General features: G+C 42.5%; 1 protein-coding gene across 2 annotated transcripts; it reads left to right on the top strand.

Annotated features, from left to right (window-relative positions):
* Positions 1–45,137: 45,137 nt before the first annotated feature.
* LOC311144530 (poly(A) RNA polymerase GLD2-like) lies at positions 45,138–121,685 on the top strand. 2 transcript variants are annotated; one of them, XM_084180556.1, is made up of 16 exons: positions 45,138–45,261; positions 45,716–45,921; positions 46,923–47,054; positions 47,275–47,512; positions 51,726–51,840; positions 51,920–52,011; positions 52,137–52,200; positions 56,862–56,928; positions 57,640–57,716; positions 65,942–66,070; positions 66,214–66,257; positions 68,279–68,415; positions 110,041–110,132; positions 110,416–110,495; positions 110,606–110,691; positions 121,165–121,685. In XM_084180556.1, exons 2-15 carry the CDS (start codon positions 45,764–45,766, stop codon positions 110,678–110,680), a joined length of 1,500 nt encoding a protein of 499 aa, XP_084036682.1. In that variant the 5' UTR covers positions 45,138–45,261; positions 45,716–45,763; the 3' UTR covers positions 110,681–110,691; positions 121,165–121,685. The 2 variants fall into 2 exon arrangements, with proteins under 2 accessions (XP_084036682.1, XP_084036681.1); XM_084180555.1 differs by lacking the exon at positions 121,165–121,685 and having other exon boundaries at positions 110,606–111,771.
* The last annotated feature ends 12,057 nt before the right edge of the window (positions 121,686–133,742 follow it).

The following is a 133,742-nucleotide window of genomic DNA, read 5'->3' on the forward strand; positions in this document are numbered from 1 at the left end:
AGCGTGGCTGAAGTGCACCCGTGACCAGCTCGGAAACCGGATTGCATAGCGGAGAAGGTACGGTGGTATTCGAAATGGTCGATGATCTGTTTGTTAACTTGGCTTTCGAATACTTTCGAAAGGCAGGGCAGGATGGATATAGGTCTGTAGCAGTTTGGAGTATATCTTTTCATGTGACAACACTGAAGAAATGACACTTTGCTACATTGTAGAGTAGTGAATGTACAGCTTGAATAACAGTGTACATTTGCTGTCCCCTCAAAATAACTCAACACACAGCCATTAATGTCTAAACCGCTGGCAACAAAAGTGAGTACACCCCTAAGTGAAAATGTTCACTCGTTAGTGTATCAAGGTCTCAGGTGTGAATGGGGAGCAGGTGTGTTAAAATTTGGTGTCATCGCTCTCACACTCCCTCATACTGGTCACTGGAAGTTCAACATGGCACCTCATGGCAAAGAACTCTGAGGATCTGAAAAAAAGAATTGTTGCTCTACATAAAGATGGCCTGGGCTATAAGAAGATTGCCAAGACCCTGAAACTGAGCTGCAGCACGGTGGCCAAGACCATACAACGGTTTATCAGGAGAGGTTCCACTCAGAACAGGCCTCGCCATGGTCGACCAAAGAAGTTGAGTGAACGTGCTCAGCGTCATATCCAGAGGTTGTCTTTGGGAAATAGACGTATGAGTGCTGCCAGCATTGCTGCAGCGGTTGAAGGGGTGGGGGGTCAGCCTGTCAGTGCTCAGACCATACACTGCATCAAATTGGTCTGCATGGCTGTCGTCCCATAGGAAGCCTCTTCTAAAGATGATGCACAAGAAAGCCCGCAAACAGTTTGCTGAAGACAAGCAGACTAAGGACATGGATTACTGGAACCATGTCCTGTGGTCTGATGAGACCAAGATAAACTTATTTGGTTCAGATGGTGTCAATCGTGTGTGGCGGCAACCAGGTGAGGAGTACAAAGACAAGTGTCTTGCCTACAGTCAAACATGGTGGTGGGAGTGTCATGGTCTGGGGCTGCATGAGTGCTGCCGGCACTGGGGAGCTACAGTTCATTGAGGGAACCATTAATGCCAACATGTACTGTGACATACTGAAGCAGAGCATGATCCCCTCCCTTCGGAGACTGGGCCATAGGGCAGTATTCCAACATGATAACGACCCCAAACACACCTCCAAGACGACCACTGCCTTGCTAAAGAAGCTGAGGGTAAAGGTGAAGTACTGGCCAAGCATGTCTCCAGACCTAAACCCTATTGTGTATCTTTGGGGCATCCTCTAACGGAAGGTGAAGGAGTGCAAGGTCTCTAACATCCACCAGCTCCGTGATGTCGTCATGGAGGAGTGGAAGAGGACTCCAGTGGCAACCTGTGAAGCTCTGGTGAACTCCATGCCCAAGAGGGTTAAGGCAGTGCTGGAAAATAATGGTGGCCACACAAAATATTGACACTTTGGGCCCAATTTTGACATTTTCACTTAGGGGTGTACTCACTTTTGTTGCCAGCGATTTAGACATTAATGGCTGTGTGTTGTGTTATTTTGAGGGGACAGCAAATTTACACTGTTATACAAGACACAGACCAATTGTTTCTGACTGCAACAGTGAGTCCTACAACATCCCAGAATACATTGACTATTATATCAACCCCCTCTCCACTAAGCACCCCAGTTATCTTAGGGACACATCACTTCATGGAGAGGATTGGACTAATAGTTGTTCCCTCCCAAACCTACATATTAACAATAGATATTGATGGTCTATACACTAATATAAATACAGCAACAGGAATACAAGCAGTTAGAAACATTTTCAAGAGATATCCAGTTAACACTAGACCGGACAAACAAATACTACAACTACACTGCTCAAAAAAATAAAGGGAACACTTAAACAACACAATGTACCTCCAAGTCAATCACACTGCTGTGAAATCAAACTGTCCACTTAGGAAGCAACACTGATTGACAATACATTTCACATGCTGTTGTGCAAATGGAATAGACAACAGGTGGAAATTATTGGCAATTAGAAAGACACCCCCAATAAAGGAGTGGTTCTGCAGGTGGTGACCACAGACCACTTCTCAGTTCCTATGCTTCCTGGCTGATGTTTTGGTGACTTTTGAACGCTGGCGGTGCATTCACTCTAGTGGTAGCATGAGACGGAGTCTACAACCCACACAAGTGGCTCAGGTAGTGCTGCTCATCCAGGATGGCACATCAATGCAAGCTGTGACAAGAAGGTTTGCTGTGTCTGTCAGCGTAGTGTCCAGAGCATGGAGGCGCTACCAGGAGACAGGCCAGTACATCAGGAGACGTGGAGGAGGCCGTAGGAAGGCAACAACCCAGCAGCAGGACCGCTACCTCTGCCTTTGTGCAAGGAGGAGCAGGAGGAGCACTGCCAGAGCCCTGCAAAATGACCTCCAGCAGGCCACAAATGTGCATGTGTCTGCTCAAACAGTCAGAAACAGACTCCATGAGGGTGGTATGAGGGCCCGACGTCCACAGGTGGGGGTTGTGCTTACAGCCCAACACCGTGCAGGACGTTTGGCATTTACCAGGGAACACCAAGATTGGCAAATTCGCCACTGGCGCCCTGTGCTCTTCACAGATGAAAGCAGGTTCACACTGAGCACATGTGACAGATGTGACAGAGTTTGGAGACGCCGTGGAGAACGTTTTGCTGCCTGCAACATCCTCCAGCATGAGCGATTTGGCGGTGGGTCAGTCATGGTGTGGGGTGGCATTTCTTTGGGGGGTCGCACAGCCCTCCATGTGCTCGCCAGAGGTAGCCTGACTGCCATTAGGTACCGAGATGAGACAATGCTAGACCTCATGTGGCTGGAGTGTGTCAGCAGTTCCTGCAAGAGGAAGGCATTGATGCTATGGACTGGCCCGCCTGTTCCCCAGACCTGAATCCAATTGAGCACATCTGGGACATCATGTCTCGCTCCATCCACCAACGCCACGTTGCACCACAGACTGTCCAGGAGTTGGCGGATGCTTTAGTCCAGGTCTGGGAGGAGATCCCTCAGGAGACCATCCGCCATTATCCATTTGTTAGTGTGAGACTGTGGAAAGAATTTCATTTTCAAAAATTGCATTTATCTGACAGGGATCTGACATCAATGAAGACTTCTGTAAATATGCCAGACGTAGCCAGCTAGCTAGTTTTCAACTGTAGTCCCTGGGGCATTTAAAAAACAAACATTTAAACTCGCATAATGAACATTACACAGAGCAGCTCAAAAAGGTCTAAAATGAAAACGTCTGTAAACATTGTGCTGATTGTCCTCCAGCCACACTCTGGGTTCAATTACATGTGTATTTAGATATTTGTCTTTTGTGGTAAAACCAATTACTTCTATTTCAAAGTATTAAAAAATATTTTCCTATAAATACTATTTAAAACTATTTTAAAAACCTGTCTGCTAACAGCTAGTTTTCAGTTTTATCCTAGCCACTCAAACCAGTCCTAGCTAAATTCTTGCTTGAGAAATATATTTTTGCTAAAAATATATTTGTGTTTCTTTTTGACCATTTGAAAACTATTACAGTAAGGTACTTAAAGTGGAACTGGCTGTGTTTTAACTACTGCAGATGTGAAACAGACAATCATAATAGCAGTGAAAAATATCTAATTCCTAGTTTGCTACAAAACCAAGAGGTTTTAAAAATAGGTTATATTTTACAAGAAATTCCATGACAGAGTAAAACATTGTTGGCAGAATAGATGGATGCAGTTCAATGCGTGGTTAATATAATTCACCAATACATTTCTTGGTAGTCCAACGAATATTGCTATCAGGTTGTAAATCACAGCTGGCCTGGTACATTTTTTGCTTCCTCCAGCCATTCGGAGTGAACTGTTTCAGTTTCAAAGACTCAATATTTTTGACTAAAAGGGACTAATGTAACTAAGGCTGAGAAGGCCAATACAATCAAACTAGCAAAGGCAATGATGATGGCCAACTACAAGCTGAAAATGTTTGAGAGGGTTTATCTACTGTTCCCTCTTCAGATTTGAGCTAATCTCGCTCTGGCTAACATTTAGTTGTTGATCGTGTTGTTGTTGATGTCATAGGCAACTGAGGGAATGAGAGCCTACCTTTTCATGGTTGTTTGATCAAATAGGACTGTAAAATTACCAAATGTAAGAGGACTCCCATGGTGTTTACATATTTTCAGAAATGCTTTCTAATGATAAAAAGTTGGCTGTTGCTACTGCCTGTAAACCAAGGGTGAAAGTAAGGCAGTACCATCCGGTAAAACATGAGTCTATCACAATGATTAAAACAAAATGTCAAGAAAACTGTAGGCTATGACACCACTTTTTATAATTACTGCATGTCAGAGGCATGAAAAATGGACTTGTAAAGTGGTGGTATAGCCTATACTCCAAAAGGCGATGTGGTTCGACATTTTGCCTAGGCAGAGATGAGTGTCCGACACCGAGACGCACGTGGACAGCAGTGGACGCATAGATTCTGGCCTAGTGACAATCTGCACTATGTCATTATGTCATTACACTTTCCGATGTTTTGTGTGACAGATGTCTCTTTCCATTGACCACTGTTTGGAGGCTGGAAATATGTTGTGAATGGATGAACATGCGCAGGTAGCCTATTAAAGGATCCCTTTGAAGTGATTGTTTGACAATCAGATGAAAACATCATGACTGGTTGTGTTTATGCCACAATAAATGGTAATACATTTTAAAAGTTAAATGACAAATCTTTATGACTCGGTCCACAGAGATCCTAATGAATTTATAGGGATTCTATATGTAATTTTATGATTAGGCCGATAAAAATATAGGAACCTTACCGAGAAGAAATGAATTATACTTTCACCCCTTGTCACGATCGTCATACAGAGTGGACCAAGGCGCAGCGTGGAATGTGAACATACTTTATTTTCACCACACGAAACAAAACAACAAACGATACGAAACGTGAAGTCCTTGGTTACAATACAAACCATACGGAACAAGATCCCACAACACACTGTGGGAAACAGGCTGCCTAAGTATTGGTCCCATTCAGAGACAACAAGCAACAGCTGATACACGTTGCCTCTGATTGAGAACCACACCGGCCAACATAGAAACACAAAAGCTAGATAATAAACCTAGAACACAAAACACATAGAAACAACACACCCTGGCTCAACAAAACAGAGTCCCAGAGCCAGGGCGTGACAGTACCCCCCCCCCAAAGGCGCGGACTGCGACCGCGCCAAACATAAACCGAACAGGGGAGGGCCGGGTGGGCATTCCTCCTCGGAGGCGGTTCCGGCTCCGGGCATGACCCCCACTCCCTCTCTAACCCCCCAAAGCGCCCCTGGTCCGGTCTGGCCCTGCTGGCCGGAGCTGGACTGAACACTGGTGGAGCGGATTGCTCTAGCTCCGGAGTGGAGCAGCTGACCGGTGCCGGACCAGGCACCGGTGGAACAGGCACGGGCTGTGCCGGACTGACGACGCGCACCACAGGCTTGGTGCGGGGAGCAGGGACGGGCCGGACCGGGCTGACGACGCGCACCATTGGCTTGGTGCGGGGAGCAGGGACGGGCCGAACCGGGCTGACGACGCGCACCACAGGCTTGGTGCGGGGAGCAGGAACAGGCCGGGCCGGGCTGGCGATGCGCACCAATGGCTTGGTGCGGGGAGCATGAACAGGCCGGGCCGGGCACCATTGGCTTGGTGCGGGGAGCAGGAACAGGCCGGGCCGGGCTGGCGACGCGCACCATAGGCTCGGTGCGAGGGACAGGAACAAGCCGGGCCGGGCTGGCGACGCGCACCATAGGCTCGGTGCGAGGGACAGGAACAAGCCGGACCGTACTGGGGACACACACCACTGGCCCTACGCGGGGATCAGGAACGGGCCGGACCGGACTGGCAACACACCCCAGTACCTCTCGCCGTGTCTCTACATTCTCCTTCCCCCTGGTGACCAGTGACTCCTGTAACCTGGCGGCCTCCTTTGCCAACCCGCTGAACCACTCTATCCCGGCCTCCTGCTGCCCCGTCGTCCATGGCTCTCGCCAGACTCTCGCTCCTCTGCTCCCAAGTCCAGCCTCTCTCCTCCTCCCGCGGCTTGACCCAGTCGAGGTTAATATCCTTTAGAGCCCTCTCTGGCGTTGGCTCCTGGACACGCTGCTTGGTCCAGTTATGGTGGGATCTTCTGTCACGATCGTCATACAGAGTGGACCAAGGCGCAGCGTGGAATATGAACATACTTTATTTTCACCACACGAAACAAAACAACAAACGATACGAAACGTGAAGTCCTTGGTTACAATACAAACCATACTGAACAAGATCCCACAACACACTGTGGGAAACAGGCTGTCTAAGTATGGTTCCCAATCAGAGACAACAAGCAACAGCTGATACACGTTGCCTCTGATTGAGAACCACACCGGCCAACATAGAAACACAAAAGCTAGATAATAAACCTAGAACACAAAACACATAGAAACAACACACCCTGGCTCAACAAAACAGAGTCCCAGAGCCAGGGCGTGACAGTACCCCCCCCCCAAAGGCGCGGACTGCGACCGCGCCAAACATAAACCGAACAGGGGAGGGCCGGGTGGGCATTCCTCCTCGGAGGCGGTTCCGGCTCCGGGCATGACCCCCACTCCCTCTCTAACCCCCCAAAGCGCCCCTGGTCCGGTCTGGCCCTGCTGGCCGGAGCTGGACTGAACACTGGTGGAGCGGATTGCTCTAGCTCCGGAGTGGAGCAGCTGACCGGTGCCGGACCAGGCACCGGTGGAACAGGCACGGGCTGTGCCGGACTGACGACGCGCACCACAGGCTTGGTGCGGGGAGCAGGGACGGGCCGGACCGGGCTGACGACGCGCACCATTGGCTTGGTGCGGGGAGCAGGGACGGGCCGAACCGGGCTGACGACGCGCACCACAGGCTTGGTGCGGGGAGCAGGAACAGGCCGGGCCGGGCTGGCGATGCGCACCAATGGCTTGGTGCGGGGAGCATGAACAGGCCGGGCCGGGCACCATTGGCTTGGTGCGGGGAGCAGGAACAGGCCGGGCCGGGCTGGCGACGCGCACCATAGGCTCGGTGCGAGGGACAGGAACAAGCCGGGCCGGGCTGGCGACGCGCACCATAGGCTCGGTGCGAGGGACAGGAACAAGCCGGACCGTACTGGGGACACACACCACTGGCCCTACGCGGGGATCAGGAACGGGCCGGACCGGACTGGCAACACACCCCAGTACCTCTCGCCGTGTCTCTACATTCTCCTTCCCCCTGGTGACCAGTGACTCCTGTAACCTGGCGGCCTCCTTTGCCAACCCGCTGAACCACTCTATCCCGGCCTCCTGCTGCCCCGTCGTCCATGGCTCTCGCCAGACTCTCGCTCCTCTGCTCCCAAGTCCAGCCTCTCTCCTCCTCCCGCGGCTTGACCCAGTCGAGGTTAATATCCTTTAGAGCCCTCTCTGGCGTTGGCTCCTGGACACGCTGCTTGGTCCAGTTATGGTGGGATCTTCTGTCACGATCGTCATACAGAGTGGACCAAGGCGCAGCGTGGAATATGAACATACTTTATTTTCACCACACGAAACAAAACAACAAACGATACGAAACGTGAAGTCCTTGGTTACAATACAAACCATACTGAACAAGATCCCACAACACACTGTGGGAAACAGGCTGTCTAAGTATGGTTCCCAATCAGAGACAACAAGCAACAGCTGATACACGTTGCCTCTGATTGAGAACCACACCGGCCAACATAGAAACACAAAAGCTAGATAATAAACCTAGAACACAAAACACATAGAAACAACACACCCTGGCTCAACAAAACAGAGTCCCAGAGCCAGGGCGTGACACCCCTGCTGTAAACACACAGTCCAGTTCAAAGTGAATGATGGCAGGCCTGTGTGGCAAATGGCTTATTTGCATATAAGCCTAATGTAGCTCTGATTGGCTATGGTGCACCAGTCTCTGAAGAGTCCGGTGCTGGACAAGACAGATGTTTTAATTCAGGGTTTTTTACTGCAGTGTCTATTAATTATCCAAACGCACTGCCGCTTTCCCACTCTATATTGCTATAGAATTTTCACAAACACTTACTCTACGTCATTCCTAAACATTCTATGAATGTATGAAAAATGTGAAAATGACCATATCTAAGTGCTCACTTGTCAGAAAACATAAAAACAAAAATGCATCATATTCTTCCTGGGGGTATATATGAACAGATTTTAACAAGATTTCATGTTTCTAAAACGCTGTCAGTTCCACTTTAATTGTTACACAAATGATTTGATATTGTTAAAAAAATGGCTCCATTGGGCTTAAGCCTGAGTTGTAATGTGAACTAACTGAAGCTAGCTAGCTTTAGAAATTCCCAAATAGATATAACTAGCTTTGTAGTATACGCCTCAGCACTCACTGTTATTAATGTGCTTGTTGAAAGCAAGACCACTTTAGGACTCTTACATAATCTTATTAGGTGTGCTTGCAAAGCAAAGCACAACTCTAGATTTCTTACATACTCATATTATTATTTTCTTTAGTCAGCTCTAGAGCTAAACGATTTAAGCAATTAACACGAAACCAACCTCCATGTGTCCAGACTGCCCCAACTCGGATTGCTTGAGAAATGCTTTTTATAGCATTTATAATTTTTGAACTACATTGAACACAAATGTAAACGCAACATGTAAAGTTTTGGTCCTATGTTTCATGAGCTGAAATAAAAGATTGCAGAAATGTTCCCAATGCACCCCAATGGTGGAACAAGCTCCCTCATGACACCAGGACAGCGGAGTCACTCACCACCTTCCGGAGACACTTGAAACCCCACCTCTTTAAGGAATACCTGGGATAGGATAAAGTAATCCTTCTATCCCCCCTTACCCCACCCCCAATTTTTATTTATTTATTGTAAAGTGGTTATCCCACTGGCTATAAGGTGAATGCACCAATTTGTAAGTCGCTCTGGATAAGAGCGTCTGCTAAATGATGTAAATGTAAATGTTCCATGCGCACCACAAAAAGCTTATTTCTCTCACATTTTGTGCACAAATGTGTTTACATCCCTGTTTGTGAGCATTTCTCCTTTGCCAAAATAATCCATCCACCTGACAGATGTGGCATATCAAGAAGCTGATTAAATATCATGATCATTACATAGGTGCACCTTGTGCTGGGGACAATAAAAGGCCACTCTAAAATGTGCAGTTTTGTCACACAACACAATGCCACAGATGTCTCAAGTTTTGAGGCAGTGTGCAATTGGCATGCTGACTGCAGGAATGTCCACCATAGCTGTTGCTAGAGAATGTAATGTTAATATCTCTACCATAAGATGCCTCAAATGTCGTTTTAGAGAATTTGGCAGTACGCCCAACCGGTCTCACAACCGCAGACCAAGTGTGTGGCGTCGTGTAAGAGAGCGGTTTGCTGATGTCAACGCTGTGAACAGAGTGCCCCATGGTGGCAGTGGGGTTATGGTATGGGCAGGCATAAGCTACGGACAACGAATTGCATTTTATCAATGGCAATTTGAATGCGCAGAGATACTGTGATGAGATCCTGAGGCCCATTGTTGTGCCATTCATCCACCACCATCTCCTCATGTTTCAGCATGATAATGCACAGCCCGATGTCGCAAGGATCTGTACCCAATTCCTTGAAGCTGTAAATGTACCAGTTTTTTCATGGCCTGCATACTCACCAGACATGTCACCCATTGAGCATGTTTTGGATGCTCTAGATTGATGTGTACAACAGCGTGTTCCAGTTCCCGCCAATATCCAGCAACTTCGCACAGGAGTAGGAGTGGGACAAAATTCCACAGGCCACAATCAACAGCCTGATCAACTCTATGCGAAGAAAATGTGTCACGCTGCATGAGGCAAATGGTGGTTACACCAGATACTGACTGGTTTTCTGAACCCCGCCACTACCTTTTTTTAAAGGTATCTCTGACTAACAAATGCATATGTGTATTCCCAGTCATGTGAAAACCATAGATTAGGGCCTAATGAATTCATTTCAATGACTGATTTCCTTATATGAACTGTAACTCAGTAAAATCTTTGAAATTGTTGCATGTTGCGTTTATATTTTTGTTCAGTATAATTATGAAATTATACAAAATATTAATAATATTCCATTAGGCCACTATGTAATTTGACTGCAGGAAACTGCTACAGTGGCTTGTGAAAGTATTCACCCCCCTTGGCATTTTTTCTATTTTGTTGCCTTACAACCTGGAATTAAAATGGATTTTTGGAGGGTTTGTATCATTTGATTTACACAACATGCCTACCACTTTGAAGATGAAAAATGTTTTTTATTGTGAAACAAACAAGAAATAAGACCAAAAAAAACAGAACCTGAGCGTGCATAACTATTCACCCCTCCAAAGTCAATGCTTTGTAGAGCCACCTTTTGCAGTATTTACAGCTGCAAGTCTCTTGGGGTATGTCTCTATAAGCTTGGCATATCTAGCCACTGGGATATTTGCCCATTCTTCAATGCAAAACTGCTCCAGCTCCTTCAAGTTGGCTGGGTTCCGCTGGTGTACAGCAATCTTTAAGTCATACCAAAGATTCTCAATTGGATTGAGGTCTGGGCTTTGAGTAGGCCATTCCAAGACATTTAAATGTTTCCCCTTAAACCACTCAAATGTTGCTTTAGCAGTATGCTTAGGGTCATTGTCCTGCTGGAAGGTGAACCTCCGTCCCAGTCTCAAATCTCTGGAAGACTGAAACAGGTTTCCCTCAAGACTTTCCCTGTATTTAGTGCCATCCATCACTCCCTCAATTCTGACCAGTTTCCCAGTCCCTGCCGATGAAAAACATCCCCACAGCATGATGCTGCCACCACCATGCTTCACTGTGGGGATGGTGTTCTCGGGGTGTTGGGAGGTGTTGGGTTTGTGCCAGACATTGCATTTTCCTTGATGGCCAAAAAGCTAAATTTTAGTCTCATCTGACCAGAGTGGCTTATAATTAGATTTTGATATACAGTGGGGAGAACAAGTATTAGATACACTGCCGATTTTGCAGGTTTTCCTACTTACAAAGCATGTAGAGGTCTGTAATTTTTATCATAGGTACACTTCAACTGTGAGAGACGAAATCTAAAACAAAAATCCAGAAAATCACATTGTATGATTTTTAAGTAATTAATTTGCATTTTATTGCATGACAGTATTTGATCACCTACCAACCAGTAAGAATTCCGGCTCTCACAGACCTGTTAGTTTTTCTTTAAGAAGCCCTCCTGTTCTCCACTCATTACCTGTATTAACTGCACCTGTTTGAACTCGTTACCTGTATAAAAGACACCTGTCCACACACTCAATCAAACAGACTCCAACCTCTCCACAATGGCCAAGACCAGAGAGCTGTGTAAGGACATCAGGGATAAAATTGTAGACCTGCACAAGGCTGGGATGGGCTACAGGACAATAGGCAAGCAGCTTGGTGAGAAGGCAACAACTGTTGGCGCAATTATTAGAAAATGGAAGAAGTTCAAGATGACGGTCAATCACCCTCAGTCTGGGGCTCCATGCAAGATCTCACCTCGTGGGGCATCAATGATCATGAGGAATGTGAGGGATCAGCCCAGAACTATACGGCAGGACCTGGTCAATGACCTGAAGAGAGCTGGGACCACAGTCTCAAAGAAAACCATTAGTAACACACTACGCCGTCATGGATTAAAATCCTGCAGCGCACGCAAGGTCCTCCTGCTCAAGCCAGAGCATGTCCAGGCCCGTCTGAAGTTTGCCAATGACCATCTGGATGATCCAGAGGAGGAATGGGAGAAGGTAATGTGGTCTGATGAGACAAAAATAGAGCTTTTCAGTCTAAACTCCACTCGCCGTGTTTGGAGGAAGAAGAAGGATGAGTACAACCCCAAGAACACCATCCCAACTGTGAAGTATGGAGGTGGAAACATCATTCTTTGGGGATGCTTTTCTGCAAAGGGGACAGGACGACTGCACCGTATTGAGGGGAGGATGGATGGGGCCATGTATCGCGAGATCTTGGCCAACTACCTCCTTTCCTCAGTAAGAGCATTGAAGATGGGTCGTGGCTGGGTCTTCCAGCATGACAACAACCCAAAACACACAGCCAGGGCAACTAAGGAGTGGCTCCGTAAGAAGCATCTCAAGGTCCTGGAGTGGCCTAGCCAGTCTCCAGACCTGAACCCAATAGAAAATCTTTGGAGGGAGCTGAAAGTCTGTATTGCCCAGCGACAGCCCCGAAACCTGAAGGATCTGGAGAAGGTCTGTATGGAGGAGTGGGCCAAAATCCCTGCTGCAGTGTGTGCAAACCTGGTCAAGACCTACAGGAAACGTATGATCTCTGTAATTGCAAACAAAGGTTTCTGTACCAAATATTAAGTTCTGCTTTTCTGATGTATCAAATACTTATGTCATGCAATAAAATGCAAATTAATTACTTAAAAATCATACAATGTGATTTTCTGGATTTTTGTTTTAGATTTCGTCAACCAATGCAACGGATTGCTACGAGGAAATTGACGATTAGAGATGAGGATACTGTTGATGACAATTATCAGGTGATAGAGGACGATGTTTGAGGAATGACAATGATGAGATGTGGGTTATGGCTGATTACCTCAGTGGAGGAACAGAGTTATAGACCTCCAATAATTTCAAGATTTTTCAGATTTTCAGGAATAAACTCTGTCATTCCATTAGGTTGTATGTATTTAAAGGGTTTATATAATAGAAATTGGGAAGTATATTAGGAATTGGTATTAGGAATAATTGTTAAAGCATAATCATTTGTCATATGGTAAATGTTTATAGGGATTTATTGGTTTAGAAATGAAATCAATTAAATTGTTGTGTTTTTGTCTTCTAGTGAGGTAAATACAGATGGTATCTTAATGCATAATAAGGGATAATTTGGCATAGAATGGTGTGAACCAATAAATAAGTAAAAGTAACTAACTATGAACCGGCTGAAGATGAATATCAGAGGCGTTGAAGACGTTTTTGTAAAATAAATGTTTTACATACAACTGGTCTACAACAAACTAATCGAAGATATCAAAGGATTTTCTCATGTTTTTATATCGAAGGAGTGGGAAAGGAGTTCACCATTGAGTGAGAATGGAGAAAGATCTGTTCAAATGCAACATTTCTCATGTTGTTGGTATAATGGTTGGCAAATGGACATGACATTGAAGTTGTGGAGTTGGTGGTGAATCGAATGGGAAATTGTAGTTGTGACATTTAAATGGGAAAGTCATTTTGAAATATGAAGCTGTTTGAAGAACATGATGAAGAGACGCCAGAAGATTTATGTGCTGGGAGGAATAAAGGGGTTGCTTGTTGATAATAAAATTGGATTTATCTAAATTTGATAATTTGGGTATATGCACTGATAAATTGATAGTATTAAGAATGCATTGAGATAATTATCTGTATTTATTTTCAGGAGGAGGAAGGTCATAATTGAAGTATGGATGTTTATAATGTATGATAATATAAGTATACATTCTGGAAGTTTGTAATGGAAGTTAAGGTGAGGATTGTGGATGAAATATTTAATATGTTGATTAATTTGGTTAATCTATTAACATATTAGTAATTATATAGATTTGAAGTATCTGATGATATTGATATGGATGTTTAGAGTGGTAAATATCTATGTTGATAGGAAAGTACTTAATTGGTTATTATCATGGGGTTATGATATTTTCATATGATCTGAATTTGGTTGAATTATTAAAGTAGGAATAGTTTAGGGATGTTATTTTCAAATTTTTAGGGGATTGATTTTAAGATCTGTACAAATGATTATTAACATGCAAGTTATTACAGTTAGAGATGTGTCAGTTAATGTTAATGCAAGGAGGGAGAGGACTAATTCTTCTTCTTTGTCAGCTGGTTCTAGTTTAGATTCCATTGATAATGTTGATTAGGGACAAGCAATGTTAAGTTGGAATTGTATGCCATGGAATTAAGGGTTACAGGAAGAAGATGAATATCAGTGGATCAGATAGCGCCCCAAGTGACCAGGAAAAGCTTGGGGTTCCTCTGACTGAACATAGATGAAGAAGAATGAAGTTATTTTTATTTTTGATATATTCATTTGAATATATTGTAATATCCGTGTAATTTACAAAGTGTCAGGGATCTTTGTATTTGTGGGGATGATGTCATGATGGTCACAATTTATTTCTATGTATGTTTTTTTGATTGCGTGTATCAGAAAAAGGGGTTATTTTAAAAGGGGGGATAATGATCTATGTGGGATTTTTCCATATATATATATATAAAAAATAAGGTTTTGACTACATAGATTATTAGCATGAATATATAGTAGTTAATTATGTGTTTATCTTTTACTCAGACTGAGTTTATAGAGGTTTGAGAGGTTTGATATTGCATAAGATAGATGACTGAGAATTTATACCTTGGTTGATTAAATATATGGAGAATCAAAGTTGGATTCAGGTATGAAAGGTGGAAGGAATCAATTCTCAATTATCTAGCACAGTTTAGGATCTAGTTAGAGATCTATGTTCTACTGATTGGAGAATATGGTATTTTATATAAAGTTTATGTGAATTGTTGGGGTTAAGTCACGTCACTTAACAGAAAAAAAAATAGAAAAAAAAGAGTGGATTGATATGATGTTTTTATGGTATAATGATGTCATGCCATAGTGGTGTGTGGACAGAGTTAGAGTTAATAGATAATTAGTCTGGTGCCAGGAAGTCTACATTCCATTATGTCAAAGTAGATTAGTGATGGTTAGGGTAATGTGAGTGATGGACAGGATGTAGTGACCTGAGGGCAAAGGTTAATAAGAACAGAGACAGGGAGGCCTATGATGTTTAACAGATGTATGTGAAAGGAAGGAGGACCAAGAGGCTATATAAGATAGAGTGTCTTCTTTGTTAACTTAACTTTGTTAACTTGGAAACAGCAAACGGCAAAGCTATGTCCGCTGGTGCTTCTAACCCAGTACCGATCAATATATACTTGGTATGAAATCTCCACAGAATGTCTAAGTATATTCTTGCATCCTTGATTCTTTGATACCTGAGAAACTCATCATAACATCTTATTTCAAATGCTCACACAGACGTTTCCCATTCGGTCGAACAAATAATGCCTTATTACCAACGCGGTATAATGCAGCTCTGACAGTGATCGTAATGGTGGCACTTGGCTTGCACGTGCAAATTCAGCACACACAACATTCTATAATAGAATTGTGTTATTTGACGTGTCAAATTAAAAGCTTATTTGCTTTGGAGCACCTTAAATTAAATTATGGGCAAAAGCGCAAACTCAGCTCCATCATTCATTGAATCAGATGACTCATTCATCACAAAACCCACTGATATTGCCAACTACTTTAATCATTGTTTTATTGGCAAGATCAGTAAACTTAGGCATGACATGCCATCAACAAACGCTGACACTACACATCCAAGTATAACTGATCAAACAGGGCAGCATGGCGGGCCCTTAAATGTACACAGAGAGCTAACATTAATGATAAACATGTCAATCTCTATGTTGACAACCTGAATGCATACCCCACAGGACATGCCACCAGAGGTCTCTTCACAATCCCCAAGACCAGAACAGACTATGGGAGGTGTACAGTACATAGAGCCATGACTACATGGAACTCTATTCCACATCAGCAGTAGAATCAGATTGTAAAAAACAGATAGAAATACACCTTATGGAACAGCGGGGACTGTGAAGAGACACACACATAGGTACAGACACACGCATACGCACACGGGCGCTAGCACACGCACTCTACACACACGTTTTGTACATTGTAATATTGTTGTATAGTGGTATCAGACATTTTGTGTTGTGGATACAGTTCATTTGGAAAGTATTCAGATCCCTTGACTTTTTCCACATTTTGTTATGTTACAGCCTTATTCTAAAATTGATTAAATAAATACAAATCCTCATATATCTACAAACAATACCCCATAATGACAAAGCAAAAACAGGTTTTTAGACATTTTTGCAAATGTATTACAAGTAAAAAACAGAAATACCTTATTTACATAAGTATTCCGACCCTTTGCTATGAGACTCGAAATTGAGCTCAGGTACATCCTGTTTCCATTGATCATCATTGATGTTTCTACAACATGATTGGCGTCCACCTGTGGTAAATTCAATTGATTGGACATGATTTGGAAAGGCACACACCTGTCTATATAACGTCCCACAGTTGACAGTGCATGTCAGGGCAGAAACCAAGCCATGAGGTCGAAGGAATTGTCTGTAGAGCTCCGAGACAGGATTGTGTTGAGGCACAGGGAAGGGTACCAAAAAATGTCTGCAGCATTGAAGGTCCCCAAGAACACATTGGCCTCCACATCATTCTTAGATGGAAGAAGTTTTGAACCACCAAGACTCTTCCTAGAGCTGACCGCCTGGCCAAACTGAGCAATCGGCGGAGAAGGGCCTTGGTCAGGGAGGTGACCAAGAACCCGATGGACACTCTGACAGAGCTCCAGAGTTTCTCTGTGGAGATGGCAGCTATATATGCAGCACTCCACCAATCAGCCCTTTATGGTAGAGTGACCACTCCTCAGTAAAAGGCACATGACAGCCTGCTTGGAGTTTTCCAAAAGGCACCTAAAAGACTCTCAGACCATGAGAAACAATATTCTCTGGTCTGATGAAACCAATATGTAATTATTTTGCCTAAATGCCAAGCGTCATGCCTGGAGGAAACCTGGCACCATCCCTACGGTGAACCATGGTGGTGACAGCATCATGCTGTGGGGATGTTTTTCAGCGGCAGGGACTGGGAGACCAGTCAGGATTGAGGGAAATATTAATGGAGCAAAGTACAGAGAGATCCTTGATGAAAACCTGCTCCAGAGTGCTCAGGATCTAAAACTGGGGCGAAGGTTCATCTTCCAACAGGACAATGACCCTAAGCACACATCCAAGACAATGCAGGAGTGGCTTAGGGACTAGTCTCTGAATGTCCTTGAGTGGCCCAGCCAGAGCCTGGACTTGAACCCGATCAAACATCTCTGGAGAGACCTAAAAATAGCTTTGCAGCGATGCTCCCCATCCAACCTGACAGAGTTTGAGAGGATCTGCACAGAAGAAAGGGAGAAACTCCCCAAATACAGGTGTGCCAAGCTTGTAGCATCATACCCAAGGAGACTCGAGACTCTAATCGCTGCCAAAGGTGCTTCAACAAAGTACTGAGTAAAGGGTCTGAATACTTATGTAATTGTGATATTTCCATTTGAACAAAATTCTAAAAACCTATTTATGCTTTGTCATTACAGGGTATTGTGTGTAGATTGATAAGGAAAGTAAACAATTTAATACATTTTAGAATAAGGCTGTAACGTAACAAAGTGGAGAATTTCAAGGGGTCTGAATACTTTTCAAATGCACTGTATGTGGTGGTGTAACAGTGAAATATGTGGTACTGTTTATCTTTTGTTTTATGTGTAATATACTGTAAGTGTCTTAATGTGTTTGGACCCCAGGCAGCTAATACAAGGTGTCGGAGGCATTCCTCAGGGATGCTGGCCCATGTTGACTCCAATGCTTCCCACAGTTCTGTCAAGTTGGCTGGATATCCTTTGGGTGGTGGACCATTCTTGGTACACTGGAAACTTTTGAGCATGAAAAACCCAACAGTGTTGCAGTTCTTGACACACTCAAACCGGTGCGCCTGGCACCTACTACCACACCCCGTTCAAAGGCACTTAAATATTTTGTCTTGCCCATTTACCCTCTGAATGGCAGACATACACAAACCATGTCTCAATTGTCTCAAGGCTTAGAAATCCTTATTTAACCTGTCTCCTCCCCTTCATCTACACTGATTGGAGTGGATTCAACAGGTGGATTCACCTGGTCAGCCTGTCAAGGAAAGAGCAAGTGTTCTTAATGTTTTGTATACTCAGTGTTTTGGATAGCTTCTTACTTGCTCTTCTTATTTCTTATTTTTATTTATTGTTTGTTTCTTTTCTACCTTGTGTTATTTTTAGTGCTACATTGATAATGATTTCTTCATTGTTGGGTTTGGAGCTTGCAAGAAATTCATTTCATTGTACTTGTGCACGTGACATTAAAACTTTAAACTTGAGGTGGTCTGCGGAGAAGTAAACATGAACAAACACAATTCTGATAATGTCTGTTAACATTCTTACTTTATAAGTGTAAAAACAATCTAATGAATTGCAATCACATTCTCCCATCGTTGTCTCTTATACTTACAACCGCTAAACATTTGACAAAATAATATAAAAAGTCTATCCACTGAGACCTCTTCCAATTAGGAATGAGATAGAGGTGAGAAATAAAAGACAAGGATGGAAGGAAGCAGGGATTGGCTATGTAGTAAATAAAGCTGTTGAGAGACATTAAATCCTTGTTCACACTGTAGGCCTTAATGCTCAAATTAGTTTAGTTTTTCAAATCCGTTTGTATTACTGACTGTCCAAACAGCAAGTTACAAGTGACCAAATCAGATTTGTGTGTGTTCAGACAGCCGTCATTAGCTAACATGGCCAAGCTAGTTGTCATAGTAACGACGGGTGTGTGTGCAGTGGTGTAGGCTGATTGGTGGTAATGCTCGTGCTTCTTATATCATTCAGAAGTTATGTAGCAAGCTAAGGTGACAACAATGCCTGCCATGGACGTTTCCCAGTTGCTTTGAAAGTTCAGAATCATAGGATAAGATTATCCAACTTTCAAAACGAGTCCTTTTTGGCTAGCCACAGCAGTCAACTAGCTAGCTAGGTAGCTGTTTAGCTTTCTAGCACTCATTCGTTTGTAAACAATTAACAAGCTAATTAGCTACCACGTGTTCTTGTCAAACTGTCAACAGTGTAGCTAGCAAGCAACAATATATGACAAATAACAATCTAAAAACCACTTGAGGGCAAATAAATCAGATTTGACCATTCAGACAAGTTGCATGGCCAGGAATCCGTTTTGTATTGGACTTCAAACCACCTACGAAAGTTGTTTGAAATGTGGCTTGAAATATCTGATTCCATGTGGTTTTTGGCTGTTCAGACTGAAGGAAAAAGAACAGACTAAAAAAAATGATTGAAGTGTCAGAACAATGGTAGAGAATGGTAGAGCAAGAATCGTGTGTAAGAATAGTGACTTACTGTTGAATTGTAGAGTCATCCAAAGCTGATACATTGGGATGGTATGATGGTATGAGGGATCATCTGGATCGGGTAACGTCGTTACGGAGTCATCAACACTCTCCACACACTCCATCCGTGACCGCTTAGCTGGTGGAGGTTTGGATGATCCGTCTTTCACAGGAGTCGATGCTAATACTAGGCCAAAGTTATCTACTGGCATTGTGGTGCCAACTGCAACATTTTGGGTGGACTTGGTTGCCTGAGAAGCTGTGCAGAGGAGATTTTGAAGTTACTACAATATTTTGAACATAGTTCAGAAACAGTTGTTTAGTAGCAACCCACCTCGAGTCCTTGTAGAGGAACCATGGAAAGCTGAGTGCCAACTGTTCTCCTTCCTCTCTGAGTCTTGGGGTCGGTCTGTGAGCCCATATCTTGCATTGCCTTTGGTCTGGGTTCCCATTGACAACCCTTGTCTCTTGTTGTGGACAGTGTGGGAGACATTGGTGTAACCTGACTTTACATGTATCATCAATAAATACAGAGCTGCCAACTTTCGAAGATAGCTTGGAGTGAGATTTTATATTGTGAATGTCAGTGGCTCCATCCCCTGGGCTGCAGAAAATGTCCTGCAATTCTACATATTTTCACATGGCTTAGCCCCATGACCATGGTGGAATAAAAATGTTTAAAAATCACAGGTTGGATGTATTAAGGATTATTTTAAAGTTGAATACACACAAAATATTTGACCACTTGGTTTGAAGATACTTTGAGATTATTTGGGCATGAGATTTAGAGTATGCTAACTGAGGGACGTTGAATTACATTTGTTTTTGGTTATACTATGCTTATATTAACGTTTGGTGGCAGTGGCTAACAATAGGATGGATTGCAGTCTCTCCTTGTCCATAAGAAACAAACATTTAAATATGTAATTCATTTCTGTGAACTATCCCTTTAAAATAGGACCGTAGAAAATCCTGCCTAGAGGTACTGTAGCTCTCCAAAAGGGTTTGAATATGTTCATGTTATATTTGATTTCTACAAATTACCGCACATTCAAGAAAAATCTAATGAATATTAATTTTTAGGTGGTTGCAAAACCTTGCCATCATCTTACTTTACATAGGCAATATCTTTGTCATTTCTGCCTAGAAGCTTGTGTACAATACTAAAATGACAAAACAAGATATTTGTATAAAATCAAAGGGGAGGAACGTTGGAAAAATAAAAGGTGTACCTTTCATAAGAGAAGTCAAGGAATCCACTGCACTTGTCTGTAGATCTCTAGCACAAATGGATCGGAAGCCATTACAAAGGATAATTATGACTGGAAATATTCATTTATAAATCAGGGAACTTTAAAATGGGAATTCTAGTGGGTATATCATGGATTAGGGACATTACATGCTGACCACACCGCGCGTGTTGCGTGCGCGAGCGTTGCAAAATAAATGTACACATACATGTTATTCAATAATTTCATCCAAACAAGCGTCTGCGTAGCCAGGCGCTAAAATAGAATTTGGTTCTATTTTTGACGCTTGACGCGCTGCAAGTCCCGCCTCTCCCATCTCCTCATTGTTTTTTAGGAGCATATACCCACGTGGGTGATTTAAAGATGAACTGAGAGGAAAGGGAAATGGGAAGATGGCGGAAGTGGATGATGAAGTGGAATCTGAATACAATGGCGGTAGAATCAAGGAGAATTGGAGTATTGTTCAAAATAATGGAAAACAGAGCAAAGTAGGGTACAGTGATGAGAATGACCCTACGTATCTAGTAGGAGTACGGTTTGTTAATAAGAAGCAGCTGAGCAATCTTGAAGAAACCATTTGAGCTATCCAAACTGGTGGAGAGTGCTGGGTAAAGTGAAGGATGTGAGGATCACGAGAGGCGGGCTTGTTTGGATTTTTTGTGATTCTGCGGATCAGAAGGAACGTGCGTTGTGTCTTAATCGATTTGATAAGTTTGAAGTGTTGTGTGTGTCTCTTCGGAACAGGGCACCCCTCAAGGGGGATATATATGGCGTTTCGTGGGAAGTCGATGTTGAAGAGATAAAAAATATTCCTGGAGTGATTGATGCATGTCAGATTAATCGAGTGGTGAATAGGGAAAAAGTGAAGAGTTTATTTGTTCTTTTGTTTTTTTAAATTGAGTCCCTCCCTAATGAAGTGTGGTTAGGGTATAATTAACTACAGAGTTAGAGCATTTATCCCAAGACCAATGCAGTGTGAACATTTTAAAGCTTTTGGTCATGTATTATTATGTAGAAAGTGTTTGCAGAAGGGAGAAGCCGAGATGTACAAGATGTGGAAAATATCATATTATGTGTTATAAAAGTGATGAAAATGTGACATGTTGCAATTGTGGTGGGAACCATGAAGCTACATCTTTCGATTGCCCCACAAGGGTAAAAGAGAATGAGGTGGCCAAAGTCAGGGCTGTCCAGCATTTCCTATGCAGAAGCTGTGAAAAGGGTTGAGGGTTTGAATGTTGCACCTGAAGAGTCTAGGGTAGTGGATAGGCCTTCACTGCAGACTGCAGGGGTTGTCTTACACCAAGAGGGTCCTCACATTTTAAAGGTTAAAAAGGTGGACTTTGTGGCCTTTATCACAATGGTGATAAATGGCACTGCAAAGGTTGAGAAAATATCTAGGAAGATTGAAATCATTGTGATTGTGGCGGGGCGGTTCCTGGGGCTGAAAGATTTCACTGCAAAGGAGTTACATGGAATATTAACAAAAGCTGTACCACCTTCTCAGGTCCTATAGCCTGAGAAGGGAGAAATTGAGAACTAAAAGATGGAAGAAATGGGAATTATGTTTGTTTTGGCAATGTACTATTTTTATTAGGGTAGATTGTTAGAATCACTATTAAGTATGGATTTATTTATTTTAATGTTGTTTTTGGTTTCAAATCATCCAGTTGGTGGCGGCAATACAACTTTTGGATGTAGTCCACCATAAAACCCACAGAAGAAGAAGAAGAAGAAGAAGAAGAAGAAGAAGAAGAAGAAGAAGAAGAAGAAGAAGAAGAACTGAGGTCCACACTCCAGTCCAGTTGGTGGTGGTAATGCACCACCAACTCCATTGTGTCCTCCTCCCAGAGTGCAAAGAACCTTGGCGTGACCCTGGACAACACCCTGTCGTTCTCCGCTAACATCAAAGCGGTGACCCGATCCTGCAGGTTCATGCTCTACAACATTCGCAGAGTACGACCCTACCTTACACAGAAAGCAGCACAGGTCCTAATCCAGGCACTTGTCATCTCCCGTCTGGATTACTGCAACTCGCTGTTGGCTGGGCTCCCTGCCTGTGCCATTAAACCCCTACAATTTATCCAGAACGCTGCAGCCCGTCTGGTGTTCAACCTTCCCAAGTTCTCTCATGTCACCCCGCTCCTCCGCACTCTCCACTGGCTTCCAGTTGAAGCTCGCATCTACTACAAAACCATGGTGCATGCCTACAGAGCTGTGATGGGAATGGCACCACCTTACCTTCAGGCTCTGATCAGACCCTACACCCAAACGAGGGCACTACGTTCATCCACCTCTGGCCTGCTAGCCTCCCTACCTCTACGGAAGCACAGTTCCCACTCAGCCCAGTCAAAGCTATTCACTGCTCTGGCTCCCCAATGGTGGAACAAGCTCCCCCACGACGCCAGGACAGTGGAGTCACTGACCACCTTCCGGAGACACTTGAAACCGTACCTCTTTAAGGAATACCTGGAATAGTATAACAGTAATCCTTCTACCCCCCTCCCCCACCCCCTCATTAAAATAAATAAATATAAATAAATAAAAAAGAAAAGGGGGTGGTTGTCCCACTGGCTATTCTAAGTTGAATGCACCAATTTGTAAGTCGCTCTGGATAAGAGCGTCTGCTAAATGACTTAAATGTAAATGTTGCCAACCGCCATATAAAGTCCACAGAAGAAGAAGAAGAAGAAGAAGAAGAAGAAGAAGAAGAAGAAGAAGAAGAAGAAGAAGAAGAAGAAGAAGACTGAAGGAGAGATTACTAGAAACTAACTAGGTTTCCCCTTTTATTAATTGTCGGAGTAGAGATTACACAATTTTGTGTGACTCAAAATGGGTCAATGTTCTGCAAAGATCCAGAAAAAAAGGATCTTGTGCATTTCAGGTAAAATAACAACCCAATTTTTACATCCAAGGACAAATTGGCTAGCAACAGCAAGCTAGGTAGTTAAATGTCCATGAATGTTTCTTGTGTTTCGACCTGTCCCCAAATTAATATAGCTGGTTAAGAGTTCGTTTTGATATTTCAACCTGCGTGTCCTGATCGCGCTGGTGTAGATGGACAAAATCAACATGCGCGTGATGGCACACACGGACACACGTGCGTGCCCGTTCGAGTCAGCATGTTGGCTACAGAAGGTTGCATACGAGTGAGAAAGATCATAGGCATAAGACATTAGATTATATTTTTTGAGCTCGTATTTTTACATAAAATCCATTACAAATAAACAACATACAATTGTAAAACGTAATTGTTGTTGGAAAAAACAGTAAGTTGGTTTAAAATCTTTAGATTATTTTAAAAAATTCAAAGTAAGACGTTTTTCTGTAAACACCAGGTTCGGCTGATTGCGCTTTTAAGATGGTCCCTTAGCTGCATACTATTGCATAATATCCCCACATTGAAACCAACATAAAGTCACTTTTTGAAAACGGAACCGAACAGAGAAAAAAAAGGCTGTAACTTGCTCTCTATCTTCATCTGATTCCAGATAATCATCCTAGGACCTTCCGTCGAAGAGGTATTGACACGCAAACTCAGAATATTAAACCAATATCCAAACATATTTTTTTTTACTGCGTTGGATTCCCACAACACTCAATGAAAGTAGATTTATGAAATTGCCACTGAATGGCGATTTGGGGGTAACGTGAACCAGAATCTGTGTTTAAAGGAAATGTTGAATATGGTGATTCTCCTTTAAACCACGGGAGCAGCCATTCAATTTGCCATTCACCAGCCATTAAACCTTAAATATTTCAGTTTGTGACAAAACAAGCAAGCATAGTGTGGAGTCATTGTACCATCTAAACCGCTGTGAAATATTGTATTTTCAGCTGTTTGAAGCTGGTGTACAAAACCAAAAATAAAATACTCAAAAATGAAACTTAAAGGGAAGCATAGAAATAGCGCACATAGAACCAATGTATAACACACATTTCTATGTGAATTTAGTAGATTTTCCCAAAAAGTTACATATTGCAGCTTTAATAATTCCAAAATACGTTCGGTACTTACCAAAGAATGGAGTTTCGCTGAGCAAATATCATCATTACTGCTGTTACGGCCAATATGTTCTTCCAAAAAAGGTCTAAATAAAAAGTTACATGCAACAACAAAAAATACCTTGTCTGCAAAGAATCTAAGTATTGTTTTTGACCAAATGCACATTTGCCAAATCAAAATCTTAAAGACTGTTAGCAAAGATCTTGACGTTGTGCACATCTTCTGCACCTCCTGCAATATTAGTAATGGAATTAAAATACACTAAATAAAGCCTATCTAGAAATATACAATCACTGTAAAAATGTACCCTATATTGTCTACTTAATCTACTTACATTAAATATTATTGTATTCCGTGTATCGCGGGTGAAACAACAGATTGATAAGACGTTCATACACTGTTGTAAGCAATAAAATCAATGACCATGTTTACACGCACAGCAATATCCCGTTATTATTCGGGATAATTAAGTATTCTGTTTTTGAGTTGACGCATATAAACATCATATCCCGTTTACAATAACCCGTAAAAGCTTGTATCCTGGTTATGAGAAACCCGGATAAGATGCCTGGGATATGCTGATATTAGACAAGATACTGTGGCATGTAAACATCTTATCCCGTTTACTGTTGTTTTTCGCAGGCTCAGCTTCGCATATCATGGGTGTTGTGTTAATCTGATTGTCAAACAAATCACTTCAAAAAGTTGGCTTCTTGCACAGTTGGATCCAGCATAATACCATTAAAATGTATTTTGCTGATACTCCGTACTGGACCGTATACCCTACTGGCTACATTCACCCCTAATTAAGACAACTTTCTGCTTATAATTTCCGACATTTGGTAGGCAATTTTTACATGCAGCTTCTCTTCTGTCATAACTTGTTGCCCCAGAAGACGAAATAAAGTAGTGCTTGTGGTGTCCAAGACAACGATGCTGATCTATGCTGTGATGATAAGAAGTCCGCTTACACTGTACTTTGATTATAAAGGTTTATTTATATCACAAGATTTCAGCGTAAGTTTACAGACATCTGCAGGCATCTAGAGAACAACGACCCAAAATGATATGTTGTTCTGTCCTCCTTTGTCTCAACCAAGTATTTATATCCTATGTAACATAATATGGCGTGATTTTAATAGACCAATCCCCGGCCTCTACATAGCAGACTCTCCTCTGTTTTAGTGGGCCCCTATAATAATGTTTTCCAGATGTTTCCGCAAGCAGAGCCAAGTTCCTCTAACACACCATTTGCAAACGTCAGCAAAATCATAAACTGTTTAGATACTACATATTTCCCCCCTTCGAGACTAATTAAGTCTCGAAAACAAAAAGAATAGGATTATGACAAATAACAATTTTTGTTCTTGAGTAACTTCAGCAATAAACCAAAATGTATGAAGAGTAAACACCTTTTTCTATAGACACATTATTGTATGGAGTGTAAATAAATTGTTATGGAGTGTAAGAGCGAAAAACCTGTCTGGCAGCTTTCATTCCAAATATCCATAAATCAATCAAGACAGGAAAATTCTCTCACGGCCCCTCTACCCCAGGCGACCACCTAAGTACCCCAGATCAATTTATAAATCTTTATCAATGCATTTTAAGCCATGATGCAATTGAATACACATGAAAACCTCAGTAAACAAAATACAATCAAAAATGTCCACATTCAGGCTGGTCGACCCATCGGACCCTCCTGTGGATTCTCTCTGTCCCTGCCTAGACCCAATATCCATAAGCTTCAACGAAATAAACAAAAACATCTGAGGTCCCCACATGTACCCAACAACAGAAAACATAATTCTTCAAAACATTAATACAGAAAGAATATAACACAAATTATGTATTACACATGCAAATATGTCTACATATCATTGCAGACACTGGAATGTAGTCCACTATACTTCATCTCCTCAGCAGTGTCGACTTCCAATGAAACGTTGATGATGGAATCTGAACATCTCCACACCTTCCTTGTTCCAATTCCTCCAGTCCATTCATATTGTCCATGTTTGAGTATTTGAATCCCCTCTACACATTCCCCCATATGCTTCTGGAAGAAAAGAAAAGACCAAACAGTATCTTTTGCAAAACAACACATGCAAATTAAAACATTAATATCAACAATAATATAAGAATGATATATAAAATGATATATAAGATTAATCACATACCATTTCCCCCCTTTGATTCATCACAAAATACTAAACTCACCATAATATTTAAAAACATTTGAAAAATTCAAAATTGATATCTATCCATCAATACTCCTTTGAGTCTTGACAGAAGGTTAAACCCTCTTATCGTTTCATTTGCAAAACCCTTCAAAATATAGGTAATATTATCTATGTTATCTTCCCAAAATTTCACACCATACCATGGAAAAATTCCCCACTTCTCTCCTAGACTTATCCTCCAATGGTAGGCTTCCAGACTATGAAATTTCTCTCTTTCAGAATCAGATTTATCTATGTCCCTTCCCTTGGAAGCTTCAACATCTACATGTAACAACATCCTTTCCATCCATAGGGTAAGAATATATTCTTTCTCACCACAAACCCCAGATGTTTCTCTAAAATCCCCAATAGTCACATTACCATGCAAAACTTCTCACCATCAAAGTCCTTCTCTTCTTACTAAATGAAACATCAAAAGTTACATTATATTCCTCATTACTAACCTTATGTTCCTGCTTACCCCAAAGTTTTGAACTCTTTACTTGTATTTCCATCTATCACCACTAGTGTCACTACATTAACTCTCCGTCCCAACTCTAATCCCTCACTTTCAAACTGTGGATTATAAAAATTACATTTATAATCACCTTGATCCCCCTGCTGGGAATTGTACACATAGAGAGTACAATCACCCTCAATCTTCATTCTTCTCTTATCATTCAGCAACGCATACTTTCTCAATGCAACTGCTCCTAACAGATCTAAACTCCTGCCATTTCTATCTTCCCACTGAACTCTAAATTTCCACCACTGTTCTCTCTCGTGCACTTACATTGAAGCTGAGCTGACCGTCCTAAAGTTCCTTCAACCCTAGTTTTCATAACTTTTTTGTCTGACTTTTCCCCCTAATTTTTTCAAAAAACATTTCACTGATTTATCCACAAATTCATTTCCCACTAATTTTTCAAAAACCATTTCACTGATTTATCCACAAAGCTCTTTCCCATTTTCTGAGGAAAGAATCGGGAAATTCCCACCTGCTTATGACTTCTTTACACAAGAACTTAGCAACCGACTGAGCATCTTTTCGCTTGGTTGGACAGGCCTCCGGCCATCGTGAAAATCTATCTACAACCACCAACATGTATCTTTTCCCATCAACTGGTTTTATCATATCAACAAAGTCGATAACCAACTCACGCATAGGACCTCTCAGTGTAGGAATGTGACCAGGAAGAACAGTCACACCCCTGCGAACATTATTTTTCAGACAAATTGTGCACCTGCCTATGACATAGTCAACCTGTTCAAGCAAATATGGTGCCCAAAAACCTTACTCCTTTGTGATCTTTCTCCTAACCTCCCCCCTTGCAACATGAGCTAACCCATGTGCTTCCTGAATCATCAGACCTAATAGGTCTAGAGGCGCTACTATCAACTCCTCATGGTTTCTCCAAAGACCAGTAGCATCTTTGAAGGCACCTCGGTCTAGCCATAATTGTTTGTCGATCGTAGAAGCAGCTTCCTGCATCAAAATCACATCCTTGAGCATAATTTTGTCTTCCAAGTCCACTGCATGAGTGACCAGAAAAACTTTGCCGAATTTGTCCGCTCCTGTGACGGCATTTGCAGCTTCATCAGCAGCTTTGTTCCCTTGTGTGACTTTTGACACATCTGTCTTATGAGCTGCACACTTAGCTATCGCTATCTCTTTAGGCTTCATCATAGCATGCAACAGTTTCATTATTTGTGCATGATGTTGTATCGGAGAACCATCCGTTTTCTTAAACCCTCGACCTTTCCACACTGCTCCAAACAGATGACATACACTATGTGCATATGCTGAATCAGTGTATATCGTCACTCGCTTTCCTTCTGCTAACAAACATGCTTCTGTTAGCCCCACAAGTTCAGCAAGTTGTGCAGACGCAGGCTGTGGTATTACTTCAGCCTTTTCAACAACAAATCCAGTTCCTTGGGCTTTAACTACTGCATAGCCAGCACACAATTTATCTCCCACACGATAACAAGACCCATCAGTCCAATACTCCAGGTCTGCCTCACGTAATGGAAAGGCTTGCAAATCTGATCTAAGCCTCGAGTATTTCTCTGCTTCTTGGACACAATCATGTGGCTCACCATCCTCTGAAGTTGGCAAATTCTCGGCTGGATTCACCGTATCACACCTCACTAGGGTGACATCTTCCTGCTCTAAGAGCCTATGATAGTCTCTGAGCCTAGGCATAGTCAATGTATATTTTCCAAAGTTCAGAAGATTTCTGAGACTATGATGGGTAAGAATTGTTACTGGGTAACGCATTGTAACAGATGATGCTTTGTTATACATTGAATATACTCCCACCATTGCTCTGTAGCACAGTGGTAGCCCTATTTCTACTTCTGAATAGGCAGTAGAGTAGTAGGAAATAGGCTGAGGATTCGTCCCTGTGCCTGTCGGCTGACAAAGAACTGCACATGCATATTTACCTCCAGTAGAAGTAGACACATATAGCAAAACATTCTTAGAGTAGTCTGGTAGTGTGAGTGCAGGTGTCACGATTTAACTAGATATGAACCCAAATGCAGACAACTACACCGAGCCAGAGAAGGTTTAACAGGTTTATTTACAACATGCAATTGTCCAGGTTTCCAAAAATAGGGGAAGAGCAAGTCCAGGTTTACAGGGAGGGTAACAGATCCAGGTTCTGAGCAGGAGTGGTACCGTAACGTCCTAGTGTCCGTGATGAGTCCAAAAGGGAGGTCCGGTAGTGGAAAGCAGGGTGGTGGTGGCAGGAGTGAAGCGGAGGCAGGAGTCAGGTTCCAATAATATGGTCGTCTTGACTATGATCTGACGATGAGTGGTAAGTTTGACCGGGTCTTAAAGGCTGAGGTGATTATAGTGAATGAGCTGCAGCTGGAACCCTGACTCCCGCACACCAGACTTCACTCCTGCAATCAAGGACAGACAGAGGGGAGGGGGAGAGCAGAGAGAGAGCTACCTAGCAGCAGTAGGCCTAACAGTACCCCCCCCCTCTACGGACGCCACCTGGCGGCCGACAGGGTTTATCGGGATGTAACCTATGAAACTCACGGACCAGAGCAGGATCCACAATAAAGCTCCTGGGCACCCAGGAACGTTCCTCAGGACCATAACCCTCCCAATCCACCAGGTACTGGAAACCACGACCCCGGCGGCGAACATCCAGAAGTCGCCGGACAGTGTAGACCGGACCCCCACCCACGATCCTGGGCGGAGGAGGGGGACGAGAGGGCGGGCACAGAGGGCTAACCGACACAGGCTTAATCTGGGAAACATGAAAGGTGGAATGAACCCGTAGGGAGGCAGGAAGCTGTAGCTTAACCGCGCAGGGGTTAACAATAGACAGTATCTTGAACGGTCCTATAAAACGAGGCGCCATCTTCTTAGACTCCACTTTCAATGGAAGGTCACGTGACTTAAGCCATACCTCTTGACCAGGAGAGTAACCGGGAGCCTGGGACCGGTGACGGTTGGCTGACCTCTGCATGTACGCCGAAGTTCGGGACAGAGCTACCCTGGCCTTCCTCCAGACCTTGAAGCAGCGGCGCATGTGGGACTGCACCGAGGGTACCGCCAGTTCCCTCTCTTGAGAAGGGAACAGGGGAGGTTGATAACCCAGAGCACACAGAAAGGGAGACAAACCAGAGGAAGCGTTAGTCAAGGTGTTATGAGCATATTCCACCCAGGGGAGCATGGAGCTCCATGACCCAGGGTTAGACCCTGTGACACAGCGGAGAGCGGTCTCCATCTCCTGGTTCGCTCTCTCGGCTTGCCCGTTGGTCTGGGGGTGATATCCAGAGGACAGGCTGGATGTGATGCCCAAAGCTTTACAGAAAGCTTTCCACACCTGGGAGACAAACTAGGGACCCCTGTCAGAGACAATATCCGTGGGTAGACCATGAGAGCGGAACACATGTTCAACCAAAATATCAGCCGTCTCTCTGGCAGTGGGCAGTTTAGGTAGGGCCAAAAAATGAGCGAACTTAGAAAAACGATCAATCACAGTAAGAATGACAGTCTTTCCAGACGAGGGGGGAAGTCCAGTGACAAAATCCATAGCAATGTGCGACCAGGGCCGGCTGGGTATAGGTAGAGGTCGTAGATGACCAGCGCTGGCCTGGGTGGAGTTCTTACTTCGTGCACATACCGTACAAGCAGCAATGAAGGCTCGAGTGTCCGCCTCCATCGTGGGCCACCAGAACTTCCGTCGCACAAAGTCAAGGGTCCGCGAAACTCCAGGGTGACAGGTAAGGGGAGACGAGTGAGCCCACTGAAGTACCTGGGAGCGAGCAGACTCAGGGACAAACAACCGGTTAGGAGGACCCCTCCCAGGGTCAGCTTGATGATGTTGAGCCTGTCTAACAATCCCTTCGATGTCACATGTGATGGCCGCAATACTGCAGGTAGGAGGCAAGATGGGTTCAGGGTTACTACCAGTATCAACAGCCGAATGAACACGAGACAGGGCGTCAGGCTTGACGTTGCGTGACCCAGGACGGTAAGACAGAGAAAAATTGAATCTCCCAAAAAATAGTGCCCACCTGGCTTGACGGGGGTTAAGCTGCTTCGCTGACTGGATGTAAGCCAGATTCTTATGATCTGTCCAAACGATGAAGGGTTTTTCTGCCCCCTCCAACCAATGTCGCCACTCCTCGAGAGCCAGCTTAACGGCGAGCAGTTCACGATTGCCAACATCATAATTCCTCTCTGCCTGAGAAAGTTTCCTTGAGAGAAAAGCACAGGGATGCAGTTTGTTATCTTCAGGAGAACGTTGTGACAACACCGCACCTACCCCAGTGTCGGATGCATCCACCTCCACGACAAACTGGCGGTCGGGGTCCGGCTGCATCAGAATGGGAGCCGAGGCGAAGCGATGTTTCAGTTCTTCGAACGCTGATTCGGCCCCTTCATTCCAAGCGAACGGTCGTGAGATGGAGGTGAGAGCGGTGAGTGGCGCCGCAATGTGGCTGTAGTCCTTGATGAACCTCCTATAGAAGTTCGCAAACCCCAGGAATCGTTGAAGTTGTTTGCGGGTGGAGGGGGCTGGCCAGTCCGTGACAGCAGAGATCTTAGCTGGGTCCATCCGCAACTCCCCCTGAGCTATGATGTAACCCAAAAAAGAGGTCTCAGACACATGAAATTCACATTTCTCCATCTTCACAAACAGTTTGTTCTCCAACAACCTTTGCAACACCTGGCGCACATGCAGTTCATGTTCCTGGGAGGACTCTGAGAAAATCAAGATATCATCCAGATAGACAAAAACAAACCGATTCAACATGTCCCGAAGGACATCATTGACTAGTGCCTGAAAAACAGCAGGGGCATTGGACAACCCAAAAGGCATAACTAGATACTCAAAATGTCCCAAGGGTGTGTTGAAGGCAGTCTTCCATTCATCACCTTTATGAATGCACACCAGGTGATACGCATTTCGTAGATCCAGTTTGGTAAAGATAGTTGCACCATGAAGGAGGGGAAAAGCAGAATTAATTAATGGCAGAGAATATTTGTTCTTAATGGTGATGTTGTTAAGTCCACGGAAATCAATACAGGGTCTGAGGGTCTTATCCTTCTTAGCAACAAAAAAGAATCCCGCTCCTACAGGTGACGAGGAAGGACGAATAATACCTGCCGCCAAGGAGTCCCGAATGTAGTTCTCCATAGCCTCCGTCTCCGGGTGGGAGAGATTGTACAGGCGACTGCTAGGGAGAGGGGCTCCTGGCTGGAGGTCAATGGCGCAGTCGTAAGGCCGGTGAGGAGGAAGAGAAGTAGCTCTGTGTTTGCAGAAAACGGATGCCAGGTCATGATACACGTCAGGGACAGCAGAGAGATCCATGGACTCCAGTGGAGGTTGAGGCACAGTGCTGGCAGGGGTCTGAGCAGAACACAAACAATTCACATGACAAAATGTGCTCCATGAAACAATTCTACCGGTAACCCAATCAATGTGTGGATTGTGTCTTATGAGCCAGGGGATACCAAGGACCAGGGGGGTCTGTGGGCAGTCGATTATATGGAATTGAATGTTCTCCTGATGATTTCCCGACACTCTGAGACAAACAGGAACAGTCTGATGAGTAATACGGGTCAACAATTGTCCATTTAGACCCTTAGCCTGCAGCGGACAGTCCAGAGGAACAGTCTCCAAATCCATTTGTTGAGCCCACTCTCTATCCAAAAAGCTTTCGTCGGCACCAGAGTCAACCAGCGCACTAACAGAGAAATTCTGGGACTGCCACTGGAGGGATGCCTGGAGCAGAATGCGGGGAGAAGAGGAAGAATCCGCTGCTCGGCTCACCAAAACTTCTCCCAATAATGATGAGCCGGCCCTTTTCCCGGACGAACTGGGCAGGAAGGAACGAAATGACCAGCTTCTCCACAATACAGGCAGACCCGAGCCTGAATACGACGTGCACGCTCCTCTGAGGACAACCGTGCACGACCCACCTCCATGGCTTCGGGTTCCGTGCTCCTCGTATCGACTCGGGAAGACACGGCTTTCTCCGTAGGGAAGATGCGGGGAGGAGTTTGTTGATGACAGACAGGTTGCTTGGAACTAACACTCCTCTCCCGGCGGCGCTCCCGAATCCGATTATCCAACCTGATGGTGAGTGAAATAAGATTATCCAGCGTAGGCGATTCATCATATGACACCAATTCATCTTTTAAAGTCTCAGACAAAGCATTTATGAACACTCCTTGTAATGCCTCGTCATTCCAACCACTCACTGCCGCTAAAGTCCGAAACTCCACTGCCATCTCCGCCACACTGCGAGCCCCCTGCCGAAGAGAAAACAACCGTTTCGCAGCCTCCTTGCCCCGTACGGGGTGGTCAAAAACCTTCCTCATCTCAGTGGTGAAGGCAACGTAAGCGTTGCAAATGTCCGACTGACTCTCCCAGACCGCGGATCCCCAGGCACGAGCGGAACCGCTAGTAGAGTTGATAAGGTAGGCCATACGGGCTCTTTCTGAGGCGTAGGTGAGGGGCTGTTGTTCAAACACTAACGAGCATTGAGTCAAAAAATCGCAACAGGTTCCCATGTTCCCGTCATAGCGCTCTGGAGCATGAACAAAAGGCTCTCTGATCTGGGCTGAAGGGGTAGGAAAAACAGGTGGAGCAGGAGAAGGAGCAGTTTGTATGCCATGCCCGAGGGGTGCATTATTAACTTGGGTAGAAAGGGCAGACACTTGATTGGTGAGTAATTGAACCTGATTAAGCAGCACCTGACTGTTCTCAAAAATAGTCTTAAACAGGGTATCATGTTGGCCAAGTAAAATGCCCTGATTGGCTATGGCAGTCCGAATTTGAGTGCACTCTGGGGTGGTATCCGAGCTACTGTCTGCTGGGTTCATGTTGGTCAGATCATACTGTCACGATTTAACTAGATATGAACCCAAATGCAGACAACTACACCGAGCCAGAGAAGGTTTAACAGGTTTATTTACAACATGCAATTGTCCAGGTTTCCAAAAATAGGGGAAGAGCAAGTCCAGGTTTACAGGGAGGGTAACAGATCCAGGTTCTGAGCAGGAGTGGTACCGTAACGTCCTAGTGTCCGTGGTGAGTCCAAAAGGGAGGTCCGGTAGTGGAAAGCAGGGTGGTGGTGGCAGGAGTGAAGCGGAGGCAGGAGTCAGGTTCCAATAATATGGTCGTCTTGACTATGATCTGACGATGAGTGGTAAGTTTGACCGGGTCTTAAAGGCTGAGGTGATTATAGTGAATGAGCTGCAGCTGGAACCCTGACTCCCGCACACCAGACTTCACTCCTGCAATCAAGGACAGACAGAGGGGAGGGGGAGAGCAGAGAGAGAGCTACCTAGCAGCAGTAGGCCTAACAGCAGGTGCCTCCTGCAACCTCTGTTTGATCGTTTCAAATGCCACAAGGCCTTCCTGTGTCCAGGAAAGATTGCTATGGAGTTGACCACTTCCAGTATCCTTAACCATAGCTCTCGAAGGTCCCGTCAAACTAGCATAGCTCTCAATCCAAGCTGAAGAATAACCAGCAATACCAAGAAATGTCATCATCTCTCTGACAGTTCTAGGCTTCGGAGCCGTACGAATAGCTTCCAATTGACTATCCGAAATGCTTCTGTGTCCATGCGTTATTTTCTGACCCAAATAAACAACCTTCTCCTGGCAATATTGCAACTTTTTCTGTGAAACCTTATGCCCATTTTCTGCCAATACCTGTAGCAATATAATTGAGTCTGACATGTTTCCTTATTCTGTGAGCAGATAATTATATCATCTACGTACTGAATGACAGTGCTTTGCAATATCTGATCTATCCCTACCAAATCATCCTTCAGTACTTTATTGAAAAGGTGGGGGCTATGCCTGTACCCCTGTGGCAAACGACTGTACTCATAGAACTGTCCCTTATATGTGAACCCAAATAAACCCTGACTTTCTTCACTAAGTGGAACACTTAAAAAATGCACCACATAAGTCTAACACCGTAAAATGTGTCGCATCAGGAGGAATTTGGGCTAACAAGGTATGCGGGTCTGGCACTTCCGCTGGAAAGTCAGTCACTACCTCATTCACCGCTCTCAAATGATGAACCACACGATAAGTTCCATCAGTTTTTTTCACAGGCAACAAAGGTGTGTTACTCTAGAGGATTTTTTGTTGTCCTTAAAACACCTGCTTTCAAAAGTCCTTCAATTTGTGGTTCGATCCCTTGGATTGCTTCATCGTTCAATGGATACTGATTCTTCCAAGTAGGTCTGGCTCCTGGTCGAAGTTCAACTTTCACCGGTTGGGCTGATTTCACAAGTCCAATATCGGTACTGTGTTGAGACCACAAACATTCTGGAACTTGTTCCAACATCTTTCATAGGGTCTGAATCCATCTTCGCACTGCAGATAGATTCATGTGTCATCCGTACAGCTTGTGGCTCTCCTTGTCCTTGAGCCGAAATCATGATTTTAAGAAATCTCTGATCTTCACTCCTCCAAATCGCCAAATTCTCTTTCATCGGTACGAAAACAGCTTTCTCTGCTTCTGTTATGATTTCTCCTATTTGCTTCTGCTCATAGCCTTCAGAAACCAACAAGGTCACATGTGGCACACTCTTCTCAATCTCAAATTCTTTATCCAGATAATCATCTGTGTTTATCTTCATAGCTGCTCCTTGTGGTCCTAAAATTATGCAACATGAGCTGAGTTGAACTTTCTTTGGTTGATGACTCAACCATTCCTCCGAGTCTGATTGGGCAGCATTCTTGAAATACTTGAGCTTACAATGAAATGGATATTCCGGAAGCCTCGCATTTGGCATGTTTGTCACAATGGATTTCTCCCATATCTTAGCCTGGGGGGTAGAAGGATTACTTTATCCTATCCTAGGTATTCCTTAAAGAGGTGGGGTTTCAAATGTCTCCGGAAGGTGGTGAGGGACTCCGCTGTCCTGGCGTCGTGAGGGAGCTTGTTCCACCATTGGGGTGCCAGAGCAGCGAACAGTTTTGACTGGGCTGAGCGGGAACTATGCTTCCGCAGAGGAAGGGGAGCCAGCAGGCCAGAGGTGGATGAACGCAATGCCCTCGTTTGGGTGTAGGGACTGATCAGAGCCTGAATGTACGGAGGTGCCGTTCCCCTCACAGCTCCATAGGCAAGCACCATGGTCTTGTAACAGATGCAAGCTTCAACTGGAAGCCAGTGGAGTGTGCGGAGGAGCGGGGTGACGTGAGAGAACTTGGGAAGGTTGAACACCAGACGGGCTGCGGCATTCTGGATGAGTTGTAGGGGTTTAATGGCAGAGGCAGGGAGCCCAGCCAACAGCGAGTTGCAATAATCCAGACGGGAGATGACAAGTGCCTGGATTAGGACCTGTTCCGCTTCCTGTGTAAGGCAGGGTCGTACTCTCCGAATGTTGTAGAGTATGAACCTACAGGATCGGGTCACCGCCTTGATGTTAGCGGAGAACGACAGGGTGTTGTCCAGGGTCACGCCAAGGCTCTTTGCACTCTGGGAGGAGGACACAACGGAGTTGTCAACCGTGATGGTGAGATCATGGAACAGGCAGTCCTTCCCCGGGAAAAAGAGCAGCTCCGTCTTGCCAAGGTTCAGCTTGAGGTGGTGATCCGTCATCCATACTGATATGTCTGCCAGACATGCAGAGATGCGATTCGCCACCTGGTTATCAGAAGGGGGAAAGGAGAAGATTAGTTGTGTATCATCAGCGTAGCAATGATAGGAGAGGCCATGTGAGGATATGACAGAGCCAAGTGACTTGGTGTATAGCGAGAATAGGAGAGGGCCTAGAACTGAGCCCTGGGGGACACCAGTGGTGAGAGCACGTGGTGCGGAGACAGCTTCTCGCCAAGCCACTTGGTAGGAGCGACCGGTCAGGTAGGACGCAATCCAAGAGTGAGCTGCGCCGGAGATGCCCAGCTCGGAGAGGGTGGAGAGGAGGATCTGATGGTTCACAGTATCAAAGGCAGCAGATAGGTCTAGAAGGACAAGAGCAGAGGAGAGAGAGTTAGCTTTAGCAGTGCGGAGAGCCTCCGTGACACAGAGATGAGCAGTCTCAGTTGAATGACCAGTCTTGAAACCTGACTGGTTTGGATCGAGAAGGTCATTCTGAGAGAGATAGCAAGAGAGTTGGCTAAAGACAGCACGTTCAATAGTTTTGGAGAGAAAAGAAAGAAGGGATACTGGTCTGTAGTTGTTGACATCAGAGGGATCGAGTGTTGGTTTTTTGAAAAGGCATGCAACTCTCACTCTCTTGAAGATGGAAGGGACATAGCCAGCGGTCAAGGATGAGTTGATCAGCGAGGTGAGGTAGGGGAGAAGGTCACCGGAGATGGTCTGGAGAAGAGAGGAGGGGATAGGGTCAAGCGGGCAGGTTGTTGGGCGGCCTGCCGTCACAAGTCGCAAGATTTTATCTGGAGAGAGAGGGGAGAAAGAAGTCAAAGCATAGGGTAGGGCAGTGTGAGCAGGACCAGCAGTGTCATTTGACTTAACAAACGAGGATCGGATGTCGTCAACCTTCTTTTCAAAGTGGTTGACCAAGTCATCCACAGAGAGGGAGGGGGGGGGGGGGGATTCAGCAGGGAGGAGAATGTGGCAAAGAGCTTCCTAGGGTTAGAGGCAGATGCTTGGAATTTAGAGTGGTAGAAAGTGGCCTTAGCAGCAGAAGCAGATGAAGAAAATGTAGAGAGGAGGGAGTGAAAAGATGCCAGGTCCGCAGGGAGTCTAGTTTTCTTCCATTTCCGCTCAGCTGCCCGGAGCTCTGTTCTGTGAGCTCGCAATGAGTCATCAAGCCACGGAGCTGGAGGGGAGGACCGAGCCGGCTGGGAGGATAGGGGACATAGAGAGTCAAAGGATGCAGAAAGGGAGGAGAGGAGGGTTGAGGAGGCAGAATCAGGAGATTGGAGGGAGAAGGATTGAGCAGAGGGAAGAGATGATAGGATGGAAGAGGAGAGAGTAGCGGGAGAGAGAGAGTGAAGGTTGCGACGGCGCATTACCATCTGTGTAGGGTGAGTAGTGTGAGTAGTGTTGGAGGAGAGCGAGAGAGAAAAGGATACAAAGTAGTGGTCGGAGACATGGAGGGGAGTTGCAGTGAGATTAGTAGAAGAACAGCATCTAGTAAAGATGAGGTCAAGCGTATTGCCTGCCTTGTGAGTAGGGGGGGACGGTGAGAGGCTGAGGTCAAAAGAGGAGAGGAGTGGAAAGAAGGAGGCAGAGAGAAATGAGTCAAATGTAGACGTGGGGAGGTTGAAATCCCCCAGAACTGTGAGGGGTGAGCCATCCTCAGGAAAGGAACTTATCAAGGCGTCAAGCTCATTGATGAACTCTCCAAGGGAACCTGGAGGGCGATAGATGACAATGATATTAAGCTTAAATGGGCTAGTGACTGTGACAGCATGGAATTCAAATGAGGAGATAGACAGATGGGTTAGGGGAAAAATTGAGAATCTCCACTTGGGAGAGATGAGGATTCCTGTGCCACCACCCCGCTGACCAGATGCTCTCGGGGTATGCGAGAACACATGGTCAGAAGAGGAGAGAGCAGTAGGAGTAGCAGTGTTTTCAGTGGTAATCCATAATTCCGTCAGCGCCAAGAAGTCGAGGGACTGGAGGGTAGCATAGGCTGGGATGAACTCTGCCTTGTTGGCAGCAGAACGGCAGTTCCAGAGGCTGCCTGAGACCTGGAACTCCAGGTGGGTGGTGCGTGCAGGGACCACCAGGTTAGAGAGGCAGCAGCCACGCGGTGTAAGGCGTTTGTGTAGCCTGTGCGGAGAGGAGAGAACAGGGATAGGCAGAGGCATAGTTGACAGGCTGCAGCAAATGGCTACAATAATGCAGAGGAGATCGGAATGAAATGAACTAAACATCTGGGAAAGGAGAGAGCGGGGCCTCCCTCAACACAACTCCCAAATATAACTCTCCCAACTTCCACCTCAGAAACTATAATTGTTGTAAACTACAGCGGTTCAATGTTTTCTAGGAATAGACTAACTCAGTTTATTCAGCTAGCTAACTAGGTGCAGTATTATTCCCTGAAAATCGTCCGGGCACCAAGTCATAAGACGCCACAGCCAGCTAGCATGCCGGACTCCAACAACACGGTTTAGCGCCAAAACTCGGCCACAACAAACCACCAGTGTATCAACACGCAAGCAGATCGTTCGTGTCCGTGTCTAACGTTGTGGGTTAGTCCCGACAGCTTGAGCGAGTCCGTCGTCAACTTATTCAGCCAGTTAGTTAGCTAGAATAGTTAGCAAACTAGCTAGCCATTGCTTTCAGACAAAGAAGAACCCCTCCTTTTACGGCACGAACACACAGAGAGAGCCGAACTAACGTTAACTAGTCACCCATGTCCCGAATTCCTTGAACGACTCGGGCTATCAATATGTAAAAAACAAAACACAAATGTAGGTTATGACTTACCCCTAGCAGCTACTGTTAGCTAGCCAAGTGCAAAGCTAGCCACTGAATTGACTCAGCCAGTTCGCGTCTGTTCGCTCGGTCGTTCCAGCTATTCTTTACTAGTAGCTATCCAGGTAGCAACAAGCTAGCTAAATTTCAAGCACAGTAGCCACTTGCTACCTAACGTTAACAGTTCAGACAATGAGGTTAGAAAACAGCTGAATGGTAGGCAATTATTGTAGGCAGCCAGCTGGCGTAATTACAGGCACTCTCAGGCGTGAAATAACTATACCGTTGCTAATAGCTACTCGCCAGCTAGTCCAGGTGGTGGGTTAGCTAGCTAGCTTCGTGCTACGCCGGGCACAGCCGAATACAATAATAACCTACAATAATTACATACAACAACCCACGATAACTACCTACAATACCTAACTACAATCTAAATACATAGTTTAAGCCTTACTCAACAAAGCCCAAGCTATGTATAAAGCCAAGTTTACCCGACGCCAAGCTTACCCGACGACCTCCTCCTTCGACAGACTGGACACACTATAAGGGTTATAAGGGTTCACCTGTCCTCCAGATGGTCTTCACTTGCTCCTGTATCTTCCTCTGAAATTCCCTCTTGTGTTTCCTTCTGGCCCATTACACTCACAGCAAAGTCACCAACCTGTCCACAATCATAACACACTTCTGAAGATTGCTGGAAGTATGGCTTAAATCTTCCTCCTCTTCCTCTTTCTAAGCCTTCTCGTCCTCTTCCTCTCCAATTATTTCAGTCCAGAAACTATCTATGGATATGAAACAACTTGTACCACTAGTTGTGACTGGCACAATTGCATTTGACCTTGTTCAGTTGAAGCTGTGGCAGTGATTGTTGATTTGGTTCATACTGATTCTGCATAACCAAAGCTTGTTTCTTCTCCTTCTTATTCTCCACCAGTTGTATTTGATTGAGTTTTCTGAGAGTTTCTTGGTCCTGTTCTTTCTGGTTGTTGACATATCGGTATTCTTCAAAGGCTTATATTCTAAGTTTTGTCCTCGAATGATCACTGGCATCATCTTCTTACTGGTGCTCCCTTGTCTTGGCCTTAATGTATACTTCTTCTCCAATTCTTGGGATCCTTTTTTCAGCAGTTTTTTCTTCTGTATCTTCAGCTTCTTGAATTGTTCTTCCAATTGTCTTACTTCTTCTAAATTATTGCCCTTATCCAGGCATAATACACATCGGTCTATATCTTTTTCTATTTCTTCTGTGCTAATCATTGTAGGATAAAATCCTCTTGAACATAAAGCACCTTTAATCTCCAAATCTTCATTGCTTTCTCCATCTTCACTTTCATCAGAGATCGAATCTCTAGTATCATTCTTCCTTCAACTTCCATCAGAGATCAAATCTCTAGTATCCTTCTTCTTTCCTCTCTTGCCAACTTCCTTCTGATCACAGAGTCATATCCACCCATGATCTCTTCTCAATCACTCTGATCATTAACATCATCTTCAAGTTCCATCCTCCTGAACCTCACTCCACCCTTAGTTTCCAGACATCTCGTTTTCTTCTTACTTTTGGAGTTTTGGATTCATCTTTATTGTCGTTTCTGCTTGTCCTCTCTCTATTATTTGTTCATCTTCATCTCTGATGCAATAATCACCCTCCTGAATGATCACTGGAAGCTGAGGATAGACGTCCTTAAACTCTACTTCTTCCTCGTAAGGTGGGGGTCTTTTTGCTGAATCCATATGTGAGAAAGGTGTATTGACTTCTGCCATTAGTTTTTCTGTTACCTTCACCTCTTTTGCAATTTTCTCTATACCTCTGTCTCTTTTATCTTTTCTATCTTTTATCAGTTTTTGTCCTTCATTTTCAAACAGCTTAAGAACACCCAGCTCTCTTTGTCTCTTTTCTTTACGTTGTTCCCCTTTTTTCCCCTTCTTTTGATCTGCCTTATACGTGGATGCAAGCACTTGCATTATCTTGATGACGTCTGGGTTAAGAGTCCCTTCCACTGGCCATGGTTGTTCAATGTCAGGCCAACGTTTATTCCATTTTCCAGATAACCTTGCAATACCATTAACTAGAGGATTACTATTTTGTACTATATCAACAGGAGTAATTACTTTTGTAGTTTTGATGTCCTTTTTCCCCATTGTAACGACTATTTTATATGTGTCTCTCCTTTTTATTTATTTCATTTGTAAATGTTTTTATTTTATTTATATTTTTTGATTGCAATTAATTAATTAATCAATTAATCAAATAATAAATTAATCAATTAATCAATTAATCAATTAATAAATTAATCAATTAATCAATTAATCAATATATCAATTTATTTTATTTATTTTATTTTACCAAATTATTGATTAGTGGCAATCTTACCACATCCGGTCAGGAAAAGTAAAGGAAAGTAGTCAACTTCAGAGCAATCCAAAAAGAATAAACACCTCTAATCCTGCAACACTACAGTACTCACAAACCAATTGCTTAATAAACACCCAATTACCTTAATTTTACAGAATAATGTCAGTGCTGGATTTCCAACACAACTCTAATCAAAACAACTCATTCACAAAAACCCTAATGTGGAATTATCAATTACATCAATTCATCAGTCTGTTGCCAAGTTCCTGTGAAATGGTCACAACATGAAATATTCTATGCATACACAATGTATCTATTATATCCTTTAAGGGAGAGTGGGTTTTGTGGATAAAACAGTACTGGCCTTAGTTGGAGTTGATCCGTTGTCAGCACACCCTGTCACGTGACGCACTTGTCAGCACTTCCTCTCTCTCTCCTCCTTCTTATCGTCTCTCATATCACAGAAGAACAAAGAAACAGCCAATAATTTAGTATTTTATGCATACCTATGTTCACATTGGCGCTAAGAAATAAGCAAACAGCTTAACTCAGGAATATTATAAATAGCTCAATAACATTTTATTTTATTTATTTATTTAATTATTTATTTATTTTTAATCCGTCAACATATCTCTCTCATTTATCAATTCAATAGATCTCAACAAATAGTTTCATCATCAAGCAAAAGCCGATTTAACAAGCAGAAGACTATTAGTGTCTAAATCTCTCCCTCTGTCTCTGTCTGTTCTGAGTCTGTGTCTTCCAGCAACTAAGTGCAGGCAGAGGAGTGGCACATTTGCCCTACGTAACTCTAAACTCATAAAATCCCACGCGTGCGTAGTTCATTCACCAGTGCGATTTCAGAGTGGATGGAGCTCTCAGGCAGCTCTCTCCAAGTCTAAACAACAGAGTAGACAGACCCGCTGTCGCTCCGTTTGCTCCCCCCTTTGACAAACAGTAACACTTAACAAAACTCACAAACCAACACAGAACACAAATCCTACTTCGAAGTTTCTTATCTTTAATTATTGTAATCTGCAGATTCATAGTTATTTTCTAATCCATTACAAATAATCCTCCTCCCAGGGGCTCATAGTTTTTTTTTAACAAGTATTAAAAGTTCTCTCTAACGGAGACTCATAAGGTTTTAACCATAACTAACATATTTCCTTACAAAAAACTAAAACCCCTGTTGTCATAGCCCTAGTCGACACACAGCTGGAACACATCAGAGACCTCTCCATGTACTCACACACACGCATAGGCTCTCTTTCACACACACACAGAGACATAGGCTCTCCTTGTCTCACACACACACGCATACACAGTTTAAACAAGAATGCATCCGTTCATACAATACATTAAGCATACTACGGTCACTCCTTATTTGTCATTGTACCTTACTAAATTTCTGCTACCTCGAGTTGTAGACATTCAATGAGAGGTTACTTCGGACATATACTTCGTCAACTATATTCCGAGAGGTAACGTGCAATCGAATGTATCTTCCACAACTGACAGTTCCCAGAACTGACCCGACAGTCAATCTAATGACTCCCAGGATTTATGGCCCATCTTAATGATTGCCTCGTTTGAGGGCTTCCTTAATCAGCAACGTCCTAAAAGTATACTTTTTCCTTATTTCCTGGCCTTATTCCTTCATGCTATTCCTGGACACTCCTTTTAATTTTAATCAAGCCAAAATATCAGTGTGCCCTATCGGTGTGCCCTATAGACACTCCCCCCTGTTTGCGTTGTTTCCAACTCAAACAAATTTAGAATTTTTAGAACGGATTCTCATCACACAGCAAATAACAGCAAAGCGCACACACAAGTCCTTTAACGGTACGTCTGAACGCACACACATGCACAAGCACACTAACTGACCAGCGCCCAAAACTGTGAGAAATCTCACCTTATCTGCCGGCGTCTTGAGCGGGAGTCACTTCGCAGCCCATGAATGGAATGCTGAGAAAAGACGCAATTCGTCCCAAAGGTCCCTCGTCGCCATTTATGTGGTGTCCAAGACAACGATGCGGATCTATGCTGTGATGATAAGAAGTCTGCTTACACTGTACTTTGATTATAAAGGTTTATTTATATCACAAGATTTCAGCGTAAGTTTACAGACATCTGCAGGCATCTGGAGAACAATGACCCAAAATTATATGTTGTTCTGTCCTCCTTTGTCTCAACCAAGTATTTATATCCTATGTAACATAATATGGCGTGATTTTAATAGACCAATCCCCGGCCTCTACATAGCAGACTCTCCTCTGTTTTAGGGGGCCCCTATAATAATGTTTTCCAGATGTTTCCGCAAGCAGAGCCAAGTTCCTCTAATACACCATTTGCAAACGTCAGCAAAATCATAAACTGTTTAGATACTACATGCTCATCAGAATAATGTCTTATATTGACATAATTAATGCATTAGTAATCCAGTTAACGCAGTACAGTTGTCTGTTTCGTTTAGAGACCGGGGAGAAAACACAATAACTCCATAACAGTGGAAAGATTGGTCCTGTGTAAAATGTCCAAATGTTATCAGTTTGACTGGTTTTTAGGAAATGAATTGATAAAACACGTTTCTGAGACTTCAGTTAATCGGGTGCATAATTTATGTGGTTGAAATACTGCCTTCTTTCATAACAAAGATAACACATTACACAAGCATTTGCATTTTCTCAAGAGATGCTGAAAGAAAGAAATCCTATTTCTCCACTCCTGTTCCAAAAACAAAAATAACATTTGTTGTATCATTTTATTGCAAGAAATGCATAATTCTGCAGGAGTTATTATACTACATGTGAGAGGTTATAGGCCTACAGTCCGTGTCCATTTACATTTTTAGTCATTTAGCAGACGCTCTTATCCAGAGCGACTTACAGGAACAATTAGGGTTAAGTGCCTTGCTCAAGGGCACATCGACAGATTTTTCACCTAGTCGGCTCTGGGATTAGAACCAGCGACCTTTCGGTTACTGGCACAACGCTCTTACCCACTAAGCTACCTGCCGCCCATATTTCAGTTACAATTCCATTTAACCTATATGAACTTAAATGAGGAATATTCTGTTTATTCATTCAGGGATACTCGTGAGCGGGGATATCAGTTGCATGTAAATAAGACCTTAAGCAGGATATGAGCTACTATCCGGAATACCGTGCTCATGTAAACATGGTCAAAGACCTTTCCTGCTGCTGAATCAGCCGACCTGTGGGTGGCAGTAATGAGTAATTTTATTTGAGGTGCAGAAGAGGCGCATGCGCATTGGTCGAATGCATTTTTTCAGTTCCATCTAACTTTATTTAGACCTTTTTTGGAAATACATACCGGCCGTAATGACGATAGTTGCTCAACGAAACCCCATTCTTTGGTAAGTACCGAACGTATTTTGACATTATTAAGCTTGATAAGATGGTGAATGGCTGCTTCCTGGGGACAAAGGAGAATCGCCATATTCAACGTCTCCTGTAAACCCAGATTCTGGTTAAGGGGTAACGGGTGTATGTAGCTAACTAGCATAAGAAGATATACCAAAGAATGTAAGACGTCTTCTCTTTTTAGTCAATAGATGGCCACATGGCTCTGGATATAGCTAGCATAACTGTAGCTAGCTATGAAACTGTTAAGTTTACACTTGTTGTTTACGAATCATGTGAAAAATACCATTTCATTTGTTGTTGACGCAGACTCAAAACAAACTTGCTACTTAATAGTAGTTAATTACTGCGAAACTGGGTGAAACCACTAACGCTAGCTTGATCAAAATATTAAAGACTGTTAGCAAAGATCTTGAAGTTGTTTCTCGGTTCGTCATCTATCCTGAGAGCGATACACCGAGGCGCCATTGATGTTGGACCTCCGTGAGCAGCAGCATGTACCCCAACGCAGCGCCAGCAGGTCGCCCACCCTACAACCCCAAACGCGTGCATAGTAATGGACTACCCCTGGCCTTCCAACACCACCAGCGACTAACTGAGGCTCAGCGAAACATCACTAACTCAAAGGCAATCGCATGGAATAATGTGCCTGGGTGGGTCTTTCTTTGCTTGTATGTATATCTAAACAGATTATTGAGAACGCGTTTTCATGCTATATTCATTTACCCTTGCGGACCCAACTCTAACCTACATCCCGAGATAGCTAGCATGCTAACTAGTTATTCAGTCAGATAATATGCCATAGACCATGGTTCCCCAACAGGTGACCTGCGGGCCGAATTTGTGCCCGGGGGTGATTTTTTTATTTGTACCCCCAAGTTTTCTTCTTCTATTGTTGGTCATAAAAGACAGTAAAACACAATCAAATCAGCTCCAAGTGAGTTTAATTTTGGAAATCTGTTCCAAAGTATTCCCATGCACAAAGATATCTCTCTCTCTCTATATATATATATATGTATATGTATATATATATATATATATATATATATATATATATATATATATATATATATATATATATATATATATATATATATATATGTATATGTGTAAGCAAGGTTTGAAATTATGTTTTAGTCAAATATTATATCAGTTTGGGTTTCTTGCGGTCTACAAATTATTTTAAATTATGTTAAGGCCCCCTGAAAAAATTGGTCCAGGCTGAATCTTGTTGATGATCCATGCCATAGACTTTTTGGAAGAGGTCCTCTCAACAGAATGTTGAAAACAATTTTATTTTTGTGTCTAGGGGGTTGGTCCTTATGCAGACACAATTTAAGATAAAATATCCACAATAAAGTATTATTGAACAGACTTTCCCAACGTTGGTCTGCTGTATACTACCTTTCCAGTTTCCTCACCTGACAAATCACTTCCTCTTTGCTTCACCTCACGTCAAAATAAATCCTGCATTTGCGCTATTTGCTAAATAAATACATCATATGCGCAAGCAATACAGAATGAAAATGTGTTCTCTTTAGTTTGTAATGGCTACTTGTATGTACTTCTCCCTCTCTTAGCTCTGGTTATCGACTGCTGAGGTAGTTCATGCTGGTGTGTTATTCTCACTGTGTGTGTGTGTGTGTGTGTGTAGTTTCCATGGTCGGCCTCATCCCGCAGGTCCTCATCTGATTCCACCCTATGATTGGAAGCCCAGTCCCAGCACCCAACCTCTTTCTCCTCCTCCACCTGCTCTTCATGCATCTGCACTGGTCAACAGAAGGAAGTAAGGATTGTTTGTTCTTTCTGTCATTTTTCTTACTGCACCTTTTCATTAGTTCAGGCACCATTTCCCAACATCAGACCTGTGAGGTTGCAGTGTACCTTGAGTCTAACGTGTCTGTGTGTCTTCCTCTCTCCTGTGTGTGTGCACGTGCATACGTATGTCTTCCTCTCCTGTGTGTGCGCGTTTGTGTGCTTGTATGTCTCCTCCCTATGTTTACTAGGAGGCACAGTGGAGACCACAGCCCATATAATTTGAAGAGGCAGCGCTTCAGTTCCCCTGTCCCCCACCATGGCAGTCCTCCTGAAGCCTGCTGCTCTCCCGCTGTACCCCACCCTGGCCCCAGGGAAACCCAGTCTACCTGGACCCAGCGCTCCCCTCTCAGTCCCCAGCCCTCTGCCCCACGGATGCCACCTCTGTGGGGAGAGAGACCTGGTAGCCCACTGCAGGCCTATGCCAAGGTAAGCCTCAGGATCATGATAATAATGCATATTATACACTACATGACCAAAAGTATGTGGACACCTGCTCGTCGAACATCTCATTCCAAAAGCATGGTCATTAATATGGAGTTCGTCCCCCCTTTGCTGCTATAACAGCCTCCACTCTTCTAGGAAAGATTTCGGGCACTGATTTTGGGTGATTGGGCATGGCTCGCAGTCGGCATTCCAATTCATCCCAAAGGTGTTCGATGGGGTTGAGGTCAGGGCTCTGTGCAGGCCAGTTCTTCCACATTGATTTCGTCAAACCATTTCTGTGTGGACCTTGCTTTGTGCATGGGGGCATTGTCATGCTGAAACAGGAAAGGGCCTTCCCACAAAGTTGGAATCACAGAATCGTCTAGAATGCCATTGTATGATGAAGCGTGATTCAACACTTCAGAGAACGCATTTCCACTGCTCCAGAGTACAATGGCTTTACACCACTCCAGCCGACGCTTGGCATTGCGCAAAGTTATCTTAGGCTTGTGTGCGGCCATGGAAACCCATTTCATGAAGAACAGTTCTTGTGCTGACGTTGCTTCCAGAGGCAGTTTGGAACTCGGTAGTGAGTGTTGCAACCGAGGACAGACTATTTTTATGCGCTATGCGCTTCAGCACTTGGCGGTCCTGTTCTGTGAGCTTGTGTGTGTGGCCTACCACTTCGCGGCTGAGCTGTTGTTGCTCCTAAACGTTTCCACTTCATAATAACAGCACTTAGTTGACCGTTGCAGCTCTAGCAGGTCAGAAATTTGACGAACTGACTTGTTGGAAAGGTTACATCCTATGACGGTGCTACGTTGAGTCACTGACCTCTTCAGTAAGGCCATTCTACTGCCAATGTTTGTCTATGGAGATTGCATGGCGGTGTGCTCTATTTTATAAACCTGTCAGCAACGGGTGTGGCTGAAATAGCTGAACCCACTCATTTGAAGGGGTGTCCTTATACTTTTGTATATATAGTGTATGTGTAACGGTTTTCTTTTTATCTAACCGGGGTGTTTACATTCACATTCACATGGATATACAGTACCAGTCAAACGTTTGGACACACCTACTCAAGGGTTTTTCTTTATTTTGACTATATTTTATGTTGTAGAATAATAGTGAAGACATCAACACTATGAAATAACACATATGGAATCATCTAGTAACCAAAAAAGTGTTAAACAAATCAAAATATATTTTATATTTGAGATTCTTCAAATAGCCACCCTTTGCCCTGATGACAGCTTTGAACACTTGGCATTCTCTCAACCAGCTTCACCTGGAATGCTTTTCCAACAGTCTTGAAGAAGTTCCCACATATGCTGAGCACTTGTTGGCTGCTTTTCCTTTACGCTGCCGTCCGATTAATCCCAAACCATCTCAATTGGGTTGAGGTCGGGGGATTGTGGAGGCCAGGTCATCTGATGCAGCACTCCATCACTCTCTTTCTTGGTACAATAGCCCTTACACAGCCTGTATGTGTGTTGGGTTATTGTCCTGTTGAAAAACAAATGATAGTCCCACTAAGCCCAAACCAGATGGGATGGCGTATCTCTGCAGAATGCTGTGGTAGCCATGCTGGTTAAGTGTGCCTTGAATTCTAAATGAATCACAGCCAGTGTCACCAGCAAAGCACCGCCACACCAAAACACCACCTTCATGCTTTACGGTGGGAAGTACACATGCGGAGATCATCCGTTCACCCACACCGCGTCTCACAAAGACACAGCGGTTTGAACCAAAAATCTCACATTTGGACTCCAGGTCTAATGTCCATTGTTTGTGTTTTTTGGCCCAAGCAGGTCTCTTCTTATTATTGGTGTCCTTTAGTAGTGGTTTCTATGCTGCAATTCGACCATGAAGGCCTGATTCACGCAGTCCCCTCTGAACAGTTGATTTTGAGATGTGTCTATTACTTGAACTGTGAAGCATTTTTGAGGCAGGTAACTCTAATGAACTTATCCTCTGCAGCAGAGGTAACTCTGGGTCTTCCATTCCTGTGGCGGTCCTCATGAGAGCCAGTTTCATCATAGCGTTGGATGGTTTTTGCAACTGCATTTGAAGAAAAGTTCTTGACATTTTCCGTATTGACTGACCTTCATGTCTTAGAAATTATGGACTGTCGTTTCTCTTTGCTTATTTGAGCTGTTCTTGCCATAATATGGACTTGGTCTTTTACCAAATAGGGCTATCTTCTGTATACCCCCCTACCTTGTCACAACACAACTGATTGGCTCAAACGCATTAAGACTGAAATAAATTCCACAAATTAACTTTTAAGAAGGCACACCTGTTAATTGAAATGCATTCCAGGTGACTAAGCTGGTTGACAGAATGCCAAGAGTGTGCAAAGCTGTCATCAAGGCAAAGGGTGGCTATTTAAAGAATCTCAAATATAAAATACACTGCTCAAAAAAATAAGGAGAACACTTTAATAACACATCCTGAATGAATGAAATAATCTTATTAAATACTTTTTTCTTTACATAGTTGAATGTGCTGACAACAAAATCACACAAAAATTATCAATGGAAATCAAATGTATCAACCCATGGAGGTCTGGATTTGGAGTCACCCTCAAAATTAAAGTGGAAAACCACACTACAGGCTGATCCAACTTTGATGTAATGTCCTTAAAACAAGTCAAAATGAGGCTCAGTAGTGTGTGGCCTCCACGTGCCTGTATGACCTCCCTACAACGCCTGGGCATGCTTCTGATGAGGTGGCGGATGGTCTCCTGAGAGATCTCCTCCCAGACCTGAATTAAAGCATCCACATCCTGGACAGTCTGTGGTGCAACGTGGCGTTGGTGGATGGAGCGAGACATGATGTCCCAGATGTGCTCAATTGGATTCAGGTCTGGGGAACGGGCGGTCCATAGCATCAATGCCTTCCTCTTGCAGGAACTGCTGACACACTCCAGCCACATGAGGTCTAGCATTGTCTTGCATTAGGAGGAACCCAGGGCCAACCGCACCAGCATATGGTCTCACAAGGGGTCTGAGGATCTCATCTCGGTACCTAATGGCAGTCAGGCTACCTCTGGCGAGCACATGGAGGGCTGTGCGGCCCCCAAAGAAATGTCACCCCACACCATGACTGACCCACCGCCAAACCGGTCATTCTGGAGGATGTTGCAGGCAGCAGAACGTTCTCCATGGCGTCTCCAGACTGTCACATCTGTCACGTGCTCAGTGTGAACCTGCTTTCATCTGTGAAGAGCACAGGGCGCCAGTGGCGAATTTGCCAATCTTGGTGTTCTCTGGCAAATGCCAAACGTCCTGCACGGTGTTGGGCTGTAAGCACAACCCCCACCTGTGGACGTCGGGCCCTCATACCACCCTCATGGAGTCTGTTTCTGACCGTTTGAGCAGACACATGCACATTTGTGGCCTGCTGGAGGTCATTTTGCAGGGCTCTGGCAGTGCTCCTCCTTGCACAAAGGCGGAGGTAGCAGTCCTGCTGCTGGGTTGTTGCCTTCCTACGGCCTCCTCCACGTCTCCTGATGTACTGGCCTGTCCCCTGGTAGCGCCTCCATGCTCTGGACACTACGCTGACAGACACAGAAACCTTCTTGCCACAGCTCGCATTGATGTGCCATCCTGGATGAGCTGCACTACCTGAGCCACTTCACTTGTGTGGGTTGTAGACTCCGGCTCATGCTACCACTAGAGTGAAAGCACCGCCAGCATTCAAAAGTGACCAAAACATCAGCCAGGAAGCATAGGATCTGAGAAGTGGTCTGTGGTCACCACCTGCAAAACCAGTCCTTTATTAGGGGTGTCTTGCTAATTGCTTATAATTTCCACCTGTTGTCTATTCCATTTGCACAACAGCATGTGAAATGTATTGTCAATCAGTGTTGCTTCCTAAGTGGACAGTTTGATTTCACAGAAGTGTGATTGACTTGGAGTTACATTGTGTTGTTTAAGTGTTCCCTTTATTTTTTTGAGCAGTGTATATTTTGATTTGTTTAACACTTTTTTGGTTACTAGATGATTCCGTATGTGTTATTTCATAGTTTTGATGTCTTCACTATTATTCCACAATGTAGAAAATAGTAAAAATAAAGAAAAACCCTTGAATGAGTAGGTGTGTCCGAACTTTTGTCTGGTAGTGTACACAAACAAATATTAGAGATCATGGGAAAACAAGTCCCAGTGGGATAGGCAGTGTGATTCAGCACATGTTGTGTGTTGTCTCTCAGCTGAGTGGTCAGATGGTGGACCTGTTTGAAGCATGCCAGCAGCAGTCGGCTGACCTGGAGTGGAAAGAGCTGTGCAGAGCTCGACTACAGAGGGAGATCCAGAGACTCTTCCCATGTATGTATCTCACACACACAAAACTCACCTGGTAAAATAAGGAATAAAAATGTCGTCCTATTGTCATTAATTTTCTCAGTGGCGAGGTTGTACTTGGCTGGTTCTTCTCTGAATGGTTTTGGCAGCAGGAACAGTGATGCTGACCTCTGTCTGGTCATCCAAGCAGCACCGGTGAGTGCATCAATTACTTATAACACACACACCATTTTGAATGGTCTAGTAACTTACATTGTGCTTTTATTGTCTCATATCTTTATATGAATAAGATGCCCATTTACCATGTCTGTGTCTGTAAGGTGGACCAGAGGAATGATGCTGTCTATGTACTCGGTCTCATCCAGCAGCTCTTTTACAGGCTCTGTGAGTACTAACTTTTTTAAAGGGGCAATCTGCCATTGGTACATCCATTTTTTTACTTTTAAATTAATGATATACACCCATTAATTCTTGAAGAATATAACTTATAAATGCCTCATGAGCTTAGTTCAACTATCATCAGAACCCAAAATGTAAGCTTGATTTCCTCCATTTGTAAACAGTGTAGTTGTAAACAAACACTGTATAGCCTTACAACATGGTTAAATCTATAGATTAAAACAAACATTTGATTGGTTACATTTTCTCCAGCAGGTGATGGCTGTGTTGTTGTTTGAACTGCAGATTGCACCTTTAACATAAACACATTTCAGCTGTGTGTCCTGGAATGTCTCTCAATACTCTTCATCAACTTCCTTTTCTTGTCTCCTCTCCCTTTCTCCTCTCCATTATGAGCACTAGTAAGTGAAAGGACTGGATAGAGTTCTGCCTTATTGTTACACCAAATTGCTTTCACGTGTCAGATCATTGGGCTTGACCCATCCTGTTTCATGGGATCAAGTAATAATGAAACATGGAGATGTTCTGATAAAGGAGCAGCCCTATTTCTCCCCAGTGGCCTCTAGAGTGAGCTGTAGGTAACTAAAATTGTGTGTGCAATAGGGCTGACCCCATTTAGTTGACTGGTCAATTGTTTGGTAGATAGGCTGTTGGTTGACCGAGATTTCTTTAGTCAAGTGGACTGATCCATTGTGGAGGCCGTGGGGATGGCACAGTCTTAAGACGTGCTTCTGAAATTGTGTATTGTTATATTACATTAGAGAAACGGTGCAACACTAATACAAATATTATTTTATTTGGATCGAACCCAGAACCCTGGCGCCATGCTCTACCAACTGAGCTACATGGGACTATAACCACATCAGTGCACTGTTGAATTGGCGCCTTTTCCTAGACCATGTTGCTATGTGCATAATAGCAAAGTTAACCCGCATATTGGTGTTGAGAACAATGCCGCGGAGGCAGCAGCAGAATGAGGAGATGGGAAAACAGCCCTCACCTTATTGTCTAAGAAAAGTGAGGAGAGAGGAAACCCCAACTTAATTAGGTCTATAATCAATAGCCTAACTGTTAAATGTGCCTGGCTTTATAAATCATCCATATATATCTACAGAAATAAGACAGATCCTGCTTCTGTTGCATGTTTGAGTGTTTGTTTAATAGCCTACTGATTCCGTGAGCACCAAGCCTCACGCAACGACATGTCAAGTAAATAAATTCGGCTCTTTTTAATATTTGCTTTGCTGTAATAAATGCTTTACACTTTTTTTTTTTTTTTGAACAGCCTCTCTGGTATTATTTATAATTGATTTAGTGTTTACACTGTTCCAAATTGTCCAAAATCATATTTATAATAATAACACTCCTTTTTCTTGATCTCCTTATTATTATTATTATAATAAGTAATGTAATTGTCATTAGTAGGCTTAGTATAGCAGCATTGTATAACCACCATCGAGCTGTAGGCCTAAGAGCACATCCTGTTTAGTCTTAATACCGTAACTTACTTAGGCCTATATTTCAATACTTCTATAGGCTACTGTATCAATCATTCATTTGTAAACGTCATCACACAGCATACGAGTGATTCATGATTTGAAATGCAATCAAGCATTTTAGTTTTAAAAATAAAGCGAGCCTTGAATAATTAGCTTAAACAATAAACAGTTCAATTTCGGAAATTGTATTCACAAATGAATGCTGCTGTTTTTAGTCTTTGCTGTAATAAAGGCGAAACATATATATATTTTTTTACAACAGACTCTCTGGTACGCTTATACTTTATTTAGTGTTTTACATTGTTCCAAATGGTCAGAAAAAGTATATTGTAAGCTCTACAGCATCTGTTTGGCACACATAATATGCACTCAGTGCTTGCTGCTTACCTTCTTTTTCTTGATCTCCAGTACTTTCCACAACTAGTTACATTTGTTCCACACATCAGACTTTCCCTTTACCACCTGAGCAACCTGTAAATATTCCCTTGTTTCGAGTTTGTCACGTCCTCTGCATCCATTTTGCTGTCACATGTTACGGTGTTCAGAGTTTGTTATAACCAATTTATTGACGGGATTATGATATGGTATAGGCACTGCCTGCCCGCTCATTAGGCAGGATTAGGTGGCTTGGCCTTTTTAGGTGAGCGCTGATGCCGCCCTTTGATAAGCAGTGCCCACTTTGTCAAAGGCAGGGATGCAAAATATTTTACTTGTTCATTCCTAGCGCACCTCTCCAGGGTGCTGTTGTAGAGACGCATCTCTGCACCTCTCCACCAACGATGAGTCAAAAAAAGTTATAATAATCTAACAAATCATGTATTAGATATAGGATATGGTAGAAAGAGTATGTGGCCTTTCTGTAGCCTACAGGCTGGAGATAAAATGTATGCCAATGTAATAAGACGGACACTTTTTACATCAGGTTTCTCCGATCAAATAGCCTAAACTAAATGGCGCTCAATCAAAAAATGTTTTTGCTGTCATGTTAATAAAGCAACATATCCTAAAAACAGGACAGGTCAAAGTAAAATGGATGATATGGAATGGACAATCACAACTGTTGTCCAGGAGTTTCAACCCATTGTCATGATCAGTGGTTTCAAGTTTGTATCTGTAAATTTTTTGGCAAGCTGATCGTAGCGAAAAAGAAAATGCTCATGCATTTCCCGCTGTATAAACACATAGCAAATAGTCTTGCGATAACTCCTGATAAAGTTGGTCAGCTGATATTCAGAACTTAAATAGCCAAATTGATTAGTCACAGGAATCAGGACTAATAAAGCCAATGCAATGGCCTGTTTTGCAAACGGTGGGCCTACCACATGGATGGGTATTCATACAAGTCCATTGGGGTCCGACATGGTAGGCTACACCCTAGTAAGCACGAGCTGACGTCTTTTTTTGGTCTTGTCCGGCTGTCGTTTTTTAAAAAGTTTTACACATCGTATGCTTACCACATACAGTAGATGTGCATTCATAAAATTACATTTCAGGCACGCTGTAGGCTATACCTCAGTAAGCACGGACCAACGGCAACGCCTTTTGGACGTCTTTTTTTTGGGTGCAGTTCAGGACCAGCTTTGATCTCCACTTCCACGGACATTGGTTTTTGGTCCGGACCAAATCTGAACCAATCATAGATGTTTATGTTTTGTTCAGATGTTGTCCAATCTGCACCAGCCTTGATTTGGTAAATTACTTATTTTCTACTTTCATTCAGAACCGAAAATGAACTTGATTTCAACGTCCGGAAAAAACGTATGTTCAGCGTCCTGGAAAATATATATTTTAAACATACGGAAATACCTTTTCACCTTTCATTTAGAACCTAAATTGTACTTTCTATTCAACGTCATTTTGCTTATTGGGACTATTGTAGTTTTGCGGGGGCTGCATTTTTTGGTCTCCCTATGGCGGCAGAATGACAAAGATAGACCCTGGCTATAGGTCAGGCCCTATTGTGCCCTATTCGGACCGGATTAGTTTTACTGGGGGAGGTCGGGTAATGTAATTATGTGCACGAGCACAAAACACATCTGTAATTTTAGTCCCGTCTGAATCTGCCATGTCAGTCATTTTTACATGGCAGGAGAGTAACAATTCCAGCCAGAATAACCTACTGTTTTTTTGGCGAACTGCAATGTAGTCTGATAATACTAGTCCTGTGCGAATTGACATCCCTGTATTTTGAGAGAAATGTCTGAGTTTTACATGTTGCTCGCGGTTTGCGCAAGAAAACAGTAACTGATTCGATAAATTGAGCTAAGTGCTGCGCATAAGCTATATATGAATGGCCTACATGTAGTCTATCTACTTTCACAGTGAATTATTTTGTTTATATGTTTTGTGCGTATGAATTGAATATTGCCAAATGCATCAGTAAAAATTATTGAGCCTATTTAATGCAACCCTTGCTATTAATAGATCGCAAAGCAGCAGCATACAACTGACCAAAACGGTTGGAAATGAGAAGTTAACTTTCTATCCATAGCTTTAAAATGCATCTCAAGTGCAATTGCACTGTTTAGCTCACATCTGAAGGCTGTGGGGCATTTTAAGACGTACAGCAGATCACTAAAATATTATAATGTGTATGACACTTCCTCAATTCAAATATTATGGCGACGCTATAGTAAATATGGTTTGGTATGGTTTAGAAACGTGTGAACCAAGCTTGAGTTATCAGTGTGGCCCGATCACCGGGAAATGTTGAAATACTGAATAATATCTTCACGCCTAGAATAAATACCTCCAGGCTTCGGTCACAACTGTCAATTTATTGGGAACAAAGCACGTCTGAGCCTGGCCCGGCACAATCAAATAAATTGCTGGTCGGACTCCGTCTATTCATTTGTGTGTCTTTTAATTATTTTAATCAAACCGTGTGCTTAAAGCATCAGACAAGCTCTGAATATAGTTGACTTGATTAAAACGCAGAAGATGTGTCAATATATGGGAAAATACACGTTAAAAAAATTAAAAAATCGATTGGTCGAAAGAATAGACGACTTTTAGTCGACCAATATTTTTATTTTGTCGGGGACAGCCCTAGTGTGCAATGTTGTTGAGTTTGGCGGTCTTAGTAAAAAAGAAAATATGTGCAGTGTGTTGTGGAGTTGATGGATATGTGTGTGTTCTGGTCCACAGCGTACATGGAGAGGCCTCAACTGATCCGAGCCAAGGTCCCCATCCTCAAATTCAGAGACAAAGTCAGGTGGGTCGAAACCTCTATCAATGACTTTTTCTTTGTATTTTTGCTTTTCCCAAATGCATTTAGGCTTAGCAGGCAGAGGCAACACAGGCAAGGAAAGACTCCTTGAGATAAACTTTCAGAGGAACCACTCTTGAGGGGGAGCCAATATTCCTCTTGCTGACTGGGTAGAATGGTAGAGGTTCTCGTTCACACAGTACTCGGGTGTTAAAGTTCTCAGTCACTGAGAATTGGTCAAACTTGCAGTTTATTATGGTGCAGTGTACAAAATGATCCTCTTTCCCTAAAAGCGTGATGGTCATTACTTTTTTACATGAAAGGGGAGGTTAACTTGGCCACAGACAATCGATCTGAGAGACTTACATTTCAGTCATGGGATAATAAAAATGTTTAACCCCTGAATACTGCTGTGCATCAAATATTTATTTATAGACGTAATAAATATTGACATGTTACTAAGGGTCTATTTCCACAGTAGTACAGTACATGGGTAATGAACTGGGTATATCAGGGATGGGCAACTTTGATGGGGGTGGGGGCCACAAAAAACTAATCATGAGGGCTGCAGTTGCTCGCGGGTCTACGTACCCACATTTTTGGGCCGGAGAAATTGAGCCGAGGACCTTCAAAAGGGGGAGGCCACCAGTTGCCCATCCCTGGGGTATATCAAATCTTTCTCTATAAAAAGCTATTTCTCTCTTCCCTTCTCTCCAGTGGAGTGGAGTTTGATCTGAACGTAAACAACACTGTAGGGATCAGAAACACCTTCCTGCTGAGAAGTTACGCTGACGGTAAGGACACACACACACACACACAACCTGTCGCCTCTCACCCTCACCTGGTTACTGGTGAAACTAAATAATCAGTTTGTGGTTGACACTAAAACTGGCGATCTAAATTAGGTCTGCCTGGGACTGTTTTCTTCATCTCGATCCTGCTGCTTTTCTTACCGCACTCGCCCGCTCCCAGCGGACTTCTTGCCTGACTCCCACCTGCTCCGCAAGAACTGGTCCTGAACCCAACCTCAGTCCCGCAATGTTATTTTAGGTGTATGTGACGCAGCTCACGTTGCAGCCTCGGTCCCAGCAATTTTGCCACCCTAGGCAAGATCAAAATGTACAAAAATAGGTTAAAATACCAGAGATTCTCGTGTGGCCCATTGTATTATTGGGCTATATCAGCAGTGTTTTCCCTAGGATTTCTTTTAGCTGCTTGGTGAATGGCATGGTCTTCACATCTTTTTTTTTAGAGGCCTTCCTTTTGGCCGCAGAGAATAGACTTTCAGAGAATGGTGAAAAAATGCATGCTGAGGGCAAAAAGATCCACTCTACAAATTATTACTAACCCAAACACAGTGGGGCACAATGAGGGCCTTCTATGCCTTCAGAGAAGAGCTAAAGATTTATAAAATTATAATGATATTGTTATTTTCCATGATGTTCTGATTTAATGTCTGAAAATATCCATTTTAGATAGAAGGCATCTGCCATTCAACTGTATTAGGGAAATTCATTTTTTGTTGACAGTGGAATCAACTAATCACATTTTTACTTGTAATAGGTGTGACCGTTTTTACAAAAACTTCTGCTTTCTTGAAGGCCAACAGGTCTGAAAATATATGTAGTCCTGCTGTGTGGCATTTCGAGAAGGCTCTATGTGATACTGATTGCACTATACATTTTTGTGCGTGTAGATATGGTTGTCCTTGTTCGATAGAGCCATTGGACAACTTTCAGCAATGTTCCTATCAGCGGGTTCATTGCAAAATATACAAGCTGACAAATTTTTTCCATTTCCAGTCTGAACTGGTGTGGGGCGGTGCTTCGTGCTCTGGCCCTGTCCCCCAAGGCAGGCTTTTTTTAAAGGGAGGCGACACTAACAACACAATCCTTTGGGCTAAACTGAAAGAACTGACCAGACCACAAAGGCTTCAAGTGATTCCTCTCATCAACATGAATTTGACGATGGAGCATTTATTTTTATCTACATGGTGACATTCAACCGTCCATGTTTCTAAGAGTTGGATTTGGCAAGAAGCTCCGCTACAGCTGATGCCAGCACCAATAGGGCAGATGACAAATACGGTGGTAAGTTATTTTTCCTGCAAGCCATCTAGCTAGCTAACTTTAGTTTATCTACTGAAACCCATATTGGTTATTGCTAGCTAACATACTACTGTGTTACAGTGGGGGGAAATCAAATTAATTTAGGTAGGTAGCTAAGTTAACTAAACAACTACAGGTAGCCATATCTGTGATAAAAAATAGAAGAGGTTTTACAATCGGAGATCCTATTGTATCTCGATTGTGAAACCTTTTCTCTTTTTAGCCGTAGATATGACTAATAAACAACAAGCTATAACATTTCAACCATCCACCTAAAGCTAAGTTTACCAGCAAACGTTAGCACACGACTGGAGTTGGCTAGCTAGTTAGCCTGGCACCTGCTAACTCGTTAGTATGCGCCAGGCCTCCCGTTTTTAACTTTTTAGGAAATGTGTAACATCAGCATCTGTAAATAGTTTTACTAGCTAGCTATGTAACATAATTGACAAAGGTTGACATTGGTTATGATTATGACCATGGATGCATTTCAAAATCACAATATGATAGGCATGACGCAAGACAGGATTCCAAACAGATGTAAATATCCATAATTGGCTATCCAGCAAGCTAGCTAGCTAAGTTTACTAGCGAACAGTGAGGAGAAACAATAATTACAATTTAACTGTTATAAAGCTGGTTTTACTATACAAATATTTGACTAAGCATGCCTGTTAGACATGGCTGTAGCTAGATACTGTCTGCCTACCTTCCTTGGTACATTTGCACAGTCTGGTCACTGGGCAAACTTTGAGGGTTATGCCGTATTTCTTTCTATTAGGCTAGATATTGTTTTAAATGTAATCTCTGTGCCAATGCACATGTAAGCATGTTTAACTAGTCTACCCTAATTGGTGTTATGCTTGCACAGTTCAACTCTCATTCAAACTGTGCAAAGGAGTATAATTGTATTATCTTTTTTTGTTTTGCAGACTGCTGTGTGGTGCCTGGGCTTCTTTCTGGAGTGGAATCTTGGAGGAAAAACAGAATTCCTTTGCCTGCGTGTCATTGTAGCAGATCTGTATCCCTCTCGATGGATTGGACATTATGTTGGATTTCAAGCAGAAGATGGCTCAAGAGCTGAATGGCAGTTTGATCATGACAACACTCCTCCCACAGCTTTACAAGTGTTCCCTGAATTTACTGTATGTTTCTTTGGAATGGCAATTTCATAATGACAACCTATCCTGTCATCTGCTGAACACCAGTTCTCTTAGCTACAGATTGTTACACCAGATAATGTGATTTAACCAAAGATTTTTGGTATCCATGACTGGGAGTTACACAATAGGTACTGTTTGGTGTTGCAGAGAATTTGCAACCAACATTGGTGACGCTTTCTTCATCCTCGATTCGTGGAAACAGGAGTCTCATAAAATGTATGTCCAGTTGCAGAGGGTCAGTTTGAATTCAGTTATTAAAATAAATACTTTTTTTGCTCCATCGACGTGTATGCCGCCATCTTGTCTATTTCAAGTATTTTCTAATTGATTGAGACAGTTGTCTGTCATCCTGACATGCGGAACTTTGGGGTGGACACTCGCCTGTCTCGATCAATGAGAGAAGACTTGAAAAAGATAAGATGGCGGCGTACACTGTTGGACTATTTCATGGAGCAAAAAAATATTTATTTTAAAAACTGAGCATTTTCTAAATTCATACGGACCCCCCTGCAACTGGACATAGACATTTTATGAGACTCCTGTTTCCATGACTCGAGGACGAAGACGGCATCGCCAAGATTGGTCAAATTCTGTGCAACACCAAACAGTACCTATCCCTGTAAGATACCAGAAATCTTTGGTTAAATCACATTATCTGTTGTAACAATCTGCAGCTACAGTTCTCTGCACTTTACTACACCTGAGACACACTGAACTGTACTACACTGTTCAGACTGTATTTTTTTGTTACTTTTATCATATAACATTAATGTTGAATACCCAGTTCTCTTTTTGAGTTGGCATAAAATATTGTATACTCCCCTGTATTTTAGATTTTGACAAATAAACATTATTTGGATATATCTGAATGTCTAACATCTGTTTAATGTTACAGAGCCCTGTACTGCTTAGTGCCTTCGGAAAGTATTCAGACCCCTTGACTTTTTCCATATTTTATGTTACAGCCTCATTCTAAAAACAAAAATCTAAAATCTACACACAATACCCCGTAATGAAAGAGCAAAAACAGGTTTTTAGAAATGATTGCTCATTTATGAATATAGAAATGGAAATATTAGATTTACATAAAGTATTCATACCCTTTACTCAGTACTTTGTTGAAGCACCTTTGGCAGCGATTACAGCATCGATTCTTCTTGGCTATGACACTAAAAGCTTAGCATGCCTGTATTTGGGGAGTTTCTCCCATTCTTTTCTGCAGATCCTCTCAAGCTCTGTCAGGTTGGATGGGGACCGTTGCTGCACAGCTATTTTCATGTCTCTCCAGAGATGTTCGATCGGGTTCAAGTCCGGGCTCTGGCTGGGCCACTCAAGGACATTCAGAGACTTGTCCCGAAGCCACTCCTGCGTTGTCCTGGCTGTGCGCTTCGGGTCATTGTCCTGATGGAAGGTGAACCTTCGCCCCAGTCTGAGGACCTGAGCGCTCTGGAGTAGGTTTTCATCAAGAATCTATAATATAAATATAATATGCCATTTAGCAGCCGCTTTTATCCAAAGCGACTTAGTCATGCGTGCATATTTTTTTTTTTTGTGTATGGGTGGTCCCGGGGATCGAACCCATTACCTTGGCATTACAAGCGCTGTGCTCTACCAGCTGAGCTACAGAGGATCTCTCTGTACTTTGCTACGTTCATCTTTGCCTCGATCCTGACTAGTCTCCCAGTCCCTGCCGCTGAAAAACATCCCCACAGCATGATGCTGCCAACATCAATCTTCACCTCCAGACGTGACGCTTGGCATTCAGGCCAAAGAGTTCAATATTGGTTTCATCAGACCTGATGCTCTTGTTTCTCATGGTCTGGTCTTTAGGTGCCTTTTGGCAAACTCCAAGCGGGCTGTCATGTGCCTTTTACTCAGGAGTGGCTTCCGTCTGGCCACTCTACCATAAAGGCCTGATTGGTGGAGTACTGCAGAGATGGTTGTCCTTCTGGAAGGTTCTCCCATCTCCACAGAGGAACTCTGGAGCTCTGTCAGTGACTATCGGGTTCTTGGTCACTTCCCTGACCAAGGCCCTTCTGCCCCGATTGCTCAGTTTTGCCGGGCGGCCAGCTCTAGGAAGAGTCTTGGTGGTTCCAAACTTCTTCCATTTAAGAAGGATTGAGGCCGCTGTGTTCTTGGACCTTCAATGCTGCAGAAATGTTTTGGTACTCTTCCCCAGATCTGTGCCTTGACCTGAGCTCAATTTCGACTCTCATAGCAAAGGGTCTGAATATTTATGTAAATAAGGTATTTTTATTTTTAATGCATTTGCAAAAACAATGAAAAACCTGTTTTCACTTTTTTATTATGTGGTATTGTGTGTAGATTGATGAGGATTTTTTATTTATTTAATCCATTTTAGAATAAGGCTGTAACGTAAGAAAGTGGAAAAAGTTAAAGGGTCTGAATACTTTCTGAAGGCACTGTAAATACATTCTGTGAATCCATAAAGGCAAACACATTTTGAGGCTTGATCGAAAATATCCATATTTATTTTATGGTCCTTTATCCGGCTTCGGTACACTGGCAAAGGTGTTTGGCGTGGTGGGTTGTTAAAGCAGAGTGCTTGTGGCGAATGGTGTTGTCCCGGTGTACGGCCAGCTGGATAAGACTGCCATAAGTGGTGTAGGACCTCTTGCAGAAGATTTGCTGGTACTGCACATCTCCTGGAAAGACATGGTTGTGGTGTTTAAAATTTTACACTTTTTGTGGAAGGGGCATAGGGCAACACTCCTTTTTTGGTAACGGTGTCAACTGATTGGGACCTAAGTGTTAGACACAGACTAGTGTTTTCTTTAGGGACATAGGGATCTGCTTTTGAGAGGAAAGATAAGGCAACAAAGTGAATGGGCTGGGGGGGCTGCAGAAGGTGTGAAAAGTCTTAGGAGGAGAGTTCTTACACAGTATGTTTTGTTGTGGATGGGAGATTGAAAAAGGCGCCATTTCTCCTCAATCGTTCTCATACACATTACATTTACTGTCTCTTAAGCACAACCAAAAACCCCTTCCTCAAGCCCATTGACTTTGACAGATCATTCATGTCAATAGTAGCAGGGGATTTTTGTAGACGTGTCCTTGAATTGTGTGTTGAGAATTTGCAGAGAAGAATGAGGTGGTTGTGTCATTAGTGTTGTCTTGATTTTAGACCTGTCAGTGTCCCTGGCTCGTTTTTGTCCCACAATCTTGTTGTGCTCCATAACCGCTGTCCCCCCCCCCCCCCCCCCCCCCCCCCCCTCATGCTTGTGTACCCAAAATGCCACCGCTTTGGGGTATCTTTCAGTAGGGTCCGTGGAAGGACTCCAGATAACCTGAGTTTTACAAAAAGAAAAGGTAAAAAGAGTAAAGGGGTAGACTAAATTGATTACATTGGCTGGATGGTACTCTGTGGTCCTCAGGCTACATCTAACCACATGCAACCCCATAACACAAACACTACCAAATTCATGTTTATACCATGCTTACTGTAAATTGAGCTATCTTTTCCGTCAGCTTATCTTTTGCCTACTTACCTTCACCTTGTGCAGAGCTTGGGGTTGGAAACACATGCTGTTGGAATCAGATGATGTACCATCTATAACAGAACACACAACAATACACAATTTAACCACCTCACTAATTGTGTTGATCTCTATTAGACTGGCTAGCTTAGCACACCTAACATGGACATTTCAATATTGTCAGCTTGCTGTTAGCTAGTTAGCGTCACTAAATTGGCAGCAAGATTACTAGCAGGCTGAGAACCAACTAACCATAGACAATTTATACACATTCATAATTACTACCAACACACCGAGAGTGAGTTAACTATATTGACAATTCTATTTTTACTAACAGTGTTTTCCAGACAAGGGTGGAATAGATGGCTACCAGATTGAGTTACTCTTATTTGTTAACTAGCTTACGTTAGTCAAAGATAGATCGAACGGACAGACATGTTTACTCAGCTGAAGGTAGCTACCAGTCTAGCAGTGACTAATTGATTTAACAGTGTATCAAAAAGATAGCTAGCTACAGTGCATTTGGAAAGTATTCAGACCTCTTGACCGTTTCCACATTTTGTTACGTTACAGCCTTATTCTAAAATGGATTAAATAAATAAAAAATCCTCATCAATCTACACACAATACCCCATAATAACAAAGTGAAAACAAATGTATTAAATAGAAAAAACAGATACCTTATTTACATAAATATTCAGACCCTTTGCTATGAGAGTCGAAATTGAGCTCAGGTGCATCCTGTTTCCATAGATCATCCTTGTTGTTTTTACAACTTGATTGGAGTTCACCGGTAGTAAATTCAATTGATTGGACATGATTTGGAAAGGCACACACTTGTCTATATAAAGTCCCACAGTTGACAGTGCATGTCAGAGCAGAAACCAAGCCATGAGGTCGAAGGAATTGTCCGTAGAGCTCCGAGACAGGCTTGTGTTGAGGCACAGGGAAGGATACCAAAAAAGGCAGGACTGTGTCGGCACAGATCTAGGGAAGGGTACCAAAACATTTCTGGAGTATTGAAGTTCCCCAAGAACACAGTGGCCTCCATTCTTAAAAGGAAGAAGTTTGGAACCTCAAAGATTCTTCCTAGAGCTGGCCGCCCGGCAAAACTGAGCAATCGGGGGAGAAGGGCCTTGGTCAGGAAGGTGATCAAGAACCCGATGGTCACTCTGACAGAGCTCCAGAGTTCCTCTCTGGAGATGGGAGAACCTTCCAGAAGGACAACCATCTCTGCAGCACTACCTCAGACTGGGGCGAATGTTCACCTTCCAACAGGACAACGACCCTAAGCACACTGCCAAGACAATGCAGGATCGGCTTCGGGACAAGTCTCTGAATGTCCTTGAGTGGCCCAGCCAGAGCCCAGACTTGAACCCGATCGAACATCTCTGGAGAGACCTGAAAATAGCTGTGCAGCGATGCTCTCCTTCCAACCTGACAGAGCTTGAGAGGATCTGCAGAGAAGAATGGGAGTAACTCTCCAAATACAGGTGTGCCAAGCTTGTAGCATCATTCCTAATAAGACTCGAGGCTGCAATCGCTGCCAAAGGTACTTCAACAAAGTACTGAGTAAATGGCCTGAATACTTATGTAAATGTGGTTTTTCTGTGGTTAAAAAAAAAAACTAATTTGCAAAAATGTCTAAAACCAGTTTTTGCTTTGTCATTATGGGGTATTGTGTGTAGATTGATGAAGGAAAAAAATAAGTCTAACGTAACAAAATGTGGAAAAAGGGAAATGGTCTGAATACTTTCTGAATTCACTGTAAGTGACTCAAAACATAATCAAATCAAATGGTGTCCCATGCTATGAAATTTTTTGAATTAGATTTTTGATTTTTGTTCTGAAATATGATCTCATTTAAACATACCGTATATAGCTCCATTTATATTTTCAACATACTGTATATCTGGTTTTAGTCTTAAGCTTACACTGAAAACATTTAATCCCAAAGTTGTCTGTCTGACCACCCGCTCCCACATAATCTGTCTGGGCCCCCCCGCGTCCTCTCTAATCTAAACTGTGTTTACTGTGGGTATTATCCTTTCTATTCAGATGATTTTCTAGAGTAACCACAGAACTGCACTACCACATTACGCCACTCACACATGAATAATATCAGAAACAGATAATTTAGGTGAAAGTCACTTTTCAATAAGGAGCATTTCTAACCCTGTTACGCACAATGTGCTGGACATGTGTTCTCTATGTTAAACTGCTGTACTAGCCTCAGCTCTCTCTGTCTCTGTAGCTGAGCGGCGTGTGCGTCCCATCATTCTGGTGATTAAGAGGTGGGCCAGACATCACGGGATAAACGATGCCAGCAAAGGAACACTCAGCAGCTACACTCTAGTACTGATGGTACTACACTACCTTCAGAGTGAGTGAACGCACAAACACATACATACACACACACACACACACACAGTGCTCATGGTCCTGCACTAACTGCGATATACCTCTGACATTCCTTTGTCCATGGAAACCACTACACTGTTTAACCCAGTGTGCATGTCTCTACAGCTCTGCCTGAACCAGTCATTCCCTCTCTGCAGAAGGAATATCCGGTAAGGGAATTAACATTGACTCTTAACCCTATCAGTCCCGAGACCCCAGCAAAAATTCGCATTTTCATTATTTGACTTTAATTTATCTGCATGCCCTTATATTTAGCCTCACAATTAAGTGTTTTACCATTTTATTTTCAGGACAACCAGGTCTACAAGTAGAACACACAACTATTTGACAAACGGTTGCATTCATGAGATTTTTTGACAAATGTCAATATAAATGAATTTCTATGAATGCTGTAAGGACAGATTGTTTGCTCAGTGGGAAATGAATATCCAACTAGTCAGTGACAACTGTGTGGAGTCTGGTGTTCCTAGGATGTTCTATGAAGAAGAAACCCTTACTTTCTAATGACTCTTTGTGTTGCTTGTGAGCGTAATAGAGCCAAACGTGTATTTGTGAGAGTCAGCTTTTCATAGTTTGTAGCTCAAACCATTACGTACTGTACAGACGTTTTTGTAAAAAGACCCGTCCCAGGTTCCCTAAGGGATCTGCCCTTGTCTCACAAACACAGCTGTAGTTCAGCCCTCGTTAATCACACAGATTAATGGTTGGTAGCAACGGATGCAGAAGAAATAGAAGTCAACACACACAATGTTTAAAAGGGGTTAAAGTCCAAAACCCGCCGGCGTTGCAGTGAATAGACAACAAAGGCTATATTAACTCCGATGTACACACCAATGGGTGTCATAACCAGCCATACAATAACGCAATATGTCACAACAGGTGTAAATATATGGGTCATGACAGGGTTATGTCAGCTGTTATGACATTCTGACATATTATTTTTGCCAAATTCCATTTTGTCTATTTGTTTTTTCAGGTTTTGTATTTCCCCCAGTTTTTTCAGGTTTTCACTCTCCAAATCACACTAAATCAAATCAAATTTTATTGGTCACATGCGCCGAATACAACAGGTGCAGACATTACAGTGAAATGCTTACTTACAGCCCTTAACCAACAGTGCATTTATTTTAAACAAAAAAGTAAGAATAAAACAACAACAAAAAAGTGTTGAGAAAAAAAGAGCAGAAGTAAAATAAAGTGACAGTAGGGAGGCTATATATACAGTAAAATAAAGTGACAGTAGGGAGGCTATATATACAGGGGGGTACCGTTGCATTGTCAATGTGCGGGGGCACCGGCTAGTTGAGGTAGTTGAGGTAATATGTACATGTGGGTAGAGTTAAAGTGACTATGCATAAATACTTAACAGAGTAGCAGCAGCGTAAAAAGGATGGGGTGGGGGGGCAGTGCAAATAGTCCGGGTAGCCATGATTAGCTGTTCAGGAGTCTTATGGCTTGGGGGTAGAAGCTGTTGAGAAGTCTTTTGGACCTAGACTTGGCACTCCGGTACCGCTTGCCGTGCGGTAGCAGAGAGAACAGTCTATGACTAGGGTGGCTGGAGTCTTTGACAATTTTGAGGGCCTTCCTCTGAATAGAAAAACAACTACATTGGCTGTTCTAAATCCACAACAATGCTTAAACTACATCAGGAGACTACTTTTGTGGTCTGGGAAAAAAATCTAATAAAGTAAGAGACGTGTTTGGCTAGCGATGTTTCTGTACTACACGCGATGCCCCCCCCCCCGATTGATCATCATGATATCATTCTGCCAGCTAGGCCTACTTTGCAGTCAACATTTAATTCGAAACGTTTTTGGAAAGCCTTTAGAAATACGTTTTTCAGCATGCCATCTGGCTACAAAACACAAACGAGCGCATTCCCAATGCCGTGACTTCTTCGGAAAGTTGCAGGAAATATGAATGACTGATGCTTGCTCTATGAAAAACTAGTGGAATTTAACTACATTCTAATAAGTTCAAAACATTTAATAGATTTTCTACTAAGTAAAAAAAAAAGAAAGATGTATTGTTCAATTCCGTTTTATTGTCTGGATTCCGCGATTCCGTCCTGTGTTTTTTTTGGGGGCGGGGGGTTTGTTGCAAAACTTTTTGCTACGGTGCAAAACAATTTCCAACGGTGTCGCTGATGAATACATCCCTGCTGTTTCAGGATTCTTTCCGTCCCTCCATGGACATCCACCTGGTGCCTGAAGGTCCTAGAGACATCCCCCCCTACTCCTCGTCCAACCAGGCCTCCCTGGGAGAGCTGCTGCTGGGCTTCCTCAAGTACTACGCCTCTGTCTTTAGGTAATACTGCTCAAATATTCCTGAAGTACTTTCTTCAGGTATGAGCCTTCAAATAATCCTCAAACTCGTACTACAGCAATGTCATCAGGTAAGTAAAGTCGCCGCCTCTTTACTGTAGGTGACAATTAAACTCTATCAGTCCATAAAGACTTTATAAAAGCTACATAACACATAACATTCATCATAAGGTGTTTAAGTTATCTACAATTATTAAATTATGAGCAACGGCAGATGTAAAGCTAGTTGTAATTGGTGTTATAGATGACTGTTGTCATGTGCTCTCAACTGTTGCTATAACACATGCTGTATGACCACTCATGTCATGTGCTATAACATGCTATTTAGGAGTCTACATACTAGATGTTACAAACCTTTGTGTCATAATTACAATACATGGACTTATGGGCGTCATAACCATGTCTTGAGCTGTTATAGAGTGTACACACACATCGATTTGCAGAGAAATAAAACAGTGCTTATACCACTGGATGAGTTCAGAATATCTCAAGACCTTGCCATTTTTAAGGATAGGATCGAAACATCCCCAAGAAACATGGACAAATGGGTCACAAATGTACTTATTTATTTATTGTCACAATAACGAGACATCGCTGCCAAAGGTGCTTCAACAAAGTACTGATTAAAGGGTCTGAATTTGGAAAGTTTTCAGACCCCATGACTTTTTCCACATTTTGTTACATTACTGCCTTATTCTAAGATGGATTAAATTGTTTGTTTCCCTCATCAATTTACACACAGATTGATGGGAAACTGCTATAGACCACCAAGTGCTAACAGTCAGTATTTGGATAACGTGTGAAATGCTTAATAATGTATTTGATCTCTGATTTTAAATATTGACTGGCTTTCATCAAGCTGTCCACTTAAGAGAGAGCTTCAAACTGTAACCACTGTAACCAGTGCCTGCAACCTGGTTACAGTTTTGTAGTGATTCCTATGTTGTTGATATAAATAATATTTCTTGGTCCGTGGTGTGTAATGAGGAGCAAACAGACGCTGCATTTGACACATTCATGAAATTGCTTATTCCAGTTACTAAGCATGCACCTATTAAGAAAATGACTGTAAAAACTGTTAAATCCCTTTGGATTGATGAGGAATTTAAAAATGGTATGGTTGAGAGGGATGAGGCAAAAGGAATGGCAAATAAGTCTGGCTGCACAACTGATTGGCAAACGTATTGCAAATTGAGAAATCATGTGGCTAAACTGAATAAAAATAGTAAACTATACTATGAAAAAAAAAGATAAATGACATAAAGAATGATAGTAAAAAGCTTTGGAGCATCTTAAATGAAATTATGGGCAAAAAGGCAAACTCAGCTCTATCATTCATTGAATCAGATGGCTCATTCAATCCAAAACCGACTGATATTGCCAACTACTTTAATGATTTTTTAATTGCTAATCTTGCCAAACTTAGGTATGACATGCCAGCAACAAATGCTGACACTACACATCCAAGTATATCTGACCAAATTATGAAAGTCGAGCGTTGTAATTTTCATTTCCGTAAAGTGAGTGTGGAAGAGGTGAAAAACGTATTGTTGTCTATCAACAATGACAAGCCACCGGGGTCTGACAACTTGGATGGAAAGTTACTGAGGATAATAGCGGACGATATTGCCACTCCTATTTGCCATAGTTTCAATTTAAGCCTACTAGAAAGTGTGTGCCCCTAGGCCTGGAGGGAAGCAAAAGTAATTCCGCTACCTAACAATAGTAAAGCCCCCTTTACTGGCTCAAATAGCCGACCAATCAGCCTGTTACCAACCCTTAGTAAAGTTTTGGAAAAAAGTGTGTTTGACCAGATACAATGCTATTTTACAGTAAACAACTTGACAACAGACTTTCAGCACGCTTATAGAGAAGGACATTCAGCAAGCACAGCACTTACACAAATGACTGATGATTGGCTGAGAGAAATGTATGATAAAAAGATTGTGGGGGCTGTTAGACTTCAGTGCTGATGCAAGTAACTAATGCAAGCAGTAAAAATGTAGATTTAAAAAAACAGATAAAAATACACCTTATGGAACAGCAGGGACTGTGAAGTAACACAAACATAGACACATGCATGCACACACACACACACGATAACATTTGTATTTATTATGGATCCCCATTAGCTACTCTTCCTGGGGTCCGGCAAAATTAAGGCAGTAATGAAATTTTAAAAACATGACAATAAATTAATTACAGAATTCACAACACACTGTGTGCCCTCAGGTCCATACTCTACTACCACATATCTACAACACAAAATCCATGTGTACGTGTGTATAGTGCGTATGTTATCGTGTGTATGCATGTGTCTGTGCCTATGTTTGTTTTGCTTCACAGTCCCGCTGTTCAATAAGGTGTATTTTTATAGTTTTTTTAAATCTGATTTTACTGCTTGGATCAGTTACCTGATGTGGAATAGAGTTCCATGTAGTCATGGCTCTGTGTAGTACTGTGCGCCTCCCATAGTCTGTTCTGGACTTGGGGACTGTGAAGAGACCTGTGGCATGTCTTGTGGGGTATGCATGGGTGTCTGAGCTGTGTGCTAGTCGGTTAAACAGACAGCTCTCACAAATACAAGTAGTGAGGAAGTCAACCTCTTCTCTGCCTTGAGCCAGGAGTGATTGACGTATTGATGTTTGCACTCTGTGTACATCCAAGGGCCAGTCGTGCTGCCCTGTTCTGAGCCAATTACAATTTTCCTAAGTCCCTCTTTGTGGCAGCTGACCACACGACTGAACAGTAGTCCAGGTGCGACAAAACTCCCTGCCAATGAAAAAAATAATTAAAGTAGTTGGCAATATCAGTCGGTTTTGTAATGAATGAGCCATATGATTCAATGAATGATGGAGCTGAGTTTGCCTTTTTGCCCATAATTTCATTTAAGGTGCTCCAAAGCTTTTTACTATCATTCTTTGTCATTTATCTTTGTTTCATAGTGTAGTTATTTTGTAATTTTATTCAGTTTAGTCACATGATTTCTCAATTTGCAATGCGTTTGCCAATCGGTTGTGCAGCCAGACTTATTTGCCATTCCTTTTGCCTCATCCCTCTCAACCATACAATTTTTCAATTCCTCATCAATCCACAGGGATTTAAGTTTTTTTGTCATTTCCTTAATGGTTGCATGCTTATTAGTAACTGGGATAAGCAATTTCATAAATGTGTCAAGTGCAACGTCTGTTTTCTCTTCATTACACGCCACGGACCAACAAATATTATTTACATCAACGACATAGGAATCACTGCAAAACAAATTGTATGACCCTGTTATGCACTATATTAGTCCCAGCCTTTGGATCTTTTGTTTTTGAAGATGCAGTAAGGGAAAAAAGTATTTGATCCCCTGCTGATTTTGTACATTTGCCCACTGACAAAGAAATGATCAGTCTATAATTTTAATGGTAGGTTTATTTGAACAGTGAGAGACAGAATAACAACAATAAAATCCAGAAAAACGCATGTCAAAAATGTTATAAATTGATTTGCATTTTAATGAGGGAAATAAGTATTTGACCCCCTCTCAATCAGAAAGATTTCTTTCCCAGGTGTCTTTTTATACAGGTAACGAGCTGAGATTAGGAGCACACTCTTAAAGGGAGTGCTCCTAATCTCAGCTTGTTACCTGTATGAAAGACGCCTGTCCACAGAAGCAATCAATCAATCAGATTCCAAACTCTCCACCATGGCCAAGACCAAAGAGCTCTCCAAGGATGTCGGGGACAAGACTGAAGACCTACACAAGGCTGGAATGGGCTACAAGACCATCACCAAGCAGCTTGGTGAGAAGGTGACAACAGTTGGTGCGATTATTCGCAAATGGAAGAAACACAAAAGACCTGTCAATATTCCTCGGCCTGGGGCTCCATGCAAGATCTCACCTCGTGGAGTTGCAATGATCATGAGAGGGGTGAGGAATCAGCCCAGAACTGCACGGGAGGATCTTGTCAATGATCTCAAGGCAGCTGGGACCATAGTCACCAAGAAAACAATTGGTAACACACTACACCGTGAAGGACTGAAATCCTGCAGCGCCGGCAAGGTCCCCCTGCTCAAGAAAGCACATATACATGCCCGTCTGTTTGCCAATTAACATCTGAATGATTCAGAGGAGAACTGGGTGAAGGTGTTGTGGTCAGATGAGACCAAAATCAAGCTCTTTGGCATCAACTCAACTCGCCGTGTTTGGAGGTGGAGGAATGCTGCCTATGACCCCAACAACACCATCCCCACCGTCAAACATGACGTTGGAAACAACTTCACTGCATCAAAGGGATGATGGACGGGGCCATGTACTGTCAAATCTTGGGTGAGAACCTCCTTCCTTCAGCCAGGGCATTGAAAATGGGTCGTGGATGGGTATTGCAGCATGACAATGACCCAAAACACACGGCCAAGGCAACAAAGGAGTGGCTCAAGAAGAAGCACATTAAGGTTCTGGAGTGGCCTAGCCAGTCTCCAGACCTTAATCCCATAGAAAATCTGTGGAGGGAGCTGAAGGTTTGAGTTGCCAAACGTCAACCTCGAAACCTTAATGACTTGGAGAAGATCTGCAAAGAGGAGTGGGACAAAATCCCTCCTGAGATGTGTGAAAACCTGGTGGCCAACTACAAGAAACATCTGACCTTTGTGATTGCCAACAAGGGTTTTCCCACCAAGTACTAAGTCATGTTTTGCAGAGGGGTCAAATACGTATTTCCCTCATTTAAAATGCAAATCAATTCATAACATTTTTGACATGCGTTTTTCTGGATTTTTTTGTTGTTATTCTATCTCTCACTGTTCACTGTTCATAAATCTACCATTAAAATTATAGACTGATCATGTCTTTGTCAGTGGGAAAAAGTACAAAATCAGCAGGGGATCAAATATTTTTTTCCCTCACTGTATGGCTACTATATTGTGATCACTACATCCAATGGATCTGGATACTGCTTTCAAGCACATTTCTGCAGCATTAGTAATAATGTGATCAATACATGTTGATTTCATTCCTGTGCTGTTTGTAACTACCCTGGTAGGTTGACTGATAACCTGAACCAGGTTGCAGGCACTGGTTACAGTTTGCAGCTTTCTCTTAAGTGATCATGGCGCTGACAGACATGGGAGCTCTGCTTCTAGCTCCTTAGCAACTTTGCAGTGTTTTTAATGTGTTATTTCTTACATTATTAGCCCAGAATGTAATTACATACAGACGGAAATAACTTTTGGATATCAGAGCGGCGGTAACTCACCAGCATTACGACCAGGAATACGACTTTCCTAAATTGGATTCTTTGTTCGTACCCCCCAGGGCAATTTAACTTATCCCAGAGGCTGCTCCAAGTTGTCTCTGCTAGCTGACTTTTAGTCCGACTCAGGAGGCGGGCACACCATCCACCGCTTCCGAGTATATTTGCTAATGTTCAGTCTCTGGACAATAAAATAGATGAGCTCAGGGAGAGGATCTCCTTCCATAGAGACGTCAGGGACTGTAACATACTCTGTTTCACGGAATCATGGCTCTCTCGGGATATACTGTCCATGTCCATACAGCCAGCTGGGTTCTTAGTTCATCGCGCAGACAGGAATAAAGAACTCTCCGGGAAGAAGATAGGTGGGGGTGTATACTTCATGATTAACTACTCATGGTGTGATTTTGATAACATACAGAAACTCAAGTCCTTTTGTTCACCCGACCTAGAATACCTCACAATCAAATGCCGACCGTATTACCTCCAAAGAGTTCTCTTCGGTTATTGTCACAGACGTGTATATTCCCCCTCAAGCCGATACCACGACGGCCCTCAAGGAACTACACTGAACTTTATGCAAACTGGAAACCACATATCCTGAGACCGCATTTATTGTAGCTGGGGATTTTAATAAAGCAAATTTAAGGAAAACGCTACTGAAGTTCTATCAACACATTGACTGTAGTACTCGTTTAAGGAAAACACTAGATCACTGCTACTCGCCTTTTCGAGATGCCTACAAGGCCCTCCCCTGCCCTCCCTTCGGCAAATCAGATCACGACTCAATTTTGCTCCTCCCTTCCTACAGGCAGAAACTCAAACAGGAAGTACCCATGCTAAGGTCTAGTCAACACTGGTCTGACCAATCGGAATCCATGCTTCAAGATTATTTTGGGATATATTCCGGGTAGCCTTTGAGAATAACATTGATGCTTACATTGACACAGTGACTGAGTTCATCAGGAAGTGTATAGGGGATGTTGTTCCAACAGTGACTATTAAAACCTACCCAAACCAGAAACCGTGGATAGATGGCAGCATTTGCGCAAAACTGAAAGCACGATCCACCGCATTTAACCATGGCAAGGTGACTGGGAATATGGTTGAATACAAACAGTGTAGTTATTCCCTCCGTAAGGCAATCAAACAGGCAAAATGTCAGTACAGAGACAAAGTGGAGTCACAATTCAATGGCTCAGACACGAGATGTATGTGGCAGGGTCTACAGACAATCATGGATTACAAAGGGATAACCAGCCAAGTCGCGGACACCGACATCTTACTCCCAGACAAGCTAAACACTTTCTTCGCCCACTTTGAGGATAACACAGTGCCACCGACGCGGCCTGCTCCCAAGGACTGTGGGCTCTCGTTCTCCGTGGCCGACGTGAGTAAGACATTAAAGCATGTTAACCCTCGCAAGGCTGCCGGCCCAGATGGCATCCCTAGCCATGTCCTCAGAGCATGCGCAGTCCAGCTGGCTGGAGTGTTTATGGACATATTCAATCTCTCCCTATCCCAGTCTGCTGTCCCCACTTGCTTCAAGATGTCCACTGTTGTTCCTGTACCCAAGAAAGCAAAGGTAACTGAACTAAATGACTATGGCCCGTAGCACTCACGTCTGTCATCATATCACCTCAACCTTACCTGACACCCAAGACCCACTTCAATTTTCTTACCGCACCAATAAATCCACAGACGGTGTAATCGCCATCGCACTGCACACTGCCCTATCCCATCTGGACAAGAGGAATACCTACGTCAGAATGCTGTTCATTGACTATAGCTCAGCCTTCAACACAATAGTACCCTCCAAGCTCATCATTAAGCTCGGGGCCCTGGGTCTGAACCCGTCCCTGTGCAACTGGTCCTGGACTTCCTGACGGGCGACCCCCAGGTGGTGAAGGTAGGAAACAACATCTCCACTTCGCTAATCCTCAATACAGCATCTCCACAAGGGTGAGTGCTCAGCCCCCTCCTGTACTCCCTGTTCACCCAGGACTGCGTGGCCACGCACGCCTCCAACTCAATCATCAAGTTTGCAGACGACACAACAGTAGTAGGCTTGATTACCAACAATTACGAGACAGCCTACAGGTAGGATGTGAAGGCCCTGGCAGAGTGGGGTCAGGAAAATAATCTCTCTCAACGTCAACAAAATGAAGGAACTAATCGTGTACTTCAGGAAACAGCAGAGGGAGCACGTCCCTATCCACATCGACGGTACCGCAGTGGAGAAGGTGGAAAGCTTCAAGTTCCTCGGCGTACTCATAACTGACAATCTGAAATGGTCCACCCACACAGACAGTGTGGTGTGAAGGTGCAACAGCGCCTAAGACCCTCATACATTTTTACAGATGCACAATTGAGAGCATCCTGTCGGGCTTTATCACCGCCTGTTACGGCAACTGCACCGCCCGCAACCGCAGGGCTCTCCAGAGGGTGGTACGCTGCCTGCCCTCCAGGACACCTACAGCACCCGATGTCACAGGAAGGCCAAAAAGATAACCAAGGACATCAACCACCCAAGCCACGGCCTGTTCACCCCGCTATCATCCAGAAGGCGAGGTCAGTACAGGTGCATCAGAGCTGGGACAGAGTGACTGGAAAAACAGCTTCTATCTCAAGGCAATCAGACTGTTAAATAGCCATCACTAGCCCGGTAACACCCGGCTACTCAACCCTGCACCTTAGAGGCTGCTGCCCTATATACATATACATGGAATCACTGGCCACTTTAATAATGGAACTGTCGTGGTAATTATTCTAATCAAAGGAGAGACTTTTAGATATCCTCAAAACAATTGAACTGTATTAATTACTGCAGTAATGGAGTGGGAACGGTCACCCAATGGTATAGAGTTTAAAGCCCAAATAAACAGGATTCGGTTACAACTCTTTATAGTCTTCCTGAGTCCTTGTTGACGAAGAACAGATATGTGAAATTATACAAAGGTACATTGTGCTCTCATGCAACAGACATCAAGATTTACATGGTGCCAAATATATGTCTCTAGTTCATTTACTGCTTGTTTATACAAAAATACTAATGCAACATAGGATACTAAGTCCTTTTCTCAGAATGATGGAGTCCAGTATTCATCTATCATATGGGATAAATAAACTGGAGATTGGGTCTTCCTGGCACCGACAGACAGGCACACAGACACTAATCATGTAATGAAATGTTGTCTAATCACCAAGCCATTGGAAATCGACTGTCAGTTCAATCTCAGATGCTCATCTCAGTTCCCACAGACGCATGCGAGTTCTAAAAACCCTATTATGTTGCCTCTCAGAAGAACAGACAGTGTGAATGTACTAATATAGGAATACGTTCTAATATAAAAGTAATGTGATTAACATAATGTTGTAATTCTACAACAGAACACTAGTCACTTTCATAATGTTTACATACTGCTTTACTCATCTCATATGTATATACTGTATTCTATTCTACTGTATTTAGTCAATGCCACTTCGACATTGCTTGTCCTAATATTTATATATTTCTTTATTCCATTCTTTTACTTTCAGATTTGTGTATTGTTAAGTTGCGTCAATTCAAATCTGGTATTAGGAACAAAAGAGGTCAATACACGTCTTCTAAAATAGACTAGTATTTTAATTAATGCAAACCACTTCAATGGTAAATATGATGTTCGTATATACGGGTCCACTGAAATACCACACAGGGCACTCAGAGAACTAAGCCATTGTTATGAGTTCTTCTTAAAATAGTCTGACAGAGATAGTTCCCGCTCCCTGCTGGCCAATCAGAGTAGAGACTGAGCGTGGTTTAGACTTACTCAGCCTATCCGTTGGCGCACAGGCTGGTCCCAGACCCTTGGCGCTCCACTGTTGCACACTGTTGCCAGGCATAAGTTGTTATCATCACAACCTGTAGAGTCAGCACCCATAGACACTGTTCCCCTGTACCTACGTCCTTGAGCGTGGTTTAACAAAGAGGCAGTGTTCGTGTCTGTGAGAAATACAAGTCTTATCTCATCCTACCCCCTAACGTTCCTCAGATGAATCACAGCTTGTTATGTGAAACAATGTATATCAGTACAGTACAAACCCATTATGTTTAATCATTAATGCATTCCTTCTAAGATAGTCATCACATCTAGATCCCCACAGTATTGTTGTGAATTGTTAGATACTACTGCACTTTTGGAGCAAGGAACACAAGCATTTCGCTACACCCGCAATAACATATGCTAAATATGTGTATGTGACCAATAACATTTGATTTGAACCTGAACCAGGTTGTAGGCACTGGTTACAGTGTAAGCTTTTTCTTGAGTGGGCAGCTTGATGAATGCCGGTCAATATTGAAATCACCCAGAAAATATTCCGCTGTTGATATCACATACATTATCATGCATTTCACACATGTTATCCAGACACTGACTGTTAGCACTTGGTTGTCTCTTGTTGGCAGATTAACCTGTAGCCATATTACTTAACATGAGATCCTCTAATCTTTACAGGAATGTGGTTCTGAATATGAACAGCAACATCTCCACCACTGGCATTTCTGTATTTTATGTAAATGTAATAACCTTGTATTGCTACCACTGTGAGTTTCAGAGATGGTCAGAATATTAATGTAATCTGTTACTAGCAAGTTATTAATTTCATGAACCTTGTTTTTTAAGCTACATACAGTGGGGAGAACAAGTATTTGATACACTGCCAATTTTGCAGGTTTTCCTACTTACAAAGCATGTAGAGGTCTGTAATTTTTATCATAGGTACACTTCAACTGTGAGAGACGGAATCTAAAACAAAAATCCAGAAAATCACATTGTATGATTTTTAAGTAATTCATTTGCATTTTATTGCATGACATAAGTATTTGATACATCAGAAAAGCAGAACTTAATATTTGGTACAGAAACCTTTGTTTGCAATTACAGAGATCATACGTTTCCTGTAGGTCTTGACCAGGTTTGCACACACTGCAGCAGGGATTTTGGCCCACTCCTCCATACAGACCTTCTCCAGATCCTTCAGATTTCGGGGCTGTCGCTGGGAAATACGGACTTTCAGCTCCCTCCAAAGATTTTCTTATTGGGTTCAGGTCTGGAGACTGGCTAGGCCACTCCAGGACCTTGAGATGCTTCTTACGGAGCCACTCCTTAGTTGCCCTGGCTGTGTGTTTCGGGTCGTTGTCATGCTGGAAGACCCAGCCACGACCCATCTTCAATGCTCTTACTGAGGAAAGGAGGTTGTTGGACAAGATCTCGCGATACATGGCCCCATCCATCCTCCCCTCAATACGGTGCAGTCATCCTGTCCCCTTTGCAGAAAAGCATCCCCAAAGAATGATGTTTCCACCTCCATGCTTCACGATTGGGATGGTGTTCTTGGGGTTGTACTCATCCTTCTTCTTCCTCCAAACTCGGCGAGTGGAGTTTAGACCAAAAAGCTCTATTTTTGTCTCATCAGACCACATTACCTTCTCCCATTCCTCCTCTGGATCATCCAGATGGTCATTGGCAAACTTCAGACGGGCCTGGACATGCGCTGGCTTGAGTAGGGGGACCTTGCGTGCGTTGCAGGATTTTAATCCATGACGGCGTAGGGTGTTACTAATGGTTTTCTTTGAGACTGTGGTCCCAGCTCTCTTCAGGTCATTGACCAGGTCCTGCAGTGTAGTTCTGGGCTGATCCCTCACCTTCCTCATGATCATTGATGCCCCACGAGGTGAGATCTTGCATGGAGCCCCAGACCGAGGGTGATTGACCATCATCTTGAACTTCTTCCATTTTCTAATAATTGCGCCAACAGTTGTTGCCGTCTCACCAAGCTGCTTGGCTATTGTCCTGTAGCCCATCCCAGCCTTGTGCAGGTCTACAATTTTTTCCCTGAAGTCCTTACACAGCTCTCTGGTCTTGGCCATTGTGGAGAGGTTGGAGTCTGTTTGATTGAGTGTGTGGACAGGTGTCTTTTATACAGGTAACGAGTTCAAACAGTTGCATTTAATACAGGTAATGAGTGGAGAACAGGAGGGCTTCTTACAGAAAAACTAACACTAACTAACTGTGAGAGCCGGAATTCTTACTGGTTGGTAGGTGATCAAATACTTATGTCATGCAATAAAATGCAAATTAATTACTTAAAAATCATACAATGTGATTTTCTGGATTTTTGTTTTAGGTTCCGTCTCTCACTGTTGAAGTGTACCTATGATAAAAATTACAGACCTCTACATTCTTTGTAAGTAGGAAAAGCTTTAAAACAGTGTATCAAATACTTGTTCTCCCCACTGTATGTTAACGTGGACTATTTTCATCACTTTTCTGGGATGTTTGCTTGTTTTCATTGCTTTACTGGGAAGCTAAGCAGAAGTAGATATTCTCATGTTCTTTATGTTAGTGCAGGGTTAGCTGCACACGGTGGACTTCCTACTAGGGCACACCGCCTCAGCGCTAACAGCATCAATCTGGTTCATAGACAAATGATTGCTGCATACTGTAGGATCAGCAGAGGCATTCAGGGCAGTTAGAGGGACATTAATTAGGTTACTTACATTGTCTACCAATGCCCCTGGTATAATGTACATTTGCTAAAGCATTATGATGACTCAGCGACACAATGGTAGGGATTAACTGAGCTGGGCTTGGGATATTGATAAGTCATTGTCTCGACGCAGTCTTATAATGCTGTGAAAGGATCCAGGAACCCAAATTATTTGGGTGGATCCCATCCTCCTTATAAAACGTGTTTTGTTTCCAAAAGGTATCAATTGTCAAAAAAAGTTACACCCATTGAGCTGCAATAATCACATAGCCAGTAGTGAAGAGAGAGAATCCTGCTAAAGCTTTCAATGCTGCGATTCAGTGAGGGCACAGGCCAGAGAGTCAATCAGCTCTTTGAAATCTAGTTTCAACTGTTCAGAGCTGCCCTTCATAATTTCATTAAAACCCACATGGACTACGATAGGATCGATGTCCATATCGAGCTCCGGGATAGGACATTAACATTTCTTACCATGGAGCTGCCCAAAATCACGGCTGGCGAGAAAGGAATTCGCCCACGCTTCACAGGATGGTGCAGGCCTCCGACAGATGGAGAATCCCCGCTCATTCCAGAGCAGGGACGGAAGGTTGTCGACTTCGAAATCGTAGGGGAAGGAGTAGGAGTAGGCACAGCGGCGGCAGACACAGGTACCCCCAGTGACGAAGGTGCAGGAAGATCAGGCTCCAGGGTGGCGAAACTATTCGTTGTTTATATCTGCTCCGGGCCTCTTGTTGGGAGTGCAGGCTGCTTTGCGGCCGCTGTCTTCGGCTTCCACGGCTCGTGACATGCGACCATCGTTGATTGCCATGCTCCTCTTGCTGTGCTCCTTCGACTCCGCTATCATATGTGGGAGGAGAGGCAGGAGATGGCTCCCCTGGCGAACAAACTCTTGGCAACACTGGCCAGTTGGATAACGACAAATGACAAGACTGAGATGCATTCAACATGCGCGAACGCCGTCCAGCCACCGGCGTAGAAAATGTCAACATTCCACTGTGTTTCCCCCAGTTTATTACGTAGGCTGGCTACCTGCGTGATCAAGAAAGCCACCTCCAAGCCTATAATCCTCGGCAAGCAAACATTTGCTGCATTGGAACTCTGAGTGATCCAGTTTGTCCCGAAACAAAGTGTAGTAGATACAGCTCCTACACCGCTGGAACCATTCATTTAACTCTCCAGACAGAGGGTTCCATTGGAAAACTAATCTGGGACTAACTTTGTTAGCTTGAGGGCTAACGTTAGCAGCTTAGCTAGGTTAACGGCTCTTTCAAGCAGACTTGTCAGTTAAGCAGGATTCCTGGACAAGAAAGAGTGGTCCTAGCTGTTAAAAGCTAACCGTGTCACGGAATCCATGCAAAAACAAGTTTGGTATTAATACGCACTATACACACATGCACATATGGATTTTGTATCGTAGATGTGGTAGTGGTGGAGTAGGGGCCTGAGGGTTAACAGTGTTGTGAATGTATTGTAATGTTTTTCAAATGGTATAACCCCCTTAATTTAGCTGGACCCCAGGAAGAGTAGCTGCTGCCCATACAAATACACAGTAACCCATAATGACAAAGCAAAACCTTTTTTTGCAATTGTGTGTGTGTAACGATGGTCAATAACTTCAGTTGAAGTCGGAAGTTTACATACACTTAGGTTGTAGTCATTAAAACTTGTTTTTCAACCACTCCACATATTTCTTGTTAACAAACTATAGTTTTGGCAAGTCGGTTAGGACATCTACTTTGTGCATGACACAAGTAAATTGTCCAACAATTGTTTACAGACAGATTATTTCACTTATAATTCACTATCACAATTCCAGTGGGTCAGAAGTTTACATACACTAAGTTGACTGTGGTCCTCTGTAGCTCAGCTGGTAATGCACGGCGCTTGTAACGCCAAGGTAGTGGGTTCGATCCCCGGGACCACCCATACACAAAAATGTATGCACGCATGACTGTAAGTCGCTTTGAATAAAAGTGTCTGCTAAATGGCTTATTATTATTATTATTATTAAACAGCTTGGAAAATTCCAGAAAATGTTGCCATGGCTTTAAAAGCTTCTGATAGGCTAATTGACATCATATGAGTCAATTGGAGGTGTACCTGTGGATGTATTTCAAGGCCTACCTTCAAACTCAGTGTCCCTTTGCTTGACATCATGGGAAAATCAAAAGAAATCAGGCAAGACCTCAGAAAAAGAATTGTAGACCTCCACAAGTCTGGTTCATCCTTGGGAGCAATTTCCAAATGCCTGAAGGTACCACGTTCATCTGTACAAAAAATAGTACGGAAGTATAAACACCATGGGACCACGCAGCCGTCATACCGCTCAGGAAGGAGACGCGTTCTGTCTCCTAGAGATTAACATACTTTTGTGCGAAAAGTGCAAATCAATCGCAGAACAGCAAATGACCTTGTGAAGATGCTGGAGGAAACAGTTACAAAAGTATCTATATCCACAGTAAAACGAGTCCTATATCGACATAACCTGAAAGGCCGCTGAGCAAGGAAGAAGCCACTGCTCCAAAACCGCCATAAAAAAAGCCAGACTACGGTTTGCAACTGCACATGGGGACAAAGATCATACTTTTTGGAGAAATGTCCTCTGGTCTGATGAAACCAAAATAGAACTATTTGGCCATAATGACCATCGTTATGTTTGGAGGAAAAAGGGGGGGCTTGCAAGCCGAAGAACACCATGGGGGTGGCAGCATGGGGGTGGCAGCATCATGCTGTTGGGCTGCTTTGCTGCACTTCACAAAATAGATGGCATCATGAGGAAGGAAAATAATGTGGATATATTGAAGCAACATCTCAAGAAATCAGTCAGGAAGTTTAAAGCTTGGTCGCAAATGGGTCTTCCAAATGGACAAATGACCCCAAGCATACTTCCAAAGTTGTGGCAAAATGGCTTAAGGACAACAAAGTCAAGGTATTGGCATGACCATCACAAAGCCCTGACCTCAATCCTATAGATAATGTGTGAGCAGAACTGAAAGGGTGTGTGCGAGCAAGGAGGCCTACAACCCTGACTCAGTTACACTAGCTCTGTCAGGAGTAATGGGCCAAAATTCACCCAACTTATTGAGGGAAGCTTGTGGAAGGCTACCCGAAACGTTTGACCCAAGTTAAACAATTTAAGGCAATGCTACCAAATACTAATTGAGTGTATGTGAACTTCTGACCCACAGGAATGTGATGAAAGAAATCAAAGCTGAAATAAATCATTCTCTCTACTATTATTCTGACATTTCACATTCTTAAAATAAAGTGGTGATGCTAACTGACCTAAAACAGGACATTTTTACTAGGATTAAATGTCAGGAATTGTGAAAAACTGCGTTTAAATGCATTTGTCTAAGGTGTATGTAAACCTCCGACTTCAACTGTATTCCAATTCAAGTCAACCCCATGGTATTTTTTAATAGAGGATTACCTGCGGCCTTGGACTGATTCATGTACAGTGGGGAAAAAAGTATTTAGTCAGCCACCAATTGTGCAAGTTCTCCCACTTAAAAAGATGAGAGAGGCCTGTAATTTTCATCATAGGTACACGTCAACTATGACCGACAATGAGGAAAAAAAATCCAGAAAATCACATGTAGGATTTTTTATGAATTTATTTGCAAATTATGGTGGAAAATAAGTATTTGGTCAATAACAAAAGTTTCTCAATACTTTGTTATATACCCTTTGTTGGCAATGACACAGGTCAAACGTTTTCTGTAAGTCTTAACAAGGTTTTCACACACTGTTGCTGGTATTTTGGCCCATTCCTCCATGCAGATCTCCTCTAGAGCAGTGATGTTTTTGGGCTGTCGCTGGGCAACACGGACTTTCAACTCCCTCCAAAGATTTTCTATGGGGTTGAGATCTGGAGACTGGCTAGGCCACTCCAGGGCCTTGAAATGCTTCTTATGAAGCCACTCCTTCGTTGCCCGGGCGGTGTGTTTGGGATCATTGTCATGCTGAAAGACCCAGCCACGTTTCATCTTCAATGCTCTTGCTGATGGAAGGAGGTTTTCACTCAAAATCTCACGATACATGGCCCCATTCATTCGTTCCTTTACACTGATCAGTCGTCCTGGTCCCTTTGCAGAAAAACAGCCCCAAAGCATGATGTTTCCACCCCCATGCTTCACAGTAGGTATGGTGTTCTTTGGATGCAACTCAGCATTCTTTGTCCTCCAAACACGACGAGTTGAGTTTTTACCAAAAAGTTCTATTTTGGTTTCATCTGACCATATGACATTCTCCCAATCCTCTTCTGGATCATCCAAATGCACTCTAGCAAACTTCAGACGGGCCTGGACATGTACTGTCTTAAGCAGGGGGACACGTCTGGCACTGCAGGATTTGAGTCCCTGGCGGCGTAGTGTGTTACTGATGGTAGGCTTTGTTACTTTGGTCCCAGCTCTCTGCAGGTCATTCACTAGGTCCCCCCGTGTGGTTCTGGGATTTTTGCTCACCGTTCTTGTGATCATTTTGACCCCACGGGGTGAGATCTTGCGTGGAGCCCCAGATCGAGGGAGATTATCAGTGGTTTTGTATGTCTTCCATTTCCTAATAATTGCTCCCACAGTTGATTTCTTCAAACCAAGCTGCTTACCTATTGCAGATTCAGTCTTCCCAGCCTGGTGCAGGTCTACAATTTTGTTTCTGGTGTCCTTTGACAGCTCTTTGGTCTTGGCCATAGTGGAGTTTGGAGTGTGACTGTTTGAGGTTGTGGACAGGTGTCTTTTATGCTGATAACAAGTTCAAACAAGTGCCATTAATACAGGTAACGAGTGGAGGACAGAGGAGCCTCTTAAAGAAGAAGTTACAGGTCTGTGAGAGCCAGAAATCTTGCTTGTTTGTAGGTGACCAAATACTTATTTTCCACCATAATTTGCAAATAAATTCATTAAAAATCCTACAATGTGATTTTCTGGAGAAAAAAAATCTCAATTTGTCTGTCATAGTTGACGTGTACCTATGATGAAAATTACAGGCCTCTCTCATCTTTTTAAGTGGGAGAACTTGCACAATTGGTGGCTGACTAAATACTATTTTTTCCCCACTGTAAATGCTAGAAGTTTGATTTTCAAAAATTGATTTTATTGTAACTCTGGCTTCTCAATCCAACGCAGACATTCTGGTTATAGCTGAATCTTTATTAAAGAAGTCAATACCGGACTCCGATATGTCTTTGACTGGTTATAATGTTTTTAGATCCGATAGAGTTGGCAGAAGAGGGGGTGTCACCATTTAAATGTTTCTGTATCCATTACATAAATGGATGCTCTGTCCCTAAGCAATTTGAATGTCTAGTCCTAAATGTGGGCCTTGGTAATAATGCTCATTTGACACTAGTGGGAATTTATTGCCCTCCTGCGGCCTCCATATGTGCTTTTAACAAATTGTCTGACCTGTTGTCTAATTATGCTAAATCCTCATTATTAATAATGGGTGATCTTAATCTGGTTTGGTTGCTGCCAGTATCTGATGGGCTGAAAGATAATTGTATTAAGCTAAATCTAAATCCGCTGATAACAAAACCAACTCGCCCCAACTTTAAACATCCTGAAAAATATACTCTCTTAGATATTATTGTACCAAATACCCCGCATAAATGTACAGCCAATTGGATATTTGCCATTGAGTTCAGTGACCATTGTCCTGCATAAGAGATGTTAAGATACCTAAATCGATCTAATCCTTGGTTCACGCATGAATTGTCTGAAATTACAGGGGAAATCGTTTGGGCTAGACTGACTGATTTATATGTGTGATTGGCAGTCCTTCAGACAATTGAAAAATAAATGTACATCTCTGGTTAGGAAAGCAAAATCAACATATTTCTTGAATTGTGTATCGGAGAGTGGTGGAAATCCAGATAATTTCTGGAAAGTGGTAAAATCTTTGAAACAAAACTCCACCCGCTTGTTGCCCGAGCAGGTTTTGACAGCCTCTGGTCCCATACTAGACAAAATGGGAATGTGTGGTGCTTTTAATAACCATTTTGCTTAAACTTGCCACCTATTTGAAATGATCATCTCTGAAAATTCATATAATTCTACTAGAGAGGCTTCTAGTACCTCAGAACAGGTTGTAGAGAACTAACAGACTAGCATAATTTATTTTCATTTCAACCATTTGATGTCTATGATGTACTAAGTGCTTTGCTAAAGAGTGATGTAAAAAAAATCCATACGGGCTGATTCACTTAATCCCATTTTACTGCAGCTCTACACCTCTTATTGCAGAACCAGTGACCTATATTTTTACTTGACAATTGTTTCTGGTGTTATCCCTAAGATCTTGAAAGCGGCACATGTCCTCCCCCTACATAAAAGAAAATATCCTTCTGATTTTTAGATAACCACCGTCCAATCTCCAAATTATCTTGCCTTTCTAAAGTTTTAGAATCCCTGGCCAACTGTCAGCTAATAACTTTTTTAACTTCTCACTTAATGTGCACCAATCCGGTTTTATACCTGGACATAGCACCGTTTCTGCTGATACGCTTGTTTTGGATGATGTGTTAAATTGTTTATATTATAAAAATCATTATGCTGCCTTATTTATAGCCCTTTCCAAGGCGTTTGACACTGTTGACCATCACACTCTCTTTCAAAGGTTGACTGAAATAGGCATGGATCAGGCTTCTTGCAAGTGGTTTGAGAATTATCTGTCAGATAGGACTCAATGCGTGATTTTGATGGTGACAAGTCTAGTTTCCTGAATATTACAAAAGGTGTACTGCATATTACAAAAGGTGTACTGGGACCTGTTCTCTTTATACCCTACATGACCAAAAGTATGTGGACACCCGATCGTCGAACATCTCATTCCAAAATCATGGGCATTAATATGGAGTTGGTCCCCCTTTGCTGCTTTAACAGCCTCTACTCTTCTGGCTTTCCACTAGTTGTTGGAACATTGCTGCGGGGACTTGCATGAGTGAAGTCGGGCACAATGTTGGGGCGATTTAGGCTTGGCTCGCAGTCGGCTTTCCAATTCATCCCAAAGATGTTTCATGGGGTTGAGGTCAGGGCTCTGTGCAGGCCAGTCAAGTTCTTCCACACCAATCTCGACAAACCATTTATGTATGGACCACGCTTTGTGCCCGGGGGCATTTGAAATGGCCTTTCCCAAACTTTTGCCACAAAGTTGAGAGCGCAGAATCGTCTAGAATGTCATTGTATGCTGTAGCGTTAAGATTTCCCTTCACTGGAACTAAGGGGCCAAGCCCGAACCATGAAAAACCGCCCCAGACCATTATTCCTTCTCCACCAAACTTTACAGTTGGCACTATGCATTCGGGTAGGTAGCTTTCTCCTGGAATCCACCAAACCCAAATTCGGCCGTCGGACTGCCAGATGGTGAAGCGTGATTCATCACTCCAGAGAATGCATTTCCACTGCTCCAGAGTCCAATGTTGTCGAGCTTTACACCACTCCAGCAGACCCTTGACATTGCTCATGGTGATGTTAGGCTTGTGTGCGGCTGCTCGGCCATGGGTTTCCATGTTCTTCTGCTGACTTTGCTTTCAGAGGCAGTTTGGAACTCTGTAGTGAGTGATTTTAACCCGAGTACAGATGGCTTTTACGCGCTTCAGCACTCGGCGGTCCCGTTTCTGAGCTTGTGTGGCCTACCACATCACGGTTGCTGTTAGACATTTCCTATTCACAATAACGGCACTTACAGTTCACCGGGGCAGCTCTGACTTGTTGGAAAGGTGGCATCCTATGATGGTGCCACGTTGAGTCACTGAGCTCTAAGGCCATTCTACTGCCAAAGTTTGTATATGGAGATTGCATGGCCGTGTGCTCGATTTTATACACCTGTCAGCAATGAATGTGGCTGAAATAGACTTTTGTGTATATGTAGTGTATTTTAGTGTATATTACATATTTTGCTTTTAGTATGATGACTTTATAATTTCATTAACAAAAACCCAATGATGGGAGTGACTACCCTGCTTATCACTTAATAACAAACCATATTTTATTCACATTACTTTACTTGATTAAAATATTTAATTCCTTTAAGTCCTCTCTGCTCAGGCAGTAGCAGCCAGCCGGACAATCATCTATCTCTGTGGTCCCCAACGAGTCATCCTATTTAGGCTAGTTGCGAGCTAACTGCCTATGCTGTCAGACAAAATCGACATTTTAGTAGTTCTTTAAAGTAGATAAGGCAGGGGTGGGCAAAATACGGGCCGGATCCGGGAAGTTGTTTTCAGTAGGGGGTGCTGACCGTACAAATATGTTGTTGTTTTTTTTTGGGGGGGAGAATCACCTTTATAATAAAGCATAGCATGTATATATGCAGACTAACAATAAAATACAATTCCTAATGTGATGAGTAGTCTAAGTATAGGACAAGATTCGGTAACAGTATCACTGCAGCCTAAGTTAATTTAACTCATGGCTGTTTGAAAAAAACGCATGTTGTGAACTGTGAGCGCATTTCTTTTTACTGAAAAATTACAACGGGTTTGTGTGTGTGAGAGAGGGGTGTTGTAACTAAATTACTAAAAACAAGATTGTGCCTCATAAAACTGAGTACAAAAATAAAAGGTTTCAGGACCATAGACAGCTATGCGAGCCATCGTGGAGAAAAGCGCTCCCCTCGATCCAGCAAAAAGTGGCCTTGCACTCCGTGGTGACGATGAAGAAGGCCCTTATCAGCGAATGTAAGTGCAATGTGTCCAGAATTTCACAGTGAATGTGCAAGGGTCAGGTGTGTCAGCCTTTTCTGGCTCATTGTGCTACGCATCGACATCTTCAGGCGGCGACAGAGATCGGAAGAAGGGCACAGTTTGATTAGGATTTCTACTTTGCTGAAGAGCCCTGACGTTAGTGGGTGAAGTTGGGCCAGAGTTAAAGCAACCTCCTGGGACAGTACTGCGTGGAGTATGTTTTGTGTTGGAGCAGCTGGCGGAGGTGTCTAGCTGCATGGGGAGGTGAAGGGAGTCCAGGGACTGTGCATCCAGTTGAGTTGTGCTTCCTTTTGCTGTGTCAATGATGGTTTTCTTTTGTCTTGCTGATATCCCTGTCCCTTCCTGGTCTAATCTTCTCTCTAATTCTGATAGCACCAGATCCACTGCTTCAAAGAACTTGTCTCCACTTGAGTTAAGATTTTAATCAGGCTGTCATTGTTATAATTCTTCTTGAGATTTTAACAATACAAAACATACACACAAACGACAACCTACAGATGCACACAAACATCCACATCACCCCTACCCGGACCCAACTGCTCTCACCCCCATCTCCAGCGCCCGTATCACTCTCCGCCACATGGCCTCAAACTGCACCATTTTGTTTCTCTCCGTCGCCCACACACTTTCAACATTTAGATAATAAAGCATTTGATCTTTCCAATGTGTTAACGATGGAGGATTGGTTGATTTCCAGTTTTTAAGTATACTTTTTTTCAAGATGATTGACGAGAAAAGTATCGTCCAACCCATCAGGTATCTCCCTGCACCCTCATATACCACGTCTTGAAATATGCAGACAGACGGATTACATTATTTTTATTTTTTTTACATTGTAATACTTCTGAAAGCCAACTTTCTAACACCGCCCATAACTTTCAGACTATAGCATTCCCAGAAGGCATGGATTATTGAGTCGTTAAGACATGACTCTGTAGTTGTGCTGTAGTATTTTTGAATTTTGTCTCGTAATAAATTCTATACATTTGTTTATGCTAGGTTAAGCATGCATTTTCGTTAACTGTAATTCCGTTAGTTATGTTCCAACATTCCCTCCATCTTGTGCCAATATCAGTTATTTTTAAGTCTTAAGTAGTTTATATTTTTTTCTAAGAGATTGTCAGTTGGATAAGCTCTCTGCAAGGTTTTGTATATCTTAACTATCATATGAATATCATTTTCTGACTTTTTATTCAGTTTTATTTGCCCATATAAAGTCTGTTAAGAATTCTCTGTAATTAATATTAATAATAAATATAACTTTCAGAGCCATGCCATTCTGAAGAGGTTTATTCTACTTTTCTATTCTAAGATTTATGGGAAGATTGTTCAATTTAGATCTGCTTTCATATTGTTAAGTAATGAGAATCTTTTCCGCAGCTGTATATCAAGATAACTAAGAGACAACTGCAAAATTATCAGTTTCTCTGGTTTTACTATTTATAGGTATGTGTTTGGGTAAAAATAACATTTTTTTTTTTATTCTATAAACTACTGACATTTATCCAAAATTCCAAATAAAAATAGTGATTTAGAGCATTTATTTGCAGAAAATGACAACTAGTCAAAATAACAAAAAAGATGCAGTGTTGTCAGATCTCGAATAATGCAAAGACAATAAGTTCACGTTCATTTTTAAACAACACAATAGTAATGTTTTAACTTAGGAAGAGTTCAGTAATCAATATTTGGTGGAATAACCCTGATTTTATATCACAGCTTTCATGCGTCTTGGCATGCGCTCCACCAGTCTTTCACATTGATGTTGGGTGACTTTATGCCACTCCTGGCGCAAAAAATTCAAGCAGCCCGGCTTTGTTTGATGGCTTGTGACCATCCATCTTCCTCTTGATTTAAATTCCAGAAGTTTTCAATGGGGTTCAGGTCTGGAGATTGGGCTGGCAATGACAGGGTCTTGATCTGGTGGTCCTCCATCCACACCTTGATTGACCTGGCTGTGTGGCATGGCGCATTGTCCTGCTGGAAAAACCAATCCTCAGAGTTGGGGAACAATGTCAGAGCAAAAGGAAGCAAGTTTTCTTCCAGGACAACCTTGTACGTGGCTTGATTCATGCGTCCTTCACAAAGACAAATTTGCCCGATTCCAGCCTTGCTGAAGCACCCCCAGATCATCACTGATCCTCCACCAAATTTCACAGTGGTTGCGAGACACTGTGGCTTGTAGGCCTCTCCAGGTCTCCGTCTAACCATTAGACGACCAGGTGTTGGGCAAAGCTGAAAATTGGACTCATCAGAGAAGATGACCTTACTCCAGTCCTCTACGGTCCAATCCTTATGGTCTTTTGCAAACCTCAGCCTGGCTCTTCTTTGCTTCTCATTGATGAAGGGCTTTTTTCTAGCTTTGCACGACTTCAGCCCTGCCCCTAGGAGCCTGTTTCGAACCGTCCTCGCCGTGCACTTCACCCCAGTTGCCGTTTGCCATTATTTTTGTAGGACACTTGATGTCATCCTACGGTTGTTGAGTGACATTCGAATGAGTTGGCGGTCTTCCCGGTCAGTAGAGAGTAGTTTTCGCCCTCTGCCGGTCTGTAGCTTTGTTGTCCCCAATGTCTGCTGCTTGACCTTCTTATGAACCGCCGTCTTTGAAATTTTAAGGATGGAAGCAACCTGACGCTCACTGTATCACTCTGCCAGTAAAGCCAGAATGTAACCCTTTTCCTCACGCAAAACTTTCCTTTTCAACTCTTTTGGCATGGTCAATAGTTATTTTTTGATTCATATTACTTTTGAGGTACTATTAGCACTGTTTTTGCCATCCAGCTGGTCCTATTGCAAGAGGATAGTGATGACCACAACAGTGGTTTTTATACTTTTCCTCATTAAATAAGATTTAGTTCATGTGATCACCTAATCAGTAGAATGAGGTGTGCCTGTGTTGGAATTCAACAGACACTGGAATGGAATGGCTGTCATACATGTAGAGATGCTGATTTAAGAAACATTTTTTAGTGGTCTCTTAATTTTTTCCACATCTGTATTGTTTGTCACTTATTAAGCATCCTAAGTATTTGATAGTTTGTGGTCCACTTAAAGGATTAATTTAGATAATTCGTTTTATTTTGTAGATATGGCCATTCAAGACGGTCTAAAGCCTTTTCGGCATCAACAGCCATTATTGATGAATCTTGATCTTGTATTTTTGCGTATTGTATTAAACTTAAACATGCTATTGTATTTGTTTGTCTATTTTTAATAAACCCTGGTTGATATGTATCAAGTCTGGTAAGACTTTTGCCATTCTATTGCTTATGAGCTTTGTTATTATTTTGTTGTCACAATTTATTAAACATATGGGTCTGTAATCAGCAGGGGTTGCTCCAGATTTTCCAGTTTTAATGTAACTGAACTAACTGTTTGATACATGGGACTAGGAAGCACTGAATTGAGTGACATATGTCTTGTCATATGTGTAAATGGGGTGCTACTTTGTTCCAAAATGTTAAATAGAATTATGTGGGAAAGCCGTCCATTCCTGTTGCATTTCTCCACACAAATGTTTTAAGTCTATTTATTTTTGGTTGATCTCTGTTTTTAGTGATTTTCTTTTTTTGTCTGCTTATAATTGCTTCAGGGTCTAAGAAGGTTGTAGGATCAGTCCAACTATAGGTTAATTCTGATTTAGAGATTTTCATAGATGCTTTTAAAATTGTCATTAATCGCGTTGTAGTTGTGAGGGCTGAGAGATATTTACCAGGTTTAATTGCTATTAAATAGTATGCTTTATTTGAGTTTTAACCTGTAGTTGTTGGCTCTCTTCAAAAGTAAAATATCATATTCCTGCTTAAGTTCAGATGTGTTTTTCTTTAGCTTGTAAAGATTTTTTTATGGGCTTTTTCTAAAATAAAAATGTAAAGAGAAATAAATCACTATTTAATTTTAGCTAAGTATGAGATTATCATTCCCCTAACGTACGTTTTAAAAGCATCCCAAATTATGTCGAGGGACAGCTTTTCTCTGTCCTCTGTCTAAATTTGTAATGGTTTAAAAAATATATATATTCTTGAACAGCTTTACTTATTTTGAGAAAAAAAGGAATCGTCTTTTGTAGTTGGGAATAGTAATCTCCAGGTGTCCCGTAAAATATTTGTAGAGATGCAGTTTTTCAGCCTCTTTGGAGGTTCCTTGAATTTTCCTTTGTTATTGCTACATCTGTCAATCTCATCGAATGTATGATTTAGGTCTCCTGCTAAAATAATAGTTCCTGTCTGGATTTGATCTAATACAGTGGGGAAAAAAGTATTTAGTCAGCCACCAATTGTACAAGTTCTTCCACTTAAAAAGATGAGAGAGGCCTGTAATTTTCATCATAGGTACACGTCAACTATGACAGACAAAATGAGAAAATAAAATCCAGAAAATCACATTGAAGGATTTTTTAAATGAATTTATTTGCAAATTATGGTGGAAAATAAGTATTTGGTCAATAACAAACGTTTCTCAATACTTTTATATACCCTTTGTTGGCAATGACACAGGTCAAACGTTTTCTGTAAGTCTTCACAAGGTTTTCACACACTGTTGCTGGTATTTTGGCCCATTCCTCCATGCAGATCTCCTCTAGAGCAGTGATGTTTTGGGGCTGTCGCTGGGCAACACAGACTTTCAACTCCCTCCAAAGATTTTCTATGGGGTTGAGATCTGGAGACTGGCTAGGTCACTCCAGGACCTTGAAATGCTTCTTACGATGCCACTCCTTCGTTGCCCGGGCGGTGTGTTTTGGATCATTGTCATGCTGAAAGACCCAGCCACGTTTCATCTTCAATGCCCTTGCTGATGGAAGGAGGTTTTCACTCGAAATCTCACGATACATGGCCCCATTCATTCTTTCCTTTACACGGATCAGTTGTCCTGGTCCCTTTGCAGAAAAACTGCCCCAAAGCATGATGTTTCCACCCCCATGCTTCACAGTAGGTATGGTGTTCTTTGGATGCAACTCAGCATTCTCTGTCCTCCAAACACAACGAGTTGAGTTTTTACCAAAAAGTTATATTTTGGTTTCATCCGACCATATGACATTCTCCCAATCCTCTTCTGGATCATCCAAATGCACTCTAGCAAACTTCAGACGGGCCTGGACATGTACTGGCTTAAGCAGGGCGACACTTCTTGCACTGCAGGATTTGAGTCCCTGGCGGCTTAGTGTGTTACTGGTGGTAGGCTTTGTTACTTTGGTCCCAGCTCTCTGCAGGTCATTCACTAGGTCCCCCCGTGTGGTTCTGGGATTTTTGCTCACCGTTCTTGTGATCATTTTGACCCCACAGGGTGAGATCTTGCGTGGAGCCCCAGATCGAGGGAGATTATCAGTGGTCTTGTATGTCTTCCATTTCCTAATAATTGCTCCCACAGTTGATTTCTTCAAACCAAGCTGCTTGCCTATTGCATATTCAGTCTTCCCAGCCTGGTGCAGGTCTACAATTTTGTTTCTGGTGTCCTTTGACAGCTCTTTGGTCTTGGCCATAGTGGAGTTTGACTGTTTGAGGTTGTGGACCTTTTATACTGATAACAAGTTCAAACAGGCGCCATTAATACAGGTAACGAGTGGAGGACAGACGAGCCTCTTAAAGAAGAAGTTACAGGTCTGTGAGAGCCAGAAATCTTGCTTGTTTGTAGGTTACCAAATACTTATTTTCCACCATAATTTGGAAATAAATTCATTAAAAATCCTTCAATGTGATTTTCTGGAGAAAAAAGTTAGTTGACGTGTACCTATGATGAAAAGTACAGGCCTCTCATCTTTTTAAGTGGGAGAACTTGCACAATTGGTGGCTGACTAAATACTTTTTTTCCTCCACTGTATATAATTCAAGCTATCTAAAATCACCAGCTTTCCCTCTGGTGGGATATACAATGAAATCTGTGTGTATTTTTTAACCATGTAAGGTACAATTCTGCATTAGAAAATGGCCTTGGTCAGTGTGCCTTCAGAAAGTATTCAACCCCTTTGTTATGGCAAGCCTAAATAAGTTCAGGAGTAAACATTTGCTTAACAAGTCATTACTGTTTCATCTCTGTACCCCACACAAACAATTATCTGTAAAGTCCCTGTTGAGCAGTGAATTTCAAACACAGATTCAGCCACAAAGACGAGGGAGGTTTTCCAATGTCTCGCAAACAAGGGCACCTTTTGGTAGATGGGTAAAAAAACATTATCAGACATTGAATATCCCTTTGAGCATGGTGAAGTTATTAATTACACTTTGGATGGTGTATCAATACTCAGTCCCTACAAAGATACAGGCGTCCTTCCTTACCAAGTTGCCGGAGAGGAAGGAAACAACTCAGAATTTCACCATGAGGCCAATGGTGACTTTAAAACAGTTAGTTTAATGGCTGCGATAGGAGAAAACTGAGGATGGATCAACAACATTGTAGTTACTCCACAATACTAACCTAAATGACAGAGTGAAAATAAGGAAGACTGTACAGAATAAAACAAATTCAAAACATTCATCCTGTTTGCAATAAGGCACTAAAGTAAAAAAATGTGGCAAAGAAATGCACTTTATGTCCTGAATACAAAGCATTATGTTTGGGGCAAATACAACACATCACTACCACTCTTCATATTTTCAAGCATGGTGGTGGCTGCATCATGTAATGGGTATTCTTGTCATTGGCAAGGACTAGGGAGTTTCTTTTTACGAAAAAAAATAAATGAAATAGAGCTACGCACAGGAGAAATCCTAGAGAAAAACCTGTTTGTCTGCTTTCCAACAGACACTGGGAGACATATAACCTAAAACACAAGGCCAAATCTACACTGGAGTTGCTTACCAAGACGACATTGAATGTTCCCGAATGGCCTAGTTACAGTTTTGACTTAAATCGGCTTGAAAATGTATGGCAAGACTTAAAAGGGGCTGTGATCAACAACCAACTTGAGAGCTTGAAGAATTGTACAAATAATGATGTGCTAATATTATACAATCCAGGTGTGCAAAGCTCTTAGAGACTTACCCAGAAAGACTCACAGCTGTAATCGCTGCATTTATTGACTCACGGGTGTGAATACTTAGGTAAATTAGATATTTCTGTATTTCATTTTCAATAAATGTGCTAAAATTTATAAAAACATGTTTTTCACTTTGTCATTATGGGGTATTGTGTATAGATGGGTGAGAAAAAAACATATATATATATATATATATATATATATAATCAATTTTGAATTCAGGTTGTAACACAACAAAATGTGTAAAAAGTATAGGTGTATGAATACTTTCTGAAGGCACTGTAAGGGAAAATTGTGTATTCTTATTTATCAGGATGCCTACACCTCTGCTGTTACTACAGTAGGTGGCAGCATAGGCCTCTTCAACCCAGCTCCTCTTTAAATATTAAATTTCTCTTTTTTAAAAGGTAACTCTTGTAGGAAAACCACATATTCTGACAGTCTCTCTTAAGTGTTCAAGAATCACATGCTATTTTTCCCCATCATGAAGCCTGAGCACATTCCATGTAATATGTTGGATTTTGTTGGTCTTTACTTGGATACAAACAAAGTTAACCTTGTCTTTTCCGTCTTATCATTGAAGAACCTGATAAAACATTTTAGAAGTCGTATGAGGGGAGTGTGCATTACATAAAAATGGGATTCCATAAAAATGGGAGAGTCAAAGTATGAATACATAGTTATTGTGTACATTACATAGTCCATTCGGAAAGTATTCAGACCCCTTGACTTTTTCCACATTTTGTTACGTTACAGCCTTATTCTAAAATATATTAAATAAAACATTTTCCTCAGCAATCTACCCACAATACCCCACAATGACAAAGCAAAAACAGGTTTTTAGAGATTTTTGCACATTTATTAAAAATAAAAAACTGAAATATTACATTCACATAAGTATTCAGACCCTTTACTCAGTACTTTGTTGAAGCACCTTTGGCAACAATAACAGCCTCGAGTCTTCTTGGGTATGACGCTACAAGCTTGGCACACCTGTATTTGGGGAGTTTCTCCCATTCTTCTCTGCAGATCCTCTCAAGCTCAGTCAGGTTGGATGGGGAGCGTCGCTGCACTGATATTTTCAGGTCTCTCCAGAGATGTTTGATTGGGTTCAAGTCCGGGCTCTGGCTGGGCCACTCAAGGACATTCAGAGACTCCTGCGTTGTCTTGGCTTTGTGCTTAAGGTTTTTGTTCTGTTGGAAGGTGAACCTTCGCCCCAGTCTGAGGTCCTGAGCACTCTGGAGCAGGTTTTCATGAAGGATTTCTCTGTACTTTGCTCCATTCATCTTTCCCTCGATCCTGACTAGTCTTCAAGTCCCTTCCGCTGAAAAACATCCCCGCAGCATGATGCTGCCACCATCATGCTTCACCGTAGGGATGGTGCAAGGTTTCCTCCAGACGTGACGCTTGGCATTCAGGGCAAAGAGTTCAATCTTGTTTCATCAGACCAGAGAATCTTGTTTCTCATGGTCTGGGAGTTCTTTAGGGGCCTTTTGGCAAACTCCAAGCGGGCTGGTGTGCTTTTTACTGAGGAGTGGCTTCTGTCTGGCAACTCTACCATAAAGGCCTGATTGGTGGAGTGCTGCAGAGATGGTTGTCCTTCTGCAAGGTTCTCCCATCTCCACAGAGGAACTCTAGAGCTCTGTCAGAGTGTCCATCGGGTTCTTGGTCACTTCCCTGATGAAGGCCCTTCTCCCCCGATTTCTCAGTTTGGCTCTACGGACAATTCCTTCGACCTCATGGCTTGGTTTTTGCTCTGACATGCACTGTCAACTGTGGGACCTTTATATAGTGTGTGTGTGCCTTTCCAAATTATGTCCAATTAATTGAATTGATCACAGGTGGACTCCAATCAAGTTGTAGAAACATCTCAAGGAGGATCAATGGAAACAGGATGCACCTGAGCTCAATTTCGAGTTTCATAGCAAATGGTCTGAATACTTATGTAAATAAGGTCAAAAAAGACTTAAAACCTGTTTTCGCATTGTTGTTATGGGGTATTGTGTGTAGAAATACCGGTAGCTATATCTATGACTAAAAATGGAAGAGGTTTTACAATCTGAGATCTTTTGTATCTCGATTGTAAGACCTCTTCTCTTTTTAGTCGTATATATGGCTAGCTACTAAACAGCAAGCTACAACATTACAACCAGCCACCTAAATCTAGGTTTACCAGCAAACGTTAGCACATGACTGGAGTTGGCTAGCTAGTTAGCCTGGCGCCTGCTAACCTCAATCGCTCTCATACACAACAATACATTTACGGTCTAACATTCGTGTCAATAGTAGCCCTTTATCGAATGGACTGGCCATGGATTTTGATCTCCTTTCCCACTGTGCCTTCAGAATGTTGACTTTGGTCTGATAGTTCCATAGCTTGAAGATTACCATGTAATACCTCTTTCACGCCGATCCTATGGCATCGTTCCAGATTCTTTGGTGATACAGTGGGGAGAACAAGTATTTGATACACTGCCGATTTTGCAGGTTTTCCTACTTACTAAGCATGTAGAGGTCTGTAATTTTTATCATAGGTACACTTCAACTGTAAAACAAAAATCCAGAAAATCACATTTGTATGATTTTTAAGTAATTAATTTGCATTTTATTGCATGACATAAGTATTTGATACATCAGAAAAACAGAACTTAATATTTGGTACAGAAACCTTTGTTTGCAATTACAGAGATCATACGTTTCCTGTAGGTCTTGACCAGGTTTGCACACACTGCAGCAGGGATTTTGGCCCACTCCTCCATACAGACCTTCTCCAGATCCTTCAGGTTTCGGGGCTGTTGCTGGGCAATACGGACTTTCAGCTCCCTCCAAAGATTTTCCACTAATTGTATTGATCTCTATAAGACTGGCTAGCTAAGCATACCTAACATGGACATTTTCAATATTGTCAGCTTGCTGTTAGCTAACTAGCATCACTAAATTGGTAGCAAAATTGCTAACTAGCTGAGACTGGCTGAGAACCAACTAACCAACCATAGACGATTTATACACATTCATCATAGCTACCGACACACAGAGAGTGAGTTAGCTATATCGACAATAGAAACAGAGTGTTTTCCAGACAAGGGTGGGATAGATGGCTACCAAATTGAGATACTCTTTATTTGGTAACATTAGCTAGCTTACTTTAGCTAACGTCAGTCAGATAGAACGAACAAACAAATATGTTTACTCTGCTGAATGTAGCTAGCTAGCATTGACTACCATGGAATAGGAGAAATTGATTGACAGTGTGTATACCAAAAGATAGCTATATGATTTAGTTGATGGCTTTCAGAGTTCAGTACTGTAACGTTAGCTAGCTAACTTACCCAGCTAGACTAGCAAGCTAGCTAACATTGTTACCTCTAATTGAGAATCTTCCGTTTTGTTGTGAAGGAAAACAAAATCGCTGGTATCGCATCACTTCTCAGCTGTCGTCGAAATGGATTCCCCATCAGTTCAACCTGAAAGTCCCTCTAATCTTTGGTCACCACATCATTCTTGATCGCCGCAAGCTACTGGCAGAATCGGGGTGAAACTCTGGTAGGTTGAATGAAGAAAGATTACTCATTTTTCGCGCCTGTTTGTAATTCGCACAGCCAGGCACAGAACACCACACGGGCATGATGACAAACTGTGAAAAACAAATTTCAAAAATATCTTGCCCAGAGAAGTTCTGATATTACTGTGTGTTGGTCGTTCGACTTAAACAACGCCATTATTCAAGTTTGTGTGCGCCCCCTTTACCTAGCGGGCGGTATCAGAATTTGCTATGAATGCCGGACTGTGGTTCACTATGAGCAGACCAATACACAGAGAAGATGACCTTACTCCAGTCCTCTACGGTTCAATCCTTATGGTCTTTTGCAAACCTCAGCCTGGCTCTTCTTTGCTTCTCATTGATGAAGGGCTTTTTTCTAGCTTTGCACGACTTCAGCCCTGCCCCTAGGAGCCTCTTTCGAACTGTCCTCACACATCATCCCAGCTTCCATTTGCTATTCTTTTTGTAGGTCACTTGATGTCATCCTACGGTTGTTGAGTGACATTCGAATGAGTTGGCGGTCATCCTGGTCAGTAGAGAGTCGTTTTCGCCCTCTGCCGGTCTGTAGCTTTGTTGTCCCCGATGTCTGCTGCTTGACCTTGTTCTTATGAACCGCCGTCTTTGAAATTTTAAGGATGGAAGCAACCTGACGCTCACTGTATCCCTCTGCCAGTAAAGCCAGAATTGAACCCTTCTTTTCCTCACTCAAAACTTTCCTTTTTAACTCTTTTGGCATTGTCAATAGTTATTTTTTGATTAATATTACTTTTGAGGTACTATTAGCACTGTTATTGCCATCCAGCTGGTCCTATTGCAAGAGGATAGTGATGACCACAGCAGTGGTTTTTATACTTTTCCTCGTTAAATAAGATTAGGTTCAGGTGATCACCTAATCAGTACCTAATTCAGTAGAATGAGGTGTGCCTGTGTTGGAATTCAACAGACACTGGAATGGAATGGCTGTCATACATGTAGAGATGCTGATTTAAGAAACATTTGCAGGAGTCTCTTAATTTTTTCCAGAGCTGTATGTAGATTTTTTCCAGAGCTGTAACAACTTTTTCCTGGTTCCATTTCAGCCAAGCAAGTTTGGTGGTAAAATACAGAGCTTAATTGTCTACACGATACTGCTCCCGCCACTGCGCCACTGTCCGTCATAATATTTGAGCTGAACAAATCTGTTCCAAGCAACTTAGGCAAGACTACGTACTACAAGGAGCCTCCCATTTTGTGAGGAAAAACGACATTCACGTACTGCGTTGTACTCCGAATCGTACGTTTACATAAAGTGTGCCGAGCCTCTAAGTCCCAACCTTATTCTTATGATTTCAGCGATATTTGCTTTAAAGACATGTGCCTTATGTCAGTGAATCAAATTGGTGAAATGTAATGTAGAGTTTGCAGATCCATAGAAAAGTTAAGACCTCTTCTGTCAGTGAATCATATCTCTGAAATGGGAAGAAGGGTGGGACTAACATAACATGGGTCTCGAGTGGCGCAGTGGTCTAAAGCACTGCATCGCAGTGCTAACTGTGCCACTAGAGATCCTGGTTCGAATCCAGGCTCTGTCGCAGCCGGCCGCGACCGGGAGACTCATGGGCGGCGCACAATTGGCCCAGCGTCGTCCAGGGTAGGGGAGGGAATGGCCGGCAGGGATGTAGCTCAGTTGATAGAGCATGGCGTTTGCAACGCCAGGGTTGTGGGTTCGATTCCCACGGGGGGCCAGTATAAAAAAAATATATATGTATTCACTAACTGTAAGTCGCTCTGGATAAGAGCGTCTGCTAAATGACTAAAATGTAAATGTAAATGTAAATGAAGATGAGACACAATGCCAGTCGGTGGCAAACCAGCAAACCTACAGCAAAAAATATAGATAATAAAGTAGTTAAATAATGTGTATTAATATTGTGTAAAAAGTAATTTTGTTTTAAAGTTTAGGTGAAAAATAATGTTAATGTGTGACATGCTGTAGAGTAAGCTTTTTAATTCCACCTCTAGCTAGCTAGCCATTGGTGGGGTTGCTCGTGCTCATGTCCTACTTAGGTGTGAATGGCTAGTGGCAAAACGTTGCCTCTCTACACAAGAATGTTACGGTTAAACTGCCTATGTAGAGGGAGGGGTTTGATAGAGCTGGGAAATTGCTAGAAAGCAGCAGTAGGCACTGGCAGACTTGTGGCCAAACAGGCATTTTCCATGCACTTGACTGTGAACGTTAGCTATGTTTGTTGTGTACTGAAATACTAAACAGCTTTGCTTAAAAGGACCATATCACACTGTCAAATAATTGCACCAGGGTAGCTAAATGTGTTGTGCTTTTGTCTCTCTGGAAAATGATCACACTTGACTTAAAGCCTACAAATATATATTATAGGGTATTATAATTAAGTAATTCAGATGATTTAAAGCAAACAGAAACAGATGAATAGTGCTACATAAAGTTTTTGTTATATGGCGTTAAAGGGCCTAATGTGGGTAATAACTATATTAAGCCAGTATGGCTAAAATACAATATGCACTATGTAAGGGATAATCAACGAGGGGCTATGCATTCTATGATAAATAATGACGTGGAAGGCGTTTTCCACGACGCGCTAGTGGAGTGGAACTGACCTTCCACAGAGTTGCATTAATTGCCAGAGAATGCATAGAGCCTCTTGTTGATTATCTCTTTTATACAGTGCATTCGGAAAGTATTCAGACCCCTTGACTTTTCCAAATTTTGTTACGTTACAGCCTTATTCTAAAATGGATTAAATAAATAAAAATCCTCATCAATCTACACACAATACCCCATAATGACAAAGCGAAAACAGGTTTTTAGAAATGTTTACACATTTATTAGAAATAAAAAACAGATACCTTATTTACTTAATTATTCCGACCCTTTGCTATGAGACTCGGAATTGAGCTCAGGTGCATCCTGTTTCCATTGATCATCCTTGATGTTTCTACAACTTGATTGGAGTCCACCTGTGGTAAATTCAATTGATTGGATATGATTTGGAAAGGCACACACCTGTCTATATAAGGTCCCACAGTTGACAGTGCATGTCAGAGGGATAGCTTTCCACTAGATGTTGGAACATTGCTGCGGGGACTTGCTTCCATTCAGCCACAAGCATTAGGTAGGTCGGGCGCAGTAGGCGTTCCAATTAATCCCAAAGGTTTTGGATGGGGTTGAGGTCAGGGCTCTGTGCAGGCCAGTCAAGTTCTTCCACACCGATCTCGACAAACCATTTCTGTATGGGCCTCGCTTTGTGGACAGGGGCATTGTCATGGTGAAACAGGAACGGGCCTACCCCAAACTCTTGCGACAAAGTTTTAAGCACAGAATCGTCTAGAATAACAATGTATGCTGTAGCGTTAAGATTTATCTTCACTGGAACTAAGGGGCCTAGCCCGAACCATGAAAAACAGCCCCAGACCATTATTTCTCCTCCACCAAACTTTACAGTTGGCACTATGCATTCGGGCATATAGTGTTCTCCTGGTATCCGCCAAACCCAGATTACTCTGTCGAACTGTCAGATGGTGAAGCGTGATTCACCACTCCAGAGAACACGTTTCCACTGCGCCAGAGTCCAATGGCGGCGAGCTTTACACCATTCCAGCTGAAGCTTGGCATTGCGCATGGTGATTTTAGGCTTGTGTGCGGCTGCTCATCCATGGAAATCCATTTCATGAAGCTCCCGACGAACAGTTATTGTGCTGACGCTGCTTCCAGAGGCAGTTTGGAACTCGGTAGTGAGTGTTGCAACCGAGGACAGACTATTTTTACGCGCTTCAGCACTCAGCGGTCCCATTCTGTGAGCTTGTATTGCCTACCACTTCGCGGCTTGGCCGTTGTTGCTCCAAGACGTTTCCACTTCACAATAACAGCACTTACAGTTGACCGGACCAGCTCTAGCAGGGCAGACATTTTACGAACTGACATCCTATAATGGTGTCAAGTTGAAAGTCACTGAGCTCTTCAGTATGGGCCATTCTATTGCCAATGTTTGTCTATGGAGATTGCATGGCGGTGTGCTCGATTTTATTCCCCTGTCGGCAACGGGTGCGGCTGAAATAGCCGAATCCACTAATTTGATGGGGTGTCCACATACTTTTGGTATAGAACATGTAAGAATGAACTATAGCCATTGAATTCCACCTTGCTGATATACCGTGCGTTATAGGGAATGCATGCCCTTCAAGCCAATCAGAAACGAGTATTCAACAATGCCGTGGTATAAAGTGTTATAATAAGTCGTAGTTCATGATCGATAAAACATCATACAGTATCCTACAAACTCCGGCTTCAATGGCATTATCACTTTTATACAACGGGTTACCAACACACTCAAATAATGATAATGAAATAATAATGAATTTATTCATACTATTTCATCCTTCCACAAAATATAGTCTCGACACAAATCTAGGGTTGCTACCCAAACCGGCTGGTCGTTCGTTCTATCGGTTCAGTTGCCAGAGACCGAACCGAACTGTTAAGTCTTTTTGTTCTAAATCTATGGACGCGACCCATTCATTCTAAATGTTCCTTTGCCATGACGGCTGGCAATGTTCTTATCCCTTGCTTGCGAGCTAGCCAACTTTGGCTAACACAGTCATATCAAACAGTGCAGCCAGAATAACAGCAAAGTAGCTGCATTTGCATTTGTTTAAGCTGTTTTTTATTGATTTTTGGGGGGGATACATCCATGACAATGAGCTAATGATGTGCGATTTCGCCTGGCAAAGAACATTTGCTCTCTCGCCAGGCCACTGTTCAGAAGAGAGATCCAAATACACAGCTAACACAATCACTTCAAACTGAAGCTGGAATGACAGCAAACTAGCTGCATTTCGTGTTTTTCTATTGACATTTCTTTGTATATATCCATAAAAATTATGCTGATTCATGATTTCGACTGGCTGAGAAAAGCTGCCTGTCTGTCTTGTCCCGACTCCCGACAAGTTCATTACCATAGGACAGCTGGAGATCGAATTTCAATATTGAAACAATGTTGGAAATGTCGGAGAGACAGACAGCAAGGTTATTGCAAATCTCCGCTATTGAAAACAAAATGCTAGTGTAAAAGAAATGAGAGATCATGTCTAGATTATTTTTGCAGTGTTGATCTAGTATATACACTGCTCAAAAAAATAAAGGGAACACTTAAACAACCCAATGTAACTCCAAGTCAATCACACTTCTGTGAAATCAAACTGTCCACTTAGGAAGCAACACTGATTGACAATACATTTCACATGCTGTTGTGCAAATGGAATAGACAACAGGTGGAAATTATAGGCAATTAGCAAGACACCCCCAATAAAGGACTGGTTTTGCAGGTGGTGACCACAGACCACTTCTCAGTTCCTATGCTTCCTGGCTGATGTTTTGGTCACTTTTGAATGCTGGCGGTGCTTTCACTCTAGTGGTAGCATGAGACGGCATCTACAACCCACCCAAGTGGCTCAGGTAGTGCAGCTCATCCAGGATGGCACATCAATTCGAGCTGTGGCAAGAAGGTTTGCTGTGTCTGTCAGCGTAGTGACAGGCCAGTACATCAGGAGACGTGGAGGAGGCCGTAGGAGGGCAACAACCCAGCAGCAGGACCGCTACCTCCGCCTTTGTGCAAGGAGGAGCAGGCGGAGCACTGCCAGAGCCCTGGAAAATGACCTCCAGCAGGCCACAAATGTGCATGTGTCTGCTCAAACGGTCAGAAACAGACTCCATGAGGGTGGTATGAGGGCCCGACGTCCACAGGTGGGGGTTGTGCTTACAGCCCAACACCGTGCAGGACGTTTGGCATTTGCCAGAGAACACCAAGATTGGCAAATTCGCCACTGGCGCCCTGTGCTCTTCACAGATTAAAGCAGGTTCACACTGGAGACGCCGTGGAGAACGTTCTGCTGCCTGCAACATCCTCCAGCATGACCGGTTTGGCGGTGGGTCAGTCATGGTGTGGGGTGGCATTTATTTGGGGGGCCACACAGCCCTCCATGTGCTCGCCAGAGGTAGCCGGACTGCCATTAGGTACCGAGATGAGATCCTCAGATGAGATCCTCAGATCCTCAGATCCTCAGACAGCTTGTGAGACCATATGCTGGTGCGGTTGGCCCTGGGTTCCTCCTAATGTAAGACAATGCTAGACCTCATGTGGCTGGAGTGTGTCAGCAGTTCCTGCAAGAGGAAGGCATTGATGCTATGGACCGCCCGTTCCCCAGACTTTAATCCAATTGAGCACATCTGGGACATCATGTCTCGCTCCAACCACCAACGCCACGTTGCTCCACAGACTGTCCAGGAGTTGGCGGATGCTTTAGTCCAGGTCTGGGAGGAGATCTCTCAGGAGACCATCCGCCACCTCATCAGGAGCATGCCCAGGCATTGTAGGGAGGTCATACAGGCACGTGGAGGCCACACACACTACTGAGCCTCATTTTGACTTGTTTTAAGGACATTACATCAAAGTTGGATCAGCCTGTAGTGTGGTTTTCCACTTTAATTTTGAGGGTGACTCCAAATCCAGACCTCCATGGGTTGATAAATTTGATTTCCATTGATAATTTTTGTGTGATTTTGTTGTCAGCACATTCAACTATGTAAAGAAAAAAGTATTTAATAAGATGATTTAATTCATTCAGATCTAGGATGTGTTGTTTTTGTGTTCCCTTTATGTTTTTGAGCAGTGTATTAAGATGGAACAGAGTAAATAGGCATTTCAACGTCATAGATTTAGCCGGTGGTAATTTGTGGAATAGACACCGGCTGGAATATGGTTTTAACCAATCAGCATCCAGGATTAGACCCACTTGTTGTATAAAAAGTATTATTGGTATGTACTTCATAAAAAGTCTTACCTGTGATACTCTTGTTGTGGCAAATTCGTCCTTATATTGATCAAAGAACCAAAGTATTTCCAAAGTTTTTGTAGAATAAAGATACATTTACATTTTAGTCATTTAGCAGATGCTCTTATCCAGAGCGACTTACAGTTAGTGAGTGCATACATTTTCCATACTGGCCCCCAGTGGGAAAAGAACCCACAACCCTGGCGTTGCAAGCGCCATGCTCTACCAACTGAGCTACAGGAGGCCTTGTGATTTACAATTAACATGCGCTTTTAAGACATTGTACTTGGTAAACAGGCGTTTGCAGTCACTAAAACATGGATATACACCATTAGCTTCATGTCTGTGCAAAACCTGATGATCTACATAACTTTTAACATTCTTCTGAGAAATGCCACAGGAGCAACATTTAAAAGTAGGCCTATTTGCCATAGCAGCTACTACAGAGTATGCGTTTTCTAGTACACTATTTATAATATTCACAGATTTTTCAGCCATGTTGGAAATAATTTGGCAATCAGACAAATCACACCAAACCTGTAAGGCCACAACTTCCAAATATTTTCTTTCCAACACAGCTGTGTCAAATTCAGCGAGGCACGGTGCAGCAGCTGTTGAAGAAAAATGAAAAACGATGTGAGGCAAGATGTACATGCATGCTCAAACTTGCCAGCTAGATTAACATGTTGTGACGACTACAGAGTATACGAAGAGGCAGGACGAAGACGCAGGAATTGACAAGGTCAATGTCGAGTGGTCTGCAGAGCATCTCCTTTTCCACCTCCCAGCTCTCAGTTTATATAGTCATTTTACATACATTTTATCTTAACCCCTCCCTCTTTGGTTCCACCACCACCTGTCACCAGTTTTCACCTCTTGACTGCTCCGCCCACTTCCTTAGTTTATGATAGTGGCTAAATCTGACTTCTCCTCTACAGTCGTGGTCAAAAGTTTTGAGAATGACACAAGTATTGGTCTCCACAAAGTTTGCTGCTTCAGTGTTCTTAGATCTTTATGTCAGTAGTTACTATGGTACACTGAAGTATAATTACAAGTATTCCATAAGTGTCAAAGGCTTTCATTGACAATGACATTCAGCTTATGCAAAGAGTCAATATTTGCAGTGTTGACCCTTCTTTTTCAAGACCTCTGCAATCCGCCCTGGCATGCTGTCAATTAACTTCTGGGCCACATCCTAACTGATGGCAGCCCATTCTTGCATAATCAATGCTTGGAGTTTGTCAGAAGTTGTGGGTTTTTGTTTGTCCACCTGCCTCTTGAGGATCGACCACAAGTTCTCAATGGGATTAAGGTCTGGGGAGTTTCCTGGCCATGGACCCAAAATGTTGATGTTTTGTTCCCCGAGCCACTTAGTTATCACTTTTGCCTTATGGCAAGGTGCTCCATCATGCTGGAAAAGGCATTGGTCGTCACCAAACTGTTCTTGGATGGTTGGGAGAAGTTGCTCTCGGAGGATGTGTTGGTACCATTCTTTATTCATGGCTGTGTTCTTAGGCAAAATTGTGAGTGAGCCCACTCCCTTGGCTGAGAAGCAACCCCACACATTAATGGTCTCAGGATGCTTTACTGTTGGCATGACACAGGACTGATGGTAGCGCTCACCTTGTCTTCTCCGGACAAGGTGTTTTCCGGATGGCCCAAACAATCGGAAAGGGGATTCATCAGAGAAAATGACTCTACCCCAGTCCTCAGAAGTCCAATCCCTGTACCTTTTGCAGAATATCGGTCTGTCCCTGATGTTTTTCCTGGAGAGAAGTGGCTTCTTTGCTGCCCTTCTTGACACCAGGCCATCCTCCAAAAGTATTCGCCTCACTGTGCGTGCAGATGCACTCACACCTGCCTGCTGCCAATCCTGAGCAAGCTCTGCACTGGTGGTGCCCCGATCCCACAGCTGAATCAACTTTAGGAGACGGTCCTGGCGCTTGCTGGACTTTCTTGGGCGCCCTGACGCTTTCTTCACAACAATTGAACCTCTCTCCTTGAAGTTCTTGATGATCCGATAAATGGTTGATTTAGGTGCAATCTTACTAGCAGCAATATCCTTGCCTGTGAAGCCCTTTTTGTGCAAAGCAATGATGACGGCACATGTTTCCTTGCAGGTAACCACGGTTGACAGAGGAAGAACAATGATTTCAAGCACAACCCTCCTTTTAAAGCTTCCAGTCTGTTATTCTGACTCAATCAGCATGACAGAGCGATCTCCAGCCTTGTCCTCGTCAACACTCTCACCTGTGTTAACGAGACAATCACTGACATGATGGCAGCTGGTCCTTTTGTGGCAGGGCTGAAATGTTTTTTGGGGATTAAGTTTATTTTCATGGCAAAGAGGGACTTTACAATTAATTGCAATTCATCTGATCACTCTTCATGACATTCTGTAGTAAATGCAAATTGCCATCATCAACACTGAGGCAGCAAACTTTGTGGAGACCAATACTTGTGTCATTCTCAAAACTTTTGACCACGACTGTATGTATTCAGTTTGGAAACAATGGTGGTGCGACCAATCAAGCCTTGTCATGCAAAATCATGTTCAGTTTGAACTCTGTTCAACCCCGGCTCACCCTGGCTTGACATGTAGATTGATTGTGGACATGGCAGGTCCACAATCAATCTCTCAAACATACCCAAGCCCAACCCCTCTCTCCCACCCTGTCATGATGTAAATAATCAAGAAGATGCCCAAGGAGAGACAAAGGGTTTAGCCTGAACAGGTCAGATGCCCATTTTACACACAGTGAGAGGAATTAATTAAGTTCATGCCTAGCAACAGCGATGTACCAATCTAAAAAATCCATATAAATGTAAAAATCCACATCACTCTCAAATCAACCTGTGGTATGAGCACTTCATACCATTTTAATGTTGCCTCAAATTGATATCACTTTACTTCAGGCATCTGTGTACACACTATAAGGGCGCATGACATGGTTATGACACCATCAGACTATTTACTGTAATTATAACACCTTGTTATAACATCTGGTATGTAGACTCCTAAGTAGCATGTAATATCATGTGACATAAATGGTCATACAGGATGTGTTATAGCAACAGCTAAGAACACATGACATAAGAGCCCATGACAACAGGTTGAGCACCCATTTATAAGTAGCTTTGTAACATCTTATGGCATTGCTCATTTACATTTTAGTCATTTAGCAGACACTCTTATCCAGAGCGACTTACAGTTAGTGAGTGCATACATTTTCATACTGGCCCCCCGTGGGAATCGAACCCACAACCCTGGGGTTGCAAAGGCCATGCTCTACCAACTGAGCTACACGGGGCTACTCATGACTATTAAGTACTGTCAATTACTGTTAACGACAGCTTATGTCGAATGTTGTAATGTGTGTGGGAGGGGACATGTAAAAGAGAGAGAGGGAAGAGGAGCACTTTACGGTATGTGTCCTTCATATGCATTCGTAAAGAGGCTTTATGAATGCATAGAAAGGATACATACTGAAAGGTGCTCCTCTTCCCTCTCTCTTCTCTCTGTCTTTCTCACAAGTCCCCTCCCACACCCCCTCACTCTCTGGTGCCATGTTGCTGTCTGAGGGACAGCAACAGGTGGGAACTGACCTGTAATCTTTTGACAGCGTTGCTGGATGGAAGCTCAGAGAAACTCTGACTGAGCTCTGATGTTTAGACCAACGATACCATACCATGCCATACAGTGCACGAAAAACACACGCAAACACAAACACAGATGTCTACTCAGTCTCACACACACTTCCTCTCTTCTGTTCCAGGTGGGATAAACAGGTGATCTCGGTGCGAGAGGCTAAGGCTCTGCCCAAGTCAAATAGTCTAGAGTGGAGAGACAAGTTCATCTGTGTGGAAGGTAGGTCAGACTAGACCTGACTAGTCAATCACTGCTAACTATGGCACTGACACCTAGCCCCCTCCCACACAGTTGTGTAGTGACTGTGTAATAACTGTGTTATTACCATGATGTAATGTCTCCCCTTTTAGATCATCTTCTTATATTGAAGCCTGGGGGCTAGGGATGGATGCTGGAAAACATGATTGTGCAATACATCTGGCTCTTGTTAATCCCAGTTTCAATGTTTTAACGCTGTATCTGTCCCTACTGAAATGTTGTCTCATCGTTGTTGTTCTCTCAGAGCCGTTTGATGGCACCAACACAGCCAGGGCGGTCCATGAGAAGGTCAAGTTTGATGCCATCAAAGCACAGTTCACTGAGGTACACTAAGGGAACGTTTCACTGAGGTTGTTTTTCTTTTACGTTGTAAATCCACCGTTTTTATTTGAGAGGCATCCCAAATCTAACCCCACCCCTCTAACTCTCTCTAGTCGTGGCATGTGCTCCAATTGAGGAAGGATCTCAACTTCTTCCTGCCTGTCAGAAACACCATCCAGAGGAGATGAGGAGGAACTGGGTATGATTCAGCTGTACAGAGAGGAACTCTGCCTGGTCTGGCAGCCAGGTCTGTCCTGGGTCTGTCTGCTGGGTTGATCGGTCTCCGTCTCCTTCTTTAGCATGCCAAAGACCTCCCATTCAGACCCTTCACGTTCTCCTGACTCACCTGCCAATGTCACGGACACAGAGGACTCATGAGAATGCTGCTAAACTGGGTGTGAGAGAGAGAGAGAGAGTGTGTGTCGTGTGTGACCTGAAGTATTGCTGCTGCCTCCCAGAGAGAAGCAGACCCTGACAAAACTCTGATAATCTCTTTTTTTCACCTCCATCTCTCTCCTTTCTATGTCTGGCCTTGCACACACAGATCTGTAAATATCTGTCTGAAGCTTCGCCCTGAACTGTGTTCTAGTTCCTCTGCTCTTTACATACCAGGGGGGACCTGTCCTCACCAAGATCTAAGGTCAAACTGTTGTACAAGAGCACATCCCAGAACCTTCAAGTCAGCTCTGTAACCTTAGCTTCTCAGCATCCTTATGTTTCCAGCTCATCCATGATTATCTATGACCAAGGTAGATTTGACATTGACAATGTGGTTGGGCGCCATGTTGTCACCAAAAGTTCCAATCCTTGGTAGAATGCATATGAGAATGTTATCATCATGGAACATTGTCATTGTTACTCTGACGCTAGTGAGAGGTAGTGTCTCTGCTGAAGTGTTTTTTTGTGAATAACAACCAATAAATTAATTTTGGAATCTAGGCTATGACAGGATGTATGGACAGCTTTTTGTATTTTTCAACATCAAATTAGTTAGTGGGGAAATTCTCTAAGATACATTTTTTTTAACCCTTTATTTTCCTATGATTGGGTTCAGGTCAACGCTGTGTCTGATTTAGCTTCGAGCTAGGTTAGTTCTTCTAAACAATGACAGTCACTCGTGCTCAGTTTAACTGCTAAACAGACCAGCACGACAATCTACTCTCACCTAGACATGAGTCTAACTTTTATTGGTAATATTTTGTTTGTTGTTCCTTGTCACTTGTACATTTTGTACTGTACACACTTTTAAATGATTGTTTAAGTGATAAATGATGATGACAATTGTGTATCTCATTGGAATGAAATGTTAACTTGTTGTGATTCTAAGGCTGAAGACTTGTGTGTTCACAGACTTGGTTCCCATACCCTTGTGGCAGCCCACACACTGTTAGTTTTTCTTTCTGTGTTTTAGATGCCTGGTTTAAGGTTAGTTTTACGACCACTGTCTGCATAGTGTTGGCATGAGGGGTATGGCGTCAGTCAGACATAGCTGTGTGGGTGCGCGCCTTTGTTACAGGGGGTGTTGTGTCAGGACATTATTTAACCTGGCCAGGGGGTTCTAGTCTTAAAGTCACACTGACCATGATCCATGTTGCTACTAGAGCACTGTGACCCACCTAAAGCTTTTGAAGTGTTATGACCATGTCAACAAATCTACTGTTTCTAACCAGGACCCACCATTTGGGGGACATTTTATTTACAAGTCCTTCTGTGTTGTTGCACACAGGGAACACATTTGCATAGCTTTAGATACTGTAGGGAAAGGTTGTTGTAGTGGGTGGGTGGGGTGGGGCGGGGGGATTGGACATCTCAGAGATATTCCTATCAGCGGATTCATTACTAAATATACAAGCTCACACATTTTTTCCAGTCTCTGAAAGACTACAACTGGTGTGGGGCGGTGCTTCGTGCTCCGGCCCCGTCCCTCCCCCAAGGCAGGACTTTTTAAAAGGGAGGCGGACACTAACAACACAATCCTTTGGGCAAAACTGAAAGAACTGACCAGACCACAATGGCTTCAAGTGATTCCTCTAATCAACATGAATTTGAAGATGGGAGTATGAAAAAAGTATGAAAATGTATGCAATCACTACCGTAAGTCGCTCTGGATAAGAGCGTCTGCTAAATGACCGAAATGTAAATGGAGCATTTTTTTTTGCTACCTGGTGACATTCAACCATACATGTTTCAACCGGAATATAGCAAAGAGGATTCAAAACAAATAGTTGGATTTAGCTAGAAGCTCAGCTACAGCCAATGTCAGCACCAAGGGGGCAGATGACAGATGACATACTAAACTTAAACTAAACTACGGTGCTAAGTAAATTATTTTTTCTGCAAGCCACCTAGCTAGCTAGATAACTTTAGTTTATCTACTGAAACCCATATTGTGTAATCCTGGCTAAAATACTACTGTGTTACAGTGAGGGGAAATACAATTATTTTTCTGTTTGCTAACTTAGGTAGGTAGCTAGCTAAGTTAGCTAAACAACTACAGGTTGCCATATCTATGACTAGAAATGGAGGTTTTACAATCGGAGATCCTATTGTATCTTGATTGTAAAACCCTCTTTTTAGTAATAGATATGGCTACTAAACAGCAAGCTATAACGTTACAACCAGCCACCTAAAGCTAGGTTTACCAGCAAATGTTAGCACATGACTGGAGTTGGCTAGCTAACTTGTTGCTATGTGCCAGGCCTCCCGTTTCTAACTTTTTAGCAAACGTGTAACATCAGCAGCTGTAAATAGTTTTACTCACTAGCTATGTAACATTATTGACAAGGGTTGACATTGGTTATGATTATGAGCGTGGATGCATTTCAAAATCACAAAATTATAGGCATGACACAAGATAAGATTAGGCTGGACATTTTTAACAATTATTTTTTTCAAATTAAAATTAGTTCATTGCATCCGCCATGGAGCCCAGTTTCATAATATTACCGTATGTCCTAGCAGCTTGCTGTAGTTTTGATGTTCATCACGAAGAAAACACCATATCTTAGGGCATTTTTCACCCTGCCAGCTACTATTAGTTCTATTGAGCACCATTGCACCAAATCGCAATCAGAACATTCTATTCCCAGCCCATTGTTCTGTGTCACAATGCCAGCTTTGCTATTGTTAGCAATGAGGTTTACCCATGTAAACTTTGAAGGCTTACCTCCGGTAACTTAATAATATCAAGGATAGGACTACTTGGTTAACGATATAACTGTTCGCCTGGGTACACGTTGTGGTGACTCACTGTGCCAGAGATGGCTGAAGAAATAACTTTTTTGTAGTTTTTAAATGCTGCTGAGTAATTTGATCTGTTCGAATTGAGTGTATGCTGCACAGATTCACTGAGTTGCAAACCAAATGGATGGGTCTAGCTTATTGATTTGTAGATCTGACGCAGTTTCTACCTCAGATTATGACCCCAGCGAGTGTCGTGAATGAGGTATGTAGTACCCGCAGACGTGGAGGAGCAAGAGCGATTAACCCATACTGTTTTTGCTGAAAAAAACCTCAACCTAACTCTAGGTATATCCCTTAAAAGTTATGTATAACCTATTTTAGCCTTAACCCTAACCCTGAACAGACAGTAACCCTAGCCATAACCCTAATTCTAGGGTAGGGTAGCCTACAACAGTTTTATAAACTATTTTAGTAATAATATTATGTTAGTAAATAACATTATAGTACAACATTTCATTTTCATTTTATAAAAAAAACAACTAAGTATTTGCTGTTTTTTTAATAATTAGTTATTTTCTATTTATTATTGCAAGGAAGAACACTTGATAAACAAGCCACAAATGTGGTTTGAGCTATGTGTGACCTAGTAACCTCTGTGAAATAATAATAAGAAATATATACAGGTGGGGAAAAAAAGTATTTAGTCAGCCACCAATTGTGCATGTTCTCCCACTTAAAAAGATGAGAGGCCTGTAATTTTCATCATAGGTACACGTCAACTATGACAGACAAAATGAGATTTTTTTCTCTCCAGAAAATCACATTTGTAGGATTTTTTATGAATTTATTTGCAAATTATGGTGGAAAATAAGTATTTGGTCAATAACAAAAGTTTCTCAATACTTTGTTATATACCTTTGTTTGCAAAGACACAGGTCAAACGTTTTCTGTAAGTCTTCACAAGGTTTTCACACACTGTTGCTGGTATTTTGGCCCATTCCTCCATGCAGATCTCCTCTAGAGCAGTGATGTTTTGGGGCTGTCGCTGGGCAACACAGACTTTCAATTCCCTCCAAAGATTTTCTATGGGGTTGAGATCTGGAGACTGGCTAGGCCACTCCAGGACCTTGAAATGTTTCTTACGAAGCCACTCCTTTGTTGCCCGGGTGGTGTGTTTGGGATCATTGTCATGCTGAAAGATCCAGCCACATTTCATCTTCAATGCCCTTGCTGATGGAAGGAGGTTTTCACTCAAAATCTCACGATACATGGCCCCATTCATTCTTTCCTTTACACGGATCAGTCGTCCTGGTCCCTTTGCAGAAAAACAGCCCCAAAGCATGATGTTTCCACCCCCATGCTTCACAGTAGGTATGGTGTTCTTTGGATGCAACTCAGCATTCTTTGTCCTCCAAACATGACGAGTTGAGTTTTTACCCATAAGTTATATTTTGGTTTCATCTGACCATATGACATTCTCTCAATCCTCTTCTGGATCATCCAAATGCACTCTAGCAAACTTCAGACGGGCCTGGACATGTACTGGCTTAAGCAGGGGGACACGTCTGGCACTGCAGGATTTGAGTCCCCGGCGGCGTAGTGTGTTACTGATGGTAGGCTTTGTTACTTTGGTCCCAGCTCTCTGCAGGTCATTCACTAGGTCCCCCCGTGTGGTTCTGGGATTTTTGCTCACCGTTCTTGTGATCATTTTGACCCCACGGGGTGAGATCTTGCGTGGAGCCCCAGATCGAGGGAGATTATCAGTGGTCTTGTATGTCTTCCATTTCCTAATAATTGCTCCCACAGTTGATTTCTTCAAACCAAGCTGCTTACCTATTGCAGATTCAGTCTTCCCAGCCTGGTGCAGGTCTACAATTTTGTTTCTGGTGTCCTTTGACAGCTCTTTGGTCTTGGCCATAGTGGAGTTTGGAGTGTGACTGTTTGAGGTTGTGGACAGGTGTCTTTTATACTGATAACAATTTCAAACAGGTGCCATTAATACAGGTAACGAGTGGAGGACAGACGAGCCTCTTAAAGAAGAAGTTACAGGTCTGTGAGAGCCAGAAATCTTGCTTGTTTGTAGGTGACCAAATACTTATTTTCCACCATAATTTGCAAATAAATTCATAAAAAATCCTACAATGTGATTTTCTGGAGAAAAAAAATTCTCAATTTTTCTGTCATAGTTGACGTGTACCTATGATGAAAATTACAGGCCTCTCTCATCTTTTTAAGTGGTAGAACATGCACAATTGGTGGCTGACTAAATACTTTTTTGCCCCACTGTACTTTATTTCTCAGCTGCCTCTCCAATGTCTTTACGGTCTGCTGTGAATTAATAACTTTTAGTTGTTCAATATTTCCAAGAGATGGCAGCATAAGACCACGAAGAATCAGTTATAGGCTACAAGTAGCAATATGATTGACATAAAATAGCATGCAACCAAAGAATATGTCACATGATTTTCTAAAATGGTCACTCATTACTTTACAGTTAGTTATACACAGTTGAAATCGGAAGTTTACATACACCTTAGCCAATACATTTAAATTCCTGACATTTAATCCTAGTAAAAATTCCCTGTCTTAGGTCAGTTAGGATCACCACTTTATTTTAAGAATGTGAAATGTCAGAATAATAGTAGACAGAATGATTTATTTAAGCTTTTATTTTATTTAATCACATTACCAGTGGGTTAGAAGTTTACATACACTCAATTAGTATTTGGTAGCATTGCCTTTAAATTGTTTAACTTGGGTCAAACGCTTCGGGTAGTCTTCCACAATTCTGGCCCATTCCTCCTGACAGAGCTGGTGTAACTGAGTCAGGTAGGTAGGCCTCCTTGCTCGCACATGCTTTTTCTGTTCTGCCCACAAATGTTCTATAGGATTGAGGTCGGGGCTTTGTGATGGCCATGCCAATACCTTGACTTTGTTGTCCTTAAGCCATTTTGCCACAACTTCAGAAGTATGCATGGGGTCATTGTCCATTTGGAAGACCCATTTGCGACCAAGCTTTAACTTCCTGACAAATGTCTTGAGATGTTGCTTCAATACATCCACATAATTTTCCTTCCTCATGATGCCATCTATTTTGTGAAGTGCACCAGTCCCTCCAGCAGCAAAGCTCCCCAACAGCATGATGCTGCCACCCCGTGCTTCATGGTTGGGATGGTGTTCTTCGGCTTGCAAGCGTTCCCCTTTTTCCTCCAAACATAATGATGGTCATTATGGCCAAACAGTTCTATTTTTGTTTCATCAGACCAGAGGACATTTCTCCAAAAGGTACGATCTTTGTCCCCATGTGCAGTTGCAAACCGTAGTCTGGCTTTTCTATGGCGGTTTTGGAGCAGTGGCTTCTTCCTTGCTGAGCGGCCTTTCAGGTTATGTCGATATAGGACTCGTTTTACTGTGGATATAGAGAGTTTTGTACCTATTTCTACCTGGGATTGATTTTTACTTTTCACACCAAAGTTCATCTCTAAGAGACAGAACGCATCTCCTTCCTGAGCAGTATGACGGCTGTGTGGTCCCATGGTGTTTATACTTGCGTACTATTGTTTGTACAGATGAACGTGGTACCTTCAGGCGTTTGGAAATTGCTCCCAAGGATGAACCAGACTTGTGGAGGTCTACAATTTTTTTTCTGAGGGCTTGGCTGATTCCTTTTGATTTTCCCATGATGTCAAGCAAAGTGGCACTGCATTTGAAGGTAGGCCTTGAAATACACCTCCAATTGACTCAAATGATGTCAATTAGCCTATCAGAAGCTTCTAAAGCCATTACATAATTTTCTGGAATTTTCCAAGCTTAGTGTATGTAAACTTCTGACCCACTGGAATTGTGATACACTGAATTATAACCGACTTGCCAAAACTATAGTTTGTTAACAAGAAATTTGTGGAGTGGTTGAAAAACGAGTTTTAATGACTCCAACCTAAGTGTATGTAAACTTCCGACTTCAACTGTGTGTGTATATACTGTATTAGGCCTGTGTTGCTTTTGGGAGAGCAAAAAAATTACTATTGCAGGTATTGAGCCCTGGCTAAATAATTGCTGGTTTGATGCGCTAACCTCAATGCTAGTATGCCTGCATTTTGAAACATCTTTAATATCTGATATGACAGTGCGAGTGATCAATTGCTGGTAGTTAAAACTTCCAAAAAATCTTACTCACATTGTTTCCAGTAGGGTAAATAGGGGTATATCTGTCTATTTTGCGAAATGCCTCACAATTTGTATATATATTTTTTCAACTCGAACACCATTTTAATCAGGAAAATCTCATTTTTGTAATGATGTTATTCTGGGCAGCGAGCTCTGCTGTCATCGATCGCTAGACCAGAAATAGTCAAAAGATTGATTTTTTTTTCCCCCTACTTCCTCATTACGCAGATGTAAGCACACTTGACACCATCGAGGTGCTGATGTTTACTTTCTACACAAGTTATTTTTCAGTATTGTCCTAAGAACAGATTGTAAAAAAAGAGAGACATTTTTTGGTGCCATTTAGGGGGAAATGGAATTCTAAGCATCACTCCAGTCAGAAGGGGCTCAGCGAAGGTTAGTTACAATTAATTTGTTATGGCCTCATGCTAGTGTTCCAGTTCAGCCAACATTCTTTGGCTGTTTTTCAGCCTTGGGTGAATTTTGACTCGTTCTATTGTCCAGCCTAATAGGATTCCAAACAGATGTAAATAACCATTTCTGGCTACCCAGCAAGCTAGCTAGCTAAGTTTACTAGCTAACAATGAGGAGAAACAATAATACAACAATTTAACTCTAAATCTCTAAAACTGATAAACTGGTTTTACTATAAAAATATTTGCTAAGTTTGGTGCTGCCATTCCCTATCTCCCCAATATATTATTGTTGAACGATGACCCTTCACTGACGACTCTCACAGTACCCCAGAAATGAGTATGGTTGTCTCGACTGACTGCAGCAAAAATAATGTTAGTGACCAGATGTGGAAGCCTCCACATAAGCTCAGCAAAACTCAATTGCTACAAAACTTCCTTGACATTCTTTCAATAGAGCTCTCCAGAGCTCGTGTGAACAGCGCCAAGGAAACATTAGATAGATACATTCAATATAGCAATTGAAAAATGCAAAAGCTTATGAGTTAATGTACTGTAATCATGTTTGAATTTATCAATTGTATTTTGAATATCTGTATAAAATATTGATGTACAGTGGCTTGCGAAAGTATTCACCCCCCTTGGCATTTTTCCTATTTTGTTGCCTTACAACCTGGAATTTAAATAGATTTTTTGGAGGGTTGTATCATTGGTTTACACAACATGCCTACCACTTTGAAGATGCAAAATATTTTTATTGTGAAACAAACAAGAAATAAGACAAAAAAACATAACTATTCACCTTTTGCAGCAATTACAGCTGCAAGTCTCTTGGGGTATGTCTCTATAAGCTTGGCACATCTAGCCACTGGGATTTCTGCCCATTCTTCAAGGCAAAACTGCTCCAGCTCCTTCAAGTTGGATGGGTTCCGCTGGTGTACAGTCATCTTTAAGTCATACCACAGATTCTCAATTGGATTGAGGTCTGGGCTTGACTAATCCATTCCAAGACATTTAAATGTTTCCCCTTAAACCACTCAAGTGTTGCTTTAGCAGTATGCTTAGGGTCACTGTCCTGCTGGAAGGTGAACCTCCGTCCCTGTCTCAAATGTCTGGAAGGCTGAAACTGGTTTCCCTCAATAATTTCCCTGTATTTAGCGCCATCCATCATTCCTTCAATTCTGACCAGTTTCCCAGTCTCTGCTGATGAAATCATCCCCACAGCATGATGCGGGATAGTGTTCTAGGCGTGACGAGAGGTGTTGGGTTTGCGCCAGACATAGCGTTTTCCTTGATGGACAAAAAGCTCAATTTTAGTCTCATCTGACCAGAGTACCTTCTTCCATATGTTTGGGGAGTCTCCCACATGCCTTTTGTCGAACACCAAACGTGTTTGCTTATTTTTTTCTTTAAGCAATGGCTTTTTCTGGCCACTCTTCCGTAAAGCCCAGCTCTGTGGAGTGTACGGCTTAAAGTGGTCCTATGGACAGATACACCAATCTCCGCTGTGGAGCTTTGCAGCTCCTCCAGGGTTATCTTTGGTCTCTTTGTTGCCTCTCTGTTTAATGCCCTCCTTGCCTGGTCCGTGAGTTTTGGTGGGCGGCCCTCTCTTGGCAGGTTTGTTGTGGTGCCATATTCTTTAAATTTTTTAGTAATTAATTTAATGGTGCTCCGTGGGATGTTCAAAGTTTCAGATATTTTTTTATAACCCAACCCTGATCTGTACTTCTCCACAACTTTGTCCCTGACCTGTTTGGAGAGCTCCTTGGTCTTCATGGTGCCGCTTGCTTGGTGGTGCCCCTTGCTTAGTGGTGTTGTAGACTCTGGGGCCTTTCAGAACAGGTTTATATATACTGAGATGATGTGACAGATCATGTGACACTTAGACTGCACACAGGTGGACTTTATTTAACTAATTATGTGACTTGTGAAGGTAATTGGTTGCACCAGATCTTATTTAGGGGCTTCAAGGCAAAGGGGGTGAATACATATGCATGCAACACTTTTCCGTTATTTATTTGTACTAATTATTTTGAAACAAGTTAATTTTTTCATTTCACTTCACCAATTTGGACTATTTTGTGTATGTCCATTACATGAAATCCAAATACAAATCAATTTAATTTACAGGTTGTAATGCAACAAAATAGGAAAACTGCTAAGGGGGATGAATATTTTTGCAAGGTACTGTTTGCAGGCTGATTCTATTCATGTGTGCCTTGTTCCCACAAACAATTTTACAAACATAAGATGAGTTACCCATGATATTTGTCCACAACATGAGCCCGAGGGAGGTGGGGAGGGGGGAATGGGTCGCACCTACTGAGAAGGGGGAGGGAAAGGGAAGATGGGACAGACAGGACAAATAATGCTTATTTTATGTCTTTTTTCTACTGTTTTTAATTTCTTTATATATGTACTTTTTATACTTTTTATTATTGCCTGTCTGTGATCTGAACACCTCACAAAACAAAAACAAATATTTGCCTAAGCATGCCTGTTAGACATGGTTGTAGCTAGAAACTTTTTGCCTACCTACCTAGGTACAGTTGTATGGTGTGGTCACTGTGCAAAGGTTGAGAGTTATGCCATATTTATTTCTTTATTAGGCTAGATAATGTTCTAAATGTAATCTATGTGCCTATGCACATGTATGCATGATCAACTAGTCTACCCTAATGGTGTTATGCTGGCACAGTTCAACTGTCGTTCAAGCTGCGTAATGGTGACGTGTGGCTCAGTTGGTAGAGCATGGTGCTTGCAATGGCAGAGTTGTGGGTTCGATACCCACGGGGGACCAGTTAGAAAAAGTATAAAACATTTATGCACTCACTACTGTAAGTCGCTCTGGATAAGAGTGTCTGCTAAATGACGTAAATGAGTATAATTGGTATTTTTTTGTCTTACAGACAATACCTTGTGTTGCCTGGGCTACTTCCTGGAGTGGATTCTTGGAGAGAAACACAATTCCTTTGCCTGCCTGTGTCATTGTAGCAGAACTGTATCCTGTGAACTGTATCCCTCTCGATAAATTGAACATTATGCTACATTTCAAGCAGAAGATGACTCGAGGAGCTGAATGGCAGTTTGGTCATGACAACACTCCTCCCACAGCGGTACAAGTGTTCCCTGAACTTACTGTATGTTTCTTTGGAATGGCAATTTTCATCATGACCACCTCTCCCATCATATGCTGATCACCAGTTCTCTTAGCTACAGATTGTTACACCACGTAATGTGATTTAACCAAACATTTAAAGGTACTGTTTGGTGTAGCACAGAATTTTTGACCAACCTTAGCTTGACGATGCTGTCTTCGTCCTCGATTTGTGGAAAAAGGAGTCTCAAAGAAATGTCAGTGTCCATTTGCAGGGGGTCAGTTTGAAATTAGAAAATGCTCAGTTCTTAAAATAAAGACTTTTTTTGCTCTATGAAGTAATCCAACAATGTGTACACCACCACCTTGTCTATTTCAAGTCTTCTCTCATTGATCGAGGCCATAGGAAACTAGGTAAACTGGGATACAGTGGGGGAAAAAAGTATTTAGTCAGCCACCAATTGTGCAGGTTCTCCCACTTAAAAAGATGAGAGAGGACTGTAATTTTCATCATAGGTACACGTCAACTATGACAGACTAAATGAGAATTTATTTTCCTGAAAATCACATTGTAGGATTTTTTATGAATTTATTTGCAAATTATGGTGGAAAATAAGTATTTGGTCAATAACAAAAGTTTCTCAATACTTTGTTATATACCCTTTGTTGGCAATGACACAGGTCAAACGTTTTCTGTAAGTCTTCACAAGGTTTTCACACACTGTTGCTGGTATTTTGGCCCATTCCTCCATGCAGATCTCTAGAGCAGTGATGTTTTGGGGCTGTCGCTGGGCAACACGGACTTTCAACTCCTTCCAAAGATTTTCTATGGGGTTGAGATCTGGAGACTGGCTAGGCCACTCCAGGACCTTGAAATGCTTCTTACGAAGCCACTCCTTCGTTGCCCGGGCGCTGTGTTTGGGATCATTGTCATGCTGAAAGACCCAGCCACGTTTCATCTTCAATGCCCTTGCTGATGGAAGGAGGTTTTCACTCAAAATCTCACGATACATGGCCCTATTCATTCTTTCCTTTACACGGATCAGTCGTCCTGGTCCCTTTGCAGAAAAACAGCCCCAAAGCATGATGTTTCCACCCCACATGCTTCACAGTAGGTATGGTGTTCTTTGGATGCAACTCAGCATTCTTTGTCCTCCAAACTTGACGAGTTGAGTTTTTACCAAAAAGTTATATTTTGGTTTCATCTGACCATATGACATTCTCCCAATCCTCTTCTGGATCATCCAAATGCACTCTAACAAACTTCAGACGGGCCTGGACATGTACTGGCTTAAGCAGGGGGACACGTCTGGCACTGCAGGATTTGGGTCCCTGGCGGCATAGTGTGTTACTGATGGTAGGCTTTGTTACTTTGGTCCCAGCTCTCTGCAGGTCATTCACTAGGTCCCCCCGTGTGGTTCTGGGATTTTTGCTCACCGTTCTTGTGATCATTTTGACCCCACGGGGTGAGATCTTGCGTGGAGCCCCAGATCGAGGGAGATTATCAGTGGTCTTGTATGTCTTCCATGTCTTCCATTTCCTAATAATTGCTCCCACAGTTGATTTCTTCAAAACAAGCTGCTTACCTATTGCAGATTCAGTCTTCCCAGCCTGGTGCAGGTCTACAATTTTGTTTCTGGTGTCCTTTGACAGCTCTTTGGTCTTGGCCATAGTGGAGTTTGGAGCGTGACTGTTTGAGGTTGTGGACAGGTGTCTTTTATACTGATAACAAGTTCAAACAGGCGCCATTAATACAGGTAACGAGTGGAGGACAGAGGAGCCTTTTAAAGAAGAAGTTACAGGTCTGTGAGAGCCAGAAATCTTGCTTGTTTGTAGGTGACCAAATACTTATTTTCCACCATAATTTGCAAATAAATTCATTAAAAATCCTACAATGTGATTTTCTGGGAAACAAAATTCTCAATTTGTCTGTCATAGTTGACGTGTACCTATGATGAAAATTACAGGCCTCTCATCTTTTTAAGTGGGAGAACTTGCACAATTGGTGGCTGACTAAATACTTTTTTTCCCCACTGTATGTCTAAAGAGTTAATCAGGGTGATTTTTCCACAAATAGACAGGTATTTTCCTTTCCATGGTAGCAAGATCTTATCCTATAAAAATGTATGTCCACTTCACCGTCAGACCATTTTATTAGTAAACTACACGGTAATGTAAAAGTTGTATTTTTTTGTGATCCAATACGTAATATGTAATTTATCATAATTTGGTTGTAATCCAGAAGGGTTAGAAAAATTATCAAATTCCTCTATGAGGCTGTGGAGGGATACAAATTGTGGATTTAAAAGAAAACGTGAATCATCAGCTAAAATGACACCTTTCTTTTTAAGCCCTGGATTTCTAGCCCCTTGATATTGTTGTTGAATACGATTTTAATAGCTAACATTTTGATAGCCATAATAAATAGATATGCCAATAGTGGACAAGCTTGTTTTACTCCTCTTGACAGTTTAATACTTTCTGAGAAGTAGCCATTATTTACTGTTTTACACCTAGAGTTACTTACTATACATAACTTTAACCCATTTCATAACAGATTCTCCAAAATTGAAATATTCCATGCATTTACAGTGGGGAGAACAAGTATTTGATACACTGCCGATTTTGCAGGTTTTCCTACTTACAAAGCATGTAGAGGTCTACAAAGCATGTAGAGACATAAGTATTTGATACATCAGAAAAGCAGAACTTAATATTTGGTACAGAAACCTTTGTTTGCAATTACAGAGATCATAGGTTTCCTGTAGGTCTTGACCAGGTTTGCACACACTGCAGCAGGGATTTTGGCCCACTCCTCCATACAGACCTTCTCCAGATCCTTCCAGTTTCGGGGCTGTTGCTGGGCAATACGGACTTTCAGCTCCCTCCAAAGATTTTCTATTGGGTTCATGTCTGGAGACTGGCTAGGCCACTCCAGGACCTTGGGATGCTTCTTACGGAGCCACTCCTTAGTCGTCCTGTCCCCTTTGCAGAAAAGCATCCCCAAAGAATGATGTTTCCACCTCCATGCTTCTTGGTTGGGATAGTGTTCTTGGGGTTGTACTCATCCTTCTTCTTCCTCCAAACACGGCGAGTGGAGTTTAGACCATAAAGCACTATTTTTGTCTCATCAGACAACATGACCTTCTCCCATTCCACCTCAGGATCATCCAGATCGTCATTGGCAAACTTCAGACGGGCCTGGACATGCGCTGGCTTGAGCAGGGGGACCTTGCGTGCGCTGCAGGATTTTAATCCATGACGGCGTAGTGTGTTACTAATGGTTTTCTTTGAGACTGTGGTCCCAGCTCTCTTCAGGTCATTGACCAGGTCCTGCCGTGTAGTTCTGGGCTGATCCCTCACCTTCCTCATGATCATTGATGCCCCACGAGGTGAGATCTTGCATGGAGCCCCAGACCGAGGGTGATTGACCGTCATCTAGAACTTCTTCCATTTTCTAATAATTGCGCCAACAGTTGTTGCCTTCTCACCAAGCTGTTTGCCTATTGTCCTGTAGCCCATCCCAGCCTTGTGCAGGTCTACAATTGTATCCCTGATGTCCTTACACAGCTCTCTGGTCTTGGCCATTGTGGAGAGGTTGGAGTCTGTTTGATTGAGTGTGTGGACAGGTGTCTTTTATACAGGTAACGAGTTCAAAAAGGTGCAGTTAATACAGGTAATGAGTGGAGAACAGGAGGGCTTCTTAAAGAAAAACTAACAGGTCTGTGAGAGCCGGAATTTTTACTGGTTGGTAGGTGATCAAATACTTATCTCATGCAATAAAATGCAAATTAATTACTTAAAAATCATACAATGTGATTTTCTGGGTTTTTGTTTTAGATTCCGTCTCTCACAGTTGAAGTGTACCTATGATAAACATGACAGACCTCTACATGCTTTGTAAGTAGGAAAACCTGCAAAATCGGCAGTGTATCAAATACTTGTTCTCCCCACTGTATATATAAATTACAGTCGTACTTTATCAAAGGCCTTTTTAAAGTCATCTATGAATACCAGGCCTGGTTTCCCTGATTTTTCATAGTGTTCTATTGTTTCTAGTACTTGTCTTATATTATCTCCAATGTGTATCGTCCATGTAAAAAACCTGTCTGATTAGGACGAATAATATCCGACAATACCTTTTTAATTGTATGCGCTATGCATTTTGCTAGAATTGTTGCATCACAACACTGAAGTGTAAGGGGCCTCCAATTTTTTTAATGTGTTTATGTTTTTGTTTAGTGTATAAATATCTTCTGTGAAACCATAAAGGCAGACACATTTTGAGGATGATCGAAAGCTCCATGGTTACACGTGGTCTGCGATTGTGGCCCGTTGGACGTACTGCCAAACTCTCTAAAAAGACGGTGGCTTATGGTAGAGAAATCAACATTCAAGAGAAATGAACATTACATTCTCTGGCAACAGCTCTGTTGGACATTCCTGCAGTCAGCAGGCCAATTGCATGCTCCCTCAAAACTTGAGACATCTGTGGCATTGTGTTGTGTGACAAGACTGCACATTTTAGAGTGGCCTTTTATTGTCCCAAGCACAAGGTGCACCTGTGTAATGATCATGCTGTTTAATCAGCTTCTTGATATGCCACACCTGTCAGGTGGATTAATTATCTTGGAAATATAAGCTTTTTGTCCATTTGGAACATTTCTGGGATCTTTTATTTCAGCTCATGAAACATCGGACCAACACTTTACATGTTGCGTTTATATAACTGACTCCAACATGTACAAAAAGCTGATTCTCATCAACACCCACCTGTTACCACATCACCCCTGCACTCCACGACTTACACTGACTATCCATGAAAGTGAGGATTGACTTAAGTTCTGCTCCTTATGCACAAAGCTGGCTTGTTAGCTCTGACAAAGACTTACTCATGTACTTGATCATGTATGTGTCTAATAAAACCTTATTCCATATCACGGTGGACTCGGTGTAAGATTGTACAACAGTTAAACTTCAAATCAGGTTAATAGAGAGCATAAAAGCTTTGAAACAATGCTGGCAAAATGTAACCTATGCTAATTTACTGGCTAATTACAGTGAGTTGGATGAAGCTACATCTCCAGTAGTCTTTCACTCTCTCTCAACTTTGTTTGACATTACAGTCTGTCAACACTATAGGCCATATCAAGATGCATTGTTACAGCATTGTTATCCCTCATAGATACAGTGGGGAAAAAAAGTATTTAGTCAGCCACCAATTGTGCAAGTTCTCCCACTTAAAAAGATGAGAGAGGCCTGTAATTTTCATCATAGGTACACGTCAACTATGACAGACAAAATGAGAAAATAAATCCAGAAAATCACATTGTAGGATTTTTAATGAATTTATTTGCAAATTATGGTGGAAAATAAGTATTTGGTCAATAACAAAAGTTTCTCAATACTTTGTTATATACCCTTTGTTGGCAATGACACAGGTCAAACGTTTTCTGTAAGTCTTCACAAGGTTTTCACACACAGTTGCTGGTATTTTGGCCCATTCCTCCATGCAGATCTCCTCTAGAGCAGTGATGTTTTGGGGCTGTCGCTGGGCAACACAGACTTTCAACTCCCTCCAAAGATTTTCTATGGGGTTGAGATCTGGAGACTGGCTAGGCCACTCCAGGACCTTGAAATGCTTCTTACGAAGCCACTCCTTCGTTGCCCGGTCGGTGTGTTTGGGATCATTGTCATGCTGAAAGACCCAGCCACGTTTCATCTTCAATGCCCTTGCTGATGGAAGGAGGTTTTCACTCAAAATCTCACGATACATGGCCCCATTCATTCTTTCCTTTACACGGATCAGTCGTCCTGGTCTCTTTGCAGAAAAACAGCCCCAAAGCATGATGTTTCCACACCCATGCTTCAGAGTAGGTATGGTGTTCTTTGGATGCAACTCAGCATTCTTTGTCCTCCAAACACGACGAGTTGAGTTTTTACCAAAAAGTTCTATTTTGGTTTCATCTGACCATATGACATTCTCCCAATCCTCTTCTGGATCATCCAAATGCACTCTAGCAAACTTCAGATGGGCCTGGACATGTACTGGCTTAAGCAGGGGGACACGTCTGGCACTGCAGGATTTGAGTCCCTTGCGGCGTAGTGTGTTACTGATGGTAGGCTTTGTTACTTTGGTCCCAGCTCTCTGCAGGTCATTCACTAGGTCCCCCCGTGTGGTTCTGGGATTTTCTTGTGATCATTTTGACCCCACGGGGTGAGATCTTGCGTGGAGCCCCAGATCGAGGGAGATTATCAGTGGTCTTGTATGTCTTCCATTTCCTAATAATTGCTCCCACAGTTGATTTCTTCAAACCAAGCTGCTTACCTATTGCAGATTCAGTCTTCCCAGCCTGGTGCAGGTCTACAATTTTGTTTCTGGTGTCCTTTGACAGCTCTTTGGTCTTGGCCATAGTGGAGTTTGGAGTGTGACTGTTTGAGGTTGTGGACAGGTGTCTTTTATACTGATAACAAGTTCAAACAGGTGCCATTAATACAGGTAACGAGTGGAGGACAGAGGAGCCTCTTAAAGAATAAGTTACAGGTCTGTGAGAGCCAGAAATCTTGCTTGTTTGTAGGTGACCAAATACTTATTTTACACCATAATTTGCAAATAAATTCATAAAAAATCCTACAATGTGATTTTCTGGATTTTCTTTTCTCAATTTGTCTGTCATAGTTGACGTGTACCTATGATGAAAATTACAGGCCTCTCTCATCTTTTTAAGTGGGAGAACTTGCACAATTGGTGGCTGACTAAATACTTTTTTCCCCACTGTATGTGTAGAATGGTGCATTACCATTATCTGTTATGATTAATACAGATCCCATAAGTGTTTCCAACGCAGGTTTAGAGATAGACCCCTCTCATATTTGTCACTTTTGATTTATATCTAAGGGAAGGTCATCCAATTCTGGTGTTATATTTTACATGTAGCTTGTAAACTGCTCTATGTTCATATACATTTTTATGAAACAGGAGGATGTGTTGCACTTTAGGTTGATTGTTACGGATACAGGTATCCTGTGTCCTGTGTTTTTCCTCTCCTTCTACCCTAATCACAGGTGTCCTGTATGTTCCTGATTGGTGGTCGTTGAGATGTCGGCTGATTGCTAAAGTGGACCAATCAGTGAACATTCCTCTGCATTGCACCACCTGTTGCTGGTTTTTCAATCACACAGCCCATTGTATAAAAACCAGTCAGTTGTGTTTGTTGTTAGAGAGAGACTATTTCCTTATGTGAGTATGGATACTGTTGTGTCCTGTGTACTCACTAAGTTGCTGGTTACCCTGTTTGGTAATTTTGTTAGACTACTTTTTTGTATGTGAGTAATGGATACTGTGATGTCCTGTTTTTAGAGTACTCACTAATTTGCTGGTTACTCTGTTTGGTAACTTTGTGTGTTTCTGGGAAAAGGGGAAGTTAAGCAAGCTGCCCTTGGGCATACATTACCCGTAGAAAGAACTGTCTATAAACACTAGTTAGACCTGAGCGGACCACCCCACTGTATTTTTGTATGAGTAGCAGTAGCTTAGCGGTTCTTGAGGCAGGCAAGATCAGTTTAGGGGTGTTTTACACTATTGTTTTATTTCTTGGGGCCTGCTCAGCCCTTTTTCCCAAACCTTTACCGTGTGTTCACAAATAAACATTTTATGTTTGACGGTAGTTTATGGTTGTCGTGTAGTTTTTCGTTCTCACTGTTCCATGTCATCATCCTAATTTGCATGAATTATGTTACGGGTCTCATGTCCATCCCCCTAGACGTTTAAAGCCACGGGGTTCGTAACATAATGTGGGGGCTCGTCCGGGATCATTCTCATTGATACTCATGCAAATTAGGTAGTGTCTGGTTCAGTGTTGAGCTTGGCAGCTGTAACTACCAGTTTTTTTTTTTTTGTGTGTTCAGTATTCGACGGCTCGTGTTGCTAGTTTAGGATGGCTACTTTTGAGTTGGATGCATTTTTGGAAAACCCTACGTGGGAGGTTTTTGAGAATTGCCGTAGAGTGGATCTGCAGGCTTTGGCTGACCACTTTTCTGTACCCATATCCAGGGTTTTAGTGAAAGCCGAAGTGAGGAAAGCAGTGTTAGAGATATTGTTGAGCGAGCGAGTGCTTGAGTTACCGCCGCCTGAGTCTGCTGCTCCTGTAGGGGATGTGGTTGCTGTTCCTGTAAGCCCATCAGTGTCTGAGGACGAGGCTAAGGCTCCAGCCACATTGCCCCGTTATGACCCACTCTCCCCATTGACTGACAGTGATGCCAGGATGGATGTCCGCTCGACACGGCTCCAAATGGAAGCGGAAGAGCGGGCACAAATCAGGCTAGACAAGCTGGAAACGCGTAGGCTTGATCAGGAACTGGAGACGCGTAAGATGGAACTGGAGACGCGTAGGCTTGATCAAGAACTGGAGACGCGTAAGATGGAACTGGAGACGCGTAGGCTTGATCAAGAACTGGAGATGCGTAAAATGGAACTAGAGGCAGAAACAGCGAGGTTAGTCTCTGCTCATACTATGCCTGCTAGTGAGCCATCCTCACCAGCTGTGTCGTCTACTACTTTTGATATTAGTAGACAGATCACCTTGGTACCTGTGTTTAGGGAGTCAGAGGTTGATTCCTATTTCAGTGTGTTTGAACGTATAGCGGTAGCATTGAAATGGCCCGAAGAGGTATGGTGCCTATTACTTCAGTGTAAATTAACAGGTAAAGCCCAAGAGGTTCTGTCAGCACTACCTCTTGAAGACAGCTTGAATTATGATGTGGTCAAAGCTACTGTTCTTCGTGCCTATGAGCTTGTTCCTGAGGCCTATCGACAGAGATTTAGGTCTCATAAAAAGGCTTCTACTCAGACTTATGTGGAGTTTGCTAGAGACAAAGGAAATCTGTTTGACAAATGGCACAGTGCTAGTAAGGTAACTGATTTTAACTCTCTAGGGGAGTTAATCTTGTTAGAAGAGTTGAAAAATTGTTTACCCGAACGCATTGTAGTTTATCTGAACGAACAGAAAGTATCCTCACTGTCGGAAGCGTCTGTATTGGCAGACGAGTTTGTGTTGACGCATAAGAGCGTGTTTTCGGCTCGTACGGAGAGCAGGGCCACAGAGTTGTTAACTTTTAGTCCTAGTCGACCAGCAGTACATCCAGCACGCCCAAAAGATGTGCGTCACTGTTTCTATTGTCATAAGGTGGGACATATGGTTAATGATTGCTTTCTGCTTAAACGCAAACAGGTGATGCCTCAGCACGCCAGGCCGCCAACGGGTGTTGGGCTCATTCGTACGGTTGTAAGGCCGGAATCAAGACTGAGGCCTCATAGTGAATGTGGTTTGAAAGTCCCTGTCCCAGATCACAGTTATGAACCGTTCATTTTTGAGGGGTTTGTTTCCATATCCGAGGACGAAGCGTCTCAGCGTCCAGTTAGAATCCTCAGAGATACTGGTGCGGCGCAGTCGTTCATACTATCTGATGTGTTGCCCTTGTCCAATAATACATATTGTGGTTCCTACATGCACAAATGTGTTAGAACATGACATTAATGTTGGAAACGCTGCACCTATCAAGCAACATGCTTATCGTGTCAACGTCTCTAAGAGAAAGATAATGAGGGATGAGGTCGGTTATTTGCTGGAGAATAACCTGGCTATGCCAAGTTCAAGTATTTACTTTTTTGTTGATAGGTTTAATTACTTCAACACTGAGTAATGGTACTCAATCTGCTCGATTTGGATTATAGGCACATTTTGTGTAAATTCAAGACCTTTGGATCTCAATCCTAAACCTCCTCCACCCTGCTCTCTGCCCCTACTCATTTGGGCTGCTCAGTTATTGGAGATGGATTACTGCCATCTGCTGCATCATAAAAATACTGCTGCTGTAATTCATTACATTACCACTCTTACATTCGTACAGTTGATCACAACTATCAAAGCAACATTTGCAATGAAAATTAAGGGTGTTTCATTAATTTGGACATTTGCTCATTACTTGAAGGGTGTCATTTCCAATGCTATCGAGTTGCCAACACCGATTGGAAGTTGCCAACACCGATTGGAAGGTGAGTGTTGAGCCAATATCTTCTCTGTATCTACAGTATCTGGCAGTAGGTCCTCTTTTATCCTGGTCAAATTAATTGTGGTAGAAAATTCCCATGATATACTGACTCATAATCAGCTTTATTGTGCCCACCAAAATTCTAATCACAAACACCATACAATAACTTTTATACCTAAGCCCTACTTCCAGCGTTGTACACTTTTGTAATTACTATATTCTATGGGTGCAGCCAGAACATTTAGGTACTGAAGTTGAAAATAGGTCTAAAAATATGACTGAGTTTCCAGATCAGGGGCACAAATGAGCGAGATTTACAATAATAAAAAACAAACAAACAGATATACCACATACGTATGTTATATACGTATGTCTGCTATATACGTTTGTCTGCTAAATGGCTTATTATTATATATTTTTTATATATATATATATTTTTTTATATATATATTTTATATATATATTATACACAATGGTACACATTGTTAAAATTAGGTTAGATGATTGACAGTCACTGCAGTGGGTCATGTGCCCAGTCCAAATTGGCCTAGGTCAGTGAGACAACCACTTCTACAACTTTTACAACCTTAAGTACCGGGGTCTGACAACTTGGATGGAAAATTGCTGAGGATAATAGCGGACGATATTGCCACTTTTATTTGCCATATTTTCAATTTAAGCCTACTAGAATGTGTGTTCCCCCAGGCTTGGAGGGAAGCAAAAGTCATTCCGCTACCTAAGAATAGTAAAGCCCCCTTTACTGGCTCAAACAGCTGACCAATTAGCCTGTTATCAACCCTTATTAAACTATTGGAATTTTTTTGGGACCATATACAATGCTATTTTACTGTAAACAAATTGACAACAAACGTTCAGCATGCTTATAGAAAAGGACATTCAACAAGCACAGCACTTACACAAATGACTGATGATTGGCTGAGTAAAGCCAGTGTGTCTATGTATGCGGATGACTCAACACTATACACGTCAGCTACTACAGCAACTGAAATAACTGCAACAGTTAACAAAGAGTTGCAGTTAGTTTCAGAATGGGTGGCAAGGAATAAGTTAGTCCTGAATATTTCAAAAACTAAAAGCATTGTATTTGGGTCAAATCATTCACTAAATCCTAAACCTCAACTACATCTCGTAATGAATAATGTGGAAATTGAGCAAGTTGAGGTGACAAACTGCTTGGAGTAATCCTGGATTGTAGACTGTCATGGTCAAAGCATATTGATACAACAGTAGCTAAGATGGGAAGAAGTATGTCCATAATTAAGCGTTGCTCTGCCTTCTTAACAACACTATCAACAAGACAGGTCCTAGTTTTGTCGCACCTAGACTACTGTTCAGTAGTGTGGTCAGGTGCCACAAAGAGGGACTTGGGGAAATTGCAGTTGGCTCAGAACAGGGCAGCACGGCTGGCCCTTAAAAGTACACGGAGCGCTAACATTGATGACATGCATGTCAGTCTCTCCTGGTTTAGAGTGGAAGAGAGATTGACTTCATCACTGCTTGTTATTGTGAGAGGTGTCGACGAGCTGAATGTACCAAGCTGTCTGTTTGGAATACTGGCACACAGCTCGGATACCCATGCATACCCCACAAGACATGCCACCAGAGGTCTCTTCACAGTCCCCAAGTCCAGAACGGACTATGGGAGGCGCACAGTACTACATACAGTGAGGGAAATAATGAATTGATTAGCATTTTAATGAGGGAAATAAGTATTTGACCTCCTCTCAATCAGAAAGATTTCTGGCTCCCAGGTGTCTTTTATACAGGTTACGAGCTGAGATTAGGAGCACACTCTTAAAGGGAACGCTCCTAATCTCAGTTTGTTACCTGTATAAAAGACACCTGTCCACAGAAGCAATCAATCAATCAGATTCCAAACTCTCCACCATGGCCAAGACCAAAGAGCTCTCCAAGGATGTCAGGGACAAGATTGTAGACATACACAAGGCTGGAATGGGCTACAAGACCATCGCCAAGCAGCTTGGTGAGAAGGTGACAACAGTTGGTGCGATTATTCGTAAATGGAAGAAACACAAAATAACTGTCAATCTCCCTCGGCCTGGGGCTCCATGCAAGATCTCACCTCGTGGAGTTGCAATGATCATGAGAACGGTGAGGAATCAGCCCAGAACTACACGAGAGGATCTTGTCAATGATCTCAAGGCAGGGTATTCCAGCATGACAATGAGCCAAAACACACGGCCAAGGTAACAAAGGAGTGGCTCAAGAAGAAGCACATTAAGGTCCTGGAGTGGCCTAGCCAGTCTCCAGAACTTAATCCCATAGAAATTCTGTGGAGGGAGTTGAAGGTTCGAGTTG

This window comes from Coregonus lavaretus, assembly GCF_964263955.1.
Source record: "Coregonus lavaretus genome assembly, chromosome: 17".
In the NCBI taxonomy this organism is placed as follows: Eukaryota; Metazoa; Chordata; class Actinopteri; order Salmoniformes; family Salmonidae; genus Coregonus; species Coregonus lavaretus.

Coding starts and splice junctions, on each gene's coding strand:
- LOC311144530 (XM_084180556.1), top strand. CDS start 45,764: ATGTACCCCAACGCAGCGCCAGCAGGTCGCCCACCCTACAACCCCAAA. Junction 47,513..51,725: donor CACTGCAGGCCTATGCCAAG/GTAAGCCTCAGG, acceptor GTTGTCTCTCAG/CTGAGTGGTCAGATGGTGGA. Junction 66,258..68,278: donor CTCTGCAGAAGGAATATCCG/GTAAGGGAATTA, acceptor CTGCTGTTTCAG/GATTCTTTCCGTCCCTCCAT.